Consider the following 144,179-nt stretch of genomic DNA (forward strand, 5'->3'; position numbering starts at 1 on the left):
TATGCGACTCTGAAAATATCTTCCACAATCCTAGGTTGTTTCAAGCCTTCTTAAAAATGTTTTGGCTAGGGAAAAAAAAAAGTCAAATGGAAAGTAAAAATCCTTGCTTCTTTGTGCAAAACTGGGAGCTATATCTTCTTTAGGGGCAGTTGGTGCAGTGGATAGTCTCTGGTCAGTCAATCAGACTGTCAGACTCTGTGTGATCCCATGGACTGCAGCATGCCAGGCTTCCCTGTCCATCATCAACTCCTGGAGCTTCCTCAAGCTCATGTCCATTGAGTCAGTGATGCCATCCAACCTTCTCATCCTCTGTCATCCCCTTTTTTTTCCTGCCTTCAATCTTTCTCAGGATCAGAGTCTTTTCCAATGAATCAGTTCTTTGCATCAGGTGGCCAAAGTATTAGAGTTTCAGCTTCATCATCAGTCCTTCCAATGAATATTCAGGACTGATTTCCTTTAGGATGGACTGGTTTGATTCCCTTACAGTTCAAGGGACTCTCAAGAGTCCTCTCCAACACTATGGTTCAAAAGCATCAATTTTTCAGCCCTCAGTTTTCTTTATCGTCCAACTCTCACATCCATACATGACTACTGAAAAAACCATAGCTTTGACTAGATGGACCTTTGTTGGCAAAGTAATGTCTCTGCTTTTTAATATGCTGTCTAGGTTGGTCATAGCTTTTCTTCCAAGGAGCAAGCACCTTTTAATTTCATGGCTGCAGTTACTATCTGCAGTGATTTTTGGAGCCCCCCAAAATAAAATCTGTCATTATTTCCATTGTTTCCCCATCTATTTGCCATGAAGTGATGGGATTGGATGCCATTAATCTTCTTTTTTTGAATGTTGAGTTTTAACCCAACTTTTTCACTCTCCTCTTTCACTTTCATCAAGAGGTTCTTTAGTTCTTCTTTTCTTTCTGCCATAGGGTAATGTCATCTGCGTATCTGAGGTTAACGTTTCTTCCATCAATCTTGATTTCAAAGGAATATATTGTATATATACAAGGCTGTATATTGTCACCCTGCTTATTTAACTTATATGCAGAGTACATCATGTGAAATGCTGGACTGGATGAAGCACAAGCTGGAATAGTCTCTAGGGTACTGGTTTAAAGGCTGCAGATAGGATACTCTCATAGCTGTTTAAGTTGCTTTTGTCTTCTATACCTAAAATCCTTAGACGTTATGGTAAATAATTTATTTTACCCAGGTTTGTATTGCAGAATATTCAAAACATATCTATCCTTCTTCCCCCACAGTGTTTCTATGACTTGCTTTTTCAGAGAAATGTCCAGGTCTCTTAACTTCAGTCTCTCGCAACACCTATAAAACTCTCATCATAACTTCACTGGCCTTATGTTTCACAACTGTCCTCCCTGGTTCCTGATGTCCAGTCATGAACACTTCTTTTCAGTTCTTTTAGTTGGTCACATTTGTGGCTTCTACTCCAGATTCTGTTCTTTAATCTGCTTTGAATGATTTACAATCCACCCTACCCAACTCTAATATACACATCCTTCACATTGTAAATTCTTACTCATCCTTTAGAATTCAACTTCCAATCTCTTAGACCATCTTGAATGAGGCCTTCTTAATAAATCTCCTTTGTAACAAAATAGCCCGATTTTAATTATCTCACTGATTATTTATAACACTTACCTTCTTCTGTGTGACAGTTTTCCCCAAGTTCAAAGGCTTCAAAATAAACATAGCAACTGCTATTTCATCTGCTGGTCTTTCCCAGGCTCACTCAACTAGACAGAACAAATTGGCTTTATTCACTTATCTGAAAGTTGGTGCTGATGGCCTCTCATTCTCCAGTATGTTAACCTGGCTTTCTTACATCATTATAGTCTTAGGACAGCATAAGAAAGCAAGAACAGAAACAATAAGGCATCTCAAGACCTAGGATACAGAATTCATACAGCAAACTTCCATTTTATTCTCTTAGCCAAAGTTGTAGCCAGCCCAGACTAAAGAGGTGGAGAGACAGATTTTACCTTTTGTTGGAAGAAGCAGAACTATAACAATGCACAGGGCATGAATGCAAGAAGGCATGACCAATTGGGGGCTATTTTGTGACTCTGCATCACATTATATAAAATAACTCATTTAATTTCTGCTTTCCCCTGTAGAAAATCAGTATATATGGACAGGAACTATGCATTTTTTAAAATTTTCTGACATATTGCCAGCATTTAATGTAATCTTTTGCATGTTCTAGGTATCCATAAACATTTGGTGAATGAGTTAATGAATGAATGGGTGAATTAATCAAGAAAGTAACTAACAAACTTCATAGACTTCTGCCTATCAAGATGAAGTTTCATCGATAGAACAAGAGACCTATATCTCTCAACCCCACAGAAAATTAGAAATCCTACAAACAGGACCTATCTGAATCTATTTAAATTTTACTGAGTACCAAGTTACTGCATTAATTTTCTTTTTTTAAAAAATATTTGTTTATGTATTTATTTGGCTATGCTAGGTCTTAGTTGTGGCATGAGAACTCTTAGTTTCAGCGCATGGGATCTAATTCCCTGACCAAGAATCATACCTCAGCCCCCTGCATTGACAGCACAGTCTTAGCCACTGGACCACCAGGGAAGTACATTAGTTTTCTATTGCTGCTGTAACACAGGAAATTTAAAATTAACAAATTAATGCAACATAAACTGATGAGCTCATAATACCGTCAGATGTATGGAATAGTTTAACTGAAATCAGTGCTCAGGTTTTCACAAGGGTGTTGTCGTTGTTCAGTTGCTCAGTCCTATCTGACTCTTTGTGACTGCATGGACTACTGCACGCCAGGCTTCCCTGACCTTCACTGTCTCCCGGAGTTTGCTCAAACTTATGTCCATTGAGTCATTGATGCCATCCAACCATCTCATCCTCTGTTGCCTGCTTCACCTCCTGCCCTTAATCTTTCCCAGCATCAGGGTCTTTTCCAATGTTTCACAAGATAGAAGTCAAAATATCTGGCTGGGCTCCTATCTCCAGGATCTGGTGAAGAATCAACTTTCAGGATCAGTGTTGGATAGAATCCAGTTCTTGCTATTGTAGGACTAAGATCCTTTTTTCTTGCTGACTGGTGATCAGGAGTCATCCTCAGCTCTTCAAGCTGTCCACATTCTTTATCATGCATCCTCCTCTATCACTAAGCCAGTAACATCCATGGAGCTGTTCTCATTCTCAAATCTCTTACTTCCTCTTCTGTTCTCAGCCAAGGGAATGCTTTGCTTTTAATGCTTCATGCAACTGTATTGGGACAACCTGGAAAGCCATGATAATCTTTTTAAAGTCAATTGATTATTAACCTTAATTACATTTGCAAATTCATTTTTGCCATGTAACATAATATATTTATTCACAGATTGGCACCAAGAGCAAAGGTCAAAGGGCCAAAATTCTATCACAGATGCTAAATAGCAACAAACTAAGTTCTAGGAGTCAAGGAGATGATTTGGGTGATGAATTTAGGAAAAGGTGATTTCTGAGCTCCAAGTCAGTGTGCTCTCCTTCTCCTAACCCCCTGAGACCAAAGTACCATTTTATTTGTCAACTTAATTTAGTATCCTTATTGATCGCATGATCTCTAAAAATATTTATCACTCTGAATGAATTTAATAAAAATATTTATCACTTTGAATGAATTTAATCAAGGAAGTTGTCTCTGACAAGGATATTTGTATTCTATAACACAGATAACAAACTTTGATGTGAAAGATAAAAAAGCAGAAGCTGTCTTGATAAAATGTGGATAACAGAGTGCCATGGGCTGATCTATGTCTCTCAAAATTCATATGTTGATACCCCAAGCCTAGAACTTCAGAATGTCATATATTTGTAGAAAAGGGTTTTAAAGAGGTGATTCAGATAAAATGAGGCCATAAGCATGAGTCTGTATTCAATCTGACTGGTAACATTACAAGAAGAGAAAATTGAACCCAGAGAGATACCAGGCACATGTACACACAGAGGAAAGACCATATGCTGCTACTGCTGCTAAGTCGCTTCAGTCGTGTCTGACACTGTGCGACCCCATAGACAGCAGGCCACCAGGCTCCCCCGTCCCTGGGATTCTCCAGGCAAGAACACTGGAGTGGGTTGCCATTTCCTTCTCCAATGCATGAAAGTGAAAAGTGAAAGTGAAGTTTCTCAGTCGTGTCCGACTCCTAGCGACCCCATGGACTGCAGCCTACCAGGCTCCTCCCTTCATGGGGTTTTCCAGGCAAGAGTACTGGAGTTGGGTGCCATTGCCTTCTGCGAAGTCCATATGAAAACACAATAAAAACCTTGTGTCTGCAAACCAAGAAGAAATCAAATCTGCTGATGCCTTGCCTTGGTTTTCCAGCCTTCAGAGATGAGAAAATAAATTTCTGTTTAAATCTGTGTTATTTTGTTATGGCAGTCCTAACAAGCTAATGCATAGAAAAAAGAATATTAAAATGTCTTATGAATGGTCAGTGCTAAAAATATATCAGAAACTTTTATCCACCCTTAGATGGCACCCCACTCAAGTACTCTTGCCTGGCAAATCCGATGGACAGAGGAGCCTGGTGGGCTGCAGTCCATGGGGTGGCTAAGAGTCTGACACGACTGAGCGGCTTCACTTTCACTTTTCACTTTCATGCATTGGAGAAGGAAATGGCAACCCACTCCAGTGTTCTTGCCTAGAGAATCCTAGGGACGGGGGGAGCCTGGTGGGCTGCCATCTATGGGGTCACACAGAGTCAGACACGTTGAGGTGACTTAGCAGCAGCAGATGCTTTAAGAAAGAATTTAGAGATTAGAAAGAAAACTCAAGTTGGTTAGTCATTACTTAATCATTATTTTAAATTTCCCAGTGTCAGAACAAGGAAAGGTAGATGATTAGAGACAGTCATGGTATGTAATAATTATAATGGCTTCGGAAAGTGAAAGACAAATATTGTTTGCTTATTCATATAACATTCTTCAGAATGTTAAAACATTGGACTTTTATTGACAAAACTACAGAGAAATGCTATTATTGTTAACTGTGATTCACTACACATGATATTGGTTGTCTATGGGGTTTTGCTGATAGCACAGAAGGTAAAGAATTCACCTGCTATGCAGGAGACATAGGAGATGTGAGTTTGATCCCTGGGACAGGAAGATTCCCTGGAGAAGGAAATGGCAACCCACTGCTGTATTCTTGCCTGAAAAATCCCACGGACAGAGGAGCCTAGCAGGCTACAATCCCAGGGGTCACAAAGAGTCAGACATGGCTGTGTGACTGATACACACACTTGCTTTATAGTAACAATTTAATTGGAAGTGCATTTGTAGTTAGGATTCATTCATTTACTCATTCATTCATCCATTCAAGTAATATGTATTAAGTACCTGCTAAGTGCCAGAAACATGCTTAGGAAATGTTAAGTAATGCAGATTAAGGCCTTGTTGTAGTCATGTTTAGGAAAGTGGAAATCAGAAAACAATACATACCCTAACAGTGTTAGTAATGATATAGATAAAACAACAGAGAGAGTAAGTGAAGAGCTATTTTATATATGGTGATCAAGGAAGGACTCTATGGTGATCATACCTAAGCACACACTTAAATAAACTAGGAAAGCAAGTCATTCAATATTTGGAGAAAAAACATTTAGACACAGAGACCAGCAAGTAATAGGGCCTTAAACCAGAAAGATTCTAGATTTGTGTACAAGAAATAGCAAAAGACTGTGGTTCCTTGAAGAGGTGAGAAGGAAGGTAGTAGATGAAATTAGATAAATAATTTCAAGGACTACTTCATATAGGGCCATGTAGGCTATAGTAAGAACTTCGGATGTTTTTATTTTCACAGAAGGCCACTGAAAGGTCATGACCAGGGGAGTTACAGGAACTTACCTGGGTTTTTTAAGGTCTTCTCTTGGTACTCAGTTCAGTTCAGCCGCTCAGTTGTGTCTGACTCTTTGCAACCCCATGAATCACAGCACGCCAGGCCTCCCAGTCCATCACCAACTCCCAGAGTTCACTTAAACTCATGTCCATTGAGTCGGTGATGCCATCCAGCCATCTCATCCTCTGTTGTCCCCTTCTCCTACTGTCCCCAATCCCTCCCAGCATCAGGGTCTTTTCCAGTGAGTCAACTCTTCACATGAGGTGGCCAAGGTATTAGAGTTTCAGCTTCAGCATCAGTCCTTCCAATGAACACCCAGGACTGATCTCCTTTAGGATGGACTGGTTGGATCTCCTTGCAGTCCAAGTGACTCTCAAGAGTCTTCTCCAACACCACAGTTCAGAAGCATCAATTCTTCAGCGCTCAGCTTTCTTCATAGTCCAACTCTCACATCCATACATGACCACTGGAAAAACGATAGCCTTGACTAGATGGACCTTTGCTGACAAAGTAATATCTCTGCTTTTCAATAGGCTATCTTGATACTAGTAGAGAATATATTGAAAATAAAACATAGGATTTATAATAAGATAGGGGACTTGGGATATATTTTAAGTTAGAGCTATACTAAAAGAAATCAACTAGCCTCATTGGTATGAGAAAAGGTAGAGATCTCTTCAAGAAAATTAGAGATACCAAGGGAACACTTCATGCCAAGATGGGTTCGATAAAGGACAGAAATGGTATGGACCTAACAGAAGCAGAAGATATTAAGAAGAGGTGGCAAGAATACACAGAAGAACTGTACAAAAAAGATCTTCACAACCTAGATAATCACGATTGTGTGATCACTGACCTAAAGCCAGATATCCTGGAATGTGAAGTCAAGTGGGCCTTAGAAAGCATCACTATGAACAAAGCTAGTGGAGGTGATGGAATTCCAGTTGAGCTACTTCAAATCCTGAAAGATGATGCTGTGAAAGTGCTGCACTCAATATGCCAGCAAATTTGGAAAACTCAGCAGTGGCCACAGGACTGGAAAAGGTCAGTTTTCATTCCAATCCCAAAGAAAGGCAATGCCAAAGAATGCTCAAACTATCGCACAATTGTACTCATCTCACATGCTAGTAAAGTAATGCTCAAAATTCTCCAAGCCAGGCTTCAGCAATATGTGAACCGTGAACTTCCTGATGTTCAAGCTGATTTTAGAAAGGCAGAGGAACCAGAGATCAAATTGCCAATATCCACTGGATCATGGAAAAAGCAACAGAGTTCCAGAAAAACATCTATTTGTGCTTTATTGACTATGCCAAAGCCTTTGACTGTGTGGATCACAATCAACTGTGGAAAATTCTTCAAGAGATGGGAATAGCAGACCACCTGACCTGCCTCTTGAGAAATTTGTATGCAGGTCAGGAAGCAACAGTTAGAACTGGACATGGAACAACAGACTGGTTCCAAATAGGAAAAGGAGTACATCAAGGCTGTATATTGTCACCCTGCTTATTTAACTTATATGCAGAGTACATCATGAGAAACGCTGGGCTGGAAGAAGTACAAGCTGGAATCAAGATTGCCGGGAGAAATATCAGTAACCTCAGATATGCAGATGACACCACCCTTATGGCAGAAAGTGAAGAGGAACTAAAAAGCCCCTTGATGAAAGTGAAAGAGGAGCGTGAAAAAGTTGGCTTAAAGCTCAACATACAGCAAATGAAGATCATGGCATCCGATCCCATCACTTCATGGGAAATTGATGGGGAAACAGTGGAAACATTGACTGACTTTATCTTTCTGGGCTCCAGAATCACTGCAGATGGTGACTGCAGCCATGAAATTAAAAGACGCTTAACTCCTTGGAAGGAAAGTTATGACCAACCTAGATAGCATATTCAAAAGCAGAGACATTACCTTGCCAACAAAGGTTCGTCTAGTCAAGGCTATGGTTTTTCCTGTGGTCATGTATGGATGTGAGAGTTGGACTGTGAAGAAGACTGAGCACTGAAGAATTGATTCTTTTGAACTGTGGTGTTGGAGAAGACTCTTGAGAGTCCCTTGGATTGCAAGGAGATCCAGCCAGTCCATTCTGAAGGAGATCAGCCCTGGGATTTCTTTGGAAGGAATGATGCTAAAGCTGAAACTCCAGTACTTTGGCCACCTCATATGAAGAGTTGACTCATTAGAAAAGACTCTGATGCAGGGAGGGATTGGGGGCAGGAGGAGAAGGGACGACAGAGGATGAGATGGCTGGATGCATCACTGACTCGATGGACGTGAGTCTGGGTGAACTCCGGGAGTTGGTGATGGACAGGGAAGCCTGGCGTGCTGCGATTCATTGGGTTGCAAAGAGTCGGACACAACTAAGTGACTGAACTGAACTAAACTGAAAGTCAAAGTTGATATTAATATATTTGCACTGAGCAAGTAGGTGCTGTGATGCCATTTCATGTAATGAGGATCAAAAAAAGAAGATTAATTCAGAGAAAAAAATTAAGAGTTTGGTGTTTGTCATATTAAAGTTTGAGAAGCCTGTGAAACACTGAAGTTTTGATGAATCAGTGATTAGAATTAGAATCTGGAGTCCAGGAAAGTGGTGTGGAGCTGAAGATAAAAAATTAGTAAGTTGTTAATATAGATAAGGTACTCATGGCCATGACAGCTAATGCAATCACTTACGAGGTGAGTAAAGGCAAATTGATGAAGTTTAAGGATAAAATTTCTACTTGAACATGGAGAATGGAGAGAAGAGGAAGAGCCAGAAAAGACAAAGAAGGAGATATTAAGGATATACAGCACTAGGAGAATGTGGAGTCTTGACAACTAAGAAGGAAAAAAAAAGTGTTTCAAGAAAGAAAAAGTGGCCAATAAACTGGTCAAAGGCTATTTAGAGACTGAGTAAACTAAAGACTAAAACTTTTCATAGACAGCATATGATATACTTTCAAATGCTTTCAGATAACAGACTTATTTTACTACATGGGAAATAATAGATCAGTGTGTTTTTTCTAACTGTGCAGTAGTTTTCTCAGATGCTTAAGCAATATATAATAAATTGAAGAATAGATAGGCACTCAAGGTTGCCCAGAAAGGGCAAAGGAAACTTGTCCTGAAAATGTCAATAAAAGTTCTTTTATGACAAATGTACGGTGTTTTCAACAAGTCAATGGGTCTTTTCATCCCACAATTTTATTCTGTGACTGGATTATCTCTTAGATAATAGTTTTCTTAAAACTATTTTTTCATTTTCAAGTCACAAAAAAAATTTTTTTGTCATATCAAGTAATTAGAATGTGCTTTAAAGAACGGGCTTCCCAGGTGGTGCAGTGGTAAAGAATCTGCCTGCCAATGCAAGAGGTGCCAGAGACTCAGGTTCAATTCCTGGGTCCAGAAGATCCCCTTGAGTAGGAAGTGGCAATCCACCCCAGTATCCTTGCCTGGAATATTCCTTGGAGAGAGAGCCTTCTGGGCTATAGTCCATGGAGCCACAGAGTCAGACACAAATGAGTGACTGAGTGCACACACACACCTTAAAGAATGTTTTTAGCTTGTTTTCTATAGACTTAATAAATTTGGAATGTTAGGAAGAAATTAACAGCTTTATGATCTCTCACCTTTTTGTTCTTCTTTCTGATTTACACCAACACTTAGAATAATCAGTGACTCATGATACATTTTCAAAGTCTGTGATTTATACTTGCACAGAATGAATATTTTTTTCTTTTAATTGCTTGCTGTTTCATTAGTATTGCTGTTTCGTTAGTATTACTGTTAACTGCCATCTGTACTGTAATGAGGAAATAGAAAAGAACATATTCAACAACTACCCAGGAGTATAAATGGGAAATGTTTCATTAACTTGCCAAATCTATATAAAACTGACTTAAATTTTTCAGAAGAAAAGTATTGGGAACATTTGCCTGAATCATGGGATGTTATGTAAGATTTGACCAATCTCTTAGATAATTCTATGTGTCAATATTTTCTCTATGTGCTCTGATGTTCCTACCCAATCTTCAACATTGTAGAGTCATTTGGGATTCTTGAAAGGGCTAAAGTAAAAGAGGAGAGTGAAAAAGTTGACTTAAAGCTCAACATTCAGAAAACTAAGATCATGGCATTAGGTCCCATCACTTCATGGCAAATAGATGGGGAAACAGTGGAAACAGTGGCTGACTTTATTTTGGAGGGCTCCAAAATCACTGCAGATGGTGATTGCAGCCATGAAATTAAAAGATACTTACTCCTTGGAAGGAAAATTATGACCAACCTAGACAGCTATTAAAAAGCAGAGATATTACTTTGTCAACAAAGGTCCATCTAGTCAAGGCTATGGTTTTTCCAGTAGTCATGTATGGATGTGAGAGTTGGGCTATAAAGAAAGCTGAGCACCGAAGAATTGATGCTTTTGAGCTGCGGTGTTGGAGAAGACAATTGAGAGTCCCTTGGCCTGTAAGGAGATCCAACCAATCCACCCTAAAGGAGAACAGTCCTGGGTGTTCATTGGAAAGACTGATGTTGAAGCTGAAACTCCAATACTTTGGCCACCTGATGCAAAGAGCTGACTCATTTGAAAAGACCCTGATGTTGAGAAAGACCGAAGGCAGGAGGAGAAGGGGACGATAGAGGATGAGATTGTTAGATGGCATCACCAACTCAATGGACATGAGTTTGGGTAAACTCCAGGAGTTGGTGAAGGACAGGGAGGCCTGGCATGTTGTGGTTCATGGGGTTGCAAAGAGTTGGACACGACTGAGCAACTGAACTGATACTGATACTGAAAAGGCTAACCGATATAGATATCAGAACAAACATTTACTTGATAGAGAGTATGCCATTTATGTGAAGGATTTACAGTTAACCAGCATTTTTTTAATTCATTGTATTCCATGTTTTTGTTGTGGTGGTATAATACCTCAAGTAAATAATTTATGCACCATTTTGGAACAAAATATATTGTCACTTTCCATTTATTTAAGCCATTCTTGCACTATGTTTTCTTCAAGACGAAAAGCATATAATATTTATCTAAGCCAGGTTGGGTGACCTTGAGGGTGACCATGGAATTTTTCTGTTCATTATTTCAAAAGGGAGTGTTCATAGCTTTCATCAGTGATCTTATAAACTAAAATACCATGGTCATTTTGTCCATGAAAGAAATAAAATGATGTAATGTGATGTTATCAAATCCCTAAAATGTATTCAATAACTGTTCATTAACAGTAGACTTGCACATATACTGTTAATCCCAATATATTTTATTCAGATTATAATTGAATAGGCACCTCATTCAAACAGAAAAATAGTGTATTCTTTTTTTTTAAGGAAAGCAGGGATAAGAATTGATTGATAAAAGTAATTTTAATATTTAAATACACTTTCTCATTTGCTTTTATTCATTATATACTGAGTCTACTCTATAAGAAAACAAATGTATAATTTTCTTCTTTAAAGGATGTTGCATAATTCCCAAGAAAGCTGCCATAGATTGAAAATGAGAGCGAAGAGCAAGAACATATAAGAATAATATATATATATAATTCTTTTCCATTATGGTTTATTAAAGATATTGAATATATTTTCATGTAATATAATAGGGCTTTTTTATTCATTCACTTATTCATTAAACAATAGTTTGCTTCTGCTATTCCCAAAATCCCAATCCAACCCTCGCCCCACCACCCTAGGCAGTCACAAGTCTGTTCTCCATATCTGTGAGTTTTTCTGATTCATAGATAAATTCATTTGTGTCATATCTTAGATTCCACATATAAGTGATATCACATAGTATTTGTCTTTCTCTTTCTGATTTATTCACTTAGTATAATCCCTAGGCCCATCCACATAGCTACAAATGGCATTATTTCATTCTTTTTGTGGCTGAATAATATTCCATTTTACATATATACCACATCTTCTTTAAACATTCATCTGCTGATGGACATTTACATTGTTTCTATGTCTTGGCTATTGTAAATGGTGCTACTATAACACACGGGTGCATGCATCTTTTCAAATTATAGTATCATTTGGACATATGCCCAGGGTTGGGATTGTTGGATCATATGGCATCTCTATTTTTAGTTTGTTGAGGAAATTTCTTATGTTCTCCTTTCATAACTTCACCAATTTCCATTCTCACCAAAGGTGTAGGAGGGCTCCCTTTTCTCTACACCCTCTTTAGCATTTACTATTTGTAGACTTTTTGATGATGGTCATTCTGACTGGTGCAAGGTGATACCTTGTTGTAGTTCTGATTTGCTTTTCTCTAATAATTAACAATGCTGTTTTCATGTGCTTAGTGGCCATCTGTACGTCTTCTTTGAAGGAATACCTATTTAGGTCTTTTGACCATTTTTTGATTGGATTGTTTGTTGGTTTTTTGTTGTTGTTGTTGTTATTGTATTGTTTGCATTTTTTTTTTTAAATTAGACCCTTGTCAGTCTCATCATCTGCAAATATTTTCTCTTAGCCCATAGGTTGTCTTTTCATTTTGTTCATGGTTTCCTTTGCTGTGCCAAAGCTTATAAGTTTGATTAGGTCCCATTTGTTTAGTTTTGCTTCTGTTTCTATTGCCTCCATATGACTTACATCAGTGATTGTTTTGCCTATATCTCTTCTAGGAGTTGTATGGTGTCATGTCTTATATTTAAGACTTTAACCATTTTGAGTTTATTTTTGTGTATGGTGTATTCTAACTTCATTGATTTACATGCAGCTGTCCAATTTTCCCAATACCATTTGCTGAAGAGACTGTCTTTCTCCATTGTATATTTTTGTCTCCTTTGTCAAATATTAACTGACTGTAAGTGCGTGGGTTTATTTCTGGGCTCTATTCTGTTCTCTTGATCCATATGTCTGTTTTGTTGCTAATACCATACTGTTTTTATTATTGTAGCTTTGTAGTGTTGTCTGACAGCAGGGAGGGTTATGTGCCCTGCTTTGTTCTTTTTCCTCAGAATTGTTTTAGGTCTTTTAGGTTCCATATAAATTTTAGCATCATTTGTTCTAGTTCAGTAAAAAACATCATGGGTAATTTGACATAGTTTGTGTTAAATCTATAGATTGCTTTATGCAGTATGGCCATTTTAATAGTATTATTTCTTCTAACCCAAGAACATGGGATACTTTTCTATTCCTTTAAATCATCTTCAATTTCCTTTATTAATATTTTATAGCTCTCAGCATATAAATCTTTCACTTCTTTGGTCAGATTTATTCCCAAGTATAATAAATTATGCTTTTAAAAGAAAGATAAGAAGTTGGAAATATTTAAAAAAGGGGGAATGGTTAAAATAGCTTATTGCTGAAAAATACTTTTAGCACAATATAAAAAGAATAACAAATGTCAGCACATTTTAAATTTTGTGTTCACTCTTAAAACTTGAAGGTGGAAGTTGAATGTTTATATGCATTATGTTCTTACTATTTATTTTATTGTGCATAGCTCTGAAAGGGCAAGGATAAAGTCACCTCTTTGGAGTTATCCTCCAATGCATTCATTGTTTTCCTAAGTGCAATTTTATAAGTTAATTTCACTTACTCCAAATTGAAATTTGGGGGAAAAGGAAGAGGACTTTTAAACCCATTAATTATTTTATAAGTTATTTTAGACATGAATGATGTTTTATAGTCTATAGTAATTAAAGTTACCAGTAAATGTATTTTGCTTCAACTAAAAGACGTAAATTTACTTCAAGCTCTTCTACCAACTCCATTGAATTTAGGTATTTAAAAATTATATGTTTTATAGCCATTATGTTAAAAGTAAGCCAAGGACTTATTTTATGACATCATGGAGTAGATGTCACAACTCATCACTTTTTGTAAGTGTTTCTCTTTATTCCAAAGATTCCCTTTGCATTTGATTTGGTTTTAAGTTGCCTAAAATAGGTATTTCTGAATTAGGAAGTAAAACTAACTCTATTTCACATCTAATTCAGGACATATTCTAACTTTCTAAATCTAAAATCAGCTGAATATGCAATCTGGTAATTTTTTTATAATTTTTATTTCATCAAACAGAAAGAAAAGGACACTTAACTATCAACAAATAATATTATATTTTAATGTAATATTATAAAAGTGTATGGCACAAAGATGTAATACAAAAACTATTTCATCAGTCCTAAAATGGAGCTAGTAATATATAGATGCTTAATTTTTTTCATTTATTTAAAAAAGTTAAATCCAAGTAAATTTAATACCTATCACTGCATCATGTATATTTCAAATTTCAGAGTATATTTCCTAAAATGACCAGCTTTCTGTTAGGCATGTTTAGTTTGGGCCACAAAGTGTGGCTGGCTTATTGGAGGCTGCCAGTAGGTGGCAGTGTAACTTATAAAGACATTAAGAGAAAGAAAGCACTGAGAAGGAAAACATTTGTGAAAGAAATACAATTTATTCTTGGTCAGAAAACCAAGGTAAATTGCAATTTTTCGCTTGAATTTCTCCCTAGGAAAATATTCTTTTACATTCTAAAATTGTTTTCTACTTGGAACAGACTAAAATTTGTGATTAGATGGAGAAAACATTTTGAAAATTGTAAAAATTTGCCAACTCAGAAAATTTTAATGAATACTTTCAATTAAATAAAATAAGTTGGTCTTATTTACTTTTATAATTGAATCTTTAAGTCCAACTGTTTTTATAGAACCCACTAGTGGCTAGCACTGCATCCTTCTTTAAATTATATTGATATTAAATTCTAACCTACATAAAGTAAGCAAACTACTGTATCAGGAGCAGAACATAGAAACCTAGACACAAAGTATCAGAGAAACCAAAATTTATGTTGCATGTTCAAACAAATTATAACACAGACAAATGTTCATGAATTGATATTTTTCCTGCCCCAATCCTCAACACACAAACAGACACAGGCAGACACAAACACAGACACACACAGATACACACAAACAAACTTTTGCTTTCACTATCAAATCCAGTTTTCTTAACTCTAAGCAAATTAGAAGAAACCCAAGAGAAATGTAAAGAAACTACTGAAGATATGTCTATTATGAGCAATGCAGTGATGACTAACAGAGAAGAAATTAAAAGATGTATAAGAAATACATATACATACACCATAAATACATACTCAGATTGATAATTTTCTTGTTAATCTGGGGTGATTTAGTATAGCATAAGATAATATTGCATTCCTCAATAGTTTATCTTAATGCTACTATATTAAAACTAATATTGAGGCATACGTAATGTCTTTAATAATGATAGGAAATATACATAGCATATATATATGTATGTGTGTATTTATGCAATGTAACAGCTTAGAAAAAATATAGATAGTCATCATGACTTTGAAAAAAGTTTTAATTTAAAATGACTGAAAGGACATGGTTGAGGGAGGAGCTAAGATGGTGGAGGAATAGGACAGGAAGACCACTTTTTCCTCCACAAATTCATCAAAAGAACACTTAAATGCCGAGTAAATTCCACAAAACAACTTCTGAAAGCTGGCAGAGGACATCAGGCACCCAGAAAAACAGCCCATTGTCTTCAAAAGGAGATTTTTAATTTTTGCTTTTTGGTGTTTGTTATCAACTTTGTACCTTTAAGAACCCAATCTTCAGTACCCATTTTTACTTGGGAGCAAGATTACTGGCTTGACTGCTTTCTCCCCCTTTGGACTATCCTTTTTCTCCACCAGGTCACCTGTGTCTCCTCCCTAACCCCTCTCTGCTCTACCCAACTCTGTGAACTTATGTGTGTTCCAGACAGTGGAGAACACTTAGGGAACTGATTACTGGCTGGATCTGTCTCTCTCCTTTTCATTCCCCCTTTTCCTTCCTCCCTCATCTCTTCTCTGTATAACTCCGTGAACATCGCTGAGCGGTCCAGTTGTGGAGTGCACATAAGGAAGTGATTACTGGCTAGCCTGCTCTCCCCTTTATTGATTCCACCTTATCTCATTTGGATCACCTCTAACTCCCTCCTCCCTCTTCTCTTCTCCCTATAACTCTGTGAACCTCTTTGGGTGGCCCTCACTTTGGAGAAACTTTTCATCTTTAACCTAGATGTTTTATCAATGGTGCTGTATAGAAGGAGAAGTTTTGAGACTACTGTTAAAATAAGACTGAAAACCAGAAGCAGGAGGCTTAAGTCCAAACTCTGACTCCAGGGAACTCCTGACTCCAGGGAATATTAATTGACAGGAGCTCATCAAACGCCTCCATACCTACACTGAAACCAAGCACCACACAAGTGCCAACAAGTTCCAGAGCAAGACATACCATGCAAATTCTCCAGCGACACAGGAACACAGCCCTGAGCTCCAATATACAGGCTGCCCAAAGTTACTACAAAACCATAGACATCTCATAACTCATTATGGGACACTTCATTGCACTCCAGAGAGAAGAAATCCAGCTCCAACCACCAGAACACCAACACAAGCTTCCCTAACCAAAAAACCTTGACAAGCCACCTGTACAAACCCACACACAGAGAGGAAACTCCACAATAAAGAGAACTCCACAAACTGCCAGAATACAGAAAGGACACCCCAAACTCAGCAATTTAAACAAGATGAAGAGACAGAGGAATACCCAGCAGGTAAAGGAACAGGATAAATACCCACCAAACCAAACAAAAGAGGAAGAGATAGGGAATCTACCTGATAAAGAATTCCGAATAATGATAGTGAAAATGATCCAAAATCTTGAAAACAAAATGGAATCACAGATAAATAGCCTGGAGACAAGGATTGAGAAGATGCAAGAAAGGTTTAACAAGGACCTAGAAGAAATAAAAAAGAGTCAGTGTGTAATGAATAATGCAATAAATGAGATCAAAAACACTCTGGATGCAACAAATAGTAGAATAACAGAGGCAGAAGATAGAATTAGTGAATTAGAAGATAGAATGGTAGAAATAAATGAATCGGAGAGGATAAAAGAAAAATGAATTAAAAGAAATGAGGACAATCTCAGAGACCTCCAGGACAATATTAAATGCTACAACATTTGAATCATAGGAGTCCCAGAAGAAGAAGACAAAAAGAAAGACCGTGAGAAAATACTTGAGGAGATAATAGTTGAAAACGTCCCTAAAATGGGGAAGGAAATGATCACCCAAGTCCAAGAAACCCAGAGAGCCCCAAACAGGATAAACCCAAGGTGAAACACCCAAAGACATATATTAATCAAATTAACAAAGATTAAACACAAAGAACAAATATTAAAAGCAGCAAGGGAAAAACAACAAATATCATACAAGGGAATTCCCATAAGGATAACAGCTGATCTTTCAATAGAAACTCTTAAAGCCAGGAGGGAATGGCAAGACATACTTAAAGTGATGAAAGAAAATAACCTACAGCCCAGATTACTGTACCCAGCAAGGATCTCATTCAAATATGAAGGAGAAATCAAAAGCTTTACAGACAAGCAAAAGCTGAGAGAATTCTGCACCATCAAACCAGCTTTCCAACAAATACTAAAGGATATTCTCTAGACAGGAAACACAAAAAGGGAGTATAAACTTAAACCCAAAACAATAAAGTAAATGGCAACAGGATCATATTTATCAATAATTACCTTAAATGTAAGTGGGTTGAATGCCCCAACCAAAAGACAAAGACTGGCTGAATGGATACAAAAACAAGACCTCTATATATGTTGTCTACAAGAGACCCACCTCAAAACAGGGGACACATACACAATGAAAGTGAAGGGCTGGAAAAAGATTTTCCATGCAAATAGAGACCAAAAGAAAGCAGGAGTAGCAATACTCATATCAGATAAAATAGACTTTAAAACAAAGTCTGTGAAAAGAGACAAAGAAGGTCACTACATAATGATCAAAGGATCAATCCAAGAAGAAGATATAATAATTATAAATATGCACCCAACATAAGAGCACCGCAATATGTAAGACAAATGCTAACAAGTATGAAAGGGGAAATTAACAATAACACCATAATACTGGGAGACTTTAATATCCCACTCATACCTATGGATAGATCAACTAAACAGAAAATTAACAAGGAAACACAAACTTTAAATGATACAGTAGACCAGTTAGACCTAAATGATATCTATAGGACAATTTCACCCCAAAACAATGAATTTCACCTTTTTCTCAAGCACACACGGAACCTTCTCCAGGATAGATCACATTCTGGGCCATAAATCTAGCCTTGGTAAATTCAAAAAAAATTGAAATCATTCTAAGCATCTTTTCTGACCACAATGTAGTAAGATTAGATCTCAATTACAGGAGAAAAACTGTTAAAAATTCCAACATATGGAGGCTGAACAACACGCTGCTGAATAACCAACAAATCATAGAATAAATCAAAATTTGCATAGAAACAAATGAAAATGAAAACACAACAACCCAAAATCTGTGGGACACTGTAAAAGAAGTCCTAAGGGGAAAGTTCATAGCAATACAGGCATACCTCAAGAAACAAGAAAAAAGTCAAATAAATAACCTAACCCTACACGTAAAGAAACTAGAAAAGGAAGAAATGAAGAACCTGAGGGTTAGTAGAAGGAAAGAAATCTTAAAAATTAGGGCAGAAATAAATGCAAAAGAAACAAAAGAGACCATAGCAAAAATCAACAAAGCCAAAAGCTGGTTCTTTGAGAAGATAAATAAAATTGACAAACCATTAGCCAGACTCATCAAGAAACAAAGGGAGAAAAATCAAATCAACAAAATTAGAAATGAAAATGGAGAGATCACAACAGACAACACACAAATACAAAGGATCATAAGAGACTATTACAGCAATTATATGCCAATGAAATGTACAACGTGGAGAAAATGGACAAATTCTTAGAAAAGTACAACTTTCTAAAACTGAACCATCTTAACTGAAAATCTTAACAGACCCATCACTAGCATGGAAATTGAAATTGTAATCAGAAATCTTCCAGCAAACAAAAGCCTAGGTCCAGATGGCTTCACAGCTGAATTCTACCAAAAATTTAGAGAAGAGCAAACACCTATCCTATTAAACTCTTCCAGAAAATTGCAGAGGAAGGTAAACTTCCAAACTCATTCTATAAGGCCACCATCACCCTAATACCAAAACCCGACAAAGATGCCACAAAAAAAGAAAACTACAGGCCAATATCACTGATGAACATAGATGCAATAGTCCTTGACAAAATTCTAGCAATCAGAATCCAACAACACATTAAAAAGATCATCCACCATGACCAAGTGGGCTTTATCCCAGGGATGCAAGGATTCTTTAATATCTGCAAATCAATCAATGTAATACACCATATTAACAAATTGAGAAATAAAAACCATATGATTATCTCAATAGATGCAGAGAAAGCTTTGACAAAATTCAACATCCATTCATGATAAAAACTCTCCAGAAAGCAAGAATAGAAGGAACATACCTCAACATAATAAAAGCTACATATGACAAACCCACAGCAAACATTACCCTCAATGGTGAAAAATTAAAAGCATTTCCCCTAAAGTCAGGAACAAGACAAGGGTGCCCACTCTCACTGCTACTATTCAACATAGTTTTGGAAGTTTTTGCCACAGCAATCAGAGCAGAAAAAGAAATAAAAGGAATCCAAATTGTAAAAGAAGAAGTAAAACTCTCACTGTTTGCAGATGACATGATCCTCTACATAGAAAACCCTAAAGACTCCAACAGAAAATTATTAGAACTAATCAATGAATATAGTAAAGTTGCAGGATATAAAATCAACACACAGAAATCCCTTGCATTTCTATACACTAATAATGAGAAAATAGAAAGAGAAATTAAGGAAAGAATTCCATTCACCATTGCAACAAAAAGAATAAAATACTTAGGAATATATCTACCTAAAGACCTATATATATAGAAAACTATAAAACACTGGTGAAAGAAATCAAAGAGGACACTAATAGTTGGAGAAATATACCATGTTCATGGATTGGAAGAATCAATATAGTGAAAGTGAGTATACTACCCAAAGCAATTTATAGATTCAATGCAATCCCTATCAAGCTACCAATGGTATTTTTCACAGAGCTAGAACAAATAATTTCACATTTTGTATGGAAATACAAAAAACCTTGAATAGCCAAAGCAATCTTGAGAAAGAAGAATGGAACTGGAGGAATCAACCTGCCTGACTTCAGGCTCTACTACAAAGCCACAGTCATCAAGACAGTATGGTACTTGCACAAAGACAGAAATATAGATCAACGGAACAAAGTAGAAAGCCCAGAGATAAATCCACGCACCTATGGACACCGTATCTTTGACAAAGGAGGCAAGAATATATAATGGATTAAAGACAATCTCTTTAACAAGTGGTGCTGGGAAATCTGGTCAACCACTTGTAAAAGATGAAACTAGAACACTTTCTAACACCATACACAAAAATAAACTCAAAATGGATTAAAGATCTAAATGTAAGACCAGAAACTATAAAACTCCTAGAGGAGAACATAAGCAAAATAAGCAAAACACTCTCCGACATACATCGCAACAGGATCCTCTATGACCCACCTCCCAGAATATTGGAAATAAAAGCAAAAATAAACAAATGGGACCTAATCAAACTTAAAAGCTTCTGCACAACAAAAGAAACTATAAGCAATGTGAAAAGGCAGCCTTCAGAATGGGAGAAAATAATAGCAAATGAAGCAACGGACAAACAACTAATCTCAAAAATATACAAGCAACTCCTACAGCTCAATTCCAGAAAAATAAATGACCCAATCAAAAAATGGGCCAAAGAACTAAACAGACATTTCTCCAAAGAAGACATACAGATGGCTAACAAACAAATAAAAAGATGCTCAACATCCCTCATTATCAGAGAAATGCAAATCAAAACCACTATGAGGTACCATTTCATGCCAGTCAGAATGGCTGTGATCCAAAAGTCTACAAGCAATAAATGCTGGAGAGGGTGTGGAGAAAAGGGAACCCTCTTACACTGTTGGTGGGAATGCAAACTAGTACAGCCACTATGGAGAACAGTGTGGAGATTCCTTAAAAAACTGGAAATAGAACTGCCTTATGATCCAGCAATCCCACTGCTGGGCATACACACTGAGGAAACCAGAATAAAGAGACATGTGTACCCCAGTGTTCATCGCAGCACTGTTTATAATAGCCAGGACATGGAAGCAACCTAGATGTCTATCAGCAGATGAATGGATAAGAAAGCTGTGGTACATATACACAATGGAGTATTACTCAGCCATTAAAAAGAATACATTTGAATCAGTTCTAATGAGGGGAATGAAACTGGAGCCTACTATACAGAGTGAAGTAAGCCAGAAAGAAAAACACCAATACAGTATACTAACTCATATATATGGAATTTAGAAAGATGGTAACAATAACCCTGTATACGAGACAGCAAAAGAGACACAGATGTATAGAATAGTCTTTTGGACTCTGTGGGAGAGGGTGAGGGTAGGATGATTTGGGAGAATGGCATTGAAACATGTGTAATATCATATATGAAATGAGTTGCCAGTCTAGGTTCGATGCACAATAGTGGATGCTTGGGGCTGGTGCACTGGGACGACCCAGAGGGATGGTACGGGGAGGGAGGAGGGAGGAGGGTTCAGGATGGGAAACACGTGTATACCTGTGGCAGATTCATGTTGATATAAGGCAAAACCAATACAATATTGAAAGTTAAAAAATAAAATAAAATAAAGAATTACATGGTTAAAATAGAGAAAAACTGACAAAAACCTCAGTGTACAAAATAGGATAGTGTTAAATAAATTGTGCACATTTATAAAGGATTATTATATTACTTGGAGAAGGCAATGGCACCCCATTCCAGTATTCTTGCCTAGAAAATCCCATGGACAGAGAAGCCTGGTAGGCTGCAGTCCATGGGATCGCAAAGAGTCAGACATGACTGAACAACTTCACTTTCACTTTCACTTTTCACTTTCATGCATTGGAGAAGGAAATGGCAACCCACTCCAGTGTTCTTGCCTAGAGAATCCCAGGGACAGTGGAGCCTGGTAGGCTGCTGTCTATGGAATCACACAGAGTGGGACATTACTGAAGTGACTTAGCAGCAGCATTATACTACTAAGCTGGTGTTTTCAAGGTTTTTGTAATGTCATGAAAAATATTTGCTGCATGATGTTTATTTTTAAAGAGTTTCTCTAATTATCCCTATAGTAATTTCAGCAATACAATGCAATATTTTTGTAAATCTAAAATCTAGCTTGCCTACAGAAAATAATGAGCTGTAAATAAGCCAATATATTGTTTCTTTATCATGAAATTATGGATTATTATTTATACTTCTCTAATTTTTAAGCTTTCTGCAGTAAGTATATGTTGCTCTTGAATTGTGGAAAACAGTAAGGAATTATGTTAAATCATTTGGAAGATTTTGATATAGATAATTGAAGATATGTATAAAAGGTCAAATACATATACTTCAGTTTAATACTCCCTCATAGCTCAGTTGGTAAAGAATCTTTGCAATGCAAAAAAAAAAAAATAAAATAAAATAAAATGACTGAAAGAACTCTGAAAGATAACCAGGAAAAAAAATTAAGTTTTAATATATAGTAAGCAGAATGCTAAATGCCTTATGTAAAAATGTCATCATCATAGAAACAAGCCTACATGATACATTATTTTTAATCTTTATTTTATGAATGAGGAATATGGGCTCATAGAACTTAAGAAATGTCACTGTTGGCACAGCTATTAAAGTGACAAAATTGGATCTCAAATGTAGACCTGACTCTAGGGATGCTTCTTCTACCACATTGTGCTATTTCAATGTTTTGAATAATTGATTTACACAGAGTGGCACACACACTAAAATGAAGCATCAATGTACTTGGTCAGATCAGGGTTTTATTATCAACTTGACAAAGCACATTTAAATAGATGTGGAGAAAGATCTATTACGTATCTAAATGCTATGCTGTTATATTTTTGTTTGAAAGATGTATGTACTTGTTCCCATATTAACCAATCCCAAAGTACATTTGCTCTGAATTTTCTTTTTTTTTTAATTTTTTATTTGTGGTTTTTAAATTTCCTACCTGATTTTTGCATGCCACTTTTTTCCATTGTTCCATTGTGACTACTGCTATCAAACTCTGGAGTTTTTATCTAAATTCTTTTTTCCCCCTAAATTCTAACTAGTTTATTATACACTAAAGAATCAAATAGGCTGTCAAACTCATTGAAATGTTGTGTTATAAAAAGACAGAAATCCTGATCGTCTATGTGGTTTGCTATAAATGAAGTATATTAATTCTGGTTCCTAAATTTTAAGACATCTGTTTTGCTTAGAGACAATTTTTTTCTTCTTTTTTTATGAATTCTCAACTATATTTCAAACATTTGAGTATCCTTCAGAATGAAAATTTCCATTTACTTGTATAATATAGAATATTTCTAATGACTAGCAAAAGTTTCTCAGATGGAATTAATGTTAAAACTCCTAATATTAGATGCATTTTTACCTCAGTTTTAGGTTTTAGGGTTAAACAGAATTTTAATGAAAACAGTTTTAGGAACCAGTTAAAATTACACAGAATATCTAGTTAAAACACTCTATACTAGTAAATAATGGTGAAAAGTAATAAGATTTCTTATTTTACAGGCTCTATACATAGTATCGGAGAAGACGATGGCACCCCACTCCAGTACTCTTGCCTGGAAAATCCCATGGGCGGAGGAATGGTTGGCTGCAGTCCATGGGGTCGTGAAGAGTCAGACATGACTGAGCGACTTCCCTTTCACTTTTCCTTTCATGCATTGGAGAAGGAAATGGCAACCCACTCCAGTGTTCTTGCCTGGAGAATCCCAGGGACAGGGGAGCCTGGTGGGCTGCCGTCTATGAGGTCACAAAAAGTCGGACACGACTGAAGTGACTTAGCAGTAGCAGCAGTAGCAGTGTACATAGTATTCTGCTCTTCATGTCTAACTGAAGTTACACGTAGTATCAACCTTGTAGAAATAATAAATTAAGAATAGTGTAGGCATATTTTTAATTTGTGATTTATACAGTAATTTGTGCATACATGATGCTTTTCCCCAATTTGCTTTAGAAAACCTTTGTAATATCCTATCCTAAAGCCTTAACAATATCCTTTTTAGGAAGATGACAAATACCATAATATCACTAGGAGACAAGATGAACAGAAGATACAAAGAAAAAAGTAACACTTAGAAAAGATATTTTTGTAGCTTCCATGCTGGGCCAGTGGTTAGGAATCTGCCTTACAATGCAATGGACATGGGTTCAACCCCAGGGCCAGGAAGATCCCACATGCTACAGAGAAACTAAGGCCGTGTGACACAACTACTGAGCCCAAGTGCCACAAGTACCGAAGCCCGTGTGCCTAGAGCCTGTGCTCTGCAACAACAAAGGCCACTGCAATAAGTCTGTGCACAGCAACAAGTGAGTATCCCCTATTTCCTGCAACTAGAGAAAGCCCACATGCAGCAACAAAGACCCAGCACAGCCAACAATAAATAAATAATAAACCTTTATAAAAAGAAAAGTTATTTCTAATTTGACTATATGCCAATTAAAAATCCAAATGAATATCTACATTATAAATATTTCATAAGATCAGTGGAAAAAATTAAGTACCTCCTACGGAAAGAAGTTATATGTAAGCCATAGACTCTGCTATCAATGCTTATGTTGTGTTTTAACTCCTTAAATGTCAAACCCACCAACTTTGCAATTCACTTGCTATGACAGGCAAGTTGTTAATTATGCAATATTCTATATGGTTCAGTAGACTTGTTTTTGCTAGAATAAATAGCTACATTGACTTCTTGAAACTACATAATCTGTTATTTAGAAGTTGTGGTAATGCTTTTAATAGTATTCTCCACCTCCAGCTTTAAAAGTGGTTTGGTATTGTTCTTATTGTTTAGTAAATTAGATCAAACTTCTAGCACTAACTCTTTTCATTTTGACCAGTTTTTCCTACTTTGGAGAACTATAATTTTTCCAGTGCAGACTTACAAACAAAAAGTCTTAGATCCTAGAGCAGCTCTTCTTTTTATTGTTAGTCCTATAACCTTGGCCAAATCACTTAACCTTTTTGAACCCCACATTTCTAGTCTGGAAGATGAAGGGGTTGGAGTAAATTACCTCTAAAAGCTCTTCCAGTTCTACAACACTCTGATTCTATGTATAGAACTTCAAAGTCAGTCACCAACTTTAGAATTCTTGAGTTTTCTCTTTTAATCTGCCTTAAGAACAACAGTGGTAATATGGAGCATCACAAGAAGAAATTTGTAGACCTTTATTTGAATGAATCACTTGGAAAGGTTTTTAAAATTGTTATTCAAAAAAATCTATCTTTCATCTACAATAGACACCAAACAATTAATTAGTTACAAATATAAAATAATTCTCTTCGTGCTGCTGGTTTTGTTACTAAGAAAAATAATGATTTTACAGCTTAAATAGTCAGGTATGGACATTTATGGTTCACGTTAATATATGTATTATTCTTTACATTTTCTTCCCTCCGGGTTTTCTTTCTGCTGCTCCTATAGATTAGCTACTCCACCTAAGCTAGTAATAATATATTTTTTAAACTATTAAATCTTATAACATCAAGCTCCAATTTTCTATGTGTAAGGAGAATACAAAATTATCTTGAGGTAGCATCACTTTTGGAGAAGGAAATGGCAACCCACTCCAGTGTTCTTGCCTGGAGAATCCCAGGGACGGGGGAGCCTGGTGGGCTGCCGTCTATGGGGTCACACAGAGTTGGACATGACTGAAGCGACGCAGCAGCAGCAGCAGCAGCAGCAGCATCACTTTCCTTAAGAAGGCAATCTACCTAAATAAAAATAGTACTTTTCATTTATATGCTATGATCTTTGAAAGTAACATTAGATATTTGCAAATAGTATATACAATACTTGTCAAATTAGAGATATGGACTATAATTAATAATGCTTTGTCTTCTATCTTCCTTAATTATGTATGTTACTTTAACAAAAGATGTATATCACATGTGGTACATAGGGAAAAACACTGACCCTTGTGAATTTACAGGACCTTGGTTTCTTTTCCAGTTTTTAGTATATGGTATCTTTGTCTGTGGTATAGACTAAGACTATAGTGCCTTGGTCTAGAGATTTAATGTGTAAAGGTCTAACCTATCCTTAAATTTCTTGCCATTTCTTACTTTCTATACATAATGAAAATATTACTCTTCCACTCTTCTTACTTGGTACAGTTTATATGATAAATCCTCCTGTTATTCAGCAATGGTAAAGAGAAAAAGTGAGTGAGTCACAGAGAGACTCACAGAGGTATCATAGTTTTCTCACCTCGTCTCCCATTCACTCCCTTAAACTGGCTCTTTAAGAACAATTTACTCATTTACATACTGTTCCTATATTGGATCCAAAAACAAGTCCAAGCAAAAATGTACAGCAGTAAGATTTTTATCTTACTGCTTAGTTAAATTTGAATGGAAATCATTAAGCATCCAGAAACACATATTAACTTAGCAATCAAAATAACTGTATTGTATATCAAAGGAAAACAAAAAGCAAAACTAGAAGAATGATTTATGTAGTTGGACTATGACTTGTGAAGGTTGCCAGCTTCTGACAGAGAGAAAGTATATTCTACAAAATTCCTACAGAAATCATCATCTTTAGAGTTCCAGCAAGCATGGAAATGTACCCTATAAGAAAATGGTGTTTAAGAATGAATCTGGGACGACCACTGGGACGACCCAGAGGGATAGTATGGGGAGGGAGGAGGGAGGAGGGTTCAGGATGGGGAACACATGAGAAATAAAGGAATAAAAAAAAAAAAAGAATGAATCCTGGGGATTTCTCTGGTGGTCCAGTGGTTAAGAATCTGCCTGCCGATGCAGGAGGCACAGGTTCTAACCCTGCTCCAGGAACTAAGATCCCACATGCCACAGGAAAACTAAGCCTGTGAGCTACAACTACTGAGCCCACAGGCCACAACTAGAGAAGCCCATGTGCAGCAGCCAAGTGCCCATGTGCCACAACCAGCACCATTAGAAATAAATAAATAAATAATAATTTTAAAAAAGAATGAATCCCTCTTTATGCCCTAAAAGCATTCATATTAAATTTCACAGAATGTCAAATGCTTTGTGATTTATCTAAGTGTCATTTTGAAATAATGAAGCCTAAACTCAGAGAAGACTTAAACACAAGGTAAAGTGACTTGCTTAATGTCACATCCTTAGAAGTAAAGGTAGAATTAGAATCCAGCACATTTCTTATTCTACTAGACAAGAAAGAAATCTACCATAATAAAAAGAGTCAGAAGAAAGCTTACAGATTAAACCCAAGAGCATATACCATGGGAGCTAAAACAAACAAATAAGCAAAAAGCAAGAAAAAGAAAAAAAGAGAGAGAGAGGGTGGTGGCAGGGATCAGCCAAAAGACATTTGAGTTTGACACAATCCATTTATTCACTAATTAGAGTTGTTGTTCAGTCACGCAGTCGTTTCTGACTCTTTGCAACCCCATGTACTGCAGCACGCCAGGCTTCCCAGTCCTTCACCATCTCCCAGAGATTGCCCAAACTCATGTCCATTGAGTGAGTGATGCCATCCAACCATCTCATTCTCTGTCTCCCATTTCTCCTCTGGCCGTCAATCTTTCCCAGTATCAGAATCTTTTCCAGGGGTCGACTCTTTGAATCAGGTGGCCAAAGTATTGGAGCCCCAGCTTCAGCATCAGTCCTTCCAGTGAATATACAGGGGTGATTTCCTTTAGGATTTACTGGTTTGATCTCTTTGCAGTCCAAGGGACTCTCAAGAGTCTTGTTCAGCACCACAGTTTGAAAGCATCAGTTCTTCAGCTCTCAGCCTTCTTTATGGTCCAACTCTCATATCCATACATGACTACTGGAAAAACCATAGCTTTGACTATATGAACTTTTGTTGGCAAAGTAACGTCTCTGCTTTTTAAAACACTGTCTAGATGGTCATAGCTTCTCTTCCAAGGAGCAAGCGTCTTTTAATTTCATGGCTGCAGTCACCCTCTGCAGTGATTTTGGAGCTCAAGAAAATAAAGTCTGTCACCATTTCACTTGTTTCCCCACCTAATTGCCATGAAGTGACGGGACCGGATGCCACGATCTTAGTTTTTTTTTCTGTTGAGATTTAATTAGAGTACACTACGCTAACTGGAGTAGAATAAGAAAATGAAAAGAGATGTGTGTATTGGGGGTTGAGGATTGAAGATCTATGACAACAAGCAACAAAATACTTCATCTTTGAGTTTATATTAAATTGAGATTATATATCGGGCTTTACTTTCAATTTTATTATTTTATAATGTGGAGTGATTTATTTATGTTTACTTATTAGATATCTTAAAATTGCAGTTCAGTTCAGTTCAGTCACTCAGTCATGTCCAACTCTTTGCGACCCCATGAATCGCAGCATGCCAGGCCTCCCTGTCCATCACCAACTCCTGGAGTTCACCCAAACCCATGTCCATTGAGTCAGTGATGCCATCCAACCATCTCATCCTCTGTTGTCCCCTTCTCCTCCTGTCCTCAATCTTTCCCAGCATCAGGGTCTTTTCCAATGAGTCAGCTCTTCACATTAGGTGGCCGAAGTATTGGAGTTTCAGCTTCAACATCAATCCTTCCAATGAACACTCAGGACTGATCTCCTTTAGGATGGACTGGTTGAATCTCCTTGCAGTCCAAGGGACTGTCAAGAGTCTTCTCCAACACCACAGCTCAAAAGCATCAATTCTTCAGTGCTCAGCTTTCTTTATAGTCCAACTCTCACAGCCATACATGACTACTGGAAAAACCATAACCTTGGCTAGATGGACCTTTTTTGACTAGTAATGTCTCTGATTTTTAATATGCTGCCCAGGTTGGTCATCTTCACTTTTACTTTTCACTTTCATGCATTGGAGACGGAAATGGCAACCCACTCCAGTGTTCTTGCCTGGAGGGTCCCAGGGATGGGGGAGCCTGGTGGGCTGCCCTCTATGGGGTCGCACAGAGTCGGACACGACTGAAGCGACTTAGCAGCAGCAGCAGCCAGGTTGGCCATAACTTTCCTTCCAAGAAGCAAGCGTCTTTTCATTACATGGCTGCAATCACCATCTGTAGTAATTTTGGAGCCTCCCCAAAATAAAGTCAGCCACTGTTTCCACTGTTTCCCCATCTATTTGCCATGAACTGATGGGACCATATGCCATGATCTTAGTTTTCTCAATGTTGAGCTTTAAGCCAACTTTTTCACTCTCCTCTTTCACTTTCATCAAGAGGGTCTTTAGTCCTTCTTCACTTTCTGCCATAAGGATGGTGTCATCTGCATATCTGAGGCCAAAGCAAATCAGAATTTGGAGGTTGTATTATCAATGCATCAGTTAATTTAGCAGTCAATATGTTGCTCATGAGAAGGCTGTAAATTCAGAGTATATTGGTTCTTAATTATTAATGACTTAGGAAATTCATTTGGTTTCTCTTACCCTGTTCTCCTCATCTGTTCTTTGCAAAGTTGCTGCCTTCACCACAGACTTCACCACACAAAGGTCATAAAATGATGTCTACATGAAATACATTGTATAGCAAACAGCACGAGACATATGAAAGTAGAACTGTTATCAAACTGTCCTAAATTTTGGCAATGATGTGATGCAGAATCTGAATTATCCAGATAATGATTATGGAGACCCACCTGTCATTGGATATGCAGATGTTTAAAATATAGTTAATGATTCATAAGATGTGGTGCTGATTAAACCTCTAATCAGATGTTTTCTAATTTTAGTCTAATGATAACTCTTCTAGCCCTTAGGTCTTTTTGCTTTCTGATTTTGGTTTCACCAGTTTCAGAACTGACAAAATTAAATACATGAAAATCAGTGAAATCTTTTTAGTTTATGTATATTTTTTAGCTAATGTTGGTAGAGTGTTAAATATCTCCTTCACCATTAATGGTTATAGATTTTAAGTACACTTTTATCCATGAGAAATACAGAAGATTCTAGCACATGAAAATTTGTTTATACTTTAAACCTGTAAATTACTGGCTGTATTAAGCTGGCAGTTTTTAAATGAAAGTAGTGAATTGCCAGATACTTTACATTGCTTCTTACCATGTCCACAAATAGGAAGTGTATCTCAATTTGTCAGACATTTATAAATCAAAAGAAAATACAATTTGAGTTTGTCTGGTTCTATTTCTAGAATGATACAGAAAACTGCTGATGGAGAAGACATGATTTAGCCTTATAAACTTCTAAAAACTCTATTTAAAAATGTTCATTTTCCAAGAGTAACAAGAAAAGCTTAGTTAGAGCACACCAATTACTGGAATGCTCTTGTTCTACAAAAGCTCAGCTTGATCTTGGAGATAATACCTCTAAAATTTACAAAATCACTCATACAAATGTTAAGTAAGGTAGGAAGTATAATATTTTTATATTAACTAAGTAAATAGTTTTCATGCAGGTGTTATTCTGTAATACAGATCTCAGAGATATGAAAAAAATCCTAATTATTTTACATAATTAAATTAATTTAATCTCATATACCTTTCACCTAATTTCTCTATCAGGATAGTAGCTTAAATTTTTTTTTTTGCAATATTAATTAGAGAGATTAAAGATTTCATGGCGTTTTCAATGTGTATATACTATACTTACATTTTTAAATCCATTTTGTGTAAGGGTATTTTAAAAAATCAACCATGCTTTTTGAATTCCAAAAGAATACAAATTAAGATTATCTGTAGGACTTCCTGGTGGCACAGTTCAGTTCAGTTCAGTTGCTCAGTTGTGTCCAGCTCTTTGCGATCCCATGGACTATAGTACTGCCAGGCCTCCCTGTCCATCACCGACTCCTGGAGTTTACTCAAACTCATGTCCATTGAGTCGCTGATTCCATCCAACTATCTTGTCCTCTGTTATACCATTCTCCCGCCTTCAGTCTTTCCCAGCATCAGGGTCTTTTCAAATGAGTCAGCTCTTCACATCAGGTGGCCAAAGTATTGGAGTTTCAGCTTCAGCATCGGTCCTTCTAATGAATATTCAGAACTAATTTCCTTTAGGATGGACTGGTTGGATTTCCTTCCAGTCCAAGGGACTCTCAAGAGTCTTCTCCAACACCACAGTTCAAAAGCATCAATACTTTGGTACTCAGCTTTCTTTATAGTCCAACTCTCACATCCATACATGACTATTGGAAAAACCATAGCCTTGACTAGACAGATCTTTGTTGGCAAAGTAATTTCTCTGCTTTGCTGTCTAGGTTGGTCATAACTTTTCTCCAAGGAGCAAGCGTCTTTTAATTTCATGACTGCAGTCACCATCTGCAGTAATTTTGGAGCCCCCCAAAATAAAATCTGTCACTGTTTCCACTGTTTCCCCATCTATTTGCCATGAAGTGATGGGACCATATGCCATGATCTTGGTGGCAAAGCGTGGCACAGGTGATAGAGATCTGCCAGCCAATGCAGGGGACATGGGTTTGATCCCTGGTCTGGGAAGATTCCAAATGCCACAGAGCAACAAAGCCACTGCTCCACAACTACTGAGCCTGTGCTCTAGAGCCCAGGAACCACAACTACTGTGCCTGTGTGCCACGACTACTGATGCCCACTGCACCTAGGACCTGTGCTCTGCAATAAGAGAAGCCACCTCGATTATTAGAAGCTCACATAACTGGTACCCCTGCTTGCTACAGCTAAAGAAAGTCAATACAAAGCAAAGAAGACCCAAAGCAGTCAAGAGAATAAATAAAAGATTATTTGTGGATAGTGAAGTTTTTGCCATCTAAATTTCAGATAATATGGATTTTTAAATTTATATTATTGAAAAATTATTCATAGCCACATACTCCATGAGATAAGAAAAATAAATGACAAACCATACTGAGCAATGTACTGACACTCTCATCTTAAATGTAGAGATATTTTAAAATTTACCTCCAATCAATTGAATTATATTTTTGTACAAGACGTTAGAAATGTAGATGAAGTGACATACCTGAAATGAGCTATTTTAGACTTAGTAGATAGAATTATTATACCTTGAAAAGGGAAGTAGTGTTGATTAAGGAACTATTGACATTCCTCAGTAATCTTGCCTCATATCCTCTCAGTGAGTCTTTATATATTGCTTTGGACTTTTATAGGATATAGTTTATGGAAAAAGATAAAGATAACCACTATTTATTGAACCTGTCACCACCAATGTCATCAGTACCCCTATACAGTATCTCCTCATCCGGGCTACCTTTTTGTCCTATTTGATGAGGGGGTACCATTTTCAGGTCATTTTCCCCATAAAGAAGAATATTGCTGCTTTAATGTTGGCATTGCGATAGCTTCCACATAATTTCTCTTATCCTGTGTTAATTCTTCCCTATTCCTGGTTTAAAGGAGAGACACTATTTTAAGACAAATGCAGAGAAAAGGGACAGTGTTATCTGCTCAAACTGTAGTTTTCCAGGGCATTGCTGAACCCTGGTGTAGTGGCCCAGAGTATAGTTTTCGTTGCCGCTATCACACTTACTTTTCTGCTCAAGTCTGTACAGGACTTCTAATCTGTGAAATGCACCAGCTTTGGCTGAGGAAACTGTATATAATTTTCTGTAATCATAAGGATAGTGAAAGACATAGAAGCTCAAATTCAATGAATAGTTAAAAGGGGAAATAATTATAACAAGTTGAATCAAAAATGTAATTCATGTTAGAAAAAAACTGAAAAAATATGATAAAACATGACAAGAGACTTGTAGTTCACAGCAAAGCAAAGAAGAAAACATGGAAAAAAGCCCTGCATCATAAATATGAGATAAAAGAACACTAAAATAAAGATTTGGTTCATTGAGAGGGGCCCTTTGTCTTTTCGACCTTTCACTGGGTACATCTAATTCTAGCAAAAAAAAAAAAAATCTAAAACCTACTATGGAATAACTTGCAAAGACTATTTCTATAAACCACATACTGCCTTTTAAAACTCAGTATGTTCTAATGCTCTCTGGTAGAATTATAGTCAGTGTTTTAGCTATATTCTTCTTGTTTTCAGTAAAATATGGAAATAACAATTAAGTCACTAACTGATCCCCTTAAAATTGGAAAATGTGAGGAAATAGTGTGCTGTGACCAGAACACTCAATTTACTACCCTGTGTTCCCTTAGTTCTAAAAGGCTGTGGGACATGGAAATAACATTGTACTGTATGGGTACTATTCTATTCTATTTTGGGTGATAGGCTCAGGTATGTGTTTTATTATTATATTTTATTTTATTATATTTCCTTATATATTTTCTTTTACTGGATCAATTATTGCATGATAAAGAATTATTTAGAACCATAGCAGTTTCACTGAGTAGACTCATCTACAAGACTTGTAAGAAGTTCTTTGTTAAGATTTAAAAGTTTAAGATTTAAACTCTTTCTGACTTTCTAGGCATTTGCTGTAGTTTGTCCTTTACATACATAGTTGATTAGATGAACAGAACAGTGACAACTGGATAACTTAAACTTAAGTATATATTCTTATTCTAGTGTAATTTTCTCTAGATGTACATGAGATTTGCTGTCCTATAGGGCAAGTACAATTGTTTCCAAAGTGTTTTGAAACTAAGATTTAAAAACAACAAGCAACAACAGCAAACTGCTGAACTGAAACTAAGCAATAGTTCAGAAAATATTGGCTAAAAAGACAAGATCTTGTTCATCAATGGAACTCTGATTTCAAATTTACTATATTAATTTCATGATTATATACCTATTCAAACTTCAGTATATTTATATCTCTATAAGTCTTTTACTTATTGATGTTTATGTTCTTCTGCTAATAATCAATACAAATAGGTAAAATGTATCAAGGAAAATAGAATAGCTCACATGCCTAGGAAATGAAAGAGGCCTTTGATGGACCTAATGGAGATTGGAAAATATAGTAAACATTTTACAGAGTTTAAAATGTACTTGGAAATCTGTTTGTTTTCTTAAGTTTATGTAATTAAAAAATGGCCTATTGAATAATTTCATTAAATTCTATGAGATTGCTATATCTTTCTAGAAAATTTACTGCTAGGATTTCAGAAATATTTCTTTATTTCTGGATGACAAAAATTTTATCGGAGTTGGACATTTTGATCAAGAAAGGAGGGAAAGAAAATAATATGTAAAACATTAGCACTATATTTTTTATACAATATGAATAATGACTAATCAAGGGTATGTGTGTGTGTGTTAGTTGCTCTGTCATGTCCGACTATTTGCAGCTCTATGAAGTATAACCTGCCATGGAATCCTCTGTCCATGGAATTCTCCAGGCAAGAATACTGCTACCCTTCTCCAGGGTACCAATCCCTTATCTAGGGGATCTTCCTGACCCAGGGATCGAACCTGGGTCTCCTGCATTGCAGGCACACTCTTTACTGTGTGAGCCACGAGGAAAGCCCTATCAAGGATACTAAAATATGCTATTTTTCATACTGTTCATTTTCATAGTAACCTCAGATATGCAGATAACAACACCCTTATGGCAGAAAGTGAAGAGGAACTAAAGAGGCTCTTGATGAAAGAGAAAGAGGAAAGTGAAAAAGTTGGCTTAAAACTCAACATCCAAAAAATGTAGATCATGGCATCCGGTCCCATCACTTCGTGGCAAATAGATGGGGAAACAAGGGAAATGATGACAGCCTTTATTTTCTTGAACTCCAAAATCATTGCAGATGGTAACTGCAGCCATGAAACTAAAAGACAATTGCTCTTTGGACGAAAGCTATGACCAACCTAGACAGCATAGAAAAAGCAGAGACATTACTTTGCCAACAAAGTTCTGTCTAGTCAAAGCTATGGTTTTTCCAGTAGTCATGTACGGATGTGAGAGTTGGACCATAAGGAAGGCTGAGAGCTGAAGAACTGATGCTTTTGAATTGTGGTGTTGGAGAAGACTCTTGAGTCTCTTAGACAGCAAGGAGATCAAACCAGTCAATCCTAAAGGAAATTAGTCCTGAATATTCATTGAAAGGACTGATGCTGAAGCTGAAACTCCAATACTTTGGCCATCTGATGTGAAGAACCAACTCATTGGAAAAGACCCTGATGCTGGGAAAGACTGAAGGCAGGAGGAGAAGGGGGTGACAGAGGATGAGATGGTTGGATAGCATCACTGACTCGATGGACATGAGTTTGAGTAAACTCTGGGAGTAGGTGATGGACAGGGAAGCCTGACATGCTTGCAGTCCATGGGGTCACAAAGAATCGGACATGACTCAGCTGAACTGAACTGAACTGAAATTATGTTTTTGCTTTTGTAACCTAGAATACAGAAGTAGAATGTGATAATGAACTACTAAGAGATAACAAAATTTATCCATATTAAAACTTAAATTGGACTTGTGAGACTCTATGTGCCTGATCAGTCTACCCAAGGCAGAAAGCTTATAAAATGTAGTTTGAAAGAATCACTAAACTATTTGATAAGGGAAATGCATTCAACATATTGGCATTTGACAAGATATTTTCATGAGATTAAATCTTAAGTAGGGTTACATGATATTTTATTGTGTGTATTGCAAACTGATTGAATGGGGGTGTTCAAAGAATGCTGGGGAGGGAATGACTGTCAGTCTATAATAAAGTTTTACAGAGTTTAGCCCTTGACTATGTTCTGTTCACTATCTCTAAAATAAATGCAATATGGCATCACTCAACAAAAGAATGACTGAATATATAGTAATGATAAAATCAGTGTTTAAAAGCATCTTGATAAGTAAGAATGGTAGGCCAAATCTTGCAAAGTAATATGAAAACATACTCGTATCTAAAAATCCAAGTGCAATAGTATAGTACACTATAGATAGAAATTAAAGAAATTTAATATTAGTGTCAATACCAAAAACAGTTAATTATACCTTACAAACCATGATAAGACTATGATCTCTTGATTGTTATAGGAGATGGACCATCTCTTAAGTGCTTAAATGTCTCAGGGATTGATGTATTCAATTTTGGTAGAAGCATATAAAAAAAATACTTACCTAGCATACTATAAAGGATTTGACAAAGATGGCGAACTTATCCAAAAATTCTACCTGAGGAAGAGTTAATTAGAGAAACTGGGAATATCTAGTCAGGATTAAGAACTTTCAAATTGAAGAACACAAGATAAAGCATCTGTTTTCAAAAGTTTGTAGCATGATGATACAAAAGAACAAGATTTTTTTTTTAATTATTGAGTAGAACTAAGGCTAAAATATAAATCTGAATTGAGAAAAAATTTCACTCAATATAAGAAAAGATTAAAATCTAGTTGATTAACCTTTATTTATTTGATTATCCATGTTTAAATGATTATTTGGGATGGTGTTAGATTTCAGATATTGAATGTTAAAATGGGTTAGATGACATTTAAAATCACTCTGAGTCTTGACTTAATCATGCTAGAGGCATTATTTGACTGTGTTTCAAATTTATCTTTATCTTATCTTTCAGCACTCTGTTTTGAGTATTTTATAGTTTTGAGCTTTCACTGTAGTATTACAGATATTCCAAGGAATTTCCACATCTTCACATGGATATCAGATCTTTGCTTATATTTGATTCTTCTCTAGTAAGTACATTGATAAAAGTAAATATTACTTTTTTTGGTCACCTAAATGGTAATTTTATTAATGACTATGCCATGTGGACTTCCCTGTTAGTTCAGATGGTAAAGAATCCACTTGCAATGCAGGAAACCCTAGTTCAATTTCCCCCAGATCAGGAAGATCCCTTGGGGGAGGGCATGGCAACCCACTCCAGGATTCTTGCCTGGAGAAGCCCCATGGACAGAGGAGCCTGGTGGCCACAGTCCATGGGATCACAGAGTCGGACACAACTGAGCAACTGAGCACAGCACAGCACATGCCATGTGTATGTTTCATAGATAATGACAGAATACTCCAGGGAACAATAAACCAAGACTGAAAACAGAAAACCTTCAATGGAAATAAAAAGACTACCAATGAACCTGAAATAGTGATGAGTAAAAAAAAAAAAAAGCCCATGAAAAATTTCACCAATAACAAATGATGCGATTAAAGATAACACTATCAAAGAGAAAGTGAAAGAGGGGATTAAAAAGGTAAAAACAATCCAAAGGGAGAAAATATGGCACAGAAGGTAAATGCAGCTCACATCAAGAGACTGGGCATGTCCAAAAACAACTAGAAATGCGAGAGTGATAAAAGGCAGTAAGGTAATCTTGGAATTTCCATTAAAATTAGTTACCATAAAAGGAAAAAATTTTAACAGGGAAAAGTAGCCTAAAGGAAAGGAACAGACAACAGAAGCTCCAAAGACATGTGATATAGATAATGTGCCCATAAACAAAGGCAACCTGCACAACACACGAAAAGGAAAAGCCAGGGCACAGGCAAAGAGGAGGAAAAGCAGGACTGGATATAAGAGGGGCACCGTGAGAACAGATGATAAGGAAAAAGGGAGGAAGATGGAGTTGGAAAGAGATTAAGGGAATTGATGAGATAGAAAGTATTTATCAAGAATACATAGAAAAATGAGTGAATGAATCTCTTTCTCTCTCCCTCTCCACACATACACACACACACATACTTGAATCATTCCATTTAAGCTACATTCTGAATCATCACCAGATACCTTGCTAAGGAAAATCCTACAGCCAGAGGAGCCTGGTGGGCTACAGTCTGTGGGGGTGCAAAGAGTCAGACATGACTGAAGGGACTTAGCACACACTCACCTTGCTAAGAGGGCTTCCCAGTTGGCGCTAGTGGTAAAGAACCCGCCTGCCAATGCAGAAGATCTAACAAACATGGGTTCCATCCCTGGGTTGGGAAGGTCCCCTGGAGGAGGACACAGCAACCCACCCCAGTATTCTTGTTTGGAGAATCCCCATGGGTAGAAGAGCCTGGCGGGCTATAGTCTACAGGGTCACAGAGTCAGACACAACTGAAATGACTCAGCATGCATGCACACACCTTGCTAAGATAGACAAATCATCTCTCTATAGTTAAATCAAGTTCCATTGTTGTACTTTAAATTTGGAAAATGATTCCAACTCCCCAAGCAAATTTGATGCTATAAATGAATGAAATTTGCCCATCAATTATTAGAACAAGTCTACAATTATTACTCTGTTTTGTCAGCACGGATTTCTATAGAAATGTTGAAACACAAAGAATGTATAGAGAAATGTGTGATGGAATTTTTTATGTCTTTATGATATAGAATGAATGTCTTTCTCTGCTTACTACTCTGTCACAGTGTTCTAGACAGACTAACTGAACATTTATACTTTAATATTTATTTAGATCTCCTATCAGATGCATGTGTGCATGCTAAGTTGTTTCAGTTCAGTTCAGTTCAGTCGCTCAGTCATGTCCGACTCTTTGCGACCCCGTGAACGGCAGCACGCCAGACCTCCCTGTCCATCACCAACTCCTGGAGTTCACCCAGACTCACGTCCATCGAGTCAGTAATGCCATCCAGCCATCTCATCCTCTGTCGTCCCCTTCTCCTCCTGCTCCCAATCCGTCCCTGCATCAGAGTCTTTTCCAATGAGTCAACTCATCGCATGAGGTAGCCAAAGTACTGGAGTTTCAGCTCTAGCATCATTCCTTCCAAAGAAATCCCAGGGCTGATCTCCTTCAGAATGGACCGGTTGGATCTTCTTGCAGTCCAAGGGACTCTCAAGAGTCTTCTCCAACACCACAGTTCAAAAGCATCAATTCTTCGGCGCTCAGCTTTCTTCACAGTCCAACTCTCACATCCATACATGACCACAGGAAAAACAATAGCCTTAACTAGACAGACCTTTGTTAGCAAAGTAATGTCTCTGCTTTTGAATATGCTATCTAGGTTGGTCATAACTTTCCTTCCAAGGAGTAAATGTCTTTTAATTTCATGGCTGCAGTCACCATCTGCAGTGATTTTGGAGCCCAAAAAAATAAAGTCTGACACTGTTTCCACTGTTTCCCCATCTATTTCCCATGAAGTGATGGGACCAGATGCCATGATCTTCGTTTTCTGTATGTTGAGCTTTAAGCCAACTTTTTCACTCTCCACTTTCACTTTTATCAAGTCCAACTCTTTGTGACACTATGGTTGTAGCCTTCTAGGCTCCTCTGTCAGAGAAGGTGATGGCACCCCACTCCAGTACTCTTGCCTGGAAAATCCCATGGACAGAGGAGCCTGGTAGGCTGCAGTCCATGGGGTCGCTAAGAGTCAGACACAACTGAGCGACTTCCCTTTCACTTTTCACTTTCATGCATTGGAGAAGGAAATGGCAACCCACTCCAGTGTTCTTGCCTGGAGAATCCCAGGGACGGGGGAGCCTGGTGGGCTGCCGTCTATGGGGTCACACAGAGTCGGACACGACTGAAGTGACTTAGCAGCAGCAGCAGCAGGCTCCTCTGTCCATGAGATTCTCCAGGCAGGAATACAGGAGTGGGTTTTCGTCCCCTCCTCCAGGAGATCTTCCCAATCCAGGGATCAAACCCATGTCTCTTACATCTCCTGCATTGGCAGGCAGGTTCTTTACCACTAGCACCACCTGGGAAGTCCCCCTATTAGATAACATACATATAAACATCAACAAACAGAAATATAACATGCCTTAGTCATGAACTTAATAGTATTGGTGAAGGTGTGGAGAAATAGGCATTTGTACACACTTCTGGCAGAAAACAGTTGATACAAATTATACAAATTCATTCTGGAGGACAATTCAGTAACATGAATTATTGTTCAATATATCAATCTCCCTTTCAGAAATTTATGCATAAAATAATCAGTTAAGTGAAGAGACACATGTAAGGGATATTCATTATAGAATAATATATTATATTAGCAATTCAATGCAAATAACCTAAACGTCAATCAAAAGGGGATAAGTTCAATATATCATGTTATCTTTAAAACTGGAATAGTATGCAGCCTTTCAAAGTGATGGAACTGAAGCAAAGTAATTGCCATAGAGTGATTTCTGTGATAATATATTGGTAGAGAAATGCATGCTACAAAATAATTTTATAAAATACTAACTTTTTTTTGTAATTAAAGAGAATACGCTGTATCTATATGTAAAGGAAATGTCTGGAAAGCAAGACACCCACGCTAACAGTAAACTTTTAAGTATTTCCTGACCTCTTAAAAATGGGTGTCATACTTTTATAATCAGAAAAAATATATTTGTCATGTGTAGTTTATAAAATATGAAAGTGTACATTATAGCTTTGGTTTGTTTTGACAGAGGGAAGTAAATAACTTGAAGAGTGTTACAGGACATATTAGATCAATTCTAAAATAAAAATCTAGGACCAACATGTGTTTTTAACTTTATAATGAGGGATATGAGTTGGAATTAGAGTAGAACATATTCTGAAATCAATAATGAGACCATATTCTCAGTGATTTATACAAAGCCATGCTTTATAGAATGTAGTAAGGATGAACTGGGTACACATGGATACTATTTTAACTGTGTTTCAATAAATGCTTAGAAATAAGACTGGAAAAACTCTGTCAGAACCTATTACTGGCTTCACTAATGCAAATGTTGAAAACTTATTCCAGATGTTAGGACAGGTTGAATGTATTACCAAAATCCCTTACCCAAATTGTCTAGATATTTACTTTTGCATTCCAGTGTCCATCATCCTACTTTAGTCCATGTTCTAACTGCTATTATCTTTTCTAACTGTTCAAATTATAACTCATTTTTAAAATAAAAAAAATTATGATAATATTTGGTTATATCAAAATATATACATATAAGGATATAACTCTCTGAGATCATGACTGTCATATTCTCTCTTACACTTTAAAAGATTCTGAATCATTTAATTGAAGTTACAGGCAAAGTAAAGGAAATGTTCTCAAGCATTTATGAAACATTTATTTTGAATTTGACAAAATTAACCTTGTTAAATTATAAAATGATTTCTTCCTTCATTAAGAATGTCCTATAAGTTTTTATTTCAATTTTCAAAAATGGAGACTTTTATCTCAACTATATGAAAAGAGAGTGCAGATTATTTTAGAATCTATAGACAGTAGCACAGTGGAAGCATTTATGGTTTTCCTGCTTTTTATAAATACTTATGATTATTATTCATATAAGTGAAAGAAATATGATCTTTCATTTAAGTAGGTATAATTAAATATTGAATGTCTAAGTACCAAAAAGAGTTGACTGCAGGCTATATGAACCTTGGAAAGTTGGGATTTATATGGTAGTAAAAATATTAGAGATTACTTAACACATTAGAAAAAAATAAAAATGTCAGAAGTAGACAATAAGGTCAAATTATTAAGACAAATGAGACAAATGAGAGAAACAAGAAATAATATGAGCATGCCATACCATGCTCAGTCACTTCATTCATGTCTGACTGTTTGTGACCCAGTGGACTGTAGCCTACCAGGCTCCTCTGTCCACGGGATTTTTTCAGGCAAGAATACTGGAATGTATTGTCATGCCCTCCTCCAGGGGATCTTCCTGACCTAGGGATCAAACCCACATCTCCTGCATCTCCTACATTAGCAGTAAGATTCTTTACAGCTGAGCCACTGAGGAAGCCCAAAATGAGCACAAAAGCTTCTAATTCTAACTGAACAAAATTAAAAAAGCCTTTCTTTACTTCATTTATTAAGAGCTAGGGACCTAAGACCAAATCCAGTCTAAGTTAATATATTTTCCCTTTGTTCTCTTTAAACAGGACCAACATTATAAATGAGTCTTCTTTCTCATCTTTGATCATTAATCGTTGACATTTTCATTATTTAACGGGGAAGATCTATGTAGTTTTTGTCTTAATCTGTTCTTGGAGAGGGAAAACACAAACAACATTCTTGATGCCAAGATGTCAAGTTATACATAGCTTCCTCAGTTTTCAATGTTAATTTTTGAACATGGGATACACTGAGACACTGAGTGTTCATATACGCAATATAAGTCACGGCCTCAAGGTGTGAACTGGGAGCTTGGTCATACTGTTTTCTCTGTGCATATGTGTGTATATGGACGTGTATGGGTGTCTGTGTTGGTATGGTTTTCTGTGATTTGAGTTGCCATAATATGAAAGAGGGTGTCCCAAGGAGAAAGTTATATGTTGAAATGATAAACAGCTTTTTCGTTCTTCATGACATTGTTAGTCTTATCTAAAATATCCTTTTACCTGAGTCTGAATTGTTTATGGTATCACACCATATTACCGGCATTAATTAATATAAACAAACTCTCATACAATTCTGACTCTGTCATTTCTACATCATCCTAGATCTCCAAGATCACCATGGAAAAACCCTGGTATTCCTAGAATGCTATTCAAACTGTATAACTACTCTGAAGGGAGGTATTAACATCTATTCTGGTCTTCAGCAAACTGAGGATTAAAGGGATTAAGTTCTTGCCTGAAGTGTTAAGTGGCAGAACCAGGATGGGTGATAACAAAAATGTTGACAGTTTGTGAGTATTCTCCTAAGTAGTTAGCCAAAGCAGAATAAAGTAATCTATGCATCGTTTATAGCCAATGTGAATAAAGAACCTATGATCTAGATTTCTTAATTCAAATTAAATCAAAATCATAGAGAACTAAGCCTACAGGGTCAGTAGAAATCACCTGCTAAAGCCACTTTTTCCTTTTACAAATGATGAAGTTGCAATCCAAAAATCTTAAGTCATTCTTTAAGAGGTGATTTCCGTGGCCAAAGAGTGGCAAAGATGAGAGCTTAAGTCAGATTCTCTGCTTTTAGGTCGCTGTCCATTTCATGATGCCAATTTGCTTTTTTAAGCCAAAGCGATGTAATTCTTAGTCTTCCAGCAGGTGGAGTTAAGTCACTTAATCTCCACAAGTCACAAATAAAATGCTGAGAGGATACAGATGAAGTGTATAGCAGCCAGCTGGCCTACACAGATAGAAATGTCAGTGTTTCTATATCAGGAAAGCTTAAATTGTCCGTTTCTTCTTTCTTATACTGATTGAAAATCTATGATAACGTTGACCATTAGCACTAAAAAATATTTTTTGAAAGCTCTCTAAATCAGCCCATATCTGGCAACTTTGTTAGAGAACAGAGAAAGAGGGGGTTTCTTGTCTCTTATAATTCCCCAATTCTTCCTTCTTTTGCTTTTTCTTTTTTTTTTCTGCGAATCTACTATGTGTCTGCTTAGATAATAACGTCACTGTACATCCATAGAAACAGGAATGTACAAATATAAATGCTCATACTAGCTCATAAGACAGGAACAAACTCAAACTTGGCATTCATTCCCTGTCACAAATCAATGCATATCTTCCCAAAGCAGCCTAGAGCTACAATGACCAATCAATACAAATGCCATTGATGTAAAACATGTGTGCCAGGGTGAGACTGAGGGGTGTGCACATGGTGCTGTTGGTGGCTGGTGGTGAGATATTTGAAGACAAAGAATATGCTGGAACCTTTGTGTATTATGGAGTAAATGCCATACGCACTCCTGGTTAAGAGTCATGGGTCAAATTATAAACAACTCTTAGATAAAAATAGTGTCTAACCAGTTTTTCTTAAAGAGCAAATGACAAAATCCCTATGGGTTAAAGATTCTAATTACTGCCTCTGCTCATCTTGAGGTTATTGTACAGGAGGATGTGTAAAATATGCTCATGAGACCTAAGAAGTCATCTGGTATAGGCCTGGAGAGAAAGGAAAGAAAGGGATTTAATTATAGAAGACAGAAAATCTCTGTTTTATTGCTTCTAGCTGCTTTCTTAGCAGATGCTTTGTATATCATAATGTTTTTTTCCTGTTTTTCCCACTGGGGAGGGTGGAAATAAAGTTAATGTATCATCCTCCCATCAGCCATATTAAATCAAATCCTTTTATTTTAATTTCTATTCCTCAAATGTGTGGAGCTTGGGGTTAGATATATAATAGAGAGGCAGTGAAGAGGGAAGGAATAATTATTGCATTACACAAAATTTTTCCCATGTATATATATCTTTCTATATACATAAGATATGTAATGTATGTTTGGCACAAAATCCATTTTTCAAATATCATTCATTCTTCAGTCTAAAGCATTGCATTTATCTAGTGGGGATCCACGATTCTCCCAGACTGGTTAGACTAGGAGTTGGTTTTTCCAAAACCTAGAACTTTTGGCAGGGTTTGCAGAGAAGGGACAAAGTTCAAATACCAGTACTTCAAGGGACAGAAGAAATAAGTGATTGTGTTCTTTTCTGTCTTAGTCATTATACATGAGTAACCTTTATGCATAGCAGTTTAATATTTATAGCAATTCAAATAAAGAAAGAAAACAGTGAACATACAGAGTGGAACAGAAACAGGAGAGGCATTCAGTTTGTTTCAATAGTTTAAATAGAATTTAAGCAAGAGTTGCCAATAAATATTCTTGTCAGTACACTCTTCTGAAACCCTCTTGGCACATATTTTCCCCTTTCTTTTCCTGCTTCCTCCTATCAAATGGCTTCTTTTTATCTTATCAAAGCAACTATTCCCCAGAGCCTTTTCTTTCTTCTATTGCACCTTTGATGGTGAGAATTTTTTTCCCAAGAGACTCTCTTAAGCCTTATTTAATTCACCTTCTAGGTACATGATGTACGTTCTACCTTTAGCTGGTTTTCATAATACTTTTAGGTATGAATAGCCATATTCAATAAACTATACTAGCAAGCAAATAGATTAACTAAATGTCCTGCAAAGGACACTAAAGGACATTCAAATGCATTCTTTAGCAACACTAGGATGAAAATGAAAAATGAATTGTTCCATTGCAGGCAAGATTATGATCTTAATCAAATGAAATTTGATACATTCTGTATCCAGTGAAAGACTCTGGGATTTGAAACTGCATATTTAACGTTCAGTTCAGTTCAGTCGCTCAGTCGTGTCTGACTCTTTGCAACCCCATGAACTGCAGCAGGCCAGGCCTCCTGTCCATCACCAACTCCCGGAGTTCCCCCAAACTCATGTGCATCAAGTCAGTGATGCCATCCAGCCAGATGCTCTGTCGTCTCCTTCTCCTCCTGCCCCCAATCCCTCCCAGCATCAGAGTCTTTTCCAATGAGTCAACTCTTCGCATGAGGTGGCCAAAGTATTGGAGTTTCAGCTTTAGCATCAGTCCTTCCAATGAACACCCAGGACTGATCTCCTTTAGAATGGTTGGATCTCCTTGCAGTCCAAGGGACTCTCCAGAGTCTTCTCAAACACTGCAGTTCAAAAGTATCAATTCTTTGGTGCTCAGCTTTCTTCACAGTCAACTCTCACATCCATACATGACCACTGGAAAAACTATAGGCTTGACTAGACGGACTTTTGTTGGCAAAGCAATAACGTTGTCCTTCATTTAATAAAAATTAGCCAGTCTGGAAAGTGGGAAATAGGGGTGGCATTTTATATAATTTCATTTGTTGTGTTAGAGGGCAATGTTTTCAATCAGCAGGTGTGGTCTTGGTCTGTTCTTACAAGAACTTCTGGCTGCTGTCCAGATTACTCACAAGTTAGACACCTGTCAGACACCAAAGCCTTCCATCTACCTCTCAGAGAAAGAGTAAGAATGTTTTGGCTCTTTTATTCTTTTATGAGTTTCAATTTTAAAATGTTTGTGTTATCCACAAAGAGGCCCAGACTTCCTTCAGAGAACAAACTCATTAACTAGTTTCAGAACTTGTAAAACCTGCTATTGGGTCTGAAACACACACAGCTTACCTATCAGCTTCCACCCCCTCCATACACCCACCCATTTTCAACCTGTTTCCAATCCTGCATGGAGATTTGGCAACAACTTGCTTTATATATTGCTGTACTTCAAACAGAGCAGAACAACAAACAAAGAATCTCTTTTTCCACATATAACTGTCAATGAGGAAAGTCATTCTCCTAATAGACACACCCCAAAACTATGGGTAAAGTAGGTAGAATAAGGAGAACAGATTACTTCTGGAAATCCTACACTCCCTGCTACACTTAAACTTTCCCATCTCTTGCTGAGTAACTTCTATTCTTATCAAAGCCTTTCTTTGGTCACTTTTCCCATGGCATTCCAAAGAAGCCATGATCAGACATCGAAGAAGAGATGCTATAAGGTATAAAGAATAAAAGGGACAATTTAAAATGCATTTATATGAGTAAAAATTCTTAACTTTGCCTCTAATGTATGATCTCAAATAAATCATCCAGAATTTCACAGAGAACAGATGACCAACATATTTTGTAGTCCATTTTCCAATCCCAAACTGATCAATAGGAATAGATTTATTCTTAGAGCCCTTGGAAAGAGTTGATCAGTACATTTTTTTTTTCCTTCTGGTGATCGTATCCTATAAAAATTCTCTACCCTCTGACAAGTGTTCTGAATTCAACTGGATAGCAGCTTCAGGCAAGTTCATCTATCATAGACACTGAAAGACATTTTTGGGTCTGATCATCAGTAAAATATGATGGAACCATGTTAAGTTTTCTAGCTTTTGCCTTCAAGTCCCTACTTTTGGTCATACTAATTTGAGAAGGTGAGTAATTTAGCAAGATTTAAGTCTGCCATTTTTTAGTTTTGAGTGGGTCAGATAACAAGCCAAGCAATTATCTCCCCAGCAAGCAAACTCAGTAATTATAACCAAGTACTCTAAAGGATTTATTAAGATAACGTCTTTCATCTGGAGAAGGAAAAGTCCCAAGAATTTTCTGGATGGTGTCAGGCTTTGTATTTCTATATGATATTAAATGAGTGGAAAGCCATAATTAACATTATTACTGGTCATGAAATTGATCTGTGTCACCTACACTGATTTTGGAATCATAGTACACAAATGACCTTTATGTTAGAGATTTAAATACAATGTATTCTTTGAATTAAAAACAAGACTTTCATTAAATTCCAGGCACAGAAAGCTTTTGGGCATTTGAAGTTCATGAGGTCATTTCAGACAATAGAAAGTCTTTCTTTTCTGAACAGAAATAGTTTTGTAAAAGTCAAGTAAAACATATCAAAAGCAAAAGGTATCTGTATCTTTGAAAATGTCAAAGAAAATCTGGTTAATCATTTCTTCTGATCAGTTTGAGAGGGGCGATCTTATCAGGGCCATTAAGAAATGCCTTCAAGAAATTAAAATACACCCATTTAGTTAAAGAATGATTCTGTACTTATTAAATATTAATTACAAAGTTAAACTGAGTGCATTTTTATAATTAAAGTTTTATGATCAGTGTGGAGAAACATGGAGGATGAGAAGGAACCTCAATATGAAGAAAGAGAGCTCTGGAGAGAAAAAAAGTAAAACTGGGAGAGGTGAATGGAGAAAGAAGTTAATACAAGCATGCACAGCAACACCTGATATATACTCCATCACAATTTTAAAATCAGAAACTTCTACACTTTTCTATGTGCTACTGCACTTATTTTAAAAACATGGCTTAATTTTTCTAAACATAGTCCTCTACTTATCCATAAGAGGAGAATACAGTTATGATCACACATTGTCTAGGTACACTATTTTACTCTACTTCACTTGATAAATTAGCAACAGAATGAGAATTTTACTATGGTTTTAAAATATTGATGATAACATTTTCCTTTTCAAGAGCATGGAAAGTTTTTACCTGCTTCTCCAAACATAAAAAATATAACATCAGATAACAAGGGTCATTCATAGAGTAAGAAAACACCTCAATATTATAGATTTTAATTGTAATTGCCAATTATCCCTTTTCTTTTCATATCTGAGCCTGTTAGGTCGTGCTCATTTGTGTAAGTGAATTATAATGTATAACCTCTTCCCATCCAACATTCTTTTCTGGCTCAGAGAGCCTTTGTTTCTCTACTGGCTCAATAAAATCTTATTGTCTCACCTTAGGAAAGGATGTCAAGTCAGAACCCTCGAGCCACAAAATGTAGAGATCTTTCTGAACTCTGAATATTTCAGGACAGTAATTCTTTCAGTAAAGACAGAAAGAAAAGGAGGTTTTTCTTCTCTGTTTCTGTTTTTCTTTGGTGTTGATCAAAAACAAAGAGCTGTGAATCTAGGAATGCCTTGTTAGACTGGATTGATGATGAAGACTTTTCTATTGTCTTTGGTTATAAGAATTTGGAGCTCAAAGTCTATGGAAGCAATGTCATCATAATCATAATATTTTACACACTAATAATACATAAACACATAACAAAATACAACACATATTGATATTTTACATCTAAAATTTTCTGATTGAATTTGTGTAAAGGTATTTGATGGCAAATTCACCAACTTATCAATAAATAGCTCATCTCTCATATTGAAGTAGTCTCTTCATTTTAATATATAATAGAAAAATATTACAAAAAGAAAGAAAAAACGGGGAAAAACTGAGTTTTTCTTGGAACTAATTTTAATCCTCTTGGATTGCTTGTCATTTGTAAAATTATACTAAGATATATGTATTAGTAATTGGGGCCCCAAGATACACAAACTCAGCTTTTATGTTCTCTTGTCCCCAAGGAGCCATGTAGTCACCTCATACTAAATGTTATTGCTGAGTTTACCACTTGGACTTTTGGCCAAGATATGCAGTATTATAATACTTCCAGTTAGGAGACTAACTATCAAAAATGATAGAATGATACCCATTTATCTCCAAGAGAATAAAAGAAAGACAAAGTACTGACCCGTGGTAACCTCTTAATGACCTCAGTTTGTTCTCTGTTTCTTTCATTCCAAGCATGACATAAATCCCTTCAAGGTGGGAAGCTCTTTGAGGGGAGAAGAGAGAGAACAAAAACCTTTTTGGTTCCATACTTACATTCTTCAACAAAACCTGTTGCCTTTTCACATAAGGGGAGTCCTGAAAACATTTACTGCCACACAGTCTGGTCATTGCCAGCTGTCTCAAGTAGCCTTGTAGTTGTGCCTGATGCCATCAGACCAGCTATTGCCCTTTTCTTATTCACTGCTGTATACATTCATAATGGTCAGGGCAGTGACCAGTTGAACAAAATAAGACTCATTATCCAGGTAATTTACTCTTTTTTTTCAGTTATATCAGTAAATTAAAAGATTATTAGTGTTCCATTGCTATTTAGTAGCTAAGTCACGTCTGATGCTTTGCAGTGGTCCATTAGATTAAAATTAATATGTAAGTAACAGTGAATTTAGACAGATGACAAATGGCTAGATAGATAGATAAGCTAAGGTAGATATCTTGTATTAATATGCACAAGTACTCAATCATCAAGGTCTGCTAAATGATGGAGATACAAGAAAAAGCTGACAATGAAGATGACTCTTTAAGAACTGGAAGTCAACTCAATGAATGATATTTTTGAACCATTTGTGTGCATGCTAAGTCGCTTCAGTCATGTCTGACTCTGCAATCCTATGGACTGTAGCCCACCAGGCTCCTCTGACTGTGAGATTCTCCAGGCAAGAATACTGGAGTGGGTTGCTATTTCCTACTACAAGGGATTTTTCCCAACCCAGGGATTGAACCCACATCTCTTATGTCTCACATTGGCAGGCAGGTGTTTTGCCACTAGTACCACCTGGGAAGCCCCTTTGCACACTTTAAGAAAGCGTAATTGTATCACTGTCAATACACATATCTCCTCAGTCCTTCAGATCACAGAAGAACAGAAGTCAAAGCAAATTTACATCAAATTTCCTTGATTTTTATTTTCTTTAGAAATATTCTTCCGGTGAGACTTTCTTTCTTTCTTTTTTTTTTTTTTTAAATAATTTGGCAAAGTTCTAAAATCTATAAACATTGAAACAGCCAGGTCTCTGGCAAAAAATGTTGAATCACCTAAGGCTTTATTTGTTGCTTCTTCAGTCAATTCCTCCCTTTCTGTATTTCACTTGTTCCTACTGCCATCTTCTTGAATACCAGAACTCCCTTTGTTTTAAATTTTCATAACTAATACCCCCTATTGTTTAGTATGCTACAGGAGATCAGTGGAGAAATAACTCCAGAAAGAAAGAAGAGATGGAGCCAAAGCAAAAACAATACCCAGCTGTGGATGTGACTGGTGATAGAATCAAGGTCTGATGAAATAAAGAGCAATATTGCATAGGAACCTGGAATGTCAGGTCTATGAATCAAGGCAAATTGTAAGTGGTCAAACAGGAGATAGCAAGCGTGAATGTTGACATTCTAGGAATCAGTGAACTAAAACAGACTGGAATGGGTGAATTTAACTCAGATGACCATTATATCTATGACTGTGGGCAGGAATCCGTTAGAAGAAATGGAATAGCCATCATGGTAAACAAGAGTCTGAAATGCAGGGCAAAGGCTAATAGAGTTTTGCCAAGAGAACACACTGGTCATAGAAAACACCCTCTTCAACAACACAAGAGAAGACTCTACACATGGACATCACCAGATGGTCAACAATGAAATCTGATTGATTATATTCTTTGCAGGAAAGATGGAGAAGCTCAATACAGTCAGCAAAAACAAGACCAGGAGCTGACTGGCTCAAATCATGAACTCCTTATTGTCAAATTCAGACTTAAACTGAAGAAAGTGGAGAAAACCACTAGACCATTAAGGTATGACCTAAATCAAATCCCTTATGATTATACAGTGGAAATGAGAAATAGATTTAAGAGCCTAAATCTGATAGATAGAGTGCCTGATGAACTATGGAATGAGGTTAGTGACATTGTACAGGAGACAGGGATCAGGACCACCACATGGAAAAGAAATGTAAGAGGCAAAATGGCTGTCTGGGGAGGCCTTACAAACAGCTGTGAAAAGAAAAGAAGTGAAAAGCAAAGGAGAAAAGGAAAGATATAAGCATCTGAATGCAGAGTTCCAAAGAATAGCAAGGAGAGATAAGAAAGCCTTCCTCAGTGATCAATGCAAAGAAAGAGAGGAAAACAACAGAATGGGAAAGACAAGAGATCTCTTCAAGAAAATTAGAGATACCAAGGGAATATTTCATGCAAAGATGGGCTAGATAAAGGACAGAAATGGTATGAACCTAACAGAAACAGAGGATATTAAGAAGAGATGGCAAGAATACACAGAAGAACTGTACAAAAAAAGAGCTTCATGACCCAGATAATCACGATGGTGTGATCACTCACCTAGAGACAGACATCCTGGAATGTGCAGCCAAGTGGGCCTCAGAAAGCATCACTTCTGACAAAGCTAGTGGAGGTGATGGAATTACACTTGAGCTCTTTCAAATCCTGAAAGATGATACTGTGAAAATGCTGCACTCAATACGCCAGCAAATTTGGAAAACTCAGCAGTGGCCACAGGACTGGAAAAGGTCAGTTTTCATTCCAATCCCAAAGAAAGGCAATGCCAAAGAATACTGAAACTACCGCACAATTGCACTCATCTCACACGCTAGTAAAGTAATGCTCAAAATTCTCCAAGCCAGGCTTCAGCAATATGTGAACCGTGAACTTCCTGATGTTCAAACTGGTTTTATAAAAGGCAGAGGAACCAGAGATCAAATTGCCAACATCCGCTGGGTCATAGAAAAAGCAAGAGAGTTCCAGAAAAACATCTATTTCTTTTTTATTGACTACACCAAAGTCTTTGACTGTGTGGATCACAATAAACTGTGGAAAATTCTTCAAGAGATGGGAATACCAGACCACCCGACCTGCCTCTTGAGAAACCTATATGCAGGTCAGGAAGCAACAGTTAGAACTGGACATGGAAAAACACACTAGTTCCAAATAGGAAAAGGAGTACGTCAAGGCTATATATTGTCATCCTGCTTATTTAACTTATATGCAGAATACATCATGGGAAATGCTGGACTGGAAGAAGCACAAGCTAGAATCAAGACTGCTGGGAGAAATATCAATAACCTCAGATATGCAGATGACACCACCCTTATGGCAGAAAGTGAAGAGGAAGTAAAAAGCCTCTTGATGAAAGTGAAAGAGGAGAGTGAAAAAGTTGGCTTAAAGCTCAACATCCAGAAAACTAAGATCATGGAATCTGGTCCCATCACTTCATGGGAAATAGATGGGGAAACAGTGTAACAGTGCCAGACTATTTCTTTTGGTCTCCAAAACCACTGCAGATGGTGATTGCAGCCTTGAAATTAACAGATGCTTACTCCTTTGAGGGAAAGTTATGACCAACCTAGATAGTATATTGAAAAGCAGAGATATTATTTTGCCGACAAAGGTCCATCTAGTCAAGGCTATGGTTTTTCCAGTTGTCATGTATGGATGTGAGAGTTGGACTGTGAAGAAAGCTGAGCACCGAAGAATTGATGCTTTAGAACTGTGGTGTTGGAGAAGACTCTTGAGAGTCCCTTGAACTGCAAGGAGATCCAACCAATCCATCCTAAAGGAAACTGGTCCCATTGGAAAGACTGATGCTGAAGCTGAAACTCCAATACTTTGGCCACCTCATGCGAATTGTTGACTCACTGGAAAAGACCCTGATGCTGGGAGGGATTGAGGCAGGAGGAGAAGGGGACGACAGAAGATGAGATTGCTGGATGACATCACCAACTTGATGCACATGAGTTTGAGTGAACTCTGGGCGTTGGTGATGGACAGGGAGGCCTGGCATGCTGTGCATGGGGTTGCAAAGAGTTGGACATGACTGAGGGACTGAACTGACTAACTCACCCCCTATTCATCCTTTGGAACCCTAAGACAGAAAAACTGTATGTTTGGCCTGTTCTAAGAAAATGTGTACTAGAATTAAATTCCTGGTTATATTAAGTAGTAAAGAAGCTGGAGTCATTTGTCTATTTCCTTACCTGTAGGTGTTGTTACAATTAATAAAATATTTTACTTTGAAAACCTTCTAATACTCCAATTTGGTTCCCTCTACCAAATGATCTTATTAATTGTCTAATAAAAATGGAAGGAAATAAAGAACAAACCATAAACAGGAAGCATAAAACCCATAATAACTTTTTTCGTTATTTCTGTTCTAATGTTTAGAATGCTGTAGTTATGTTTGATAAGTGAAGTGCAAAGAGGTCAAAGAATATTACGTTTGGGTAATTCCACTAATTGGCCACCTTTTGAGAATAGTGCTTGATGCTCTTCTTGGTACTCCTCTGGGTGGTTCTCCTAGACTTGGACAAAGAACAACAGAGAAGTAGGATTTTATGGATTTACTATGAGATCTGAAACCAATGTTCAGAGAAAGGTGGTACCTTGAAACAAAATAAGTGGATTTGATCTTTAATTACAGAAAGCAGGGAATGAAAACATATTAAATTTACCACTGACAAAAGTGACCACAATAATCATCCACGAGAAAGAGGGCCAGTTAAACCAAATACAGAAACAAAATTTAGAACAAAGGGTCTGTGAACTTAGAAGAATCTATGCAAGCTTGTTTTTATTTTGTCACTATATTTGTCTAATCTTTGAAATTTTACCTTTCTTAACCTCTAGTTTAATTAGAAGAAACCTAACAATACTAACTATTCACTGTAAGGTACTTCCTGCTACTTGTGTTTGGACTACATATCTTAGATCTCAGTGCTGAGTATTCACTGTTAACGAACTTTGTTGAAAGTATGGGCTTTGATGTTAGTCAAGGATCTTAGAGACTTGCTTCTCCACATACTCTGAAACCTAAGCAATTTAGTTAACCTTTTGAAATCTTGGTCTCATCCCCATGATATAGAAATAATAACAATAGCACCTGCCTCACAGGATCCAGTAAGGAATACATCAAATTAATCACTCATTCTTATATTAAATAAATATTTATTGAATGCAGAGGTTATACGAGACACTGTTTTAAGCCCAGTGAGCAAAACAAGATCCTCACCTTTTTAGTATTTACACTTTATAAGGTAGAAAATTCAGCAATACAGCAATAAGGATAAAGAAACATAATAAACATAATATCAAATCATAAGAGATAAATAGTTGAATGCAAGCAGTGCATTTAAGAGGCAATACCAGGAAATGTTCTTAAGCAAGTAGGAAAATGAGACCACGAAGGAAAAACAGCCAATAGTGTATGTTGTCAAGTAACTCACCACCCTGGTGGTGCTTAAGTGACTGTGCTTAGTTCCTCTGGGAAGATAAGGATGTCATTGAAATGAAGTGTATGTCTCAAAAGCAATGCCACATAGGGAGCTGGAGTATTTTTATATCAATTCCCTTCATTGTTTGGGGATGCTGAGGGTGGGGTGGGGGATGAGTTAATTTCTTTGGTAATTATGACCTGTTATGCCCATGGGTGCTTCCTTGATGTGGCTCACACAGTAAAGAATCCACCTGAAATGCAGGAGACCTAGGTTCGATCCCTGGATTGGGAAAATCCCTTGGAGAAGGGCATGGCAACCCACTCCAGTATTCTTGCCTGGAGAATCCCCATGGACAGAGGAGCCTGGCAGGTTACAGTCCATGGGGTCGCAAAGAGTCGGACATGACCGAGCAACTAAGCACAGTCACTTAGCACTGTGACTAAGCACATGGGCAGCACACATGCCCAAGGGCAGGCTTCCTAGATGGGTCAGAAATAAAGAATCTGCCTGCCAAACAGGAAACGGGGGGTTTGATCCCTGGGTCAAGAAGATCCTCTGGAGAATGAAATAGCAACTCACTCCAGTATTCTTGCCTGGGAAATCCCATGGACAAAGAAGCCTAGCAGACTATAGTCAATGAGATTGCAGAAGAGTTGGACAAGACTTTGTGACTAAGCAACAACAAAATGCCCATGGCAATTCAAAAGGACAGAGAAAGGAAATAAATAGAAATAGAGGATGCTAGAGAAGTGTAAAATGTTGTTTTGGATAGAGAGAGAAAGGACTGTATAAGGATGTTAGTCACATTGAGCAGTAGCCTGAATAAAGAGGTAATTCAAGTTAGATTTTGGGAGGAACGAGGCAGAGAAAACAGAGAATTCTAAGATCTTGGGGTGAGATCATGTTTAACATATCCCAGGTGGCACTAATGGTAAAGAATTCACCTGTTAATGCAGGAGACACAAGAGAAACGGGTACAACCCCTGGTCAGGAAGATTCCCTGGAGGAGGGCATACCAACCTACTCTAGTATTCTTGCCTGGAGAATCCCATGAACACAAGAGCCTGGCAGGCTACAGTCCATAGTGTCGCAAAGAGTCAGACACAACTGAAGCTATTAAGCACACACACAGCATGTGGATATACTACAAGAATAGTGTATCCACTCATCAGTCGTTGGGCATTTGCATTGTTTCCACCTTTGGCTATCATAAATTATGCTGCTATGAGCATTTGTGTACATACTTTTGGATTCACTTATGTTCTTATTTCTCTTGGGTATGAAACTAGGAGTACAATTTCTGGGTCATATAACTTTATTTTTGACCTTTGAGAAAATGTCCAACTCTTTTCCATTTATCATTCAGAACTGAGAAAGTCTTAAAATGCAATAATATACAAGCACATAGTTCATTAATTATAAGAGCAATACTTTTACATTTTCCCCATAGCCTCTGGAAAACTCCACCAAAAACTGAAAGAAAAAGCATGATTAAGAAAAATAGCACCTTAGTACAACTGTGAAAATAATATGTAAAGGGTGTGATGGATTTCTGACATGTGAAACACTGGGAGTGAAATATGACTGCAGTCAGTTTAGAGGCAGAAATATAACAATTGTGATACAATACTTTATAATTAAGAGAAATGAGAAGAGCACATGATTCCTGAAACAATAAGAAGTCAATGGATTTCAGGATAGCGAAGATATGTAAATTTGGAATCTATTATCAAAGGTATGTTATTTAAGTCATAGGAAAAAAATATTACCTAGACAGTAGGTATATATTGAGAGGATAAGAAGTCCAAGGACTGAGCCTTGTAACATTCCAATTTGGGAAAAAGATGAGGCTCTATATTCGGAGAGTTAAAAGCACTAACCACTGAGACTTGAGGAGAATCAGGTGAAGGTGGAGTCTTAAAAGCCAGTTTAACAAAGAGCTTCAAAGAGTTACAGCTGTGTTAAATGTAATTGAAAATTTGAATATGAGAACTGATGATGAGCTTTTTTGCTACATAGAGATCATGAGTAAATGGGTGGTTTCAACAGTGTGGTGATGAAACTTGACTGATGTGGTTTCCAGAGAAAATGAAGCTGGGTAGTGACTGGACACACCTTCTGTAAGTTTGCTAAAAAGGGAAACCGGTAAATGGAATATAAAGTAGACAGGAAGTGGTTAGAGTTTTTTTATTCGTTCATTTGCTTTTTTAATATATTAAAGAGATTAATTCACTGTTTTGTAATGAAGGAAATAATAGAATATAGAAACAATAATTGAATTAAATAAAACAAGGGATGGGTTTCCCTGTTGACTCAGATGGTAAAGAGTCTGCCTGCAGTGTGGGAGACCCGGGTTCAATGCCTGGGCCATTTAGATCCCCTGGGGAAGGGAATGGCTACCCACTCCAGTAGTCTTGCCTGGATAATTCCATGGGCAGAGGACAAGGAATAATGACTGAAGCAAGCTGTTGAAAAATAAAAGGAGATAGGGTTCAGGACACAAATACAAAGGTTAATGTTAGTTTGGAAGAGGGACAGACAACCCCCTGTCATCCATAATAAAAATCAGGAAGAGGTAATGTGTAGGCATAAATTAAAGGAAGTTAGTAAATCTGATGGTTAATTCTGATTGCTTCCATTTTCTTGTTTTATTAATATAAGGAATAGGATCTTCAGTTATTAGTCAGAGGGGAAAGAATATGCTAAAAATCTGAGGCAAGAGGTTATGCAAAATATTCAGGGAATGGGAGAATGAATGTATTCAGGAAATACAGTGGGTTTGCAATCAACCAAACTAAACAGTTAAGCCCAAAGTCTGGCACATTACAAGGACTCAATATTTGTGAGCAGTTTATCATTACATAAACCCACATTTTTGCAGCCACTTCTTGTGTTTATCTCCTGTTCATATTATACATCTATTCAACCACATGCTTTTGTGGCTTGGCTTACACATGTCTTCAAAGTTGAATGGCTTTTTCTCTTTTTCATTCACCTGCTGAATCCTTACACTTTCTTCAAGTTTCAATTCAAAATCCCTCTACAGTGAAATTCTGTCTCCTCTTAGAAATAATTAATTTTTATTTTCTCTTCATTTTTTCTTTGACAAAATAAAATTCATTAATATACATCATTTCATAACAATACTTTGCCTAAAAACCAAAACTCTCCATAAATTATAAAATTGATTCCAAGTTTCTGTCACTATATGCAAAGGTCCTACATAGTTAAGCCTATGGTTTCTTTCTTTAGTATCATTCTACAACTTTCTTACTGGTTATTTTTCTGTCCTCTGGACAGGCAACTCCTTCTTTCCTTAGGAATTGTGTACTTGATGGCCTCTTTATTTGGGACATCCTCTGCCCAGGTCTTTGTGTATAACTCTTTTATTCAGGTTTCATTTCAGATGCCTCTTTTTAAAACTTTTCTTCAGATGCACTATCCCTGGCTGTCCAATCAAAAATTGCTTGCTATGAAGTTATTCCTATTTTTTTACAATTATATTTGTTTATGGTCTATCTACTAATATGTAAGCTTCATAAGACCCTGTATCTATCTGGCTCACAGACACACACAAAGGGCACAGAACAGTGCTTGGGTCAGAAAAAGTCTCAATAAATACTTGATTTTAAAAAATGACAGTTTCATAAACAATTACTTAATTTGCTTTATATATCTATTGATACATATGAGCAAGTTTTTGCTAGTAGTAATGGATAATACTAAGCATACTAAGCATACTAAATATTTACTCCTTTACAGTAGGTAATCATTAGCACAGCCTCCAGCACAGCAGCAGGCACCTCTGGACTGAAAAGTTTTTTTGAAGATACAATGAAATCTGGACTGCAAGCATTGCAAGCTTTTCTAAAAACAACTCAGTTTTCAATTTTATCTCAAGGTGATGCTAGTAGGGTAGCATTCTAGGAAAGAGCCTCAAATATCTTAGCAATTCAGACTTCTTGACATAAGCCCTCTGATGGGGGATCATCTCCAGGGATGCTGAGCCCCCAAACAGACTCCCTATTATTCTGAATCAGGAAACTAAAAGCATCTACTGACATCTTCCATCCAGCACCTTCCAGGATCAGTGCCCACAGTTTTCTCTCAGGAATTCCCAGGACAAGATTTAGAAACTGTTTCTGGTCTGACTCTCTCTCCTGTGTACTGTCAACACAATCATCTTAATGGATATAAACACAATCACACCTGGAAGCCAACAGGATCTGTCTCAACTCCTTTTCTGGCTCCAAGCCGAAAGAGCTCACAGGGCTGACCTCAGACTCTGTTCATCACCTGACTTCACCTTTTCTTCTTTGATTGTCTGAGAAAACGTCTATTTATCTGTATACATATTTCATTTTCACAGCCTCATCATTTGGAACATCTGGCTGACTGTTACAAAATCCACAATGTGAGTTACAAGTGGGTATTTGGCTATAAGATGTTTCTTACCTTTCTCTCATCCCCCTTCCTTCTTTTCAGCCCCTGCTATGTAGTAGGACTAGCAATAAACATTTATGACAGAGAGATGATTATGTGAGGGTCTTGCTTCTTGGTTTATGGTTAAAAAGGAAGAGAACTATAAACAGACAATAGTAAACAATATCATATTTTCTCTAATAGGAATGTGAATACGGACTTAGGGAGGACTAACTGCCTTAAGAAAGGCTTGAGAGACAAGGTTGCATTTGAGCTGGGTGTGAACATGGTTTGTCTTTGACTCACTTTCCTAATTTATCAGAAGGGTTCATGGAGCTTCACCGAAGGATTCTCAAACTTCAGCTGCAACTCAGAAAAACAGACTTCTTTCTGAGAATTTAAAACTGAGCTCTTAACACCTCTTTGTATGGAAATTAATAGGAATTGATTTCCCAGAAATATGGCCAATCTTTATGCAAATGATCAAAATCCTGAGGTGATGCCTTCCCCAGCTATTAATAGAAGTAAAAATGTCAATGTGACTTGAGCAAAGTCTCTTCCTGTGATGCATTACTTTGAAAAAGATAAGGCTCAAATTTTGAGATTGCATGTATGCCATTCTGAGCAATTTGGAATGTCCCCTTTATTTTTATTTTTTAATATAAATTTATTTATTTTAATTGGAGGCTAGTTACTTTACAATATTGTATTGGTTTTGTCATACATCAACATGAATCCACCACAGGTATACACGTGTTCCCCATCCTGAACCCACCTCCCACATCCCTCCCCATACCATCCCTCTGGGTCATCCCAGTGCACCAGCCCCAAGCATCCTGTATCATGCATCAAACCTGGACTGGTGATTTGTTTCACATATGATATTATACATGTTTCAATGCCATTCTCCCAAATCATCCCACCCTCTCCCTTTCCCACAGAGGCCAAAAGACTGTTCTATACATCTGTGTATAGACACATTCATGTGTCTGTTTTGTTGTCTCACATACCGGGTTATCGTTACCATCTTTATAAATTTCATATATATGCATTATACTGTATTGGTGTTTTCCTTTCTGTCTTACTTCACTCTGTATGATAGGCTCCAGTTTCATCCACCTCATTAGAACTGATTCAAATGTATTCTTTTTAATGGCTGAGTAATACTCCATTGTGTCACAACAGACAACACAGAAATTCAAAGGATCATAAGAGGCTAAATTATATGCCAATAAAATGGACAACTTGGAAGAAATGGACAAATTCTTAGAAAAGTACAACTTTCCAAAACTGAACCAGGAAGAAATAGAAAATCTTAACAGACCCATCACAAGCACAGAAATTGAAACTGTAATTAGAAATCTTCCAGCAAACAAAAGCCCAGGTCCAGACGGCTTCACAGCTGAATTGTACCAAAAATTTAGAGAAGAGCTAACACCTATCCTGCTCAAACTCTTCCAGGAAATTGAAGAGGAAGGTAAACTTCCAAACTCATTCTATGAGGTCACCATCACCCTAGTACCAAAACCTGACAAAGATGCCACCAAAAAAAGAAAACTATAGGCCAATATCACTGATGAACATAGATGCAAAAATCCTTAACAAAATTCTAGCAATCAGATTCCAACAACACATTAAAAAGATCATACATCATGAACAAGTGGGCTTTATCCCAGGGATGCAAGGATTCTTCAATATCCGCAAATCAATCAATGTAATACACCACATTAACAAATTGAAAAATAAAAGCCATATGATTCTCTCAATAGATGCAGAGAAAGCCTTTGACAAAAGTCAACATCTATTTATGATAAAAACTCTCCAGAAAGCAGGAATAGAAGGAACATACCTCAACATAATAAAGGCTACATATGACAAACGCACAGCAAACTTTATCCTCAATGGTGAAAAATTGAAAGCATTTCCCCTAAAGTCAGGAACAAGACAAGGGTGCCCACTCTCACTGCTACTATTCAACATAGTTTTGGAAGTTTTTGCCACAGCAATCAGAGCAGAAAAAGAAATAAAAGGAATCCAAATTGTAAAAGAAGTAAAACTCTCACTGTTTGCAGATGACATGATCCTCTGCATAGAAAACCCTAAAGACTCCACCAGAAAATTACTAGAGCCAATCAATGAATATAGTAAAGTTGCAGGATATAAAATCAACACACAGAAATCCCTTGCATTCCTATACACTAATAATGAGAAAATAGAAAGAGAAATTAAGGAAACAATTCCATTCACCATTGCAAAGAAAAGAATAAAATACTTAGGAATATATCTAGCTAAAGAAACAAAAGACCTATATATAGAAAACTATAAAACAATGGTGAAAGAAATCAAAGAAGACACTAACAGATGGAGAAATATACCTTCCTCATGGATCAGAAGAATCAATATAGTGAAAATGAGTATACTACCCAAAGCAATCTATAGATTCAATGCAATCCCTATCAAACTACCAACAGTATTTTTCACAGAACTGCTGCTGCTGCTATTGCTGCTAAGTCACTTCAGTCGTGTCCAACTCTGTGCGACCCCATAGACAGCAGCCCACCAGGCTCCGCTGTCCCTGGGATTCTCCAGGCAAGAACACTGGAGTGGGTTGCCATTTCCTTCTCCACTGCATAAAAGTGAAAGTGAAGTCACTCAGTCGTGTCTGACTCCTAGCGACCCCATGGACTGCAGCCTACCAGTCTCCTCTATCCATGGGATTTGCCAGGCAAGAGTACTGGAGTGGGGTGCCATTGCCCTCTCCTTTCACAGAGCTAGAACAAATAATTTCACAATTTGTATGGAAATACAAAAACCTCAAATAGCCAAAGCAATCTTGAGAAAGAAGAATGAAACTGGAGAAATCAACCTGCCTGACTTCAGGCTCTACTACAAAGCCACAGTCATCAAGACAGTTTGGTACTGGCACAAAGACAGAAATATAGATCAATGGAACAAAGTAGAAAGCCCAGAGATAAATCCAAGCACCTATGGACACCTTATCTTTGACAAAGGAATGTCCCCTTTGGACTCTGTGGGAGAGGGAGAGGGTGGCAAGATTTGGGAGAATGGCATTGAAACATGTAAAATATCATGTATGAAACGAGATGCCAGTCCAGGTTCAATGCATGATACTGGATGCTTGGGGCTAGTGCACTGGGACGACCCAGAGGGATGGTATGGGGAGGGAGGAGGGAGGAGGGTTCAGGATGGGGAGCAGATGTATACCTGTGATGGATTCATTTTGATATTTGGCATAACTAATACAATTATGTAAAGTTAAAAATAAAATAAAATTTAAAAAAAATAAAAAATAAAAGTTATGAAACTAAAGGAAATCTTTAATTAGTGTTTTGTTTTGTTTTTTCAGTTCCTTTGGTAATGGTGGCAAATGTCAAAACTTGCTACTAATTGATAGTATCAGTCAGTAGATGTTTGGCACATAGTAGGAACTCAGTATGAAAATATGTCTTGAATTAATAAATAATCATGTAGTATATATATACCACACCTTTTAGCCAAATGTTTGTTTGGATCTTTGTCTTTTATTTCATAAATTTTGCTTTGCTAACTACTCTAAATCAATATGTCTAAAACTCATTTCTTTTAATATTTCCCAACATGATAACTAATGTGAACCTCATTTTACAGGCCTAGGAAACATTATGCAATATCATTGTTAATAATAAATACCTTTAATATATATTTCACAATATTCAAAATATTTTATAGTCTTCATATAATTTTATCCTTATCTTATCCTATAGAATTACTATTCCTATTTTACCAGGGAGGAAGCAGAGTTTAGAAGAAGTTAAGTCATAAACCAACTCATAAAACTAGTCAGTAACTACAAAGGCTAGAATCAAATTTTCAATGCATAGAACTTTGCTGATTAACTTGACTTTATACTTTATCCAGAATCATTACAGTTTTAAGAGACTGAATGTGATAGAAAAATAAAAGAGCTTACCTTGAAAGATAACTTGGCCTTTAGAGAGGGGCTGGTCCAAGCCAGTGGATCTCAAAATGATGGTGAGACAACAGACTATAGAGAGACTTGAGGAAGAATCATCAGAATAGCTTGGATCAATCCCAGTCTTACCCAAAGGAAACTCTCTGGATGGACATCGGCATCTCTATTTTTACATTTTTTGGGTGATTTTGAATTCTGATGACCAGACATGTTTCAGATTCCCTAGGCTTGTTGATGTCTTTAATTACTTACTTCTCTGAAATTCTGCAAGTTTCTGTTCTCTTCAGGAGTGGCTGTTTTTGTTTGTTTGTTTTTTAAACTAACCTCAGAACCCTTTAATAAATTCTCTTTTGATCCATATCCAGTCCCACAATCTGTGAGACAAATGGGAAGTCATATGACATTTTCTGGGCCAACAGCAGTTATTGTCAAATTTCACAGACATGCACTCTAATAGTTAGGCCCTATAAAGTATAAAGGGAAAATAATCATGGTGTATTAATCTCAGGCATTTGCATGTGAGTCAGTTACCCCAGCATCTGACTCGGTATCACATAAAAGAAAGGCTATACCACTGTGCAATAAGATGCTTTGGCTGTAGAGACAATAGGGGCAAACAAATTATTTTTACCAGCTAGACCTGAGTCAACTCCTTTCTTCTGAATTGGCCCATATTATTAGGCTGTCCTGTCACTAAGCACCCTCTCCTCCCATAGGAGAGCTGGAATTTACAGCACAGAGAGGCTGCAGCTGGATCAGCAGATTGATCAAATATTTCACAGGTGGTCAGCATCTCTGGCAAAAGTTGGAAGTTACCTCAAAGCCAAACACAAAAGCTGGCTCTGAGTCAGGTGCATTTTCTGTGATTCCAACACCTGGATATTTATTCCTGCCTGAAAGGGAACAACAACTGAACCAACTTATATTCCAAGTCAAGTGTCTGTGACTATAGGAAACACATGGAAAAGTTTATAAACTTCATTCCTAAGCTAAAACTACCTTCCTTCCTCCTAGTAAGCCATCAGATAAGAGAATATCATTGAAAATAAAACATTGATTTTGTGCATTAGCTAAATCTATCAGATATAACTCCCCCCACCTTCCCCTAAAAATCCATTCCATCAAGTGTGAGTAGACATATCATGAGAAAATCAGATGGGAGTTGGGTTTAGAGCCATAGTTCTCAGTGTTGTCTCTGGAATAGTAGATAGAATTGGCATCACCTGGGAACTGATGCGAGATGAAAATTAATTTCCAGCCCCACTCAGTGTTGTTCAAGCATTCACATCTTTCACATTCACCTGAAGGGTTGGCTAAAAGACATTGCTGGGCTTATCCCGAGTTTCTGATTTAGTAGGTCTGGGCTGAGACCCTAGAATATGCATTTCTGATAAGTTCCCAAGAGGTGGTGAGGCTACAGACATCACACTTGGAGAACCAGAGTTTCAGAACAGTGGATGTCAGCCTTGGTTAGACATGAGATTTATTAGCAGAACTTTTATATTTCCTCATGTGTAGGTTGTTAACAGACCAATTGTGATGGTTAATTTTAAGTGTCATATTGACTATGCTGTGGGGTGCTCAGATTAAAAAATATTTCTGGGTGTGTCTGTGAGGGTGTTTCTGGATGAGATTAGCATTTGAATAGGTAGACTCAGTAGATTACCCTCCCCAATGTGGATGGGCGAGGAAAGAGAGAATTCCTTCCCTTCTGGTCTGCTATCTTGAGCTGGGACCTCAGCCCTCTCCTGCCCTTGAATGGAGATTTATATCCTTGGCTTCTCTGGTTTCCAAGTCTTCCTGCTCAGACTGGAATTACTCTACTGGTTGTCCAGCTTGCAGATGGCAGATCATGAGACTTCCAGTTTCCATAATCATGTAAGCCAATTCCTCATAATAAATCCACACACACACACACACACACACATTTTTGGCTCTGTTTCTCTGGAGAACTCTGACCAATATGCCAGTTAAATAAAATTTTCAGGATGGCAGGTGTTAGACTCAAGAATCAGTAATTTTTACATCCCCACTGGTGATCTCAATGTGTAGTCAAATTTGAGAACACTGAAGTATAGAAAAAACACAATCATAAAAACGGAGGATAAAGAATATAAGATTTGATAAAGAGGAAGAAAATCCAGTATTTACTGAACCAGACATTATTTGACATATGATTTGTCTTTAAATGCAATTTTTGTTACATGGCGCTTCAAATTTTATAAAGATTAAACAAAACTCCTTGCAGTTCCCCAGGCAGATATAACCACATGTTCACACACACAACCCACACACAAACTGAGCCTAAAGAGAGGAAGCATAAAGAATAAATACACACATTATAAAACGATGTGATGCTAAAGCTGATTAAATTTTTATAAAGGAAATAGATCTTTAAATGTAGAGCACATGCTCTGTTTTTGTTCATTGTTGTGTGCCTCAGAACAGGATATGGTGCACAGCAACCTTTCAATAAACATTTTTTTAAATAAATGAATGATAAATCTGTCTGAGATGCATTAGATCTTTAGTAGATATTTCCAGGCCTTTTGTATGATGATTTAATGTTTTTAAAGATGAGCTTTAGCTAGCTGCATGCTCTCCTACCTTCAACTTAAGACATCAACAATGCTTGGAATGGTTCTTTTGTTATTTTATTGCCTTTTGGAAATCTCCTTGCTTATATGGAACAAAAAATACCAAAAAGGCTCATGATTCTCTTTCCTCTTTTTTTATCCTGGGAATTCATTTTTTATTTGCTTTTTCAGCCACTATCTGTGAAAACATATCAAACATTCATCATCTGCCATCTAACTCAAAGTCATGGGACCCAGTTTGCTAAAAGGGGCTCTTTAGGTTACATTTTTCCTTTGTAACAAAAACCATCCCACTCCAAGCCTTAAACACAATGCTAACCTAACATGGCTATTTGAAAACTAAATGGATAGACTACAATAGAGGAACATACTGTTACCACCAGGTTCTCCCTTGAGTTAGGAACACACAATTAGAAAAATAATTCTCTAAAAGCAGCTACAGGCTTTCTCCCCACAATTTCCAGAAGCTGCTTTTATTATGGCACTTGCCTTTTGGTAATTTCAGTGGAACCTCACGTTGCCACTAATGTAAAAGTTTTGTCAGATTTTCCATTGTGAACTTCATTGTGTTGAGTGTTTAAACATTTCCAACTGTGTCAGCCTAAAATTGTTTCCTGCAAGTTTCCACCTGGAATGCATTTTTCAAAACATCAAAAATGGTCAACAACTCCATTTAGCATATTTCCCTTTGAAGTTCAAGAAACAACTAAAAATATAAATCTGAGCAACTGTCTTTTGCTTGCCTCATTCACAAAGACACACAAACTCATGCATGTATGGACTACACAAATATATACTTTTTACCTAACTCTAAGTGAAAAAAAAAGGGAGAATTTTTTTTTCCTGATAAAGAGGAAAACATTGTTTAAATATTTCAGGGATCTCAGTTGTCTCTCAGATCATGTGAACCATGAAAATATTTGCTTAGTCACAATAATATTTTTACTGAGAATGCAAGTCATGAAAAAGACCAATGAAATCTATTGCTGTAAAAATGTATTAATGATTTCCTTTATAATATATTTTTTAACTGTTTGGTGTTTCATCAGAGACCTTCATAATAAGAAGTCTGACAGAACTCTATTCCTTTAGAATGAACACTATCCTTTCTTGGAATGTTACTTGATCACAGTTTCCCCCAATTCTAACCTCTGTCGAGCCCCTCTTTACTTAGTATTGAGGCTCCTGTACATGCATGCTCGGTAGCTCAGTTGTGTCCAACTCTTTGGCATGTTATGGACTATTGTCCTCCAGGCTCCTCTGTCCATCGGATTTCCCAGCAAGAATACTGGAGTGGGTTACCATTTCCTTCTCCAGGATCTTCCTGACTCAGGGATTGAATCTGTATCTCCTGCATCTCCTGCATTGGCAAGCGGATTCTTTACCCTTGAGCCACTGGGGAAGCCCCACTGAGGTTCCTACCGAATCACAAACTTCATCTAAAAATATAAAAAATTGGAGTAACATGTTGTTGTAATATATTGAAATATATTCTAAAGGCCAGAGAAATTATTTTCCTCAAAATACTTAAATTTGATACTATCAAAAGACAGTAAAGTGGAAGACCTATAAGATCATTTTCTGTTAATATAATCCTAATATTATTTTCATGTACAATAGCTTAAATTCAGCACTGATTCTTTTCTCTTAATTAATTACTCCTTTGACATGGTATATTAACATGTTATTTTATACTGTTATTTTAACACTTACTGACCCTGAGGAAATTGTACTTCCTGGGACTCACTTATATGAGTGTGTTTAATGTGGGAAGCAATCAGTCTGAACCCATACCCCAGTCACCTCCTTTATTTGATGCTCACAGGGCTCCCACACTCAAGACCACTATCTCCTTACTCTGCTCACCTCAGGACCAGGTATCAGATAACTAGGGACATCCTCTATCCCTCAGAGTCTGCTAAAATTTTCAAAGTAGCAAATCCTAAATCTGCTACCCTGCCCTGCCCTGCCCTGCCTTGCCTTGCCTTCTAGAGAAAACCACAATAAAGGCTCTTCTTGCTCATGATTTTCCTCCACTCCTTCAGCCTCCTGACTGACCCTGGTGCTTCCCTATGAAACCCTGTCTTCTTGGGAACTGTGAATAACAAATTATCTTTTCAAGAACAATTGTCTCCAGGTCTGTTGGGTCACAATACTGAAATAGTAATAAAATCTATACTTTAAAACTCATGATATGAAAGAAGAAAGATGTTTTAGGGTCAGAAACATAACTAATTTTTCAGATCAAGTAATCTTGAACAGCCTTTTAGGTCAAGATATTCCCACTGGGGAAAAATGGTATATAGAGAAGATATAATCTGAGTCTTTGAGAAACTTATACTCAACTGAGATATGCAGATGAATAATAAGATAATTATAGTGTGGTGCTTATCATAAGCTTCAGTGTTAAAGAAAGTATTTCTTCAAAACTTGTATTTGAGCCCAAAAAATAAAGTGTAGGAACTGGATATCACCCATATCTCTGAATATAACCTGTTTAGAGATAGTCTGTAAATATTGGTTTATCATCAGTGCTTCCCTGATAGCTCAGTTGGTAAAGAATCTGCCTGCTATGCTGGAAACCCTGGTTCGATTCCTGGATCAGGAAGATCTTCTGGAGAAGGGATATGCTACCCACTTCAGTATTCTTGGTCTTCCCTTGTAACTCAGCTGGTAAAGATCCACCAGCAATGCGGGAGATCTGGGTTCGATCCCTGTTGGAAAGATCCCCTGGAGAAGGCAAAGGCTACTAACTCCAGTATTCTGGCCTGGAGAATTCCATGGACTGTATAGACCATGGGGACATAAACAGTTGGACATGACTGAGCGACTTTCACTTTCCTTATTTATAAGACTGGGATTAAAGTATTCTGTGTAGGATTTTTGTAAGGATCACTGAGATATAGTATTTAAACTTCATATAACATTATAGCCAGCTGTAGCTGTACCCATCAAGCCCACATTCATCTCCTACTGACTTCTTTTCTTACCCTCTACTTCTCTATAAGCAATACATATAATATGAATCTAGCCAAAAAGAACCAGCTTCCTCTGTGCTTTTATCTGAGAATTTAATTTGGCTGATGCTATAGCATCAGACTGGATACCCTTGGGTTGAAGAACATGTGTTAAGTATTCTTTTAGCAGTCTGCCAAATCGATTCAACTGCATGTTTTGGAACACTAGATTTCTATTTACCTAAAGTAAAACAGATCAACGAATCATCTCTAATCAACTTGATATGTGTATAGCAAATACACTTAGAAACCTAACTAGATGACCAAAAGTGACAGCCAACATTTATGATCAAAAACAACCATTAGGGAAATTGGTAGGCAACACATTCAGCTCATGCAGCACACTCCCTGTATTCATTGTGTGCACACAAACATTTTGCTGAATTTTTAGGAACCCCACTGAGCTGGAGAAAATGCCATTTTTACAAATTAGATAAACTATCCTCAAGGCAAGGTTTTTTTGGGGAAAAAATCTATCAAGATAGTAACCCATAAGTATTTCAAATACACCTTGCTTGTAAAATATATATATATATATATACATACATAAAAGATCATGGCATTCAGTCCCATCACTTCATGGGAAATAGATGGGGAAATAGTGGAAACAGTGTCAGACTTCATTTTTCTGAGCTCCAAAATCACTGCAGATGGTGACTGCAGCCATGAAATTAAAAGACGCTTCCTCCTTGGAAGGAAAGTTATGACCAATCTAGATAGCATATTCAAAAGCAGAGACGTTACTTTGCCAACAAAGGTTCGTCTAGTCATGGCTATGGTTTTTCCAGTGGTCATGTATGGATGTGAGAGTTGGACTGTGAAGAAGGCTGAGCACCAAAGAATTGATGCCTTTGAACTGTGGTGTTGGAGAAGACTCTTGAGAGTCCCTTGGACTGCAAGGAGATCCAACCAGTCCATTCTGAAGGAGATCAGCCCTGGGATTTCTTTGGAAGGACTGATGTTGAAGCTGAAACTCCAGTACTTTGGCCACCTCATGCGAAGAGTTGACTCATTGGAAAAGACTCTGATGCAGGGAGGGATTGGGGGCAAGAGGAGAAGGGGATGACATAGGATAAGATGGCTGGATGGCATCACTGACTCGATGGACATGAGTCTCAGTGAACTCCGGGAGTTGGTGATGGACAGGGAGGCCTGGCGTGCTGCGATTCATGGGGTTGCAAAGAGTCGGACATGACTGATCGACTGATTTGATCTGATATATATATATATATATATATATAAAAAACAGTACCTTATAAGATTCATTAACGAATATGCACTGTCAGGTGACAAGGACTATGCCAAGCCACCAGAAATTCAGTGGTCCTTAGTGCCAGAGAAGTAATAAGAACTGAAAAAGATAGCAATGGAAATGTAAAATTGCCATCATTATAAGGATAGTTAGTAGGTTATAAGAGCTAGACAGAGAAGTCTGGAAAGATTTCTATAAGATAGGACAATTGAACCAAAATATTAAGAGTAATTAGAAGTTACATGGAAAAAGAGGAAACTGTGTTCTGGCACTTAAAAAGACATGGGAGAAAGGCCACGGTGTGTATAAGAAGCCTAAAGAAATTTGGTACAGCTTAAGCAGATTTAGTAAAGGAGAGCTCATTGTAAGATGAGACTTGAGGGATAGGGCCAGGCAATCACTGCTTTGTTAGCCTCACTAAATTCTCTATCTTACAAGCAATGGAAAAATATTGACCAGACTTAACAAGCATGTGATTCAATAAGATTTGAATTATTAAAAGATCACTCTGGTTTGTGTGTAGATTTGATAAAACGGGGACTTCCCTGGTGGCTCAGACGGTAAAGCATCTGTCTACAGTGCAGGAGACCCGGGTTCAATCCCTGGGTTGGGAAGATCCCCTGGAGAAGGAAATGTCAATCCACTCCAGTACTATTGCCTGGAAAATCCCATGGATGGAGGAGCCTGGTAGGCTACAGTCCATGGGGTCGCAAAGAGTCGGACACGACTGAGTGACTTCACTTTCACTTTCACTTTGATAAAAAGGAGGGCAAGAACAGGTGAACATACACTGATTAGGAAGCTGTTGTCCAGAATTTATATGGCAGCAGCCTGGACTAAGGTGGTAGTGGGAAAGTTAGAGAAAGAAAGTGAAGTCGCTCAGTCGTGTTCGACTCTTTGCGACCCCATGGACTGTAGCCTACCAGGCCCCTCTGTCCATGGGGTTTTCTAGGCAATTGTACTGGAGTGGATTGCTATTTCCTTCTCCAGGGGATCTTCCCAACCCAGAGATCGAACCTGGGTCTCCCACATTGTAGACAAACACTTTACCTTCTGAGCTACCACGGAAGTAAAGTTACAGAGAATGAACACAATTGAGCGATATTTAGGAAGTAAATTTTGTGAAGTTTCTTTTAGTTTGGAGAAAGATAAGGAGAGAGAAATAATCTCATGGATGACTACAGGATGTCAGGCTTTTGTAACTGTATGGCTTCACTGAAGTGGAAATTATATTATTTGGTATTGGCAATGTTATAGATGACTCGATTTGAAGGGTGACACAGATTATGATTTCATTTTGAACGTGTTGACTTGATGGAGACTTGGACTTACTCAAAAAAAGATATCTAGGGGACATTTAGATCTCAGATGCTCAGAAGAAGAATCTGGTCTGGAAATGTAAATTTGTGTCATCTGTGCATAGGAGGTAACTGAAAAGTAAGTGCCGATATAGATGTCTAATAAGAGTATAGAGTAAGGAGTGAAGTAAAACTAGGACCAGACCTTGAAGAACTCCAAAATTAGATGGCTAGGTAAAGGAAACTAAAGAGGAAAATGCCCCAAAAGGAAGAAAATAACTAGGACAATACTACCTGGAAACCATTGAATGAGATACCATTGCTTTTCAAGAGAGAATGCTCAAGAGGTTGAATGTTGCTGACTGAGTTAGTGTCACTAGCCCACAGGTAGATTCTGTGAACCCTAACCTAGGCACCTTATACATATGACTTGGGCTTTATGAGTCCTGGAAGTGTATTGCAATCTGAAAACTATAGAGTGTGCTATCCAGTGAAGGCAGCCAGGTTGCAAACAGAAAACATTTTTTTTTTTAAAGAGAGTTTATTTTGTAGACCTTCTTTAGTTTCACAGCAAAATTGAGCAGAAGGTACAGAGATTTCTCAATCCTCCCTGCCCTCAACATTTTTAAGTGAAAAAATTTGGGGAAATTTTCTAAAAAATTACTAAAAAGAAAAAAATCAAACATAAAAGAATCTGAATCACCAAAGGTCCAGTAATTTGTTGAAATTTCTTTTTGAAATAAGTAATTACATATTTATTTGATTTCATACTTTTTACTTTGGTTTTTTTCTTAGAATGGTTCCCCTCATCCTAATTATATGAGTTCCATGCTGAAACCTGACTCCATCTCTACACTAACTGCTTCAAAGTTTGTAATATTTGTCCCATTGTAATTGTGAACAAACATTGAGGAACAACTCCAATCTGAGGCAGGCGTGACCATAAAGAGTTCTGTCTGGGAAATTTTGGTTCACAAGTCACCAAGATCTGAATTGGCAGCTGAGAGCTCAAAGACTTAAGAACTGATAATAGATCATTTTGTGACCATAGGATAAATCCAACTTAATCATGATGTATGATAATTTTTATGTGTTGTTGAATTTGATTCACTAATAGTTCATTCAGAATTTTTACATACATATTCATTAAAGATATTGGCCTGTAGTTTCCTTTTTTTGATTTTGATATCAGGGTGATGGTGGCTTCACAGAATGACTTTAGCAGTGTTCCTAAAGTCTTTTGGAAGAGTTTGAGAAGGGATCAGAAAAGTTCTTTTTGTGTTTGTTAGAATTCTCTGTTGAAGCCATCTAGTCCTGGGCTTTTGTTTTCAGGGAGTTTTATTATTGTTATTATTATTATTATTATAGATTCTATGTCTGTATGTGTGTAACTGAATCATTTAGTATACCAAAAACTAATACAACATTGTAAATCAACTATACTTCAATTAAAAAAAATGAGTGGATTATGAAGAAAAGAGTTGAACACCACAGTCAACTGCCATCATTAGGGTTGTAGTTAATTCTATTAAATTTTTTTTTCAGTGTTTACTCTTAGAAAAAAGTGCTCACAGGGATGATGAAGTTATTGTTCCCAAAACTGTGTGGGGGAATTTATAATGAGCACTGGAAGGTTCAGAAAGACCAGCAGACTGTGATGTAAATTTGATAAAAGGTAAAGGACAAGGGAAATTTTCATGCAAATATGGGCTCAATAAAGGACAGAAATGGTATGGACCTGACAGAAACAGAAGATATTAAGAAGTGGCAAGAATACACAGAAGAACTGTATGAAAAAGATCTTCACAACCAAGATATTCATGATGATGTGATCACTCACCTAGAGCCAGACATCCTGGAATGTGAAGTCAAGTGGTCCTTAGGAAGCATCACTAAAAACAAAGCTAGTGGAGGTGATGAAATTACAGTTGAGCTATTTCAAATCCTAAAAGATGTTGCTGTGAAAGTGCTGTACTCAATATGTCAGCAAATTTGGAAAACTCAGCAGAGGCCACAGGACTGGAAAAGGTCAGTTTTCTTTCCAATCCCAAAGAAAGGCAATGCCAAAAATGCTCAAACTATCACACAATTGCACTCATCTTACACACTAGTAAAGTAATGCTCAAAATTCTCCAAGCCAGGCTTCAGCAATACATGTACTGTGAACTTCCAGATGTTCAAGTTGGTTTTAGAAAAGGCAGAGGAACCAGATATCAAATTGCCAACATCTGCTGGATCATTGAAAAAGCAAGAGAGTTCCAGAAAAAAATATCTATTTCTGCTTTATTTACTATGCCAAAGGCTTTGACTATGTGGATCACAATAAACTGGAAAATTCTTCAAGAGATGGGAATACCAGGCCACCTGACCTGCCTGTTGAGAAACCTGTATGCAGGTCAGGAAGCAACAGTTAGAACTGAACATGGAACAGCAGACTGGTTCCAAATAGGAAAAGGAGTACATCAAGGCTGTATATTGTTACCCTGCTTATTAAACTTATATACAGAATACATCATGAGAAACACTGGACTGGAAGAAACACAAGCTGGAATCAAGATTGCCAGGAGAAATATCAATAACCTCAGATATGCAGATGACACCACCTTATGGAAGAAAGCAAAGAGGAACTAAAAACCATCTTGATGAAAGTGAAAGAGGAGAGTGAAAAAGTTGGCTTAAAGCTCAACATTCAGAAAACGAAGATCATGGCATCTGGTCCCATCACTTCATGGGAAATAGATGGGGAAACAGTGGAAACAGTGGCTGACTTTATTTTAGGGGGGCTCCAAAATCACTTTAGATGATGATTGCAGCCATGAAATTAAAAGACGCTTCCTCCTTGGAAGGAAAGTTATGACCAACCTAGATAGTATATTGAAAAGAAGAGACATTACTTTGCCAACAAAGGTACATCTAGTCAAGGCTATGGTTTTTCCAGTAGTCATAACTGGATATGAGAGTTGAACCATAAAGAAAACTGCTGCTGCTGCTGCTAAGTCGCTTCAGTCGTGTCCGACTCTGTGCTACCCCATAGATGGCAACCTACCAGGGAGCGCCGAAGAAGTGATGCTTTTGAACTGTGGTGTTGGAGAAGATTCTTGAGAGTCTCTTGGATGGCAAGGAGATCCAACCAGTCCATCCCAAAGGAGATCAGTCTTGTGCGTTCATTGGAAGGACTGATGCTGAAACTCCAATATTTTGGCCACCTGATGCGAAGGCCTGATTCATTTGAAAAGACCTGATGATGGGAAAGATTGAGGGCGGGAGGAAAAGGGGATGACAGAGGATGAGATGGCTGGATGGCATCACCGACTCAATGGACATGAGTTTCGGTGGACTCTGAGAGTTGGTGATGTACAGGGAGGCCTGCCGTACTGCGGTTCATGGGGTCACAAAGAGTTGGACACGACTGAGTGACTGAACTGAACTGAAAGGACAACATGAGACAAAGTTGGATGGAATAGTCTTGGATTGTCAGGCAGTCCAAGAAAATCTGCCAAAGTTATAGGGAATCCTTGAGCCCAGGTTTTCTGTCAGAGCAATCTTGTCCCTCCCACAAATGGGTTTGCTTTAGTATTCCTGTGGTACCACATCCTTGGCTGAGTGGAGATGTTACCTCAGAAGCAATAGATTCAGAGCACAGCAGCTGAGGTCATCATTTAAATTTGTTCCCTGCAGTTAAACATCTGCAAGCACATCCTTCTGGCCATCACAGTCATTGTTTATTTAAATCATAATGGTCACTTGAAACATAACATCTACCTGACTTCAGTGTGAGACTTCCTGTGTAAAATATTTGAGATTGTCATCTCCAATAGTCTACCCAGAAACCTCATAGTAATCTTTACATATCATCCTTTAGATTCATTCAGTCATCAACTCTGTCCTGTTGTGGCCTACAAAATACTCCTCAGTTTTTTTCCCTGCTTTCAGTAATTCTTAATTGAACTTCATTTTTAGCCTTCCAACTTATCATATAAGTTCCTTAAAAGTCAGTTTCATGTGAAATGGGAAAATAATAGTCTTTATGTATGCCTTTTTCATAACCAAATGGATTAATGCCTACAGAGATGCAAATGGCAAATATTATTATTGGTAGCTAACAATATTGAATGCTTACTCAATACCAGGTACTGTTCTAAATACCTTCTCAATTCTTAAAATCCTAGAAGTTTTACTATCTTTATTTTACAGGGGAGGACTTGAAGCATCAAGAATTAAATAGTCTGCTCACATCTCATATATTAAGTGTTGGTATCAGGATTCCAACCCAAGCAGTCTGACTGAAGAATACATGCTCATTCACTATACTCTGAACTGTTGGCTCCTCAGTATGTGCTTCCTTTCTTTCACCTCCCAACCCTTCCTTGTTTCCCAGTTATATTGTTTTGGTTTGTTTTGCTTTGTTTTAAAGACAAGAAGTGAGTCTTTTTCATATGGCTCATTTCTATATCCCCAGCAGCTAACACAATGACTAGAACAGAAAAAGTAGTAAATACATGGGAGTTTAATGAACATGAATGTGGAAATGTATTGTTTAAGGAAAGCCATTCTCAGCTGCAACATCTGTAGACAAACTTAGCAGGGATCTGCTATAGACTGAATTGTGTCCCACTAAAATTCATTTGTTTAAGCCATAAACTTCAAAGTTATTGTATTTGGAGATGGAGTTTTAGAAAGGGAGTTAGATGATGTCATGAAGGTGGAACCATGATGAAGAGATATAAGGGCAAGAGATAGCCAGAGAGGCTACTCTCTTTCCATCATGTGAAAATACAGCAACAAGGCAACCATCAGTGAGTTAGGAAGAGGACTCTCACCAGGAACTAAATCAGCCAGTACACCAGCCTGCAGAATGTGAGAAATAAATATCTGTTGTTTAAGTCACATAGTCTATCATAACTTGTTTTAGCAATCTGAGGTGACTAATATGGAGCATAAGCCTATGACACAGTTGCAAAGGGTCAATTTGTGTCAAGGTGCGCTTTTGGCAAAGTTTTAGTAAAATGTGATTAGACAAGCAAAAATAAGGGTCAGCAGGATCATGGGCACAGCTGATATAAAGGTTTATCAGCATTAAGGTACATGGCAGACTGAGATATAGTCAGGAAGAGGGGTCATGGCCATGTCAACAGAAAAGACAGGTTAATGTTTAGTAAATGAATGAAGTCAAGACCAGAGTTGCAAACTAAGACAGCTATAGAACCAGGGTCAAGACAGCAACTGAAATAGTTCCTAAGGGTCTTTGTGCTCTGACTGGTACTTTCTGTAAAAACAGAACACTCCTTAATTTATGGTTCATCATGTTTTCTCTTATTGTCTCTACTTCAGGAAGGGGAAAAAAGAAAAACGTAAATTAAGGGCTAGAATTTGGGTCACCTCTGAGGTCTTATGTCAAGCTAAGAAGACTGTGATCTCAACTAGAGACTAGTTACTGTATGACCCCATGTGAAAAATTTTGAGGACATATAGCATCACAAAATTATTCCCAACATAGAGCAAGTTTACCATCTATGTCGGAAAGTCTTGAACTAAAGGCAACCCTTAGCATGAACATGTTGGGCGTATTACTTCCTCAACCAAGGGAGTTCTTGTGCCTGTGTGTGTGTGCTCAACTGTGTCCAACTCTTTGTGACCCCATGGACTATAGCCTGTCAGGCTCTTCTGTCTGTGAAATTCTCTAGGCAAGAATACTAGAGTGGGTTTCCATTTCCTTCTCCAGGGGATCTTCATGACTCAGGGATTGAACTTGTATCTCCCCCATCTCCTGCATTGGCAGGTGGATTCTTTACCACTGTGCCCCCCGGGAAGCCTATAAGTGGTTCTTAGTATAGAGCACTGCTCACTGAAGAAGGGCAACTTTGATCAAAACAGGCAATAACTTGTATTCTCCGGGTGTTGTTTTCTTTCCCCTATCACTGTTTCTCAAGGGATTAAAATGATTAAGACTTGTGTCTATTATACACAGATAGCAAGGAAAGAAGAAAGAAAAATAGCATCCATTTCATAACCAGTCACATGGAGACGGGATTTACAAGAGATAAAATAGATAATGTAGACATGAAAATAGAGAGAGTAGGTTGAAACCTGAGGCTTGCTGCAAAGAAGGAAAAGATACTGTGGGAAATTTTGCAGTTCTAATAAATATGCAGCATATTAAAAGGTCTCACTTCTTCCCTCCCGTCTATGGAAGGTCTTGAAGAAGTTTCTTTGGAATTTCAATCCCAGAATGATTCATACCTTAACCACTTCCCTTAATCACTTTTTTCATCCTTTCAGTTAGAGGTAGTAACTGAACAACTATTTTTTAATCATATACTGATGCAAGAAAGGGGTCAAGATCATTTTAATAAACATTTTATTCCTTCATACAGTAAATGGTGGGATATTTCATGATCTTTTACTATATTAGAGGCTAGGGATGCAACAGCAAATCAGACAAGAAATGGTCCCCACATATATGAAAAGTATAGTTTTTAAGTAGAGACAGACAGTAAATAAAAAGCCAAACAAGTAATTAATTAGTCATCTCAATAGGATCATGAAAGTCAAATGGAAGGACTTGAGAACTAATCATAAGGGAGGAAAATTGCCTCAGGCACATTTAACCTATTTCACAATTTTACCAAAGGTTAACCTTTGCCAGAGGTTCAACGTTCATGACATTATTCAGGAGACAGGGATCAAGACCATTCCCAAGAAAAAGAAATGCAAAAGGCAAAATGGTTGTCTGAGGAGGCCTTACAAATAACTATCAAAAGAAGAGAGGCGAAAGGCAAAGGAGAAAGGAAACATATACCTATTTGAATGCAGAGTTCTAAAGAATAGCAAGAAGAGATAAGAAAGACTTCCTCAGTGATCAACACAAAGAAATAGAGGAAAACAATAGAATGGGAAAGACTAGAGATCTCTTCAAGAACGTTAGAGATACCAAGGGAATATTTCATGCAAAGATGAACACAATAAAGGACAGAAATGGTATGGACCTAACAGAAGTAGAAGATATTAAGAAGAGGTGGCAAGAATACACAGAACTGTACAAAAAAGGTCTTCAAGACCCAGATAATCACAATGGTATGATTACTCACCTAGAGCCAGATATCCTGAAATGTGAAGTCAAGTGGGCCTTAGGAAGCATCACTATGAACAAACCTATGGAGGTGATGGAATTACAGCTGAGCTATTTCAAATCCTAAACGATGATGCTGTGAAAGTGCTGCACTCAGTATGTCAGCAAATTTGGAAAACTCAGCAGTGGCCACAGGACTGGAAAAGTTCAGTTTTCATTAAAAACCCAAAGAAAGGCAATGCCAAAGAATGCTCAAATTACTGCACAATTGCACTCATCTCACACACTAGTAGGGAGAAGGAAATGGCAACCCACTCCAGTATTCTTGCCTAGAGAATCCCATGGACAGAGGAGCCTGGTGGGCTGCTGTCCATAGGGTTGCACAGAGTCGGACACAACTGAAGCAACTTAGTATACATGCATGCATTGGAGAAGGAAATAGCAACCCACTCCAGTATTATTGCCTGGAGAATCCCAGGAACAGAGGAGCCTGGTGGGCTGCCATCTATGGGGTCGCACAGAGTTGTGCATGACTGAAGCGACTTAGCAGCAGCAGCAACACATGCTAGTAAAGTAATGCTCAAAATTCCCCAAGCCAGGCTTCAACAGTACATAAACTGTGCACTTCCAGATATTCAAGCTGGATTTAGAAAAGACAGAGAGACCAAACTGCCAACATCTTGCTGGATCATCAAAAAAGCAAGAGTTAAAAAAAAAAAATCTACTTCTGCTTTATTGATTATGCCAAAGCCTTTGACTGTCTTTGTTCACAACAAACTGTGGAAAATTCTTAAAAGAGATGGGAATTCAGACCACCTGACCTGCCTCTTGAGAAATCTGTGTGCAGGTCAGGAAACAACATTTAGAACAACAGACTGGCTCCAAACTGGGAAAGGAGCACGTTAAGGCTGTATATTGTCACCCTGCTTATTTAATTTATATGCAGAGGACATCATGAGAAATGCTGGGCTAGATGAAGCACAAGCTGGAATCAAGATTGCTGGGAGAAATATTAATAACCTCAGATTTACAAATGACACCTCCGTTATGACAGAAAGTGAAGAAGAACTAAAGAACCTCCTGAAGAAAGTGAAAGAGGAGAGTGAAAAAGCTGGCTTACAAATTAACATTCAGAAAACTAATATCATGGCATCTTGTCCCATCACTTCATGGCAAATAGAAGGGGAGACAGTGGAAAGAGTGACAGACTTTAGTTTTTTGGGCTCCAAAATCACGCAGATGGTGACTGCAGTCATGAAATTAAAAGACACTTGCTTCTTGAAAAAAAAGCTCTGACCAACCTAGGCAGCATATTAAAAAGCAGAGACATTACTTTGCCAACCAAGGTCCATCTAGTCAAGGCTATGGTTTCTCCAGTAGTTATCTATGGATGTGAGAATTGGACTATAAAGAAAGCTGAGTGTTGAAGAATTGATGATTTTGAACTGTGGTGTTGGAGAAGACTCTTGAGAGTCCCTTGGCCTGCAAGGAGATCCAACCAGTCCATCCTTAAGGAAATCAGTCCTGAATATTCATTGGAAGGACTGATGCTGAAGCTGAAACTCCAATACTTTGGCCACTTGATGTGAAGAACTGACTCATTTGAAAAGACCCTGATGATGGAAAAGATTGAGGGCAGGAGAAGGGGATGACAGAGGATGAGATGGTTGGATGGCGTCACCGACTCAGTGGACATGAGTTTGCGTAAACTCTTGTGTTGGTGATGGACAGGAAAGCCTGGGGTGCTGCTGTCCACGGGATTGCAAAGAGTGGGACACGACTGAGCGACTGAACTGAACTGCTGCTGCTGCTGCTAAGTCACTTCAGTCGTGTCCGACTCTGTGCGACCCCATAGACAGCAGCCCACCAGGCTTCCCCGTCCCTGGGATTCTCCAGGCAAGAACACTGGAGTGGGTTTCCATTTCCTTCTCCAATGCATGAGAGTGAAAAGTGAAAGTGAAGTCGCTCAGTCGTGTCCGACTCTGTGCGACCCCATGCACTGCCGCCTACCAGGCTCCTCCGTCCATGGGATTTTCCAGGCAAGAGTACTGGAGTGGGGTGCCATTGCCTTCTCCAGAACTGAACTGAACCTTTGCCAAGTCTAAAGGGCTTCTGATTTTACTTTTGATACACATTTCCAACATGTTCTTGTGATAAACTCAAGGAAAAGATACTGTTTCAAGAGTGCTTGCCATGAGGAAGTTTTCTGATACTATCTGGAATGAGTAGTTTTTACATAAATGTGAAATAGGGAGTCTGTGGGTTCTTGCCCTTTGAGGGATTGAAACAATTTCAGTTGCAGAAGCTCTGGGATGTGGGGGTGGGTTCAGCCCTTTCATGCTGGTGTAACCAGCTCACTCTCATGTTCCAGAACCCAGAAGGAAACCATTACTACCTGAAATACATTGGAAAGAGAATGCCTTGAGGAGGCCACACAGGGGAGTGATAGATCCTGATGATAAACTGGCTGACTTTGATCTTAACTCTGCCATTTACTTGCTGTGCAATATTGGGCAAGTCACTTAATTTTTCTGTGCTTCATTTCATGTGCACAATAAAAGCAAACAGAATCTACCTCATGGGGTTGTGATGAGGATCAAATGAGATAATATTTATAAAATACAAGGATATCCTTGTGCACATAGAAAATGCCAGATAAACATTAGGTATTTTATTATGTGTGTGTATTAAGTGTATATAATACTTACACTACTTATGTAATTTTTTTATATAGGAACACTGTGCCTGCATACTAAGTCACTTCAGTTTGTAGACTGTAGCCCACCAGGCTACTCTGTCAATGGGATTTTCCAGTCAGAGGTTAAAGCATCTGCCTGGAAATGCAGGAAACCCGGGTTCGATCCCTGGGTCGGGAAGATCCCCTGGAGAAGGAAATGGAAACCAATTCCAGTATTCTTGACTGGAAAATCCCATCGACAGGACTGACCTTTGGATGGAAACTGCATCTCTTCCATGTCCTGTATTGGCATGTGGGTTCTTTACCACTAGCACCACCAGGGAAGCCCATGGGAAATCTGTACCAGGTAAGAATTTCTACAAGTAAGCTGTCTACTCCTTCCCAACAATAACAGTAATGATTTCAAAAATAGCTCCTTTTGAGTTGCTGTTAAAAACTATTAAAATATGCAACAAAGAAGGTTAATACCAAAAACAGACTGATTATATTCTTTGCAGCCAAATATAGAGAAGCTCTATATAGTCAGCAAAAACAAGACTGGGAGCTAACTGTGGCTCAGATTCAATTCAGTTCAGTTCAGTCACTCAGTCATGTCCAACTTTTTGCGACCTCATGAATCGCAGTACACCAGGCCTCGCTATCCATCACTAACTCCCAGAGTTCACTCAAACTCATGTCCATTGAGTGGGTGATGCCATCTAGCCATTTCATCTTCTGTCATCCCCTTCTCCTCCTGCCCCCCATCCCTCCCAGCATCAGGGGCTTTTCCAATAAGTCAACTCTTCACAAGAGGTGGCCAAAGTATTGGAGTTTCAGCTTCAGCATCAGTCCTTCCAAAGAACACCCAGGACTGATCTCCTTTAGGATGGACTGGTTGGATCTCCTTGTAGTCCAAGGGACTCTCAAGAGTCTTCTCCAACACCACAGTTCAAAAGCATCAATTCTTCAGCGCTCAGCTTTCTTCACAGTCCAACTCTCACATTCATACATGACCACTGGAAAAACCATAGCCTTGAATAGACGGACCTTTGTTGGCAAAGTAATGTCTTTGCTTTTGAATATGCTATCTAGGTTGGTCATAACTTTCCTTCCAAGAAGTAAGTGTCTTTTAATTTCATGGCTGCAATCACCATCTGCAGTGATTTTGGAGCCCCCCAAAATAAAGCCGGACACGGTTTCCACTTTTTCCCCATCTATTTCCCATGAAGTGATGGGACCAAATGCCATGATCTTCATCTTCTGAATGTTGAGCTTTAAGCCAACTTTTTCACTCTCCTCTTTCACTTTCATCAAGAGGCTTTTTAGTTCCTCTTCACTTTCTGCCATAAGGGTGGTATCATCTGCATATCTGAGGTTATTGATATTTCTCCTGGAAATCTTTTGATTCCAGCTTGTGCTTCTTCCAGCCCAGCATTTCTCATGATGTACTCTGCATATAAGTTAAATAAGCAGGGTGACAATACACAGCCTTGACATACTCCTTTTCCTATTTGGAACCAGTCTATTGTTCCATGTCCAGTTCTAACTGTTGCTTCCTGACCTGCATATAGGTTTCTCAAGAGGCAGGTCAGGTGGTCTGATATTCCCATCTCTTTCAGAATTTTCCACAGTTTATTGTGATCCACACAGTCAAAGGCTTTGGCATAGTCAATAAAGCAGAAATAGATGTTTTTTCTGGAACTCTCTTGCTTTTTCCATGATCCAGTGGATGTTGGCAAGATTATGAGGTCCTTATTTCAAATTTTGGGCTTAAATTGAAGAAAGTAGGGAAAAACACTAGACAATTCAGGTGTGACCTAAATCAAATCCCTTATGATTATACAGTGGAGGTGACAAATAGATTCAAGGGATTAGATCTGGTAGGCAGAGTGCCTGAGAACTATCGATGGAGGTTTGTAACTAAGTACAGGAATGGAGACCAAAACCACCCCAAAGAAAAAGAAATGCAAGAAGGCAAAATGGTTTTCTGAGAAGGCCTTACAAATAGCTAAGAAATGTATAAACATGAAAGGCAAGGGAGAAAGGGAAAGATATACCCATTTGAATGCAAAGTTCTAGAGGACAGAAAGGAGAGATAAGAAAGACTTCCTCGGTGATCAATTGAAAGACATAGAGGAAACAATAGAATGGTAAGACTAGAGATCTCATCAAGAAAATTAGAGATACCAAGGGAACATTTCATGCAAAGATAGGCTCAATAAAGAACAGAAGTGTACCTGAAATATGTAAAACATTGGTCTCAAAGTTTCAGGATGCAATTATAAATGTTGCATGAAAATGAGGAAAAAAAGTTTAATAATAGACTATTTTTAGAGAAACAATTCATTTAGGAAAAAAGAAAAAAATATTTGCCCCATTGAATCTCATTGGCATAATCATGGCATTGTCGAAGCCTCAGCAAACACACTTCTAACATGGGTGTCACCAATACCTTTCTTTCTAACTTAGAAATATGAGCATCCTGAAATCAGGTAGATTTTACCTTTTCTGATAGAAGAACAGGAAACAATCAGCTATCAGAATTGTCTCATTATCATAGTATGCTTCAGTCATGTCTGACTCTTTGCAACTCTATGGACAGTAGCCCATCAGGCTCTTCTGTCCAAGGGATTCTCAAGGCAAGAATACTGGAGTGGGTTGCTAAGCCCTCCTGAAGGGGATTCCCCCGACCCAGCGATCAAATCCACATCTCTTATATCTCCTGCATTTGCAGGCAGGTTTTTCACCACCAACTGAGCTCTATCTAGTCAAAGCTATGGTTTTTCCATTAGTCATGAATGTATGTGAGAGTTGGAATATAAAGAAAGCTGAGTGCCAAAGAATTGATGTTTTTGAACTGTGGTGTTGGAGAAGACTCTTGAGAGTCCCTTGGACTGCAAGGAGACCCAACCTAAAGGAAATCAGTCCTGAATATTCCTTGGAAGGACTGATGCTGAAGCTGAAAATCCAATATTTTGGCCATTGATGCAAAGAACTGACTCATTTGAAAAGACCCTGATGCTGGAAAAGATTGCAGGCGGGAGGATAAAGGGATGACAGAGGGTGAGATGGTTGGATGGCATCACAGACTCAATGGACATGAGCTTGAGTAAACTCTGGGAATTGGTGATGGACAGGGAGGCCTGGAGTGCTGCAGTCCGTAGGGTCACAAAAGAGTCAGACGTGACTGAGACTGAACTGAACTGAATTCTTTACCACTAGCTCCACCTGGGAAGTATCTGTGTATTGCCTGTTGAGAATTCAAGAATTTATTAAGTATTTTTAAGATCAACCTTGCTGTTTCCTCCTTCCTAAAATGAATTTATAAAGCTTAACATTTATAAAAAATAGTCCACCAAACACATTAACTTCCTTCCATATCCTAGCTCTGTTTTATAACCTCTTACATCTTTAAAATTCATTTTTGTTTTTAAAAAATCTAAATATTTATTATCTGTTTATTTTCACATGGCCCTGTGAGATGGACAGGTCAGATCTTAATATCCCCATTTTACAGGATATTGATGTTATATCACTCTGGAACAGGAACCTGAGGTTATATAACTTTTCTAAATTAACAAAAGCACTGAGATCCTTCATTGTAAGTAGAATTCAAATGTGCTCATGTCCATCCATTTTTCCTTGCATTTTACTCCATCTTTCATTTTACATCATTATTTAGTTTATCTTTTGATATTAAGTTATATATTTAGCCATGTCAGTATCAGTAAGAGACAGATCACAAACATTAAATATTTGAGAACAAAAAAAATCTTATTAACCATAAAATAGAACTCTGATTACAATGTTGCTCAATGCTAACCAGTAATATCTTAGTTAAATGCCAAGGTACAGAAGGAATATTTGGAAAACATTACTACTTAGTTAGTGTCATTCACTATATTTCTATAAAATGTCTCTTATAACCTTTTATATTTTTAAATATCTGTGGACTTATTTCTACACAGAATGAACTAAAATACAGCTTCTCTGATTTTTATTCAAGGATGTGGGCTTTGATTATTGATACAGAATTGAAGTATTCTATTTCACTCATGCCAGGACACAAGTTTCTCTTCATTTTATACTAAGAAATCACAGGATAAAATTGAGGGGGGAAATTAGATTTATTCTTCCCTGTGTTTAATAATATTCACGTAATAGGCGTATGCTCACAGGAGGTAGCAGGCAGGTAATATTCCAGCTGTGAGTCTGGCCTCTAGACTTGCTGAATTGTACAGGCATCTCCCAAGGGGCCATGTGTTTACACATCAAATCTGAGGGCTTATGATGTACATTCTTGGAAAACACTGTTCTCTGCTTCTGCACTTATAATGTGGATGGGATTAGAGTAGGTTAAGGTAAGGCAAAAGTTCATTCTCACCTTTTATAAGATTTGGGAAACACAGAATAAAATAATCATGAGAATCTGGAGGTTTAAAAATTACAGAAAAAAATGAGAATAAATTTAAATACAGAAATCTTTCCCTGATTATATTTGCTGGTCTTTTCTCCAAATAAATTCCTTGGTATCCTGCTCCAAACCTTAAACCACAGTACTTCTCTTGGTTGGTGTTCTCTTATATTTTCTTATCTTCCTGATAATTTCAAAATCCTTCAAGTACTGTATCTCTGCCTTTAGCTAATCATGCTGCCCACTAGGAAGTTCATAAAGACCACCCAGAGCATTTCAGGAGATCTACCCAACAGTGAGCTGATGCTGATAACTGCCAATCCCAATTTGCTTGGCTTCAGGGAACTTTGTATTAAAAAGTGCTGTCACATATTTTTAATTTCCCCAGTGAGTCTGCTCCCCCTCCGTGCTGCCCCATCAAAGAACTGTATAATAATGTGAAGTGTGAAAGAAGACATGCTGTTCTGGAATTTACATTGTTCTTTTTGATTCAAGAGCAAATTTGTGAACATGGGGTATTGTGTCACATGAGCAAACAAATTAGATTAACAAAGAATTAAGAACACAATATTATATTCACAGTTAGACCACTTTCATGTAGACTGCATTGTACATAACTATTCTACTGTGATTGAATTGGAAAGATTCAAGCACTGAGGCTAAATCTGTATAATCCTTTTTGTTCTTGTTGAAGCAGTAACTTTGTGTATTTGAGCATTGACTTTTCCTCACCTACTTGAACCAAGTTTATTCAGAGTCAATGGGATTTTCTACTCCTGGAAAGATACTTTGGCCTTTAAAGTCTTTTTTTTTTTTTAGTTAAAAATTTAAAGTCAATTATCATAGTAAACTAAGTATGACAGGTTAACAATATATATTTATATTGGAGAAAAAATGAATTAAATGAATTAATGTTTTTAATATTAATACATTTACACTAGTCAGATCATCTTCATGACAAATCCCTTTGAACAGGAAGCAGTTTCCAAATTGGCCAGTTTGCTTAAGAAGCAAATTTTAACAGTGGCATTCAGCCGCTTCTTGTTCTTCACTAACTAATTTTTTAGATTTACCTTCTTCAGCTCTGCTATAATTGAGGTATTGATCACTTAACTTGCAAAATCTGCTCTGACCCAATTTTCAAGCCAACTCCAGTATTCTGACCTGGAGATTCCGTGGACTATAGTCCATGGGGTCACAAAGAATCGGACATGACTGAGTGACTTTCAGTTCACTTCACTTCCTCTTCTTTTATAACTGAAGTCCCATAGATCTCCAATCTATGTCTAATGGTCTTGATAGGGACAGGCTCTGCCCGCTACTGTCTAGACTCTCCCTAACTGGGAATGCAGGAAGGCAGAGTGACATACAGTCTGGATTGGATTGTTGGTCTCTAGAGATCTTAGCCATCTCATCTAAAATACATATTTCTCTAATAAACTCAGCTTATACACATTATCAAAGACATCTTCACATTTTAGTATTTTAGAAATAGCTTTACAGATTCATTGTACTTAACATTTTAAGTGGAATGACACTCAGAAACCTAGCATGTCTTCATGTATTCTTTTTAATGGAAGTATATTTCCTTTATAATATTATATAAGTTTCATGTGTACAGCACAGTGATTCAGTACTTTTATAACTTATAATACATTAAAAATTGTTACATGATAATAGCCACAATTCCCTGTGCCATACAGTATATCCTCTTTGCAGTAGCTTGTCTCTCTTAATCCCATACCTCTCCCTCTCTTTCCTCTCTTCCATGGTAACTGCTGGTTTGTTTCCTATGAGTCTGTTTCTGTTTGAATATACACTCATTTGTATTATTTTTTAGATTCCACATACAAATGATATCAAGCAGTATTTGTTTTTGTCTTACTTATTTTACTAAGTATTATATTCTCTAGGTCGATCCCTGTTGCTTCAGATGGCAGATTCTCATTCTTTTTATGATTGAGTAGTATTCCATTGCATATGTGTATATATATTCATATATATATCTGCACTTCTTTATTCATTTATCTGTTGATGGATACTTTGGTTGCTTCCATATTTTGACTATTATAAATAGTGCTAATGAAACAGAACATTGGGGTGCATGCATCTTTTTGAATTAGCATTTCCAATATTTTCTGGATATATCCCCAGGACTGGAATTCCTGGGTCATATGGTAATTCTAGTTTTAGTTTTTTGAGGACCTTCCCTTGGTACTTCCATTGTGGTTGTATCATTTTATATTCCCAAATCCTCACCAATGTTTGTTACTTGTAGACTTTTTGATAATAGTGATTCTGACAGATATGAGGTGATATCTCATTGTGGATTTGATGTGCATCCTTAGTAATTAAAGATGTTGAGCATCTTGGCATGTGCCTGTTGGCCACTTGCATGTTTTCTTTGGAGAGCTATCTGTCTTCTGCCCATTTATGATTGGGCTGTTGATTTTGTTTTTTATTTTTTTCAATATATTGAGCCTATGAGCTATTAATGTACTTTTTTTTTTAACTTCATTTAAAATGAGAGAAATATTATGTGCCATATACACTATGAGAAATAAATAATAAAGATAAGAAAATGTGAAAGTTTTAGCAAACACAGGGGATTATCAAGGGTTTTCCTCATGGCTTAATTGGTAAAGAATCTGCCTGCAATGCAGGAGACATGGGTTCAATCCCTGGGTTGGGAAGATCCCCTGGGGAAGGGAAAGGCTACCCATTCCAGTATTCTGGCCTGGAGAAATTTAATGGCCTGTATAGTCCATAGGGTCACAAAGAGTCAGACACAGCTGAGCAACTTTCACTTTTTAAAACATGATGAATGCAAATGAAAATAATATTAACATAAGGACATAATTCAACTTTTGACAACTCTTCATGTTATTTAAAAAAACATTTTCCTTTGCTCTAAAATTATTTGGCATAGTAAGAATATTGTTATTGTTGTTCGGTTGCTAAATTGTGTCCGACTCTTTGCCACCCCATGGACTGCAGCATGTCAGGCTTCCCTGTCCTTCACTATGCCCTGGAATTTGCTCAAATTCATGTCCACTGAGTTGCTGATGCTATCTAACCATTTCATCCTCTGCCACCATCTTTTCCTTTTGGCTTCAGTCTTTCCCAGCATCAGGATAGTGTAGTAAGAATAAAAGCAGGTAAATGGTAGAGAAACAAAATTTATTACACAAACCAAAGATTGGTAGAATTACAAGTTTCAAGAACCTTCAAGTAAATAGTAGTTTTAAGGATGTTAAAGGAAAATTATACAAATATATTTACTGAGGTCAAAGTTATTACTTCTTAAAAATAATTAGTATCAAATGAGAAAAGTAAGCTGAGAGTTTTATCACCATGCACTAAACCTTAGTAAAAAGGTTCTGTTTTCAAAAGAATATTGTATTAATACAGGAAATATACAAATTGAGAAATTTCAGTAATAGATCTGCACTTACGTGAGATATTAAAAAATGAAAAAGCTATTTCAAGTTAGTGGGAAAAGGATGGTCGATTTAATAGATGATTCTGGAAATGTATTAAATCCATTGTGATTCCCCCTCTATGGTCATTAAGGTTGCCTGCTTGCCCTTAAATATTTGACCTTGTGAAAAAGGTGGAAACCTGATCAAAGTCATCTCTAACCTTGCCAGAAAAAGGATAGGGGTGGTGTAGTATACATTGATAGGAAAACTTTATATTCAGACCAAATTGACTCCATCACTAAACTATGGGACTTGAGCAAGTTACATAATCCTTCTTAGAAAATTAACCATTTCAGCTGATTCTCAAAATTATTGATACAAATTTGATTATAATTCTTTTATAAATTAATGTCCTCTTTATTTTTATTTCTCATCTGGCTTCATCCATTATAGGTTTTCTTCATGCTTCCTTAATTCTGTCATTATCTCTGGCCTTCAAGACTGTATTTTCCTTGTAGATCTTTGCAAAGAGTGAGCTATTTGTTTTTTTGCTTAAATCTAAAGTTTTGGTGTGTGATGTATTAATTTCTTCTTTAAGTATATACTTTTGTTATAACATACTATTTTTGTAGTTTTATTTCTATAGCTTTCTGAAGTGAAATCTTACAAAATTTTCCCCTGTATTAACTTTCTCCATGGGAGTTTGGTCATCCTTGCGTTGGTTTGTGTGTGTGTGTGTTTATTTTTTACTTTTCCTTTTTTAACATCTCTGTATACAATTGGATTTCTTTAAATACTTAGGATTTGAGTATGTCTATACATACATAATTGGGCTTTTCTGGTGGCTCAGCAGTAAAGAATCTGCTGGCCAAAGCAAGAGGCATGGGTTCAATCCCTGGGTCAGGAAGATCCCCTGGAAAAGGAAACAGCAATCTACTGCAGGAATCTTGCCTGGGAAATTCCATGGGCCCAGGATCCTGGCAGGTTACAGTCCATGGGGTTGCAAAGAGTTGGATACAACTTACCAACCAAATAACAACATCAACAACACTTATACACAGTTGGTATTAGTGGTATTAGCAGTGTATGCCCCTGTCATTTCTACAAGTACATGTAGCATCTGATTAATGCATGGCAATGGCAGCTGTGATAAATTTATGCATAAGTGTGTGGTTAGAGATAGAGGGATTAAACATTCACTTCAGATTGGCAATATATTTTCCCACATGGGAATATATTTTTCTTCTTTCCATGATTCTTAATGTTACTTGGAATTCATTCAGAAGTCTCTGGATCTCTGACCATTTGTCTGAACTTCTTCACAGCTCTGTTTGTGGCTTTTCGTTTGAAAAAGGGCCTGAGCAAACAAAAAAAAAAAAGAAAGAAAATGGGCCTGATGAACCCTTCCTCAGGCTTTAAATAATGGATCGATTTTCAATTAGCACCTTTGTTACCCCTGGTTCCAACACCAGGTTCTATGGTTCTTTAGAAAAAACCTAACTTGTTTTGAGGTTTACTATTTTAATTTTGCTTGATAAATAATTCTTCATATCTATTGGATTTTGGTCTCATTTTTATTTTATCTGTATCTTCTTTCCAATACATTGTTCACAGATATAGTCAGTTGATAACTTCCCAGAACATTGATATTGCTGAGGATTTATTTATTTGTTCTGTTATTTTTCCTTTTAAATGCGTACATGTAGCTACAGTTGTGTTCAACTCTTTTGTGACCCTATGGACTGTAACCCACCAAGCTGCTCTGTCCATCGGATTCACTAGGCAAGAATACTGAAGTGAGTTGCCATTTTCTCCACTAGGGGATTTTCCTGACCCGGCGATTGAATCTGCATCTTTTATGTCTCCTGCATTGGCAGGTGAGTTCTTTACCACTAGTGTCAGTTGGGATATTTATTGTCAATTTGGTGGGATTTTAAAGAGAGAAGTTAACCATTTTGCTTTTGCTTACTCCCATTTCTAACTACCATAGAAGCATATCATGCCTTAAAGTAATAGTGCTCAAGCTTCAGCCTGTGTCAGAATCACCTGAGTGTTTGATTTGACATGTAGTAGGTGGGGCCTGAGAATCTGCATTGCTACCAAGTTCCCAGGTGATGCCAGTTCTGCTGGTCAGGGAGCCATATTTTAAGCATCACACCTTAGAGTGTCCCTTCAAATAGGTCTCAATTCAGTTCAGTAGCTCAGTTTGGTCTGACTCTTTGCGACCCCATGGACTACAGCACGCCAGGTCTCCCTGTCTATCGCCATCTCCCGGAGTTTACTCAAACTCATGCCCATTGAGTCAGTGATGCCATCCAGCCATCTCATCCTCTGCCATCCCCTTCTCCTCCCTCATTCAATCTTTCCCAGCATCAGGGTCTTTTCCAATGAGTCAATTCTTCACATCAGGTGGCCAAAGTATTGGAGTTTCAGTTTCAGCATCAGTCACTCCAATGAATATTCAAGACTGATCTCCCTTAGGATGGAGTGGCTGGGTCTCCTTACAGTCCAAGGGACTCTCCAAGAGTCTTCTTCAACACCACAGTTCAAAAGCATCAATTCTTTGGCACTCAGCTTTCCTTATAGTCCAACTCTCACATCCATACATGGCTACTGAAAAAACCATAGCTTTGACTAGACAGACCTTTATTGTCAAAGCAATGTCTCTGCCTTTTAATATGCTGTCTATGTTGGTCATAACTTTTCTTCCAAGGAGCAAGCATCAAATAGGTCTACATGTATGTATACTATCAACTCAAACTGCCAAAATTATGGCTTAATTCTCATGAATTATTTGGTTGAAACATTTGTTTTCAGATGAAGAAAGTTAGAATCAGTGAAATTAAGGGACTTGCACAAAGCTGGTTGACTGGTTGTCTCAAGAAAACCCAAATAACTTATTTGGAGTAGGAAATAAATTAAGTGACTGGTCTTCTTTTTTAAATGTAGGGTTGTTTTTATAAATAAGTGTCCAGACTTCCTGTTTAGGAAGGCAATCTCTAATTTTAGCAGAAAATGCATAGGGCTTTGAAATCCATGTCATCTTCTAACACCCAAAAGACTGCTGTTCTGTTTGTTGGTGCACTTCTTTTTCCATGTGTCTTAGAGCAACTCTCTAAATACTCTAGGGTTAGCATAGTTAAACACTGTACTTAACTTGTACCAACAAAAGTCCCCTTCCTCTTGTTCTTTTGATCCATTGGCTTCTTTCCTTCTCCATTTAAGTGAAACTTTCCTCATAATTTCTGTCTGGGTCACAGGACTTGTCCTTTCTTGCTGCTGTCACTTAATTGACAGTTTAAACTAAATTATGTTTAAATATTACACATACTACTTGCCATTAAGTTATAATCGCAGTGAAATTTAAGCTAGAATCAATATTAAATATTCACCCAAACTGCTGCATTCAACTTGATTAATGATTGCAATTGATTGATGTGAATTAAGAATGGCAGAGCATTTAAAAGCATTACAGTGATCAGCTACATTTAATTTTTACAGCAATACCATCTTAGAATACTATGTTAAAAGTGTTCTGTGTATGTTAATAGGCCTAGAGTTCAAAATTCTCTACTAGGTTCTAGAAGTAGTAATCAGAGTTTTAGGACAATACCTTTCTCTCACTGGTTAAAATATCCAAATAGAAGAAAACTAAATTTCCTAACTTAATATGAATATTTTGGCTTTGTTAACTGAATCAGATAATTACATACTGGTATCTACAAATTTCCCCCCTAAAGTTGTCAGAGGGTAAAGTTTCACTAGAATATACGCAAGAAGAAAGGAGTAGACACAGGATATGTTAAAACTACCATATTTCATACATTCAGGGGAAAAGTTCATGTTTTACTAAATTTGCCCATAAATTAAATCAAAAGACAGTAATTTACAGCCAGGCTTTCAAATGTGGGCTGCACTTAACCCATCTAATAAATAGAGGCTAAGGATGAGTGCAAGCATACTATGCCTCAAGACTGGAAACTGGCATCCCAAAGTGATATACAGTTCTGTGTATATATATGACATTTGGAATTGCATTTGGTCTTCCTTCCTCCGGTACCTCAAATGGAAAGATTGCTTACTTGATTAGTGTAGGTAAATTAAATAGATTTTTATATTTATGGTGAATTCAACAACTTTTCAAGGAAAAAAATAACCAGTGATAATCCAATTTCTACTTTAAAATGAAATTAGATTGGAGGATCAATACAGGGAACATACAATCAAAATTTTATCCCAGGGTTTTTTTTTTTTTTTGAAACTTTCCTAGAGCTGAAACGAATTCTGGTTTCTTAACTACGTCTTGTTTTGGCTCCCATCATATCAAAAATGGAAAATAGCCAGTTGTAGAGAAAATGTTGATGGTTTTGCAAGGTACAGGAATGTAGTTTAAAACTTAGCTATGTATAGAGTCAGCCTTTTTTTCTGCCAAAATGAATAAACCTCTCAGTGAACCTCTGAAGTTCACCTTGAAGTTCATGGTGAAGTCAACAGAACATTTAAGCACAAAGGGAGAGCAAAGTAGAAGTAAGCAGATTTCCACCAATTGCAAGATGCAGTGGAACATTATTAATTCTTACTCACTGAATTAAGACCTTGTAATGTCAGTGTAACTGTGTATTCTTGGGGTGGGAGTGCAGAATGAGATGTATTTGCTAGCTTAAAATATTGCCTGGACATTTACAAGACGTTTATATAGCACATTTTCTGGCCTAGATTTTTTAGGAAATCAAGCTATTTTTGAAGACTTAATATAACATCAAAATGCACTTGAGAAATTATGTAGTCCTGTTCCATTATTTTTTTAATCAATTTAATGCAGTATGAGATGATTTTCTATAGGTGGTTTCATCAAAGTTCTATACATTTAAAGCTTTAAAAATTCTATAATTATCTATTTTATGCACATTTCTCAAAAATGTATTAAATTTAATAATATTTAACTCAAGAAGCATTTCTGAAAAATTACATGTATTTTGAATTAGTATGTTGCTTTTTTTATTGGCTTATAACAATTTTTAATTTATATCTGACAAGAAGTATTGAAATTTGAAATGCATTCATATGTGGCAAGAAATATAATATCTTACTAATTCTCTTATATTGCTCCTTTTGAATATCTACACTTTTAGGCTGTAAAGTTTTAGGGTAGAGTTATCTGACTGTAATTTACTCCTGATAAAGGACTTTTGTTTATGTGTGCTTACTTCTGCCTGATTTGATTTACTTCAACACAAATCTCAGTAAGAGAAGGAGATTCTACATTAATAATTTGAAATAAATTGCACGATAAATCCACTTCTACAGACAAAGGATTGCTCATTAATATGTACTATGAAATGTACCATTAGTAAAATGTTGAGAAAACTTTAAAAAATAAAATTAGATCTATACTTGCTGCAACACACCAGAAACTGTAAGAAAATTAAATATTGAAACTTCAGTTTGAAATGGAAAATTGCAAAAGGCAAATACATTCATACGTCACAGTTGTTTTTTCTAATCACATTGGTGTGCACTAGAGATATATAATATCTTATATTTAAAAAGATGTAGTACCTAAATCACTTTCTCTTTCTCAGACCCTCAAGAAATGAAAGACATTTAGATATAAATGCAATGTAGAAGATAATATTGCAGAAGCAAAGAACTATTATGTTTGAAAATAATAAAGCAGAGGATCCAGTGATTGAAGTGTATTCTCAATTTCGTGTTCTCTAGTGTTGGGCCATCCTCGTGCAGAAATGCTGAACCAAAGAAAGCAAGCCTTCAGAGCCGCCACATGAAGCTCGGAATGCTGTGTGAGGCTGTGGTGTGCTCCTGCTCCACGAGGCTGCTAGTGCCCGGCGTTATCAGATCTCAGCAAAAGCTGACCAAAGGGTGCCAGATCCTAGGTGTTTCAAGTGTATTTGTTCCTACTATAAGTGCCATATTAAGTTCTCAAAAATGGTATCATTTGCAATTCTCACAGTATGCACATATATAGTTTATGAAAATTTTCTTTATTCAGTAATGTTGTTAATTTGGCAAAAATATCTGAACAGACTTGGGCCATTAATTATGACTAAAGCTGTGTTTCCATTTGGTGATAAAACATAAACCTGATTTGGGTAACAATGTGTGTAACAACCCATTCTTCTTTTACTAATTTATTGTAAATAATATAAGAATTTTAGGAGTTATATACTATCATCTATTATACTTGCACTCTCCATGGCAAGTCTAGAGATGTGCTTTGCATATAATCATGATGAAATCTTTTTTGTAAACCAGGATATTAACTATTTGCAAGTACACTAGGATTAAAATTTGTTTCATGATTACTATCATCAAAATAATTTCCCCTTCTTTACTCATGGTCACAAATTACTCTTGTTTATAAAAAAGGAAAATTGCTTTCTAGGACAGATTAATATTTCAATGTCATTATGGCAAGACACATAATGTTTTCATAAGAATAACAGCATGATGTCTTTCCTTGAGCTTAAATAACACATACTTACAGAGTATAAAATATTTAGTGACTTTTTTGTTTGTTTAGTAACATATCACTTTTGCATTATTTTTTGGTTTCTATAGTGATATTTTGTTGATTCAATTTACATTTATCAAATAACATCTAAGCCCTGAATTAGAGAGGATTGAAATTAGTTTTATTTGTCATAAGTTTTAGCAGAGTTGAATTTTTTATTACAGAGGGCATGAAGAAAATTTTCCACATCCACTAATATAAGACTTAGAAATTTTCAATCAAAAATTGAATTTAATTTTATGAGTATCTATATGATAATTCTAAGTAAATTCAAATACTGGAATAGTAGGCTAATGACAAAGTTATCTATTTTATTTAGCACTTGTATGTTTATTTTAAATGCAACGGGACAATCAATAATTGAGGAGTCTTTAATGTTTCTTTTTTAAAGTTGATTGAATTCTTAAAGCACTTTCTTCCTGTAAGGCAAAAGCATTTTCTACAACAGCTTTTGTTTATATCACTCAAAAGAAGCATGAAAATGGAGTAAATGGAAATAAAGGTAGTGATTAAGAGACTGTAAACCATACTTAGAAAAAAAAGGAATGCATAGGTCTATTATTTGATGTAAACTGCACTATTAATATGTGAAAGAAAGTACAAAGAATCATATAGCAAATTTTACTTCCCTTTTTTCAGCTACAAAAACTGGAAAGAAGAGACTAAATAAAGCAGAAGTAAAAGTTGAGAGGAAAGGATGAGAACACCTGTAATTGTCTAAGTAAGATTAAGACACTAAATCCAGAAAATATATTTTACAATAGCAAATGAATTCATAGGTGTAATTTCAGAAAAACTGTCAGTAATCCTAACAAATTCATAATAAAAGGAAAATATGCCATAAGACTAATGATGGGTAAATGCTTCCAAAATGAAGGTAAGAATAGAGACCAGAAATAACAGGTAGATTCTGAAAAATCTTTAGAAAAGATTATATGTTTATGAAAGTTTCATTAACATCATTTTAGAGTTGTGATTTCAGAGGAAGAAAAATATGATAGTCAATATGCAATGGGATGTCACTAAAATGAATATAGAATTGTTGTCTAAAGCTAAAGAAATTCAGACTCCACTGAAAAATCAATGACACTTGCTAAATCCAAATAGATGTGAAGATTTTCATTTAACTGTATCAGATTATGTTATAAAGAATATCTTATTATGGCAAATATCAGTTGAGCAGTATGCAGAGTTGGAGACCCTTGTCTATAAAGAAGTTATGGTTAGAATGTCTATCTATGGCTGGAGAAAACTTAAGAAAATGAGTACTGCCTTTAGGTCCCTTGGTCTGTCTCTAATAGTTGATAAACAGTGCCAACTCTGTGAGATGGTCAGATTTAACATTCACAAATTATCATTCTATTATCCTCAATTTGCTTGATGTGCTAACATGTCTCCCAGTATTTTCTTGATCAATTCATCTGTCAATGGACACTTGGGTTGTTTCCATACTTTGGCTATTGTGAATAGCTATTATGAATATGAGAGTACAAATACCTCCCTGAGATAATGATTAGTTTCCTTTGGATACATATCCAGAAGTGGAATTGCTGGATCAGATGGTAGTACTGTTCTTAATCCTTTGAGCAATCTCCTGCTGTTTTCCATTGTGGCCACAACAATTTATACTTCCACCAGTCTTGCACAAGGGCTCTCTTTTCTCCACCTCCTCACCAACATTTGTTATCTGTAGTCTTTTTTATAACAGACATCTTAATTATGAAGTGATGTCTCATTGTGGTTTTGATTTGCATTTTCCTGATGATTAGTAAGGGAGAAGGCAACGGCAACCCACTCCAGTACTCTTGCCTGGAAAATCCCATGGATGGAGAAGCCTGATGATTAGTAAATTTGAGCACTCTTTCATGTACCTATTAGACATTTGTATGTTTTCTTTGGTAAAATATTTAAGGTCTTTTGACATTATTTAATAGAACAATTTGGGTTTGGGGATTTTTGTGTTGTTATTGTTGGGGTTTTTTTGCCTATTGAGATGTATGATTTTCTTATATATTTTGGATATTAACATTTATTGAATATGACTTGCAAATATTTTCTCCCATTCCATAAATTGTCTTTCATTTTATTGATCTTTTTTCTATGCCAACACATTAATTTAAGGTAGTCCCACTTGTTTATTTTTTTGTTTTTATTGCCTTTATTTTTGGTGTCAAATCTAAAGAATAATTGCCAAGACCAAAGTCAAGGAGCTTACCTTTTATTTATTTTTGTTTTTTTCTACGAGTTTTATAGTTTTGGGTCTTACATTCAAGTCTTTAATACATTTTGAGTGGATTTCTGTGTATGGTTAAGATAAAGTGTATAATTTTAACTTGAGAATTTAAACAATTAGATTCCAAATGTCTAAATTTAATAAATTAATGTTAATTCATAAGCTGGGTAACTATAAATACTCCTTACACATAAAACCATTCTCAGATCTGTAGAAGTTTAAACAGAAAGAATACTTCAAAAATCTGCTTCAGAATTGCTCTCCCATCATAAAGACAAAATACATGATACAATCATTCTCAGACATTTAAAAACAAGCACCACTGGGCATAATTCCTGAGAGATGCAGAATAAATGAACTGAATCCTACAGTACTCCAGCATACTGCCTGAAGGCAGTTTCCAGAAGAAATCCTGGTGGCTGAACTGTGTTGAGGATACAGATATTAGAGTTCTAGAAGATCAAAGCAGCTAGAATTTAAGGGGGGAGAATACAGGGGAGGAGGGAACTACACAAAGAAACAGTGAAAAATTTAAGAAGGATACTCTTGAGGGTGGCTCTGTGGTAAAGATTCACCTGCCAATGAGGCGATGCAGGTGACACGGATTTGATCCCTGGGTTGGGAAGACCCCCTAGAAAAGGAAATGGCAACCCACTCCAGTATTCTTGCTTAGAGAATCCCATGGACAGAGGAGGCAGGTGGGCTACAGTCCATAGGATCACAAATAGTCAGACACAACTGAAAGACTGAGCATACACACACCCTTGAGTCATTTATTGAATACTAATGTGTGCATGTATAAAGAAGACTCCTACCATGACAAAAAAAAGAACCACGGGGAAGCAGAACTCACACCAACTGGAAATATTTTTTCTTCCTACTGAGTGTTAGTGAAGATGCAGAGAAAAGGGAATACTGGTACACTGTTGGTGGGAATGTATTTTGGTGACGCCACTCTGGAAGCAGTATGAAGTTTCTTAAAAAAGTTCAAATAAAACTACCATACAATCAAGAAATTCTACTCCTGAATATTTATCTGAAGTAAGCAAAACATTAGCTCAAAAAGATATATGCACCCCTGTGTTCAATATGGGTTTCCCTGGTGGCTCAAAGGGTAAAAAAATCCATCTGCAATGCAGGAGAGCTGGGTTTGATCCCTGGGTCAGGAAGATCTCTTGGACAAGGGAATGCCTATCCACTCCAGTATTCTTGCTTGGAGAATTCCATGGACAGAGCCTGGAAGGCTACAGTCTGTGGGGTTGCAAAGAGTCAGACATGACTGAGCAACTAATGCTTTCACTTTCACTTCACATGTTCACTGTAACGTTATTTGCAATATCCAAAAATGTAGAAGCAAATTATGTGTACACTGATGTATGAGTGGATAAAAACATCATATTACATGTTCAGCCTTAAATAGTACATTTTGCTATTTGTGACAATATAGATGAATCTTGGTGTCTCTATGCTAAGTGAAATAAATCAGACAAAAACATGATACTGTATGATCTCACATGGGCTTCCTAGGGGGCTGTTGCTGCTTCTGCTGCTAAGTCGCTTCAGTCGTGTCCGACTATGTGCGACTCCATAGATGGCAGCCCACCAGGCTCCCCCGTCCCTGGGATTCTCAAGGCAAGAACACTGGAGTGGGTTCCTAGGTGGCACTAGTAGTAAACAATCTGCTTGCCAGTGCAGGAGATGCAAGAGATGTGGGTTTGGTCCCTAGGTCAGGAAGATCGCCTGTAGTAGGAAATGGCAACTTGTTCCAAAATTCTTGCCTGGAAAATCCCATGGACAGAGGAGCCTTATGGGCTATAATCCATTGGGCTGCAAAGAGTCAGACACAACTGTGAAATCTTAAAAGACAATCCAAGCTAACTTATAAGTACAGACAACAAATTAGTGGTGTGTGTGTGTGTGTGAGTGTGTGTGTGTGTGGTGGGGCATGGAAAGCGTAAAAGTGATCAAATGGTTATAAATCAAAAAAGTCATGGGAATGGTTTACCACCACCATACCCCTGCCAAAAAAATCAGAGCAGCAAATCTAGTGTCAGAGTCTGTGCAAACTAGAAGACAATGAATAAATCCATAAAGTACTTGGAAAAAAAAAATATATATATCAACTGAAAATTTTATCCCTTCCAGGATTATCTTATAAAGATGAAAGCAAAATTAAACTTTTACATACCAAGAATACCATAGAGAGAATAGAAAAAGCTTAAAATTTTGAGGGAGTTCTTCAGAAAAAGGAAAATAATATCAGAGAGAAATCTGTGTTGAATCTACATAGAAGAATAAATAGTCATAGAGATGGAAAACATATGAGTAATTTTTTAATTTCTCATTTTCAATCTATTTAGAAATAGTTTACTATTTAAATACATGACTTGGCTTCCCAGACAGTAAGGCATCAGCCTGCAATGCAGGAGACCTAGGTTTGATCCCTGTGTTAGGAAGATCACCTGGAGAAGGAAATGGCAACCCACTCCAGTGTTCTTGCCTGGAGAATCCCAGGGACGGGGGAGCCTGGTGGTCTGCCGTCTATGGGGTCGCACAGAGTCGGACACGACTGAAGTGACTTAGCAGCAGCAGCAGCAGCATAGGGCTACAGCCCAGGAGGTCACAAAGAGTCAGACACAACTGAGTGACTAACACTTTCAATTTCTAAATAAATAATAACAATGTATAGAGGAGTTTAAAACACATAAAATTTAATTATATAACTTGAATTTTTAATTATGTAATATAATTATATTCTTCATGGAACAAATGAAGGGAATGAGGAAATTATAGTACTTTTTTTATGTCCTTATTACCACATATAAAGCAGTAAAATGTTATCTGGAGATAGATAATAAGTTAAAGATATATATTGTAATTTTGAAGTCAATCATCAAAAATATTAATACCACAAATAAGTATGGTTAATGGGCCATTAGAAGATATAAATTAAATCATAACAATGATTCAATTAATCTGAAAGATGTAGAAAACATGAAAAAATATTAAGACATAGGACAAATAGAAAATAGTAACAAGATGTCTATATTTGGAGAAACTATCAGCAAGAACCATATAAATATTCTCAGCATGAAACCTGCTTTGGCTCAGTTGTTCTGGCCCAAATCATGAAATACAGAGTAATCAGGGTATTGATGAATGGGACAGTGGCTCAATTTGTTCACAAAAGATGTTTTATAGAGTTGTTTTTGGTTCCCATCATATTAAAACTTTTTATCAATGGTTTGAATGAAGACATAAACAATTAAAAAAATTCATGATGACACAATGTCAAGCTGCTTAGCTAATACCAAACATATGATAGCATGTGCCAAGCATATGATAGAATCAAGATGAAAAATAACATATAGAAACAGTGGACATAAACCAAAGTAAAATATAAAAATGGAAATGAAATATTGAAATAGGTGCAAAACAGCTAAAAATGCTTTTCAGAATATCATTGAAGAGCTTGGGATCTTCGTTGAAAAAATTAATACATGGCAGAAAATGAAGAGGAACTAAAAAGCATCTTGATGAAAGTGAAAGTGGAGAGTGAAAAAGTTGGCTTAAAGCTCAACATTCAGAAAATGAAGATCATGGCATCTGGTCCCATCACTTCATGGGAAATAGATGGGGAAACAGTGGAAACAGTGTCAGACTTTATTTTTTGGGGCTCCAAAATCATTGCAGATGGTGACTGCAGCCATGAAATTAAAAGACTGCAGCCATGAAATTAAAATTAAATTGGAAGGAAAGTTATGACCAACCTAGATAGCATATTCAAAAGCAGAGACATCACTTTGCCAACAAAGGTTCGTCTAGTCAAGGCTATGGTTTTTCCTGTGGTCATGTATGGATGTGAGAGTTGGACTGTGAAGAAGGCTGAGCACCAAAGAATTGATGCTTTTGAACTGTGGTGTTGAAGAAGACTCTTGAGAGTCCCTTGGACTGCAAGGAGATCCAACCAGTCCATTCTGAAGGAGATCAGCCCTGGGATTTCTTTGGAAGGAATGATGCTGAGAAACTCCAGTACTTTGGCCACCTCATGAGAAGAGCTGACGCATTGGAAAAGACTCTGATGCTGGGAGGGATTGGGGGTAGGAGGAGAAGGGCACGACAGAGGATGAGATGGCTTGATGGCATCACTGACTCGATGGACGTGAGTCTGGGTGAACTCCAGGAGTTGGTGATGGACAGGGAGGCCGGGCGTGCTGCGATTCGTGGGGTCGTAAAGAGTCGGACATGGCTGAGCGACTGAACTGAACTGAACTGAAATGTATCATGGTGAAAATGAAAGTGTTAGTCACTCAGTTGTGTCTGACTCTTTATGACTCTTTGTGACTCTTTGTGACCCCATAGAGTGTCTGGAACTAGATATTGGAATAGGATAAAATTTTAGTGGAAATTATGACACATGAGTAAAGTCTGTAGCTTTGTTAATAATGTCATATGCATGTTTCTTTCTTAGATTTGATAAATGTACTATGGTTATATAAGATGTCAGCATTAGAAAAAGCGTAGTGTGGGGCATATGAGAGCTCTGAACAATAACTCTTCTGTAGATATAAAATTATTTCAGGATATAAAGTTAATAAAATTAATAAGTTTCGATAAAATACAGTGGCATGTAAAAATTTAGGAGAATAGTTATTTCACAGTACAGAAGTAAATTCTCCTTGGTAAAGGAGCAAGTAAATGGAGGAACTGATAAAGATAATTGAGCACTACCTATGTATCAGGGCTTTACATGGATTATTGCATTTTATTTTCATAATAACCATTATAGTTGACATATTCCTCTCATCATTTTATAGATGAGATTAAGTCAATTGCTCAAAGCCAGCAAGTTGCAAATCTGGGATATAAGACTAAGATTGTATGACTATAAAGACCAAGAGTTTTCCACAATGCCATAGTAGCCTCTAGTGTTGCAAATTAACTGTCTTATGCATTATCCTTAAGTTTTATTTTCATTTTATGTTAAGTTTAAGATGGATGTTAAAATGTGGAATGTCTTTGGAGAATACCTAGAATTATAAGGGCATCAAGAAACAATGAGGTTACAGTTCAGCTCAGTTCAGTTGCTCAGTTGCATCCGACTCTTTGTGACTTCATGGACTGCAGCATGTCAGGCTTCCCTATTCATCACCAACCCCTGCAGCTTACTCAAACTCATGTCCATCAAATCAGTGATGCCATCCAACCACCTCATCCTGTGTTGCACCCTTCTGCTCCTGCCTTCTATCTTTCCCAGCATCGAGATCTTTTCCAATGAGTCAGTTCTTTGCATCAGGTGGTCAAAGTATTGGAGTTTTAGCTTCCACATCAGTCCTTACAATAAATATTCAGGATTGATTTCCTTTAGGATTGACTGGTTTGATCTTCTTGCAGTCCAAGGGACCCTCAAGAGTCTTCTCTAGAACCACAGTTCAAAAGCATCAATTCTTTGGCACTCAGGTTTCTTTATAGTCCAACTCTCACGTCCATACATGACTACTGGAAAAACCATAACTTTGATTAGATGGACCTTTGTTGGCAAAGTGATGTCTCTACTCTATAATATGCTGTCTAGGTTGGTCATAGCTTTTCTTCCAAGGAGCAAGTGTCTTTTAATTTCATGGCTGCAGTCACCATCTGCAGTGATTTTGGAGCTCAAAATATAAAGGCTGTCACTGTTTGCATTGTTTCCCCACTTAACCAAAATAAAAGAAGAAATAGTCGATATATGAGTACATGATAACTATTATCAATAAACAAGATTTTTGTTTCCTCAGAAGGGAGCCAAAATACATTTATGACAGGGGTACATATTTCATCTTAAGGGAAAATATACTTCAGTAGTAGTTGTCTAATAATAAAATGATTTGTCTTTTGAAATCTTGCTAATGGTATTAAGTTCAGGCAAGATGTCTTCTCCAGGGGAAGTCTATCATTTTAAGAAATAATTCACGCAAAGACATACTGGTATGAAATGCCCTGAATATGTAGGAACTAGAAAATACTAATGGATACATATTCTGGTACCAAGAGGAATTGCTCAGGGATTTTGCTATCACACTGAAAGACTGAGAAATACATTGGTATTCTAACTAAATCCTAATACTATGACTTGGAATACTATTATAGATGCACTAAGTAGTCACTTGAAGTTATTCTAGACAATCAAATTAGGTGATATTTTGTAAAATTGAAAGTAAAGTCTCAGTTCAGTTCAGTCAGTTCAGTCGCTCAGTCATGTCCAACTCTTTGCCACCCCATGAATTGCAGCACTCCAGGCCTCCCTGTCCATCACCAACTCCCGGAGTTCACTCAGATTCACATCCATCAAGTTGGTGATGCCATCCAGCCATCTCATCCTCCGTCGTCCCCTTCTCCTCCTGCCCCCAATCCCTCCCTGAATCAGAGTCTTTTCCAATGAGTCAACTCTTCGCATGTGGTGGCCAAAGTATAGGAGTTTCAGCTTTAGCATCATTCCTTCCAAAGAACAGCCAGGACTGATCTCCTTCAGAATGGACTGGTTGGATCTCCTTGCAGTCCAAGGGACTCTCAAGAGTCTTCTCCAACACCACAGTTCAAAAGCATCAATTCTTCGGTGCTCAGGTTTCTTCACAGTCCAACTCTCACATCCATACATGACCACAGGAAAAACCATAGCCTTGACTAGATGGACCTTTGTTGGCAAAGTAATGTCTCTGCTTTTGAATATGCTATCTAGGTTGGTCATAACTTTCCTTCCAAGGAGTAAGCATCTTTTAATTTCATGGCTGCAGTCACCATCTGCAGTGATTTTGGAAAATTAAAATTAGCTAAGCTTTTTTATATGCCAAATACTGTGCTGTATATATTTTATATAATTTATAATTTCTATTTAAAAGAATAAAAACCAAATCCCAAATTTGCAAAAACCACATTGACTTTCTGAAACAATTTTGCCTCACAATGATATTTCAATTCTGTTTCACTTCTGGCACAGAGTCATACTATGCTTCATTGGTTGAGCCAAACTGGGGACAAAATACAAATATTTTCCTAGGAAATCTGGCAAAACCACAGGGACACATATTATTTAGTTCTTTTAACACTGAGTTATTTTCTAAAACTCATTTCTTTAGCTTAAGACTGATCTCTGATACCATAGAGGCATGCAAGCCTCTAAGTCTTTATTGTAATCACCCCTTTAATATAAATGAAAGCTCTGAAGGCAAATTTTGATAAAGATGTCTAGATAGAAAGCTAATTTTGCTGGGGGCAGAACTGGGGAATAAAGTGGTAATCCAACAGGTAGGAAGGATGGACAAGAACAGAAGATGAGACCTACGGAGACAATGTAAGTTGCCTTAAATACTTGCCTTGAGTCTCCCTGTTCATTGTTTTCAATTGTCTGTATGACATCCAATAAAATTACATTCTTGTATTTTGAGTTTATACTCTTCTCAAGGAAAATATGAGTATTGTAGTTCCTAATTCTTCCCTAGGATGAATTGGTGGTGGTGGTTTAGTCACTAAGTTGTGTCCAAATCTTATGACCCCATGTACTATAGCCCCCAGGCTCCTCTGTCCATGGGACTTCCCAGCAAGAATACTGAAGTGGGTTGCCAGTTCCTCTTTCAAGGGATCTTCCTGATCCAGGGATCAATCTTGAATCTCTTGCATTGTAGGCAGATTCTTTAACCCTGAGCCACCAGGGAAGCCAGATATGTGATTATAAGGATACTCATATAACACACAGTGTTTCTAGAAAATTCCTTAAAATCTCTATTGTAATAGGTGATAGTCACATTTAGATAGATAAATCTGCCTGGAGAGATCTATCTATCTAGTGTGTCTGTACTAAGTCACTTCAGTTGTGTCTGACTGTTTGTGACCCCATGGATTGTACCCCACTAGGCTTCTCCACCCATGGAATTCCCCAGGCAAGATACTGGAGTATGTTGCCATTTCCTCCTCCAGGGAGAGACATAGGACAATAACTTTCTTGAAAATGCATCATTGATTTGCTTGTGCCCATGCTTTGGCCAACTGTGTGCCTGTTATTGTTGTACAAACCTGGGTGATACAGAGAACCTGAAATAAGTACTGAGTGATCACAGAACACAATCTCTGGACAAATTGATCGTCTTTATTAAGTGACAGCTACAGCCTTTGTTCTCGTTCTTATTTTTGTCCTTATGGAAAAGCTCATTTCCATTCTGTATGATATAATTCTGTGGGGTTTTTGTTGTTATTGTTGCTGTTCTGAATCTTAATTTTCACCCCTAGGAAAGATGTCTAGAAAAAAACCATTGTTTTAGGTTTATACTTAATAATAGTCTCCATAAAATTTAAACAAATTTTAATCTTGGACTCTATATCTTTTATTCAACAGAAAAAAAAACACAAAAAACTCCTTCCAGAGTTTTTGATTCTTAAACATACATAAAAAGCAAAAACAAATGTACCCTATCCTGATCAAGGTATAAAACACACACAGTTTTAGGGCCATATATACACATCTTAGCTTGTCTTATATAAGCAGGAACTTTTAAAAGTATGTCTTATTTCAAATGCACATATTTATGTAAAAATAAATCAACATATAATAAAAATGTAAATTTCTACATAAAGGCTTAAAAGCATACATAAAATCACCCTCACCATCGAAACAGTTTCCTCAGTACTATTCCGTGGAGATGTTCCCATCAGAGAAGTTTAGTATATCATCCTAAGAAAAAGTATGCATATATACCAGCATATGAAAGCATACTACTAGATATGCTACTTTGCCTCGATTTTTAACTTAATAAAAAAGATCATGTTAAATCATAAAAATACTCACAACACTATAAAGTGAGTATTCTTACCCAGTTAACTTGAGGAATGAGGAAACTGAAATATTTGGCACTGAGATGTTAATTAACTCATCCAAGTTCCCATAGCTAGTAAGTGGCAGAACCAGGTTTCAAGAACTACCATTCTTAACTCCAGAGTTTATGCTTTTAGCTCTTCATTATAATGTCTTAGGGATCTTTCTGCATCCAAAAAAAATGTATATTTACAAAATTGTTTTGAAACTTAATGTGGTTCCAGAGATTTTTTTTTTAATTTTATTTTATTTTTAAACTTTACATAATTGTATTAGTTTTGCCAAATATCAAAATGAATCCACCACAGGTATACATGTGTTCCCCATCCTAAACCCTCCTCCCTCCTCCCTCCCCATACCATCCCTCTGAGTGGTCCCAGTGCACTAGCCCCAAGCATCCAGTATCGTGCATCGAACCTGGACTGGCATCTCGTTTCATACATGCTATTTTACATGTTTCAATGCCATTCTCCCAAATCTTCCCACCCTCCCCCTCTCCCATAGAGTCCATAAGACTGTTCTATACATCAGTGTCTCTTTTTTTTAATAAATGATCTTTTTCATAAATTACTGAATGAGTGTTTAGCACTGTTGCCAACATCCCCAAGGTAGAGCTGTAGAAATGAGATACCAGTCTAAAAGTTTACCGTTAGCCTTCTTACCTTAAACTTAGCTAACTCTTTAAATTTAGCTTAAAAAAAATCTAACTTTGTTAAACTTAACTTTTAATTCAGTTAAATTGTTGAGGTAGGCTCTCTTCATATATTTTGTTAAAATAACTAAGCTGGACAAAATTTGTAAAATAGTAGCATGATCTGCCTTAAATCTCTCAAGGTATACACTTGGAATAGTAGATCAGACTGTCCATACTGTTGGCTGGTGTCTTTTTCCTGGTATTATTGTGGCTATTGCTGTCACCTTTCCCAGCCAATATGAAAAGGCTATTTCATATCAATCCCCTTGGCAGACAAGTCTCTGCCTCTAGTTGAGATCTTCGGACTAAAATCCTTTCTGGGTAGTGAGAAACTGTGGTTAAAGATATCTTGGGCATCAGGATTTTTCTCTACTTGAAGGCTTTAAAAAGACAATATATATTGTGCATGGTTATTTTATATATTCTATCAAACACTTTCAAAAATATGTCCCCAATTACCTCTTTCAAACCTGAAGATATTTACCTTACCAATTATCTTTGTTCAGATAATAAAATAGAATTCATATTCTTTTTCATTGCAAAAATGAAAGTAGCCACAAGTTACATTACAATTTACTATGATAAAGAAAATAAGACATTATGCAAAATATCATGGGTATAAGAATACAGATTGCTGAGGTTAACACAGTTCTCACAAAGCCAAACAGATTCCCTAGGTAGTCCTCTTATATGGAAAGGTCTGTAAGTATCTAATAAAGCTGCTGAGGAGACAGAGCATTTTGCCAATTATCTCTTATCATGTTTCATTTAATTACTACAAGACTTAATAAAGGAATGCAAGTTATTCTTCACATTGAAGTTTAAAAACAGTAATTGTACTTTGTAGTAAAACCCCTGATAAATTGACTATTAAAAGTACTACCATTTTTCTGCATTCTCCAATGTTTCTTTCTCTGAACATACATTATTTTTCTAATTAGAAACATGCACCCACCTCACAAATTTTTAAAATTGTTTTTTAATATGGTATGTCTCATGGTTAACAAATAGTTCTTAGAACGTGTATTTTTGCCAAGTAAACTCTCATGGAATCTCTAATAAGTGCAAGTATATTTTTATTTTGATATTAAATTTAGTACATATACTCCATAAGTATATTTCAAAGCTAGAGAAAAAATAATTTGGGTTTTATTTTTCAAATGGTCAGATAATAGACTCTATTACTCTGGAAAAATTCTTCTGTTTCTACTATAGCTCTATGTAAACCTGCCCCTTTATGGCAGATAAGTAATATATGAGAAAAAAAAGTACTGTTTAAAAAATTTCTTACAAGTAAAGAAAACTTTTTATCCAGTTCTTATATGTGTTCTTGAACTTTCTAAATGCTGTACATGTTTGTGTAAAATTTAAGATAACATACAAAGTACATACTAAAGGTATATTTTCTCTTCCAAAAGGCTTTATTTATAAAAGGGGGATATAAGACTTTCAAAGAAATTACATTTTTACCAAAAAGCTTGATCTTTTATGACATGTCATCTAACTTTGATAGTGAGTATAATTTACCAAATTGGTTTGAAGGCATTTCAATAACTACAGGAACCATGGTCTGCATTACTGATAGATTTATCCAAGTACTTGATAGTCCATTAGGAGAATAATTCATCTGAAAGCAAGCAGACAAAAATCAGACAGTTCTTCAAACACACAAACAATTTGAGAAGTAACCAGACAGCAATTACCTAGTTAGGGTCTGCTTTTGACCATTGTAAGTAATGCCTCCGGTTGCCACTTGTAATAAGATTATATTTGCTACTTTAAAACTTGCTATTTTCTCTTAAATAGATGAATGTCACACATCCTGTAATTAGAAGGCAGCTAAAGAATATCTAATCCAGTGAAAAGGGTATGGAGGAGGAGAGGAAGAGCTATAATACAAACAGAAACATTGGAACGAATGAATCAAGGTTGCTTATAAAGTCTTAGGTACTATCATTAATGTATTTTAAATTACAGTGTCCTAAAATCTCTGTGCCTTATTTTTTCCCTACTCTCTATCCTGTAATTCCCCTGGTAATTTCATGCAGACACTCAAACTTCCATTTTTATTTTATTTTTTTTCCATTTTTAAATATTTTATCATAACAACTCCATGCTCAGGGTGGTCCTACAAATATACTTAGGCATATTTGTGACTTGTTTTAAGTGCTAAAATATTTATTCAGGCTCAATGGTGACTAAACCCTGAAGAAATAATATGAATAAATTCAAATTCTATTTTTAGCTTTGGTATTACAAGTTTCAAAATAATTTATAATTACCTATTTTTTAATCTTATTGATCTAATTAACCTTCTTGATTTTCATATTAATAATTCGGGCCTCAGTCTTGAAATTAAAAGATGCTTGCTCCTTGGAAGAAAAGCTATGACAAACCTAGACAGTATAATGAAAAGCAGATATCACTTTGCCAACAAAGGTCCATATAGTCAAAGCTGTGGTTTTTCCAGTAGTCATGTATGGGTGTAAAAGTTGGTTCATAAAGAAGTCTGAGCATCAAAGAACTGATGCTTTTACACAGTGGTGTTGGAGAACACTCTTGAGAGTCCCTCAGGTAGTGAGGAGATCAAACCAGTCGATCCTAATTGAGATCAATCCTCAATATTCATTGGAAGGACTGATGCCGAAGTTGAAGCTCCAGTACTTGGCCACCTGATGTGAAGAGCCCACTCATTGGAAAGGACCCTGATGCTGGGAAAGATTGAGGGGAGAAGGAGAAGGAGACGACAGAGGATGAGATGATTGGACGGCATCATCAACTCAATTGACATGAGTTTGAGCAAACCCTGGGAAATAGTGAAAGACATGGAAGCCTGGCATGCTGCAGCCAATGGGGCAGCAAAGAGTTGGACATGACTCAGCAACTGAACAATAACAATAGCTCTATTATCTTGTAAACTTCAGACTATAGGCATTTACAGACTCACTTCCCATTAATTCCTCCTCAAGTAATCACAAATGGCTAAACTATTTACTATTGACAGAACCCTGGGCTGCTGTGTTATACAATTCTAGCGGGTATATTCATATAAACTATATTAGCAATATCCCTGGAGCTTTTAAAGACACAGTCATTCATGTGAACTACAATGAGAGCCTGCCTTCCAGAATTATGCACTGCCCTAGACTCGATGGACGTGAGTCTGAGTGAACTCCAGGAGTTGGTGATGGACAGGGAGGCCTGGCGTGCTGCGATTCATGGGGTCGCAAAGAGTCGGACACGACTGAATGACTGATCTAATCTGATCTGATCTGAGTATGGTTAGACCCATCACACCCTTTTACTTATCTGATCTTTGCTTCTGTATATGTTCTGTGTCAGGAACTTCACCACCAGCCTCCAGACTACCTAAATGAGGTTAAACTCTTTATATTTCAAATTCATAATTTAAAGTTTACCATGTCTGTGAGTCCACCTAGTGAAGTTTTGTTCTCAAGAGTTCAGCACTCACTCTGTTGCTTCATGAGTGTAGTGAGTGTGTGTGAGTTTGCCTTTCCTGCTTGAGAATGAGATGTTTAAGGAAAAGAATCATGACTTGCTAATCTTTGAATAAGTACATCATAGTACTTGCTTCATGGTTGGGTTAGAAATCATTTGCCAAATTTATTTCAATAAAATAAGAATTCTTACATAACTCAGGAATGTATTTCAAAACATCTTATTAGCCTTTAGGGAAAAAATCCTCTAAACCACTTACCTAAAGTTTCATTCTTAAAAATAATCCTGATTTTGGAAAGAGTCAAATTCTGTTTCATATATTTTATTGACATATACTCCTTATACAATACAAAATACAGAATTATCAGACTCATAAAGTTCCCCTGGAACAATGCCTTCCTATTTCCCTGTTTGATTATTCCTTCAATGGTCATAAGAATTCTAAACTTAACCCACAAACTTAAATAACTCTATTTTCAGTAACCCTTCTAAAGCCTAAGCTTGCTCTTTGTAATACAAATGAAAACTTACACATCAGAAATTCAGAACACTGTCTTGAAAACAAAAAAAGAGTTGTCTTCCATAAATGTAGGCATCAATCCCTGTTTTAAACAATTCTCTATGATCAACTGTAAGGTATGTGGGTAACAATTTCTTACTGAATGCAGGAATTTCACCAGATGAAAGCAAACATACCAGGTAACTGGCCATATTTAAAATGAATCATGTACATAAGTGCATGCTCAGTCACGTTTGACTCTTTGCAACCCTATAACTGTAGCCCACATGTTTCCTCTGTCCATGGGATTTTCAAAGCAAGAATACTAGAGTGGGCTGTCATTTCTTCCTCCGGGCATCTTCCCAACCCAGGGATCAAACCTGTGTATCATGCATCTCCATCATTGTCTGGTGGATTCTTTACCACTGAGCCACCTGAGAAGCCCCAACCACATGCTATATAAGGCTTGGGTGCATGTTAAGTTGCTTCAGTCATATCTGACTCTTTGTGAACTTCAGACTATAGCCCACCAGGCTCCTTTGTCCATGAGGTTCTCCAGGCAAGAATATTGGAGTTGGTTGTCATTTCCTACTCTAGGGATCTTTCAATGCAGGGATTGAACCAGCAACTCTTATTTCTCCTACATTGTCAGGCAGATTCTTTACCACTAGCACCAACTAGGAAGCCCATATAAAGCTTAACGTGATTCTAAGAAAAAAATATGACAATACAAATAGTTAACTGATCTCTATTGGGCATTTCAGAAGATTTTAGAAGGTCTTATGAGTACCCTTTAGTTATCCAGCTCTATAAAGGTGCTACATGGAAGAATACACACAATAAAGAGAAAGACAGTTCTGAGACTTAGATCATTTTGATCTGACAGGTATTACTGAGAACTAATTATATTCCAGGTTTCATTACATAGCCATAGTTAAACATAAACAGACAAAACTTCTTCCTTCATACTATTGTACTTCCTTACAGTATAGTAGGATGGGAGATTAGCTCTGGAAAGGTAGACTGGAGCTTGATTATAAGATAGACTTTATGTTACGTGTCATTGTGCTTCTTCTAAGCTAACCAGTCTCATCTTTTTAAGAGACCTTGGCATTTATCTTATTCTAAGGAAATGGCAACCCACTCCAGTGTTCTTGCCTGGAGAATCCCAGGAACAGGGAAGCCTGGTGGGCTGCCGTCTATGGGGTCGCACAGAGTCGGACACGACTGAAGCAACTTAGCAGCAGCAGCAGCAGCAGCAAGGGGCTGTTAACCAGGAATAGATAAGGGGCCTATGCTTCCTGGCACATCAGCACTACATCTGACTGTGCAGCTCCAATTGCAGGCTTAGTTTGTGCCTCTCATGTGACACATTGTGATGGACATGCCAACAGACCCCGATGGACTGTGTATACTTTGAAAGCCAATTTCAACATTTAGAGGCTGATTTGGCAGAAGACCCTTCCCTAAAGACCCTTTCTAACATCTGAACCTGTGGTTTCTCCTATGTCTGCACCTTTCACATTATAAACACAAGCTTTCTGTCAAATACTGGTGTTAAATAATCAGCATCCTTCTCTAGCCAACATTTACTTGTACAGCAGAGCATGCCAATGAATCCCCTAATACTGATTACCAGCCAAACTATTTCCAAAGAAAACAGGAATGTTAACCCTTAGATATCATTAATTGTCTCTTGTATTAAATAAATCTAAAGAGGATGGAAGAAACAGGTTTTCTTGGAATTCAAATCTGAATCTTTAAATCTAAAGTCATCATCGTGAAGGTATAAAAGCCACTTGGGTTATAATTTCACTTTGAAAAAATCAAATAACTTTCTTAACAACAACCATAATGAAACGGCTTCAGGGTCTATTTCTGTGTATGTAAAACCAAACAGAAGAAATAATTTGTTTGTAAGAAAGTGAGTTAAATCAATTTGTTTCTAATGATACTTTAAGATTAATTGATGTAAGACACAGTAAACCAAAGGGATGACAAATCACCAAAGACCTGGATACTATACCAGACGTTTACATGACTACTTAAACTGGCTGTGTCTCAGCATCTCTTGTTGCCCACTTTGGAAACATAGTTAGGATGAGATACAATTATCTTGATGTCACTAGAGATTTTAATCTTTTAGAGAAATATTGTCAACTAGAAATATAATGCAAGCCACAACTTGCATTTTAAATGTTATATAGTCAACAATAGAAAGTAACAAGTGAATTAATTTAAAAATGTGTTTTATTTGAACCAGTTTACCCAAAATATTATCATTTCAATAACTGTTCATTGTAAAAATATTCATTAATGATGTATATTTTGATACTGCCTTTTCAAATTCTAATGTCAAATTTATATTAACAATGCATCTAAATTCAGACTAGCTCAATAGCTATATGTGAGTTCCATATTGAACAGCACAGTCATATGGGCTGACCCTGTATCAGTGTCACTGGTTGTTACTATGTACTGGACAAGTTTGTGTATATATCAGGGCCTCAAAATAGTACATTATTGTTATGAGGGATGTTGGTAAATTAATGTATAATTTAGAAGTTGTGTTTTTTAGTTGCTAAGTTGTGTCTGACACTTTTACCACCCCATGGACTGTAGACTTGCCTTGGATTTCCCAGGCAAGAATACAGGAGTGGGTTGCCATTTCCTTCTTTGGGGATCTTCTTGACCCAGAGATCAAACCCACATCTCCTGCTTGGCAGGTGGATTCTTTACCACTGAGCCACCTGGGAAGCCCTAATAATTTAGAAGTATGTCATGATAATTTATCATATCATCCCACAATGTTTGAAAGTTGCTTCACATTCTGACAGCAAGTAATTGACTCCCTACTTACTGGTTAAGGAAGTCTAATGTTTACTAATGTTGAGTTATTTAGGAAAAAAAGATATTTTAAAGCATCAAAACTTCTCAATTTCCCTTTCTCTCTTATGTAACTTAGAAACAGCTGAGGCAACATATGTCAGAGATTTAGAATGTCAGTTGTCATTAAGAACTAAAACTGAAGTAATATAATAAAGGACTAGTCAACATTTTCAGAATTATTGCTACTTAAGGCAGATGCCTCTAGTTTTGTGACCCCTCCCCTGCTAAAATTTAAGATGTATCTTTTCTAAAACCCTTTCCTCTGGAAAAATTCTCTTTGCTTTCTTTCACATGCAACCAACCCATTGCTCAGCCACATCATCCCATGGCTCTAAATGATTAATCATAAGCAGTTTTCCAAGCTCTTGCTCATGCTTGCTCATGCTAGAGTTTCAGTTTCCTACAAATTTCTTCTTGAGAAGTATTTTTTTTCCCCCAAGTCACGGGATATGTCTTACTGGGGATAAAAACAGCATGCAGCCTTTGTCATGCCCTTCCACAAGACCAGCTTCCCTCTTGGGTTCCTTGCTTTTCTCAATAGACTATTTGAAGGTGACCTGTCCCTTCTGTGAGCCTGTCTATAGGATACATTTAACAGTTTAATGTAAAAACATATTTAGCAGTATAATTGCTATATCCTCAAACTGTTAACTAGGCAAAGAAGTCCTCTTCCATGACGTGTCCTGGTAACATATGTTGCCAAAACTACTTTCTAACAGTTTAGAGAAAATAATCCTTTCCCTGGTGATGTTATCCTTTTAACTGAGCCCTAAGGTGATGCTGAATATGCCTAGTGTCTAATACAGTTGCGATAAAAATGGCCACTTTAACATCTGCTCACAGCTTCTCTATAGTGCTGGCATGGATCAGTACTTCTCTATAGCACCAGGTTTAAACCAGTTATTGGGCTTCAATGGTGGCTCAAATGGTAAAGAATCCGCCTGCAATGTGGGAGACCTGGGTTTGATCCCTGGATTGGGAAGAACTCCCGGAGGAGGGCATGGCAACCTACTCCAGTATTCTTGCCTAGAGAAGCCCTATGGACAGCGGAGAATGGGGGTGCTGCAGTCCATGGGGTCACAAAAAGTTGGGCACTACTGAGCGACTAAGCACACAAACCAGTTATCAGAGACTAGACTGTATTCTGTTTCCCCATAACCCTAGCCTTCATCCTTTGATGCCCTGCTTGCTGTATCAGTGCAACAGGAGAGCAAAACTTAGAGTAGAAGCAATATGCTGAGTGAAAATTCTTTTATATTTTGTAATTCCATTTTAATATTCTCCAGTACAGTATACTAATGCATATATATGGAATTTAGAAAGATGGTAATGATAACCCTGTATGTGAGACAGCAAAAGAGACAGATATACAGAATAGTCTTTTGGACTCTGTGGGAGAGGGAAGGGCGGATGATTTGGGAGAATGGCATTGAAACATGTATAATATCATATAAGAAACTAATCACCAGTCCAGGTTCAATGCAGGATACAGGAAGCTTGGGGCTGGTGCACTGGGATGACCCAGAGGGATGGTACGGGGAGGAAGGTGGGAGGGGGGTTCAGGACGGGGAACATGTGTACACCTGTGGTGGATTCATGTTGATGTATGGCAAAACCAATACAATATTGTAAAGTAAAAAAATAAAAAAATAAATCATATTCTATATATTATACAATATTTATTTAAAATTTGAGTATTTAAAGTATTATTTGTATAAGTGTACAGATTTGTTTTCATAAATAAAAAAAATCTTTATTGACTATGAAAATAGTCAAATTGCCAACATTTGTTGGATCAATGAAAAAGCAAGAGAGTTCAAGAAAAATATCTACTTCTGTTTTATTGACTATGACAAAGCCTTTGACTGTGTGGATCACAACAAACTGTGGAAAATTCTGAAAGAGATGGGAATACCAGACCATCTGACCTGCCTCTTAAGAAACTTCTATGCAGGTCAGGAAGCAACAGTTAGACTGGACATGGAACAACAGACTGGTTCCAAATAGGGAAAGGAGTATGTCAAGCCTGTATATTGTCACCATGCTTACTTAACCTTTATGCAGAGTACATCATGAGAAACACTGGGCTGAATGAAGCATAAGCTGGAATCAAGATTGCCAGGAGAAATATCAATAACCTCGGATATGCAGATGACCCCACCCTTATGGCAGAAAATGAAGAAGAACTAAAGAGCCTCTTGATGAAAGGGAAAGAGGAGAGTAAAACAGTTGGCTTAAAACTCAACATTCAGAAAACTAAAATCATGGCATCTGGTCCCATCACTTCATGGCAAATACATAGGGAAACAGTGGAAACAGCGACAGACTTTATTTTGGGGGGTTCCAAAATCACTGCAGATGGTGACTGCAACCATGAAATTAAAAGACACTTGCTCCTTGGAAGAGAAATTATGACCAAACTAGACAGCATATTAAAAAGCAGAGACATTACTTTGTCAACAAAGGTCCATCTATTCAAAGCTATGTTTTTCCAGTAGTTTGTACAGATGTGAGAGTTGATCTATAAGGAAAGTTGAGTGCCAAAGAATTGATGCTTTAATTGATACTTTTGAAATGTGGTGTTGGAGAAGACTCTTGAGAGTCCCTTGGACTGCAAGGAGACCCAGCCAGTCCATCCTAAAGGAAATCTGTTCTGAATATTCATTGGAAGGACTGATGTTGAAGCTGAAACTCCAATACTTTGGCCACTTGATGCAAAGAACTGACTCATTTAAAAAGACCCTGATGCTGGGAAAGATTGCAGGCGGGAGGATAAAGGGATGACAGAGGGTGAGATGGTTGGATGGCATCACAGACTCAATGGACATGAATTTGAGTAAGCTCTGGGAGTTGGTGATAGACAGGGGAGCCTGGCATGCTGCAGTCCATGGGGTTGCAGTTGGACATGACTGAGTGACTGAACTGAACTGATAAAAGTAATATTCATTGTAAAAAAATAAATCAAACTATAAATATTTCTATAAAATTTCTTATAAACTCTACAGTAAAATTTTCTAGAGTGGTTTGTTTTAATTCCTTTATCCTTTGTGCATTCTCTTTCTCATTAAGATTATATGATGTATGTATAACAAATTTTTCATTTATATATATAGTGATTATACAGTGGAGGTAACAAATAGATTCAAGGGATTAGATCTGGTAAACCGAGTGACTGAAAAACTATGGATGGAGGTCTGTAACACTGAACAAGAGACAGTGACCAAAACATACCCAAGAAAAAGAAACGAAAGAGGGCTAAGTGGTTGTCTGAGGAGGTTTACAAATAGCTAAGGAAAGAAGATAAGTAAAAGGCAAGAGATAAAGGGAAAAGATATGCCCAACTTAAGGCAGAGTTTCAGAGAATAGAAAGGAGAGATTTTTTAAAAGGCCTTCTTAAGTGAACAATGCTCAGAAATAGAGGAAAACAGCATAATGAAGACAAGAGATCTCTTCAAGAAAATTGGAGATATTAAGGGAATATTTCATGCCAGGTTGGGCACAATAAAGGACAAATCCATAAGGTCATAAGAGAAGTAGAAAAGATTAAGAAGTGGCATGGATATACAGAAGAAGATCTTAATGACCCAGATAACCATGATAGTGTGGTCACTAACCTAGAGCCAGACATTCTGGAGTATGAAGTCAAGTGGGTCTTAGGAAGCATTACTAAGAATGAAGCTAGTGGAGGTGATGGAATTCTAGTTGAACTACTTAAAATCCTAAAAGATGATGCTGTTGCAGCACTGCACTCAATATGCCAGCAAATTTGGAAAACTCAGCAGCGGCCACAGGGCTGGAAAAGGTCAGTTTTCATTCTAATCTCAAAGAAGAGCAATGACAAAGAATATTCAAACTACCATAAAATTGCACCTGTTTCACATGCTAGTAAGGTTATGCTCAAAATCCATCAAACTAAGCTTCAGCAATTTGTGAACCAAGAACTTGCAGATGTAGAAGCTGGGTTTCAAAAAGATAGAGGAAACAGAGATCAAATTGTCAAGATTCATTAAATCATGGAGAAAGCAAGAAGTTCCAGAAATACATTTACTTCTGCTTCATTCATATACTAAGCCTTTGACTACTGGTTCCAAATAGGAAAAGGAGTACATCAAGGCTGTATATTGTCACCCCGTTTATTTAATTTATATGCAGAGTACATCATGAGAAATGCTGGACTGGAAGAAACACAAGCTGGAATCAAGATTGCCCAGAGAAATACCAGTAACCTTAGATATGCAGATGACACCACCATTATGGCAGAAAGTGAAGAGGAACTAAAAAGCCTCTTGATGAAAGTGAAAGAGGAAAGAAAAAGTTGGCTTAAAGCTCAATATTCAGAAAACAAAGATCATGGCATCTGGTCCCATCACTTCATGGCAGATAGATGGGGAAACAGTGGAAACAGTGTCAGACTTTATTTTTTGGGGCTCCAAAATCACGGCAGCTGGTGATTGCAGCCATGAAATTAAAAGACACTTACTCCTTGGAAGGAAAGTTATGACCAACCTAGATAGGATATTGAAAAGCAGAGATATTACTTTGCCAACAAAGGTCAGTCTAGTCAAGGCTATGGTTTTTCCAATGGTCATGTATGGATGTGAGAGTTGGACTGTGAAGAAAGCTGAGTGCCGAAGAACTGATGCTTCTGAACTGTGGTGTTGGAGAAGACTCTTGAGAGTCCCTTGGACTGCAAGGAGATCCAACTAGTCCATCCTAAAGGATATCAGTCCTGGGTGTTCTTTGGAGGGACTGATGCTGAAGCTGAAACTCCAATACTTTGGCCACCTCATGCAAAGAGTTGACTCACTGGAAAAGACTGTGATGCTGGGAGGTTTGGGGGGCAGGAGGAGAAGGGGACAACAGAGAATGAGATGGCTGGATGGCATCACCGACTCGATGGACGTGAGTCTGAGTGAACTCCGGGAGTTGATGATGGACAAGGAGGCCTGGCGTGCTGCGAATCATGGGGTTGCAAAGAGTCGGATATGACTGAGCGACTGAACTGAACTAAACTGATATGGATCACAAGAAACTGTTGAAAATTCTTAAAGAGATGGGAATACCAGACCACCATACCTGCCACTTGAGAAACCTATATGCAGGTCAAGAAGCAACAGATAGAATCAGACATGAAACAAAGGACTGGTTCAAAATTGGGAAAGGAGTATGTCAAGTATGTCAGTATGTCAGTATTGTCACCGTTTATTTAACTTCTGTTAGAATACCTCATGTTAAATGCTGGCTGGATGAAGCTCTAGCCAGAATCAAGATTTCCAGGAGAAATATCAACAACCTCATATATGCAGATTATATCACTCTAATAGCAGAAAGTTAAGTGGAACTAAAGAGCCTCTCAATGAGAGTGAAAAATGAGAGTGAATAATCTAGCTTAAAACTCAACATTCAAAAAACTAAGATCACGACATCCAGTCCAATCACTTTATGGCAAATAGAGTAAAAATTGGAAGCAGTGACAGATTTTATTTTCTTGGGCTCCAAATTCATGCAGATGGTGACTGCAGCCATGAAATTAAAAGATGCTTGCTCCTTGAAAAGAAAGCTATGACAAATCTAGATAGCATATTAAAAAGCAGAGTCAAAGCTATGGTTTTTCCAGTAGTCATATAAAGATGTGAGAGTTGGACCATAAAGAATGGTGAGTGCCAAAGAACTGATACTCTCAAATTGTGGTGCTGGAGAAGACTCTTGAGAATTTCTTGGACTGCAAGGGTATTAAGCCAATCAATCCTAAAGGAAATCAACCCTGAATATTCATTAGAAGGACTGTTACTGAAGCTCCAATTCTTTGGCCACCCGATTTGAAGAGCCAACTCCCTGGAAAGAGCTTGATGCTGGGAAAGATTGAAGGCAAAAGGAAAAATGGGTGACAATGGATAAGATGGTTAGATAACATCGCCATCTCAAAGGACATGAATTTGAGCAAGCTCCAGGAGACAGCAGAGGACAGACAAGCCTGGCTGCTGCAATCCATGGGGTCACAAAGAGTTGGGCAATACTTAGCGACTGAACAATAGCAAAGTGGATATAATATCTACATTTAAATTTTTATTAGATGCATAATATTCCATTTCATACCATGAATAATTAGCCAAGTCTTACTGATGAATTATTAGTTTCAAATCCTTTTTTTACACTTAGATTAAAATCTAAGTGTAAGATACATTTTATATGTAAATTGGAATCTGCTGCCAATTATATTTCTTGAGAATTCCTTCTTGTGGAACCTTTGTGTCTGAAGCTATTATATTGAATGTGTTTACTCATTCCTTTAAAATATTTTGTTTAGCAAAATGTTAAAATAATAGATTTTTTGTTTCAAAATGACAAGTTTAGAACATGTGTTTTACCTCATTGATATCTTAAAAAAGTAAGAAAATCTTTTAAAATAACTAAAAAGGAGAGTAGGGGTACTCTCAACAAATTAAAAAAATATAAGAGTAGTTGAATAATATTATATATATTGTATTTGAAAGTTAATAATATAGGCTGTTTATCTCTTGATATGAATGCATACACATCTACCTAATTCTTTCCAATGACTTCATATGACTTCATAGTATTCTATTTCCTACATCTAACATAAATTATATCCTAAAATTGACTTTGAAGAATGTTTCCAATTAATATTCTATTAAACACCATAATAAATATCAATGTGTAAATCTTACTGCTTTGGGTGATTGTAACTATAGATTATAGATTTAGCAATTGCTGTATAAAAGACATGCTTTTTACCAAAGTGTCTAAAAAACAACATACTTTCACCAAACATATATTTCTCTACACCTGGAAATTGAGAAGTTATCCAAATTTTTAATTTTGTCAAATAAGTAGGTGGTAAATCATATTCATTCTCATTGTGTTTAACATTTCTGAATACAGAACTAGTATATTTTATATTTTTCATTCCCTAGTTTTTAAATATAATTTGCTACCAATAATATATGCTAATATTATATCATTTAATTTTGTAAATTTTTGAAATTCAAATAATGATGCCATGTTACATAATTCTGTAATTTGTTTTATTCACTCAGTATTTTGTTGGTGAAATGCAAGCATATTATACATGTTGTGGTAGTTTATTAATTCCCTGTCTCATTCTTTCGCATTGTTGCAATATGTTGTTTGCTTTAATCCATCCTCCTGTTATTTTACATTTCGGTTTCCTACTTTTTTTCTTGTTAAAATGATGTTGATAACAACATTATTCTGTCTCCTGGTGTAAGTATATAAATATTTTATCAAACAAACATATATATATATATGTGAAGAAAATAGTTGTGCCTTAGTATAAGCATATTTTAAAAATACGTACATAACTCCAAATTGTTTACAAACTGTTTGAAAGAAATTCAAATTGTTGTAAGCAATAGCCACAGCTTTTTCAGACTTTTCAGGGTTTTTTCTACAATTAAGTGGTTCAGCTGGCTCCTCGCTATGGTTTTAATTTGCTTTTCTTTAATTTCTGAAAAGACTGACCTTTTGTTTTTATTTGTATTAGGTACCCATATTCCTGCTTCTAGGAAATACCTCTTTTTATATTTTGTCAAATTGTTTTGCTTTTTAAATTGCTTTTTAAATGTTGTACATTCTCTGTATTAGTTTATTGCTAATTATATGTGGCAAATATCTTCTCCCATTATTTACTTTCACTCTTTCTATTTGTGGAAAAACTAATATAATCAGTTTTATTAATGTTTCCCTTTTTGTTCTCTATTTCACTTAAAAGCATTATAGTATTTATATCTCACAAAGAAGTATTTCCTTCATGTGTAGTATGTTATGTAATAGAAATCCTATTTCATTGTTCCATATACGTAAGCACTGCCCCATCATCGTTACTGAGTAATTGTCTTTCTCCATTGACCTCACTGCTGTCATATATTGGGTCTCCTTATGTTTGCACTGATTTGCTAATGAGTTTATGTTACATTCTATTCTTTTGTTTTTTACTATCTTGTTATCACTTGTTAATATTCACCCTGGATCTATTATATGATATTTGCTACTTGATAACCTGGTGTTGGGGCTTCCTTGGAGGCTCAGATGGAAAAGAAACTGCCTGCTATGCAGGAGACCTGGGTGCAATCCCTGGGTTGCGAAGATCCCCTGGAGGAGGGATGGCAACCCACTCTAGTATTCTTGCCTGGAGAATCCCATGGACAGAGAAGCCTAGGCTACTGTCCATGGGGTTGGAAAGAGTCGGATATAATTGAGTGACTAAGCACAGCACAGCACAACATAGCCTGGTGTTAGTACTATCATATATTTATTAATTTAGTTTGATTTTGATGTTTACATCTTTATAGCAACCTCATCTGAATCTTATGCTTCAAAAATGTTTTAACTCTTTCATGGCTTTACTGTCAAGAGCTATAAAGTTATTTTGAAATTTTGATTAGAATTTTGTAACTATAATATTATAAATCAAGTAAAAAATTAATCTTTACTGATACATCATATTCCTATGAACATGGATATATGCCTTCATCTATTTTAGCTGTTGTGTAATTTTACACATAAATGTCTCACATATTATTTGTAAGTTTAGAATTTTTTAAGCTTTCCATATCTTCTGTGCTTATTAAATTATATAGAAAGATTTTTTTATTTCTAAAATTTTTGAAGGATTTAGTTACATCTTAATTTAACTAAAATTTTAATTTTCAAATTAAATACAACCATTTTTTTATATGTGGTCCTGCATGTTTTCAGTAATTTAACTGATAACCTTTGGGTTATTTTTTCTAAAGCTATGTTCTCTGATATTTTAATGAACATGAATAAAATGAATTAATGATAAATTATTGAGAAATTCCTATGTTTTAAGCAATGAATTCATTACTCAATTTATCTTGGGTAAAATCCTGCAAGATAAAAGTAATTTTATCTTGCAGGATTTTTTATTTACTTTTTAAATAAAATGAGAGGAGAGAGGAGAGACAAGATAAGTTAAATAAATAGTTAAAGATTGAACTTGTAAATGCAATATAGCCAGAATATTAAATCCAGATCAACTTGATTCCAAAATCTTTGCCCTCACCACATCCTATAATCAACATGGGAGGAAAATCCTAACACACAATCTCAAAACTTTCTGTTGTGCAAGTAATATTGCCCAAAATAAATTTGGAGCCCCTTTAATATTATAGATTCCACATCAGATTTGATGAATCCTTGTGAAGTAAGAAATACTTAGAACTATAAACACATTTTATTTTTTTGTCTGATTTCAGGAAAAATTTGTTAACATAGATAGACTTTTTCTATGTGAACCTCTAAGTTGTGATATACAATGAAAGATACTTATTTATAGAATGTTTTCGTTAATTATTGAATTAAGGCTTTAGAGCCTAAATATTGCATTTAAGGACTTCTGTGATCTTTCTTTTTTAACATAGTGAAAAATTCAAATACGATTAAATTATCTTAATGTAATAATGAAGAAAGAAATTTTCAATTAATTATATATGAGATAAAAGCTAAAACGAAATCTCTATTAAATTTAATCTCACTGATTAAGTTTAAATACACATAAAATTCTTTCCTTCTCTTTTAGTAGCAACTTGAGAAAGTCACTGTACATGTTAAATGTTCCATACAAGCTATACCACAGAGACAAATCAATGACATTGCCGTAAACTTCGCTGGGGAGGCTCTTGGGTTTATATAATGTGATTTATCATCTGTAACACTAAAGTTACTTTTCTTTGCTAAAGCCTGTGGTCAGACATTAAAAATTACTTAAAAGATAAATGGCCTGTCAAATTTCTTGTTAGGTAAATCCCAAAGGATACAATTTATTCACTGAAGTAAGTGTTGGACAGTAATGAAAAAAATACCACATATTTCTTAGTGAGTTCGCAAAAATTAAATGCTAGTGAATAGCATCTCTCCCATCACCTAATAGACCATAAAGGGGGGATTTTATTCCATTGATACCAGAAATCTCTTCAATGAAGTGACGCTATACGCCTTAACAATTCCTTGGCACAGGGCAGTAACTAGCCATCTGCGCAGCTAACTAATACTATGTGAATCAGACATCGTAAATTCAAATGCATGTGTATCGTGGCCCACAACACAAATGAGGAAGCATCCAGGTGTGAGACAAAGGAGGCAGTTGAGCCCACCGCACACTTCAGAGTGCGCTGCTTAAAGGGGACTGCCACTGCTCAGCCTAAGCAGATATTATGCAGAAAAGTGGGTGCAGTGTTGCTACATCTTGTGAATCTTCAAGAAAATTTTCTAAACCTAAACTCCTTCATAAAATGTCCAATTTTCAAAATGTTCTGCTGAGCAAATATAATACCTCTGTAGGTTGCTTTATGCTTAATGTGGCCTATGGATGTATTATATTTCAAATATAAACTCTTTACATGAGAACAAAGGAGTGAAGAGTAAAAGAGAATATAAAATGCAGAGAGATAAAAGTAATTTTGTCTAGAAGGAAAGAGGATTTGTTCCCTGTGACTAAATATTTATAGTGAAAAGTGACAAGGAAAAGCAGGACTGGAATATTTTTGGAAGACCTAAAGATAACATGAAATTCTTGAAATTCTTTTTGAATTTCAAGGTCTGACATTCCTGACTTCTGCCACTTGCTTCCTTACTGGGCTCTTTTTTTCTTGGGTATATTTGCTCAATCCAAGCCAATTTTTTTATTCATAAAGTGGGAATATTTGCTACAACTATATAGGATTTATGAGATTATTAAAATGAAATGTTACTAATATATAAAAATAACTACAAACATATCAGTTGCAGAAAATATACTTCATGGTTGTTGGCTGATATTTCTTTTCCTATTCTTATTTATTTATTGTCAGCTGGGCTGGGTCTTCATTGCTGCATGCAGGCTTTCTCTAGCAGTGGCAAGTGCGGCCTACTCTCTGGGTCTGCAAGGGCTTCTCATTGTGGTGGCTTCTCTTCCTGGGCAGCACCGACTCTAGGAAGCATGAGCTTCAGTGGTTGCAGCACATGGGCTCAGTGGTTGTGGCTCAAGAGTTCTGCTGCTGCTGCTAAGTCGCTTCTAGTGCTCAGTAATTATGATGCACAGGCTTAGTTGCCTAACGGCATGTGGAATCTTCCTAGACCAGAGATTGAAACTGTGTCCCCTGCATTGGCAGATGACTCTTAACTACTGGACCACCAGGGAAGTACTTTTCTTCCTTTTCTTCTTTGCTATTATTTGGAGTATGGTTAAGACTATGGAAGGTGGTTTGTAAAAGGAAATACAAGTCAACATGTTAAGGTACTCAAAAAGGAATAAGAGTTTATAAGGGTTAACAATATAATATCCATATCCAATCATGCTATTATTTTTTTCCTGAACATCCATTCAAATAAAGAAAAAAGAAATAGACATTCAAATAATAAGTTCAGTGGTAACTCTCTGGACCACAATGAGGAAAGGAGATAGGAAACCTGATTGTGGATTTTTGCCTATTTCAGAAACTCATTTCAAGTTTATAGTGCTATTTTTACTAGCATAAAATAAAACACATTTTAATGTAGAGTTTTTATTTATCTAGGTCCTATTTTTTAATGATACATGAAGGGAAAATTGGTCCAGGGAACACCTGAACACAGAACTGTGTTGTAGGGTGGAAAGTCTGCATTTAAGGAACTCAAAACTTTTATACTCGGAAATAACCTTCCTGACCTTTGTCCCAAACAAAGGCATTATTTATATTATACTGGACAGTATATTTGACCAGGAGAGACTATCTCTATCTTCCAAAGCTATTTGTTTTACAAACACTGTTGAAAATATGATTAAAACAAAGGCAGTCTATGCATCACAAAACGTTCACACACATGGCAGAAACTACACGAGACATATAGAAACTAAGGAGAATGCCCTCCTATACTGTCTAATGACTCAATTAACCAAGATCAGATCAGTTCAGTCACTCAGTCATGTCCGACTCTTTGCGACCCCATGAATCGCAGCACGCCAGGCCTCCCTGTCCATCACCAACTCCCGGAGTTCACTCACACTCACGTCCATCGAGTCAGTGATGCCATCCAGCCATCTCATCCTCTGTCGTCCCCTTCTCCTCCTGCCCCCAATCCCTCCCAGCCTCAGAGTCTTTTCCAATGAGTCAACTCTTCGCATGAGGTGGCCAAAGTACTGGAGTTTCAGCTTTAGCATCATTCCTTCCAAAGAAATCCCAGGGCTGATCTCCTTCAGAATGGACTGGTTGGATCTCCGTGCAGTCCAAGGGACTCTCAAGAGTCTTCTCAAACACCACAGTTCAAAAGCATCAATTCTTTGGCACTCAGCCTTCTTCACAGTCCAACTCTCACATCCATACATGACCACTGGAAAAACCCTAGCCTTGACTAGACGGACCTTTGTTGGCAAAGTAATGTCTCTGCTTTTCAATATACTATCTAGGTTGGTCATAACTTTTCTTCCAAGGAGTAAGTGTCTTTTAATTTCATGGCTGCAGTCACCATCTGCAGTGATTTTGGAGCCCAAAAAAATTAAGTCTGACACTGTTTCCCCATCTATTTCCCATGAAATGATGGGACCAGATGCCATGATTCATTTTCTGAATGTTGAGCTTTAAGCCAACTTTTTCATGCTCCTCTTTCACTTGCATCAAGAGGCTCTTTAGTTCCTCTTCACTTTCTGCCATAAGGGTGGTGTCATCTGCATATCTGAGGTTATTGATATTTCTCCCGGCAACCGTGATTCTAGCTTGTGCTTCTTCCAGCCCAGTATTTCTCATGATGTACTTTGCATATAAGTTAAATAAGCAGGGTGACAATATACAGCCTTGACATACTCCTTTTCCTATTTGGAACCAGTCTGTTGTTCCATGTCCAGTTCTAACTATTGCTTCCTGACCTGCATATAGGTCAAGATGCAGATCAGGTGGTTTGGTATTCCCATCTCTTTCAGAATTTTCTACAGTTTATTGTGATCCACACAGTCAAAGGCTTTGGCATAGTCGATAAAGCAGAAATAGATGTTTTTCTGGAACTCTCTTGCTTTTTCGATGATCCAGCGGATGTTAGCAATTTTATTTCTGTACTCAATTTTCAGTATTCGTAGTCCTCTTAATTTCTCAATACTATTTTTTTTCTCTCTTCACTATGAAAATGATGTAGGTTTTATTGATATAAACCTAGACCCTACCTTGTGGACTCCATATATAATAGTGAGGATTAAACTTTAAACCAAACAAGGTCCTTGGCCTACAGGTTCTCTTAGTCAAGAAAAGGAGCTACACGTAAATGTCAGTCATCAATTTTATTTTAACAGTAGTATATGCAAAGGTCAAGTGGTAGATAGGAAGAAGTACTTGGTTTGACCCAAAAGATGTCTATCAAAGTGGATTTTTATCCAGGAACAAGACTCTAAGTTTCTCAGAGGAGCTTAATTTTAGACTATATTTTGATATTAAGACTATATACATTTTTAGTAAGTAGAGGTAGAAGAAGGGGTGCAGGAAGGTTCTGGCAATGAAAATATGCAAAGTATGCAAGAGAAAAACCATGGTATGCCATGGGATTTGTAAGTATTTGTTATTTCTAGGACATGACCCATCTAATGCTAAGGATTTGAGCTTTGCCATAAGATAGTTGGAATCAATAAGGAAAAAGATTTTAAGGAGGTATATTAATTTATATTACATTAATGTTTTCTTATTTCAGAGGGTAATACAGATTTCTTATTAGCTAAAAGCTACAAGCAATTTCTCTTATTCTTCTTGACATCTGGTCCAGGAAATTTACAGTGAATACTGATGACAAAGGAGATAGAAAATTTTGCTTTCAATTGTCTTCAAAAGTTGATCTATTCACACATGGGCAGAAAATGTACAATACTTCAGATTCCTGACAGTGCAACAACAGTAGCACTGGCTTGGGAAGGGAGTAGGAGGGGTAGACCAAATGTGGTTAAAGAGAGTCTATAGGCCATTCCTCCTTCCTGTATGGCTCACTGCATATGTTTCTGATTCCTGCAGTGGATTGACCAGGGAATTTGGGAAAGGACAATTTAATGACTTGAAGAATGGTTTCAGTTCAGTCGCTCAGTCGTGTCCGACTCTTTGCGACCCCATGAATTGCAGCACGTCAGGCTTCCCTGTCCATCACCAACTCCAGGAGTTCACTCAAACTCACATCCATCGAGTCAGTAATGCCATCCAGCCATCTCATCCTCTGTCATCCCTTTCTCCTCCTGCCCCCAATCCCTCCCAGCATCAGAGTCTTTTCCAATGAGTCAACTCTTCGCATGAGGTGGCCAAAGTACTGGAGTTTCAGCTTTAGCATCATTCCTTCCAAAGAAATCCCAGGGCTGATCTCCTTCAGAATGGACTGGTTGGATCTCCTTGAAATCCAAGGGACTCTCAAGAGTCTTTTCAAACACCACAGTTCAAAAGCATCAATTCTTCGGCGCTCAGCCTTCTTCATAGTCCAACTCTCACATCCATACATGACCACAGGAAAAACCATAGCCTTGACTAGATGAACCTTTGTTGGCAAAGTAATGTGTCTGCTTTTGAATATGTTATCTAGGTTGGTCATAACTTTCCTTCCAAGGAGTAAGCGTCTTTTAATTTCATGGCTGCAGTCACCATCTGCAGTGATATTGGAGCCCAAAAAATTATGTCTGACACTGTTTCCACTGTTTCCCCATCTATTTCCCATGAAGTGGTGGGACCGGATGCCATGATCTTCATTTTCTGAATGTTGAGCTTTAAGCCAACTTTTTCACTCTCCACTTTCACTTTCATCAAGAGGCTTTTGAGTTCCTCTTCACTTTCTGCCATAAGGGTGGTGTCATCTGCATATCTGAGGTTATTGATTATTCTCCCGGCAATCATGATTCCAGCTTGTGCTTCTTCCAGTCCAGCGTTTCTCATGATGTACTCTGCATATAAGTTAAATAAGCAGGGTGACAATACACAGCCTTGATGTACTCCTTTTCCTATTTGGAACCAATCTGTTATTCCATGTCCAGTTCTAACTGTTGCTTCCTGACCTGCATACAAATTTCTCAAGAGGCAGGTCAGGTGGTCTGGTATTCCCATCTCTTGAAGAATTTTCCACAGTTTATTGTGATCCACACAGTCAAAGGCTTTGGCATAGTCAATAAAGCAGAAATAGATGTTTTTCTGGAACTCTCTTGATTTTTCCATGTTCCAGCAGATGTTGGCAATTTGATCTCTGGTTCCTCTGCCTTTTCTAAAACCAGGTTGAACATCAGGAAGTTCACGGTTCACGTGTTGCTGAAGCCTGGCTTGGAGAATTAGAGACTGCTTAACCCACACACATCAAATGTAGGCAGTCATTCAGGATCTGAGATTCCTCCAGATAAAACCAACCAAACAATCAAACAAAACACAGCTCATTCATTTTTTGAAGCATGCCCTTAAAAAAAAAAAGAAAAAAGAAAACAAACAAACAAAAAAATAAAAATACATGTGAATATTTTTTAAGTACATACAATGTTCCAGATACTGGTATAAGAGATTCACATGTATTAAATGGAGCTATCAAAATGACTCAAAGAAGTAGATGGTTTTTTACTTCTTCTTTACAAGTGAAGACACTGAGACACACACAAAAAGTAACTTCAGCAAAGTAATAAATGGACAAAGTCAAGATTCACAAGCCATCTTCCTCCAGAGGCCGTACTCTTAAAAGCAGTTAAAAACTTATATAGAAGAAAAATCACACATTGGAGTTTCAAACACGGACTTGATAGCTGTATTATAATCAATTTGATCAGTCACTTTATGTCTAAGGCCTGCAATCATTAACTTCTCTAAGACAAAGTATAAGAAAAAATTATACTTTTTTTAATAAAAGGGTAAGATTATAATTGGCATTTGTTGGCAGGAGGGTAAAACCAAAGACTTATAATCCATTAAGTAGTGAAGTTATAAAGGGAATAGGTAAATCCTACAATAACTAGAGAAATTAATTTCTACATTCGATGAGTTTACTCAAAAATAAGAATGGTCTTTAAGGAGGAAGTTTTAGGTATACTGATTCCTGTTGCCCATTGGAGAGCCAGGTAGAAATGTCCAGTATGTAATTTTAAAACATGTGTAGATTTTAGGAGTCAAAATCTAGGGCAGATATGCAATGGTTAGTTATCTTAAGGGTTAAGAGCCATATGAATGGAAAGATTATATAGTGAGAAGGGTGAAGTAGACTGTGAAACAGCATAGTTCTAAGGAGCCCTGGAAAATATCAAGGGGTCAGAGAAAGATGAAGAAGGAACATTTAGAGAGAAGACAGTTGAAGAGAGAAATAGTTTCATTGAGACAGGGGGAGTTTTAAAAAATGAGATGTTTTTAACAGAGTTTGATCTGATAAGAAGCAATATTTCTCTACAAATATGTCAAATGGAAGATTTGCTGGTGGCCTTACCAAGAGTCATTTTAAAGGAGTAGGAGGAGATCCACTCAATTTGTATAAATATAACAAGAAAATAAAAAGAAATTAAATTACAGTTTCGAGAAATAAAGCTATGAGATGAAAGAGTGATAGAGAGATAGACAATCTCTAGTGGGACAGAGTCAGAGAAGAATTTTTGTTAGTTACATTGACAAAAATGTCTTAAAAATTTTTAGAGAGAGAGGAACTAATATAAAGTGGTAGTGTGAAGTTAGGTAATGGGTGATAATTTACGAAGCACAAAGAAGTGTGAGGCTAAAGCTGGAATGCTAATAATTCATTTTTAAAGACTTATAAAGTATGCCTTTTTTACAAAGTATTATTCATAAAGATGGTAAATAGAAATATAGAAAAAACAACTCTAACTAAAGAACATACCAAAATGTCAGAGAGAAAAATAGAAACCAAATATGAATTAAACCACCAAGCTTTTCTTTTTCACTGTGCAATGTAGGTTCAATAAAAAGATAGGATTGTATTACCAAGATTCCTGTGCTGCTGTATTTACACATGCACAAACCCCACTGCCAATATAAAAGCTCCTTTAGTGATGACTATTTTGTTCAAGCCATACTTACGAAGCAATCAATCGCTTCTTTCCTTTTTCTTTTTCAATGAAAGTATGTTCCTTCAAATTTGTTCCTTTGATATTCAAACAATTTATGTGAGTTTTCATCTCTGGACTCAAAAAAATATAGATTTTAAGGTGATCACTATTAATTTTAGTTTATTTCAAAGTATAGAAATTTATATTATAGTCATTCATTCAACAATCAAAAAAGCAGCTGTATATCGTACTACACTGGTGGATGTAGGGGCCATAAAACTGTAATACAACACCCTCTCCTCAAGTGGTTTGCAAACTGTTTTGAAAATAATTACCCTCAGCATTTGTAGGACATTCTTTTCATCCCATTTTGCTTGCAAACAAAGTTTATCTGGGTGACTTATTCAATGCCAGGTGTAAGCACGGCTGATGGATTTGCATTGATTTATTTAAAGTATCTTTCCTTGTGATCAAAAGCAGATATTTGCAAGAAGGCTGGAAGAGATAGAAAATATATTTGCAGCCATGAAACAAAATGAAAGAAACTCACATCCATGACTTTGACCTTATTAGCATGGTGTTTCAAACTAACCAGCCACGGAGGAGATGATGATAAATATATACATATATAAAGACAGAGTACTTAACACAAACATGTTTTCCTCATACACTCAGATTTTCCCGTGAATCAATTTACATTTCCTAAAATACTTATATCTATTCATTTTTTCAGAATTGGTAAGAGATTTTGAAAGCACCCTTCTTAATTAATCACAAACCAATGCAATAAAAGCAGTAGATTTAGAACACAATAATCTACATTGTTTAGATAAAATTTTATCTCTGTTATAAAACACAAACACTAGATTTCTAGTGATTTATTTAGATCAACTGATCAATAATTTGGTCAGAGTTTCAGATTCTGCCAAGTCAGAACACCAGAGGAATAGGGTGCTATTGAATAGCAGAATGAGTTGTTTTCCCCTTCATTTCACCCATCACTTGGTTCATGAATATGCTGGTGAAATTTCCATGTTGTGTTACAATTTATCTGCTTACTTTCTACTTCATCAAGGCAAGAGTCCCTAAAAAGAAATATCATGTTCTATTATCAAGTAATGTTACTACATGTAGTGTACTTTCAATTAATGTTTATTGTGTACTAAGTTTTTTTGATATATTTCTCTTTTCTAATTATTCTCATCTTCAGTGAGTGCATATAGATATTATAATATAATTTTTATTTATAGAGTATGATAAAAGCATATATACTTATATTAAGAATATATTTACAATTCAAGTTTGTTACACTAATTTTGTCCAATCTAGAAACTAATAATTCTTTTTAGAGGTTGCTCCAGTCTATTGCTTTTTTGTGTTGAGATCTAAGAACAGGTGTTTTGTTCAATTGTTGTGCCAATTCTGGTATAGTTGTTTATTGTTAATTTCTATTGCACACCATAGCAAATTGATAATTGAGTGCTAATCCAGTTTTCTATTTTTCCTCCTGCTGAAGGATTAAGATGTCTTATACTAAACTTTCCATGTTAAGATTTCTCCAGTTGTCATTTTTTGTTTCCTTTTGTGTGTGTGTATGTGTTTTGTCCTGAAAATGATACAGTAATATTGATCAAACAAAGAGATACATAAATATTGACATTCACTTAACTGATTAGGGCAGCGAAAATTATGTTATTGTCTTACTCCATCAATTAGAGACACTGAAAAGAGAACAAAGTTTAATTTAATGTTGGTTAGGATACTGGAACTGCTTTCTCCAAAAGACCATAAAATCAACTACCATGATAAGATCTGTAAGTTGCCCTAAAACAAGTCAGACTATATTCTGTATGCCACAAATGATAAAAGCTGCCTTGGATTTATTTTAATTATTTTATACACATAAGATCTCTATACTTTAAGCACACAAAAGACTAAAAAATGGGTCATGAAGCTGAAGACAGATTTATACAAATAAATCAGAGCAATTATTTGCATCTCCATGAAATCCCAGCATTGCTTGGTGTTACAGGGTCCCTGTAATGAACAGAGGAATTACAGTAATTCTCTAAATAAGCACTCTTGTCAAAGAAGTCAATTTACTCCACCCCCAGCCCAATTATCTAGCTTTGACTTTGCAGAGTTGACAATCAGCTAATTAAATTGCCTTTGAAAGATCAACAGGAAAACAGCTTCCACCATGTTTACTCAGCTCTTTTTCAGCAACAGGAATGCTTTATTACTTAATTGTCAACATCATTGACCTAATGAAGAATCAGAGAATATGCCTAAAAAACTCTCCATGCAAGGTTTATTACTTCAGACCTTTTTCCTCCACCTCTGAAGTAAGGATAAAGATCACTTATTCAGGCCTACAAAATAAACTTGGGGCCAAAAAGAGAGGCTCCTGTCATCAGACCTTCCTTCCAGAAAGAGGGAAGTCATCCTATGTAGAGTCCAATTTTGATCTGTGAGATGGGAAATAATAGAACAGCGCTCACATATCCTCATTTTAGAAATCAGTGAGAAGGGGGAATTAGAATGGTTGTTTTTTCCCTTCTACCTAGATAATGATAGTGCACTAATGATTTGGATCTTCTGCCTGTATTGAAGACAGGTGACTAGGAAATCTGATTCAAAACACTATAATCCTTTACTTTTAGTTGCTTTATTTCTGTTTGTTTTCAGGTAGTCATATCATCACAATTGTTATCATAGTCAATCAGTCCAAAATGTAGTATTTATTAAGTACTTATTATATGCCAAACTATACTAAATAATGCAAACGTAAAATCTGACTCAGTGATTCATTTACCACTGTTTCATCTATTTCAAGCCTGAAAAATTGAGACATTTGGAGAATAAGTAATGGATCTGGAAAGCAGTAGAATACTGTCTTGGACTCAGACCCAGCCAAGATCCTTCTCTTAACCTCTTCACTAAAAAATAGTGTAAATGGCTAGGCTGTATAATGTGAGGAGAAAGGAAATTGCAATTACATAGCTAGAAGTACAATGTCTGCATATAGAAGAATTCATCAGTGAGGCACGTTTTATCCTGTTTAATGCCACTATGCATCTGTCACTTTTGGCCAATTCTAATGAGAAGTTAAAATGATCTGCAATAATAAGAAGTCACTTGTTAACACAGATTTCTTTTAACTACAGAAAATAGAACTCTCTAATACTTTACACTATTATAATGTGTATCCATGTGTTATTCTAAAAAGCCTTAAAGGATAAAAACTGATCTGCTAGCACAAAGTATATAAAGATTGCCAAACAGGACACATGTGCCTTGACTCTAGATGAGAGCATTTCCCAAGATATGCTTCCACTTTTTAGCTACATGCTATATATTCTTTGTATATTCCTTCAAAAGAGGAGATTTAAGGCAATAATTATTTCATATCTGAGATCACATAGTATGGTCTATAGCTCCCAGGTGATGGCTAGAAAGTGCAAAATTTATTTCTGCAGACCAAGCATGAACACACTGAAAATACAGTGATGACTGTAAATTTGTTTAGGGGGTAAAATGTAGCAAGTTGTTCAGACTACAGTAGGGATAGGAAGTGAAGGAACATCTGTGATGGTCCTCTCAGGGGAAGAGTTATGTTCCTTCAGAGTGGAGCCAAGGTGACTGTCAATAATAACCAAGAAACCACTAGAAATTATTAAATCAACAGAGAAAGCACTATACAAACCACTCTTCATGTATCAGTAGAATTTTTTTTTCATTTGCATTTATGATTGTAGTTTAATTCAAATTATTTTAATGCTCTCTTCATAACATAGTCATGTAAGTCCAGCAGAGTAATATGTGAATTGAATGAATTCTGAAAAATAGGAGTAACTTAATGATTATATCTGAAATTGAGTAAACATCTGCTAGTAAACAAACAAAACTCTTCACATGTACTTCACATGCATTATCCTGCAATATCTCCCTCATGTGCACAAGCACACACTAAAACACACTCATACATGCATATGTACCCACCTGTCATACCTTAAACTAAAACTGTACACATAATTTCCATTTTTCAGATTTAAGACATTAAAACATAGAAATAAAAATAAATAGGCTGCCTTCAAGTAACAAAGTTAGTACTGTGATCCTGTGTATACCTTGTTCTTTGGTCTACACGATTAAACTACATGTCTTCCTTTTCTTGGCTTCAACTATTGCATCTTTCTAAAAGGCAGGAATAAGTTTATCAATAAATATTTAGCTAAGAGTGGTGCTATTTTGTTTAAAAGAGTGAAAGCAGAGAGGTTTTATATGAAGACAAAAAAGACAGACATGGAAATTAAGAGGTGGAGAAATGTTTTAGATAAATTCATAGTAAAAGAATGTATAGAAAATGATACATAATATTTCTCTTGATATGTCAGATATTTTCATTTTTGTTATTTCAATCTTAAACAATTCTTAGTTTCTAAGTTCTCAAATGGAGCAAGTGGATTGCTCAAATGGAGCAAATGAAGCAAAGATTTTTCATATTTACATAATGTAGATCTCAAGGAAAAGAATATCACTTAAAATTAGAAAAGATGACAGTTCAAGTATAATCATAAATAAAATATAGCAAACTAGATATTTCCTAATATGATGAAATCCTTCCTCTATAATAATTCTCTCTGATTTTCCTTTTTTCAATGATGCATATAGTATTAACTCAGTTATATTTTGGCATTTTCTTTGATTTTCTCCCAAGAGGTACTTAGAATCTATAATCAGAAACACGTATCTTTGCCTGCAAGACTCAGCAAATTTTCATTATTCCTGTTGTTCAGTTGCTAAATTGTGTCTGACTCTTTGTGATACCATGGACTGCAGCACACTAGGCTTCCCCGTCCTTCACTATCTCCCAGAGTTTACTAAAATTCATGTCCATTGAGTCGATGATGCTATCTAACCATTTCATCCTCTTTGCCCCCTTCTCATTTTGCCTCCGGAGAAGGCAGTGGCACCCCACTCCAGTCCTCTTGCCTGGCAAATCCCTTGGACGGAGGAGCCTGGTGAGCTGCAGTCCATGGGGTCGCTAAGAGTCGGACACGACTGAGAGACTTCCCTTTCACTTTTCACTTTCATGCTTTGGAGAAGGAAATGGCAACCCACTCCAGTGTTCTTGCCTGGAGAATCCCAGGGATGGGGGAGCCTGTGGGCTGCCGTCTATGGGGTCGCACAGAGTCGGACATGACTGAAGTGACTTAGCAGCAGCAGCAGCATTTTGCCTCCAATGAGCTGGCTCTTCACATCTGGTAGCCAAAGTATTGGACCCTCATCATCGGTCCATCTAGTGAATATTCATGGTTGATTTCCTTTAGGATTGACTGGTTTGATCTCCTTGCAATCCAAGGGACTCTCAAGAGTCTTCTCCAGCACCATAATTCCAAAGCATCAATTCTTCGGCACTCAGCCTTCTTTATGGTCCAACTCTCACATCTGTACATGACTACTGGAAAAGCTATAGCTTTGACCATATGGACCTCTTGTCAACAGAGTGCTGTGTCTGCTATTTAATATGATGTCTAGGTTGGTCATAACTTTCCTTCCAAGGAGTAAGTGTCTTTTAATCTCATTATTCCTATGTGTGCTAAGTTGCTTCAGAAGTGTCAGACTTTTTGCAACGCTATGGAGTGTAGCCCACCAGACTCCTCCATCCATGGAATTCTCCAGGCAAGAATACAGGAGTGGGTTTCCATACCCTTCTCCAGGGGATCTTCTCAACCCAGGGATCAAACCCATGTCTCTTACATCTCCTGCATTGGTAGGCAGGTTCTTTACCACTAGTGCCACCTGGGAAGCCACTAGAAAAAATAAACTTATGGGGGTGGAAGGCTGGTTATTGATCTAAATATCGCTCAAGCTCTGACCTTCAAGAAATGGCCAAATTTCTTATAAGAGAGTAGAATTTTTAGTCTGAAGAACATGAAGGAAACCAAGCTGACTATGCAATCAAACAGAGGGAGGAGTATGCTCTGACAGGATGCACACCCACAAGCACTTGTGAACACACAAGGTAAATCTTGGCTCAGAGTATTTCTCTTTGCAATTGAGCCTCTAGCAACACTAGAAAACAATTGAGTTTTCCACACTAACAAAGGTTTAGACCAACATTAGATACCAAAATTAGATACCAAATTAGAATTCACAGATATACACTTCACTCCCACATACACATCAAAAACCTTCATAAGTTATGCCATTTATTGCTTAGAATTTATTACACCTCATTCATAAGTCAAACTTACAGAATATCCAAACCCAAAAGATCATCAAAGAAATCATCTATCCTTTTTTACTTACTGTAATTTTCTTCTTACCTTTAAAAAATACATTTCCCAACCATCCCTTTTTATCCCAATTTTCACAGATTAATTCCAAACTTTCAATCATTCAAAAGTTATTTTTCTTAAATTTATTCTTAAAAAATCACTGTGAGAATGTTTATCCTCTCTCAGTGAGAAGGTAACCTTGAAGAATATCTGTGCACATGAGTAAGAGGAGCTGTTTGAGCAGGTAGGAGTGAAAACCCACAACTTCACTTGTTATTAAAAAGTACCCATCAGCCCACTGTCATGCCGCTTTCCCACTTTTCATTTCTGCAAAATGTTTCTTCCAGAAAAATCACAGCAAAAGCTGTTATACTTCTTCTTCATCTATGGTTACTGCTGGATTAATCAAAAAAGAGTGGCACACTATTGATTATAACTGAATTCTGAACTTTTTATGAGCCCAAAGCTTACATTTATTTTAAAAACTCCATGCCAAATAAAATGAACTAGAAAAAATTATACACTTGACATTATTTGCAGGTTGTAGCAAATATAGAATTTGTCATGCCTGGCAAATTGACTAAGCATATTTACACAGAGATGATTTTCAAAAAACTTTCAATGTAATGTTGTGTACTTTAATTTATATTTCATAAGGTATATTCTCTGGTATTTTATCTTTTATAAACATAAGCAACTATTATATAACTATCCAAGAATGTTCTCGTTATCTGATAGCATATATATACATAGATGGATAAGTATATATAGGTATCATGATTTGTTTTGTGCATTCTCTAATATAGTTTATAAATCATTTTTTAAACTGCAACAACAGAATGGAAATAAATTAGTTTTACCTTTTTGAACCAAATGCCAATTTGAAGAGAATTTATGTTTTCCATTATAAAGGCAATGACATTTATTTACGGTTTTTAAACTAAGTCTAATAAACTTGTAAAATCAGTTAATTTTTCTTCAGTTTTACCAAGTTTATTATGCTGAGTACTGAACTATTTCATTAACAAAGTAATAATTATACTAATGTTGAATTATTTTACTTGCATTCATGTCTTTCAAAGCACTTAGTAAACATAAAGATATTTCTCCTTTTGATAAAATATGAAGAAATAGGTAAAGGTGTTGACTTATTGAGAATAAGACACTGCCTCTGAAAGAGACAAAGATCACTAAAATGGATTATACCATTACTTGATATTCAAGACTACCCATTCATTTATCCATTGACCTGCTCTCTTCAGAGTAACAAGAGTGATAGCATATAATTGTGCACAAGTACCCATTAAGAAAAATGCTTCATATCCCCAAAAATACATCTATTATATATATCCTGATAGAAGAGATTTCAAATGCTTCTATAAAACTGCCTGTTTCCAATAAATGAAACCATCTTTAAAGTATATTTACCAAATGCTGTGAGGCAAATTGTACTGAGATATGGAAAGTCTCCACCATTTGAAAAGTGTGTCTGGGGCCTTGTAAAGTACAGAACCGTAAGAAAAGGTAGCTTACTTTTATTCCTTTGGAAAACTAAGATTGAACTTTAATGAACGTTGCAAAGAAAAACAGTGAAAGCCTTCATTAACAGTTTCTGCTACTCTGAAGAACATATAATCTTTCAGGAGATGGAGCAAATGACTACAGCCAAAATGAATACTTAGAATCAGCTCAACTAGAATCACTAAAAATGAATATTCTCAGATTTTCAATGGAGAAAAAATGAAAACTGTGGCAAATATTGCATGTCTAAAAATAAAGCACAGATTAACCTGTTGCCACAGAAAAAGTTACACATAATCATAAACATTCTCACTATGCTATAAGTTTAAGAGCTTACTATATGGTAATTATATTCAAGGAGTGTCACATATTATGCATTTTTCAAACATCTAGGAACAGAGCAAAAGTAATGCTATATAAATGAGCAAGAATGTGTATTATTAGTATCATTAATATCAAAGTCAACTATCTGATGATGAGACTCATGTATCTTCATATACTCTTACTCATGTATTTTCAAACTATTTTCTCTTTTTTATAAACAAATTTTATTTTAGTCAATAGGTTTACATGTAAAGCACATATGTAATTTCAGAATTTCCAGTGATTTTTTTTATTTAAAATATTTTCAGTAACTTTATTTTTAAAATGCTGGACTCATAAGGGTGAAATATGATAATTATTAAAGAAAATACATAAATATTTTCAAGTATATTCTTAAAATTTATATAGAAGCTTACCTAAATAAAAGGCAGCAAACTTGATTTAAATCTAGGTCAAAGGACAAAAACCATATGTATATGCATGCTAAGTCACTTCAGTTATGTCCGACTCTTTGTGACCCCCATGGACTGTAGCCAATCAGGCACCTCTCTCCATGACATTCTCCAGGCAAGAATACTGGAGTGGGTACACTGTCTTCCTGACACAGGGATCGAACCCATGTCTCTTAAACGTCTTCTGCATTAGCATGCAGTTTCTTTACCACTAGGACCACTTGGGAAGCCCCCTGATATTTATTTATTTATTTATAATCTACACATATTTGTTTGATATCTAGGTGTAGCCATTTAAAAGTATCTAAGAGAAATATTCATAAAACATAGTTAAGTCATAAAAACATGTTACAAAAGGCAGCTGTGCAGATGATTGTCCACAAATTAAAATACTCACAATACATAAAGACTAAATATAAGGACAATATTTTGTAAAATTTTCTAAAGTATAGTACTTGATTATCTAAATCACCCACATATCTTTAGCTGTTGGTAGGGGTACCAACAGCTAAACTAGAAGATGATGCTGAGATATTACAGAGAAAGGATGATAAGTATGATATACTGGTATGGTTGCCGTTGCTGCTGCTAAGTCGCTTCAGTCGTGTCCGACTCTGTGCGACCCCATAGATGGCAGCCCACCTGGCTCCTCTGTCCCTGGGATTCTCTAGGCAAGAATACTGGAGTGGGTTGCCATTTCCTTCTCCAATGCATGCATGCATGCTAAGTTGCTTCAGTTGTGTCCAACTCTGTGCGACCCTATGGACAGCAGCTCACCAGGCTCCTCTGTCCACGGGATTCTCTAGGCAAGAATATTGGAGTTGGTTGCAATTTTCTTCTCCAAGATATACTAGTGTGAAAGAAGCAAATTCATGACATTTAAATTCTAGGTAGTCTTTGAACTTATTAGCTATTGCCGAGAGAAAAAAATTCTGTTGCAGAACCTAATTTTTTTTAATTTAAAATTTTAAACTTTAAATTTTGCAAAGCAAACTATAGAGTCTATAAAAAGTGTTAGTATATGCTACCACATCAATATTTTTTGATAATCTGAGTTTGGGAAGGGGCAAAGAGTAAACTGAGAGGCCCTGCAATCCCACACCCCACCTCTCTGCAGACCTGAAGTATCAGGGAGAGATTATAGAGTAAGTTGACATGTTTGAATATCTAAGCACAAAAAGAATGTACATCTTGCTTCCTTGGAGAAGTCCATGGAGTAATAGTATCCAAAGCAATCTTCTCCAAAAAAAGAGTACCCAACAACTTCATTGATGTTCTCGGAGTGTAACAGGCTTTGTGGCATGGAGTACCTAGATAATTAGATCAAAAATATCCCTTATGTTTTTGAGGGTCCCAGAGTGACATGAGCCAGAATCTAATTATTTCCAAGAATAAATGAAAAACTCAAGACAAAAATGAATCCCAGACATGGGAAAACAATGAAAGCTAAAGTTGTTGCCTTCTTCAGATTGTGACAAGAGAAATGTTTGTTCTTTCTGTGTAGTGTGTGTTTTTGTGTGTATTATTAGAAAGCCAAAATGGCTACTGGAAGACAAACACTGAGATGTGAATAGTAGTATTCTCTGGGTAGGTGATCGTGTATGCTTTTTATCTTCTACTTGTTTCTATATATATGTGTGCATATATATATACATATATAGAAAAATTATTTATATATGTCTCACAATGATTATAAATTGATAGGAAGCTTAAAGGAGAGCTGTGAAGATTGCCTGCCTTGTGCCCCTTGTTATTACATATTTCTTTCTTAATAAATATGAATTTACAATTAAAATTAAGAGGAAAAGCTGCAATTGACATCAAGAATTATAGGAGAACAAAAGGAATAGTCTTCTTTTCTTGTAGTAACTTGCCAGAGCTTAGATAAGACTGTTGTTTCTTATGTAGGGGAAAAAAAAAAACGGAGTATCTACAGTATGTCTTTAGTTAGAGTTAAGAAGGGAAAGGGCTTCTTTTGTAGGAAAGATGGAAAGAATCCACCTGCAATGTGGGAGACCTGGGTTCCATCTCTGGGTTGGGAAGATCCTCTGGAGAAGGGAAAGGCTGCCCACTCCAGTATTCTGGCCTGGAGAATTCCATGGAGTGTATAGTCCATGGGGTCGCAAAGAGTCAGACAGGACTGAGTGACTTTCATTTTCAATTTCAAGAAGGAAAAAATGTAGGGAGTTTACCCAATAAACTAACCTGTTATTTGGAGTGATCTTTAGAAAGTTGTCAATGAATAGATAGTATCTGTTATTCTCTTCTGTTTTTAATTATCTTTTTTACTTGGGCTTCCCTGGTAGCTCAGCTTGTAAAGAATCTGCCTGCAATGCAGAGAACAGGGTTCAATCCCTTGGTTGTGAAGATCCCCTGGAGAAGGGAAAGGCTACCCACTCCAGTGTTCTGACCTGAAGAATTCCATCGACTGTATAGTTCATGGGGTTACAAAGAGTCACACAACTGAGTAAATTTCACTTTCATCTTTTTTAGTAATTTCTGAAAAGTTCATGTTTTCAATGAATAATGAGGTTAATATTCCTCTACATTAAAGTACGGAACATCAGAAAATCATATGGAACATATAGTTTTTATAAGGCTATTATTGATCAAAAGTAAAAGCATTAAAAATGTGGAACTGTATTATTTCACCCTATTATATAGTACCGCTCTTGTGGCTCAGCTGGTAAAGAATCCGCCTGCAATGCAGGAGAGCTGGGTTCTATCCCTGGGTTGGGGAGATCCTCTGGAGAAGGGAAAGGCTACTCACTTCAGTATTCTGGCCTGGAGAATTCCATGGACTGTATGGTCTGTGGGGTCGCAAAGAGTCGGACAGGACTGAATAAGTTTCATTCACTTGCTCTCTATTGCAGTTAAGATATAAAATTGAGTATTCATACACTTTTGGTGGAAATAGTTTAAATTACTGTGTAAAGATAAGCGTGGACATAATAAATGGAGCAAACAGTATGGAACTTAAGGCTTCCTTGCTTGTTTTTGTGAAGATAATTTCTCATTCTCAAGCAGATGTAATGCAAATCACAAAAAATGTTGATGTCCTTAAAGATCCCCCTAGATTTAATACAAAGCAATAAATATGGACAACATAAATAGAAACACACAGATTATTTCTAACTGTCCTCTGTTCTGAAATGTATAAACCAAGTATGTTAAAACACTGAATGAAACCCATGGAGAGCCAAAAATAGTAATCATCATTAGTTCTCTTTTTAATCAAGCCACTATGCTTGTGTTCTTTGCAGAGAAGACACGCAAAGCTGTTCTCAGACTATCCTAAAGTCATAAGGAAATAAGAACCAGAAATCCCACCAGAATGTCTGCTTTATGGGAAGCTCTGGGGCTCAGTTTTTCTCACTTGGCAGCTTTGTTGTAGATAAGCTTTAACTAAGTTATTCAACATTTTATTTGGCTGAACTGAACTTAACCCAGCCTATAGATTGCTATGTCTTACTTGAAGTTTGTTTATCTAGTAGACAAACTTTAAACAGAATATAGAAAGAAGAATATTAATTAAGAAGCTGTCCAGAATTATTTGTCTCAAGGTAGAATGTGTCCCATATGGCTGTTTTGTTCTGGCTAATGTATTAGGATGGAATCCAATCTTTGTCCAATAGAAAGTCAAGATAAGCTTGTGAAGAATTATTGTTTGGTGGAGTGCAGGAAAAAATAGTGACAGTCTAAATCACACTTGTTTACTTTTAAAATTAATAATAGAAGACCAACCTGAGATTCTAAGACAAATCAATGTAATGATTTTAATATCATTTTTGATAGCACCTACTCATGTTTGAAAATTCTTTCCACCCCATGAAAATCACCATTTGCATCCCAACAGTATATATAGTTTGAATATAGGACAACATAAAATAGAAAGTCAGTGATAAAACATAGGATAAAATCTCTTACAAGATTAGTGTTATTCATCAAATATCATACAGAAAATTATAATATGATTGTGTGCATCTATTGACAGTAATTAAGTAGTTATCTTTGCTAGAGACACCATTAGAGAAAATGGTGGCTGAAATGAATTCTATTTCACAGACTATGGCTGTCAAACTTTACGAAATTTAGAGATCAAGTCTCTAAATCTCTCAGGGAATACCTATACACATTTCTAAAGTGAAAACCTAAATAGAATAATCAGGCAACTGACTACTTTCATGGAAGAGCCCCTGTACTTAAGATGAATATTAGTGAAATACATTCTATTTTATGTTAAACCTGGTAGACTAATATGATACTTGGGCCAGTATCTAACCCACTGGGACTACTGTTTTCTCTTCTGTCAATTTCATAAGCATACCAATATCCACCTGGTAATCTAGACACATTCCTTAAAGTGAACACATAAAAACTGAACTCCTCATATTTTATGCAATCCTGTATGTGAAAGTTAATTTTATGTGTCAGCTTGACAGGCCATGGGATATTCAGATTAAATATTATGTCCATATGAGTCTGTGCTGATGTTTCTGGATGAAATAAGCATTTAAATTGATGGACTCTGCAAAGCAGATTGTCTTTTCCATGTGGTAAGGCATCATCCAACCCATTGAAGACCTGAATAGAAAAAAGGCAGAGAATGAAGGAATTTGTCTCTTTTTTCTGCCTCAGATAGTTAAGTTGAGACATCTCATCACATTGTCTCCAATTCACTGGAGCTTACACTCACCCTCAGTTCCTCTGGTTATCAAGTCTGATTTTACATATATTTTGTAAAATTATATATATATATATATATCTTTATTAGTTCTATATCTTTGGAAAACCCTCATACACTTTTCCCATATCCTTCTAACTTTCTGGTGATGATCATCGTGTCCTTTCAGATGCCCAAATCAAAAAACCTGGGAGTCATTCTTGACATAGCATTTTTTCTCAGTGAAAGTTTCTCAGCTGTGTCTGACTCTTTACGACCCTACGGACAGTAGCCCATCAGGATCCTCTGTCCGTGGGGATTCTCCAGACAAGAGTGTTGGAGTGGTTAACCATTCCCTACTCCAGGGAATCTTCCCGACAAAGGGATCAAACTCTGGTCTCCTACATTGCAGGTGAATTCTTTACCGTCTGAGCCATCAGGGAAGCCCGTTTTGTCTCAGGCTCTGAATCTAATCTCTCAGGCAGTCCTCTTGTCTCTACTCCCAAAATAAATGTAAAATCATGTGACTTGTATATACTCCTGTTGTTAGCTATACTTTCACCTGACTCTGCAATAGCATCCTACAGGTCTTCATGTTTCGATCTTACTCCTTCCAGCACGTTTTCCCCACAGCAAGGGTATTTAAAAATACAAAACCTATAAATCTACTATTCGAGCTTTTCAGTCTTTTCCCATTTCCTTTGGGGTAAAAGTAAAGTTTTAACATGACCTACAAGGCCTCACATGAACCTTATTTCCTATTATATGTTCATATTGTTGCAACAATATCGAAATCTTTGGTTCCAGTCCCTTGGATTTACACACTTTCTTATATCTATGACACCCA

Source organism: Bos mutus, chromosome 1 (assembly GCF_027580195.1).
Source record: "Bos mutus isolate GX-2022 chromosome 1, NWIPB_WYAK_1.1, whole genome shotgun sequence".
Lineage (NCBI taxonomy): Eukaryota > Metazoa > Chordata > Mammalia > Artiodactyla > Bovidae > Bos > Bos mutus.